This window comes from Chelonoidis abingdonii, chromosome 8 (genome assembly GCF_003597395.2).
Source record: "Chelonoidis abingdonii isolate Lonesome George chromosome 8, CheloAbing_2.0, whole genome shotgun sequence".
Taxonomy (NCBI): domain Eukaryota; kingdom Metazoa; phylum Chordata; order Testudines; family Testudinidae; genus Chelonoidis; species Chelonoidis abingdonii.
This window is the reverse complement of record NC_133776.1, coordinates 86,917,515-87,061,693: the sequence shown is the minus strand read 5'-3', so window position 1 is coordinate 87,061,693 and position 144,179 is coordinate 86,917,515. Positions and strand designations below refer to the sequence as shown.

The 144,179-nt window shown below is 42.5% G+C and overlaps 1 protein-coding gene across 2 annotated transcripts; it reads right to left on the bottom strand.

Moving 5' to 3' along the window:
* Positions 1-25,682: 25,682 nt before the first annotated feature.
* On the bottom strand, positions 25,683-121,251 carry DCX (doublecortin). 2 transcript variants are annotated; one of them, XM_032766978.2, is made up of 7 exons: positions 121,143-121,251; positions 119,203-119,593; positions 104,853-105,193; positions 54,418-54,520; positions 50,621-50,758; positions 31,863-31,957; positions 25,683-26,801 (listed from the first exon to the last, which is right to left on the bottom strand). In XM_032766978.2, exons 2-7 carry the CDS (start codon positions 119,564-119,566, stop codon positions 26,745-26,747), a joined length of 1,098 nt encoding a protein of 365 aa, XP_032622869.1. In that variant the 5' UTR covers positions 119,567-119,593; positions 121,143-121,251; the 3' UTR covers positions 25,683-26,744. The 2 variants fall into 2 exon arrangements, with proteins under 2 accessions (XP_032622869.1, XP_032622871.1); XM_032766980.2 differs by having other exon boundaries at positions 50,636-50,758; positions 121,143-121,249.
* Between the last annotated feature and the right edge of the window lie 22,928 nt (positions 121,252-144,179).

Here is a 144,179-nt window from a genome sequence, read left to right as displayed (position 1 = left end):
CCTCTGGTCCCATTCCTGATTGGTTGACATAAATATCTCATACCACGGACTTCAGCAGAGCTAGTTGGGTGAGTGAGGTGATGAAATTTTTCTCCATCAATTTATTTACCAGGCCCCAACAGCATTCTTGGCACTTTGCAAACAAATGCCTAATGCTGTCAGTTTCTCACTTTCCGCCAACACGCATTCATCAATTATTAACAAATTGCCCCGTGCAAATAAGTTAATAAAACATGAGTTTTTTTCTATCAGGGATTCTCCTAAAGGCTGCATGTTTATTTTAGTTTTTTTCATTTAAGCAGTTTTGTATGGAGAAGGACCCAAGAGGCAGCATTTGGATCCCAGTCAAGATTCACGTAAGGTTTAGCCTTAGATTCACAGTTTGGGTTTGAGACTGAATCAAGATTAGGGCTTGGTCTCAAGGGCACAAGTCTCTTGCATTCTTTCTTGAGAGATTTTGGCCACATCTGACCTGGACCTTAAAAACAGTCCCCTTCCTGCTTTTTATTAGATCCAGAACCCAAGCTGCAGGGTGGGTTTTTCAGGAATGGAAATCTGAACCCTTCTCCACTGAAACCTAGTTTTGACCTCTCTTTAATTTTTTCTGCTCTTTGGGGGTGAAATCACCACATATTGTAGGACTGAATAGGGAGAAGGCAATGCATGCAAAGATTTCAAAATTCAAAGGGTTAAAGTCTACCGGTGGATTCACATATGCAACTCCCAGTGACTTCAGTGGGCGTTGTCTGCAGGGAGGTTTTTGGGTGGTCCCTGGATGAATGTATCTGAGGGCACAATTTATCTTGAAGACGTTATTTAAACACATTCTCTGGAAAGAATTCTAAACACTGTGAAATAGAGGTAAAGGGCCTGGTCAAAGGGATTTAACGGGAGCAGGAGCAGGCCAAAGCAGTACATCCAGTCCCCAAACCCTACAGTGGGCATCAGGAATGGGATCCAGGCAGTGGCTGTGAACAGCCTATTGGAGGACTATATGGCCAAAGAGGAGAGTAGTTGCGGCTGATGAGGTGGGTGAGGATGAGGGTGAGGATTTTTGAGGGGCAGCTGGTCTGATGTGGGAAGGAGGCAGAAGAAAGGGAGAGGAATGAGGCTTCCAAAGCAGCCACAGCTCCAGGGAAAGCACCCACACCTCACTGGACAGGCTGGCAGCTAGAGTAGGGGGCAGCGTTACTTTGCAAAATGACTATAATTTAAATGTTTATCTGGCACCGAGGAGGGATACAATCACCACTGCTGTTTCCTCTACTCCATCCCCTCCCCTCAACAAAATAGCTGCACATTCTCTGCACCAACCTGCTTTTCAGCAATACCAGTCCATGGCCAAACACTGAGGTACAGAAAAACCACTGTAAGTTGCATGCTCACTTTCTCTTACGCCTCACAAGGCTGAAGTCATCACCTCCACTGTATGTGCTGGCACTGCTTGCCCAAGTAATGAGACGCCAGGGGTCCATTCAGAACCCATCTCCCCTGCGGTAGCATGATACTACACAAAACCTGGGACTGGCCATAATTAGCATATCAATTATTGATTGAAAATTAAATGATTGGCCTCAAATCTCAGAGAGGGATAGCAAAGGGAGCTCTCATTCAGCTTTGCACTACCATAGCCTCCTGTTGTCCAGAGGCCTGTCTGGCCTTCTATGTAAATTATAGCAGCCTTGCCAACATTAGAGCATCCCTAAGGCTGCTCTTTTGCTTGGGCTGCCCAGAGTCTCCAGGAGCCAAAGGCAACTGAGAATAGGCAGAGCCCACTGCCTCCCCACACCTCAGGGGGCCTTTCCCTACCCCTAAATGCCCTTTCTACTGGGAGCTGTGAGAGAAGCTCATGTATAGCTGCTCCGCCAGTTCTGTGCTGGCAAGGGAGCCCCTTATGCAACAAAAGGGTCTATCATGCCACCAGAGCTAGTATATTCATGATAAAGATCTCCTGAATTTTACATTTTAAGAAATAAGAACTCTGATTTTTTTGAAAGGCAAAATCCTCCTTTTGGGTCCTCATGGCAGATTTTACCTCACGCCTACAAGGTGAGAGCAGAATACTGAAGCCAAAGGGAATGTAGAGCTTGGCCCACATAATTACGGGTAGAACTGAGACTGTCACCGGCTCACTAGATGGCAGTGTTGTTTAATCTTAGCCTGCTGCTGACCCACCGTCTCAGCCTTCCTCCTGGTTAATCCAGGGCTGTGTAATGCATGGATTTCTCATGCAAGTTAGCCAGGCGCTTCCACTAAATGCTAAACTTTGCAGACTCTGCATCCTCCCATGAATTTCTGGCCCAGTTTGGCAGAGGAAAGGATAACGGAATGGTGCGGTCCACTCATGCTGGTTGGGCTGGCCTTGGCAGCTGCTGTAGTACGGGCTCTGCATGTTGCAACATATTCCTCATTATAATTATTCATATGACTTAGTGCCTAGGCCAGCGTTTCTCAAATGCAGCCACCAGGAGCTTTTCTTGCAGCTACAGCCTCCTGGGATGTGATATGGGGGTGGGGGTGGGGGTGAGGAGGCAAAGTAGACCCCCCTCACCCTCCCTGTTGCTGGTAGATGCACTGCCCTGGTGTTGGTGGCTGGGGCCAGCAGCAGGGCTTGGGCGCTGCCTCCCTCTGGGGTCACCTGGGGCTTAATGCTGTAGGAGCAGGCAACCAGTGAGTTCCCCACCTTCCCAGGGGTGGTGGGGCCCAGACTTTGGGCTTCAGCCTTGGGGTGGGGGAGCAGCAAGCGCTGGCTGTGGGGCTTTGGACTCCAGCCCTGGGTTCTGGCTGCGCAGTGGCAGGCCCCAGGCTCTCGCCACATGGCTTCAGGTTCCGTCCCTGGACCCTGTTCTCTGGCCATGGGGCTTGAGGCTCCAGCCGCAGGGCTTCAGGCTCTAGCTCCCCGCTACCTCCTCCAGCCTCTAACCCCTATCTCCCCTGGCCTACACTATCTCCCCCCGACAGGGCTTAATTTGTCCCCAGGCTTGCCAGGGCTGAGTAAATCTGCCGTGAAAAGTGATACTTGTATATTTGTTAATATCACTTTTCACAACAGACTTACTCGCTAACAATAAATAAATTACAGTGATTTGGACGTGTCTATGTGCATGTGTATTCTATTTTCCTAAAGCTAAGTAAGTATTTTAGGAAAAAGCATGAGAGCGACCACCAGCCAGAAAACCCCCCTGGCCTAGGCACCCTAGTCATGGACCTGAACCCCACTGTGCTACAGTAAAGAATGTGAGGAGCTCAGATATTATGGTAAGTGCCCAAGATAGTGCATACAATGCTGAGGTTAATATTTCTTAAAAGACACATAAGAATAGCAGCAAATGCTATTATTTGCCATATGTCAACCATGCTGAAAAACAGACACATGAAGAAACTCACCCCAGAGGAGCTTAAAGGGGATACTAGGCTTTTTCTCTCTGAATTGCCATTTGTATGCTGAATGTTGTGTAAACATTGACTATTAAAAAAACAAGCCTGAGGCACTTTTGTTTCACAGTGAAACTTAGGTAAAGCAGTTCCTGTCACAGGATCGTGAGAAAGGCTCTCAACTGAAGTGGTTCCTCCTTAGCCTGAGCAACTGGAGGCCACTAAAACTGAGCTGCTTCTAAATGAGTTTAAAATCAAAGCATCGTCTAAATGTCAGGAAAACAGGAGCTGCAAGTGGCATTTCCTCACTTCGGGACATGGGAAGGTATGAAACGTCTTCCATAATGATCCAGCAAAATATCCCACCCTTACACAGTGCAATGCAGAAAGCGAAGACAATCAGAGACATCAGCCTGGCTTAGGCTCATATGCAAGAAGAATAAAAGGACCAGGCATCAAGGCTGACTTTTCATAGTTGTTATGATACTTGCATTGGTGGCAGCAGCAGTTCACATCTGAGTTTGAGGTATTAATGGTTTCACCTTGGATATTTTTGCCATATAAGGGCGTTTGTTAAACAGATGAGCAAATATGTCAGTGAAGCACATATCATCCATTGGCTGGGCTGTCTCCAAGCCATTAAACACATTGGCTCTTTCTTTTGGAAGATCCATGTATGCTGCTGATTATGGAAGATATCTGCTATTTATTAGGCACATTTATACATATGTTGGCCTTCAGTACAGAGCTCTTGGGAACCGTTCATTATTATAGGAAAGCTGCTTACAGTGACACCGAATTTAAAATGGAGCATAACTATAGACTGAAGTAGCCTTACAAGAAGACTCTGAACCTTATCATCTGAAATGGGCCCAGCTCTGTCTTGTCTTTGCAATTTGCTATCCTGCTTTGGCTATTTATTGTCATGGAGGACACTGGAGGTTTAGAAGGTCACGGACTGTTCCTAGTAGCCATTTTTTTTTTAACCTGTAGCAATGCGGGTATCATGGCGTATGCCAATATTTAAATACAATCTTTTAACTAATGCTGTGAGTTCACCAGTACATATGTAGGACAAGATCCTGTCCTGGGGGATGATATGTGAGGCTCAAAAGAAATCCCTGGGAGCAAGTACCGACTAATATGAGCCTGTGGCCACCTCCTCTGCTTGGTAGTACTCACGCTTGACAGAGGAACACGTGCCTTTTGGGAACACCGGTAAAGTGCACCTTCCACTGCATCCCTCTCTGTCCTTCTCTGAATCCTGTGCTGTGAAGACAGCTCTTAGACCCGTACTGCATCCAGGCTCGCCTGAGTCTGGCACTGACTGCATGGTCTTCGGAAGAATGCTTAATTGCTATGTATTTTAGTTTCCCCATCTGTAAAATGGGGTTAGTTCTTTACTCACACAGGTGTTAGGATTTATTAGTTAATGGCTGTACAGTGCTTTGAGAATGTCTAGTGTTATGTTAGGCTCTTAGGTAGTTATATCCCCTGGTACCCTAATACCTGAGTGCCTCACTCTCTTTAATGTATTTATCCTCACAATACCCCTGTGATGCAGGGAAGTCTTATTGCCCCCATTTTACAGATGGGGAACTGAGGCCCAGCTCCTGAAAGGTATTAGGTGCCTAACTCGAATGAGTTTCAAGTGACTTTGGTCACAGAGAAAACCTGTGGTAGAGCAGGGGATTAAACCCAAGTTACGTGAGTCATAAGTTAGCACACTACGTGTTCTCCTTGCTGCTAACCAGTATAATTAGCTGCTATTTTTACAAGTCAGGTATGATCTACTTCTTTGACTCACGATGAGCAGCAACACAGCTTTATTGTGGTATCTAGGGATATTTCTGTTTTTAAATCTATGTCAAGGACACCTAAAGCAGAAAAGGTGGTTTATATTTTGTAACTGAATAAATCAAAATAAATACACACCCACCACGTGGGAGATAGTGTACATTATTTGCTCTCTTTCTAGAGGCATTCCTACTCTACGGTGAAAGCACTTCTTTGCCTGTGCTTAGAGGGTTGTATTTTCTGTTCCATTTTTTGTTACGTTTATGTTGAACTTTGCCATTAGAAAAAGTGCCATGGATGCTGTTGCTGGAATATCTGCAGAAGCTCACCCCACACCTAATTCACCCCTAAGAAGAGTAAGCAGGTCCCCATTGTTAAGCATTAGGAAGACTGAAAAGTTGAACGTTTCCTCTGGTAGCTTTAAGGCTTGGCAGCATTTCCTTGTACTTGAACGTGATTGCACACAAGCTAGTTAGATGACACGATGGTAACCACAATCAGTGTACACGAGGACAAAGTGTGTTCCGCAGCGTGTCAGCTAACTGTGATTAAACCTGCTTGCAACAGGCAGGCCCTTTACCTTCATTAGGTTCTCATCAGGACGGACGCAGAAGCACTATTTCATCAAATTGCCGTGAACATACACCACAAACCTACCCGGGGCTCACTCACTTCCAGGAGCAAGACTTTTCCATTTGGGACCAGTTATCTTCTTGGTTTTCTGAAAAGAGAAGTACAATATAAGCTACCTATCCACAGCACATGGTAAATCCTTAGGAGCCAGGCTCATTCTCAGGACAGGACAGCAGTAGGTGAAGAGAGACACTGTGAATGCTCACATGCTGAGCTGGCACTTGGCACTTACTGTACGTTTCAGTCCAGTTGCTCACAGGGATTAGCAGTGCATAGTCTAGCAAGCTTCAGTCATTGAACTCTTCAATTGCACTGTTCCTTCATGAACAAAACCCCAGCAGAAGCCTCATTATTTGCCATTTATGTTCCCGCCCTCACCCAGTTAACAGCCTATTAAACAGCACAGCTGCTGCGGCTTAGCCTCATACCACTGCAGTCTGTCTTAGCCTGCTGCTACACCTACGTTACAATATACTGTTGTAGGGGCTAATTTGATATTTGATTTCAAAATGAGGGCGTGTCTACACTGGCAAGTTTCTGCGCAGTAAAGCAGCTTTTTGTGCTCAAACTGCAGACGTGTGTACACGCTGCCAAGCCACGATGTGCGCAGAAACTCCTCAGTCACAGCGCTGCAAAAATCCACCTTGACGAGAGTCGTAAGGCTATTTGTACAGAGGCTCCAGCGCTCTATTGCCAGTGTAGACACCTGATTGCTCTCTGCACCATAACTGGCCTCCGGAACTGTCCCATAACACCTCAAGTGACTGTTCTGCTCATTGTTTTAAACTCGGCTGCCCTGGAGACATGCGCCCCTCACCTTTCAAAGCACCATTTCTGACAGCCCTTGCATGCTGTGCTGATCTGCTCCAGGACACAAAGCAAACTATTACTGTGGCATGCTCGTGCTGTTGAACACAGAGACAGGTGTGTGTGTGTGTGTGTGAGAGAGAGAGAGAGAGAGAGAGAGATTGCTGTGCAGAGAGCCCAGGGAGAGAGGCAGGGGCTGATGTTGGGGTTTCCCCCTCCCCGTGCCTCAGGACTGGTTGCTTCCTGCCACCGTCTGAACTTACAAGACAGCATGCTGACACACTCTCTGTCCCCCAAAACACAATGTCTCTCTCTCCATCCATACACACACTCCCTGTCACACACTCTCCCCTCCCCTTCCCACTTCAGTTGAAAAGCAGCTGGCAATGTAGTAGGATGCCCCTGGAACAATGGGATTGGGAAACCTGCCTCATGTGACACTGTGCCTGCCCCATGAGGCATTGCCAACCCTTCCCAAAGCACCCTGCGGCCAGTTGCACAGTGGCATAGCTACCACAATGCACTGCTGTCTTTGCCGTTGCAAGAGCCGCTAAAGTGGATGCGCTCCAGTGTCACAGGAGCATAGTGTGGACACGCAACAGCGGTTTAATTCCAGTGTTTTAATAAAAGTGGTATAACTTGTGATGCAGCAACTTGCCCATGTAGACATACCCTGAATTGCTATGTTTCGCTCAACAGCCATTTTCTAGACATCAGCTTCCTCTGAGTGACTTCTCTGTTAAAATATGAGCAGTTGACAATAGCACAGTGTCTTCTCTTTCATGATTTATTTCACTTGTTCCACAGCAGATAGAGTTTAAATCTAAACTTGTCCATAAGCATTGTTCTCCAAGGATCAGGACCACTAATTCATTCCTTTGCAACTGGACTATCCTTTGAGCAGCACAAAGGAATAAAAACATCCCTGTCTTCTGCAGCTTCCTAACAAATGTTCAGTTCATAAGGTGCTAGAAAATCTCCCCGGTTTGTTTCCAATTTTTTTCCAAGTAGGCTAAAGATAATATTGTTACAATATGAAGCTTCCAGTCAATGGAACAACCATGTGAATAATTTGCAAGCAGATAACAGATTCAGTTGTATATTGTGAGGTATTTGGTAGGAAGTTTTCTGAATGTTAAAATCATAGTACTATACTATACTAACACAAAACGCATAGCTGTAGTAATTCATTTTACCATGAAACTAGCGGTCATGAAAAATTAAGACATTTGGTTGGAAAATGAAGTCCTCTTTTCTTTCCCTACAGTACTGGCATTTAATTGGGGATTATCAAAGCAAATGTCCCTATGCCTAAAGGCAGGGGTGCTGGAACAATTTGTACAGTGGGGGTGCTGAGAACCATTGAACCAAACTGTAACCCTGTATATGATGGAAACCACTTCAGACCAGGGGGTGTGGCAGCACCCCCAGCACTCCTAACTCCACACTTATTCCTATGGGGTGAGAGTATTTCAGTCTCTATGATCATTTACTCAATAGTCTCTCTGCTAAGCCTCTTAGTCACCTAGGGCCAGATTTTGACAAGTATGTAGGTTCCTAAAGATGCAGATAAGCATCTAACTGGATTTTCAAAAGCACCTAAGCAGGTTTGGTGCCTGGATGCAGGCAACTAACCTGCTTAGGTGCTTTTGAAAATCCCACTAGGTGTCTATCTGTATCGTTCAGCACTTAAAAACCTTTGAAAATCTGTTCCCTAGAAACTGGACAAACTCTCCCTGACCTGTTTTATGGAGACCACCAAGCAACTGCTCAACTTTAGTGACGTCTGGTGGAAACTCCTGTTACTTCTTGAGATTTTGTGACACAGAATATACAAGTGCATTTAAAAAGTGATCACTCTGCCTTGAAATGGCAATTGACTACATTGGGCATAAGACTGATATTCTAATGTGGCTAATTAAGATCAACCCCAGTGATCTAGAATCTCATTGTGAACTTCAGTCTCCATGTACCTTTAAAGTGATAAAGCTTCTTGCCCGAACCTAAAGCGCTATATGAATGGCAGCTTCTATTACTAAACTGACATGTTGCAGGGACCTATGAAAATGATATAACTCTCCTGGGCTGTGTTCTGCAAACAGTTTCTAGCCATCACTCTCAGGGTGACTAGATGAATACATGTTTTACCAGCTGAATGGCACTTCCCCACTTCTCCTGCTGATATTAACAGTGCACTCAAAACACTTAAATTAGAAGATGACACACTCAGAAGACAGTTGTTAGAAGAAACGATTTAAATCTGTCCAAAGCAGGTGTTGGGTTCCCAACATTTGCTTGGGTGTAACAACTGTGGGAATATCTCTGCTTAAAATAAACAGGATTCCATAACAAGGATAGTAGTAATTCATTTAGCATCATTTAATATCTATCTCATTTACTGCAACCTCACTTCTTGCAAGTGGCCTAACTGAATGCAACATTCCTGACAATGGTAGATAAATCACCATCAGAAACCGGCTAGAACGTTTGGAGTTGAACGTGATATTTAGTTCTGGCGGGCAGGAAAAAGCATACAGATCGAAATTCTCTTCATGCTGGTCATCTGCTCTGGGCTGACTTTCACTCACAGAGAATGGTGCCTTCCAGAAGGCATTATGCTTCCAAATTGTCCCACTGATTGGGACAGTGAGGCAACTGGATTTGATTATATATGGAATAAACCATAGCTTCTTGATTTATTATTAATGCTTAGTCTGTGCAGAGCTGCAGATCTTTTGGAAAATGCTTAGTACCCTTTGAAATCAATGGGAGGTGAACACATTCAGCACCCTGCCGAGTTGGCCCCTAAAGCAGGAAGCTGTGTTGGACACACTTCTTGCACTACACTATGAACCAAAAGGAAAATGGTGGCAAACGTGTGCGTCCTTTCTATACTTGCCATTTTTTGACAAATAAGGTAGTATTCATGACAGTGTTGGGAAAAGTGCACTTAATGGGAATCTTTACAGTATCGGGGTTTAGATCTTGCCACAGACAGAATAGGAAACACAGATCACTGTAAATGATTCCTATTGTTACAGCGCCATAGGTGTGCATGGTGATTAAAAAACATACTGTGTAAGACATGCATGATACCTGCCCCCAAACAGTTTACATTCTCACTTTGGAGCCTCATCTTGCAATCCTTGCTCATGCAAAGAGTCCTGACTTCAGTTCAGTGGCACCGGACATGTACATATAAGTTTCTCACATGATTACAGTTGTAGGGTAAGGGCATTGATTCTACAACTTTTAAGTGAATGGGAGTTTTGCCATTGACTTCAGTGACTGCAGGATTAGATCCTAAATAGTTTTTGTTGGTTTCAGGATTCTTGCTGTTTTATTTACTTATTTCAGTACAGTGTTTATTTATTGTGACTTTGATTTTATATTATACTATGGGGCTAGATTTTCTAGCGTGCACTTCTACACAGACAGGATTTGCTAATGTGCAACCTTTGGAATTGTGATATGGGGGATGTGCAAGTTGGCTGCACACAAAACTATACCTTTGAAGAGGGCATCTATATATTTACGGAGCTGGCATGGGAGGACATGCAGATGGCTAGTGGTAGAAGGCAAGCAGTGGAAGTGAGATTTTAGAAGGAACTGTAGATGTTGTACAAGTAATTCTAGATTTGCAGACCCTCTCTCTGTTAGAAGTGTCTTATTTAGGGAAAAAGCAAGATAAAGATCACTTTATTACAGAGCAATTCATAGCTTACTTTGCAACTGTCTTTCACATTTCACAGAGCAGCATACGATAAATGTTCTAAAACCCTACATAGCTGTCCGCCACATTTTGGGCTGGGATTCAAAAGCAAGAACCACAGATTCCTGGGATTATTTGCAGCTGACAAGCCTGACAGGAAAAAATATGTTTCATTTGATTAGAACCAGATTTGCACAGCAAGCAAGGGCTGAGCATCAAGTGGAGATTAGGTCAAGAGACCAACCAAGTGCTTTCCAAACAGACCAGACGTTTTGTTTCAGTCCATACAACAGAAACAGAAAATGGACAGTGTACTTGGGTTTAACGCATCCAGAAGTTAATACATGTATTTTCACTGCTATGATGGAAGAGGGAAACTGAAAGTGAATGGTGTCTCTATATTGATCCATGCAGAGTTAGTGGGAATACGGAACTTTGGAGGCAGTGTTCTATGCTCACTTACACTGATCTAAATCCAGAGTAATTTCATTTACGTCAGCAGAGTTTACAGGTATGTGAACAAAATTAGGCCCATTGTTTTCCAGCAATGGTCCTTATTAGCCAAATACCATATTGTCCCAATATCATATCTGCTCTGTGAGCTTGTCTAGACATTACTGTAAGCCGAGGTGTGAATCCGCAGCACACATCCCATGCGGACCCTGCTACAGTACAGTGGAAGTCCTGGTGAGCAGGGTGAGCTATAGGAAGTCAGCCCACTCTCTGAGACTTTCACCCCACCATAGCTGGCTCCTCATGGGATGTAACTGCTCTGAAAGCCAGTGTGTGGCGGATTCACTATGCGGCAACTTGCGGTATACTTTTCACTCTCTAGAGCAGCTGATATAGCCACACATAACATACACGGAGGGGACAGAGCTTTAAACCTTGTTGTTCGTGAAGAAGGCCCTTAGTTTTCACAGAGAGATAAGGTTTCATTGAACCAAACTTCTGCTTTCGAACTTGTCTGTAGCTCGTCTTCAGATCTGGGAAACTAACTCAGTGTGTTGCTGCTAAATACAAGGTGGAATAGACTGTTTAGTATAAGCAGTTTTCAAGGGACTATTCAAGGTGGAGAGGCCCATTAAAACCTCTCCAGCCACAGGGGTGCTGTGTTCGCTTCGGGTTACAATGACGATGAATGCAGAATCATTTCTAAAGAATTTGTTCTACTTTTTTGTTTGTGTCTGCAGTGCCTTCAGTTTACGCATGTTCAAATGCATGCTGCTCTACTGGGGCTTTTCTTCTCCCGGTTTCATTATGAGAATCATAGATTTTTAACTTGGTCTTTCATTGAAAACAATAATGTACTGTATGCTCTGTTTTTAGCTTGTCCAAGCACAGCCTGTTAATGACTAATGGATGCCAATAATCAGCCAAATGATGAAATGTGTGGCTAGCCCCTGCATTGCTTGCTAATGGGACCTGGACAGAGAGGGTTGAGTAAGCTGGCTCTCTCTGGTTGATGGTAAGGCGACTACAGGAAAAAGGACAAAGGCCTCCTTCTGAGTGTATTGAAAAGAATTTGAGCTCTTCATGGAGAAAAATTCAAGTTTCAGCATCCAATGATAAGGGCCAAGCAGAGTCAACATATTCAGCTTTAATTTTGCAGATCTGACCAGAAAATAAACAGGAAAATAGATTTCACTGTATAACGGAATGAAAAGGATTATACCCTATTAACATTTCTAAGGGCTTACAGTTAAGAATGTCATTGACTTTGCTGTGGTCCCACTAATGAAGTTGTGAGACAAGAACTTGGACCTTATTTGCTACGGGTGAAAGTCAACACTGTGCAGAGAGCCACCGCAAACCCTACAAACCACTCACGTCCCACTAAACCCCTCAACACAGGGCTAAAGTGAGACTTAAGTGGTGCACAGGCTTTATGCTGGCCACTGCCCAGGCAAGATTTCAATCCATGGGTCAAGTTTAGCAGAGTTTTGAACCTGGTGCAACCCTTTGACTTCATGGGGGTCATCTGCACGTCATTTTTCCCATCACGTGTATATGGATCTTTTCATGATTTCACTACTGTCAAGATCCCTTCCCCATCTCATTTTCCTTTCGTGCAAATACAAATGGGATTAATTTTGGCAAGACTGGGAACAGCTAAAACTACTCATATCTGTTTTCAACATAGTTATCTAGCCAAATAAAAAAGAAGCAAAAGATTTTATCAGCCTAAATATTGAAACCAAATTTTATTTTTGAAAGTGACATTACACACATCTTGCAAATGTACATTTAGATGAGAAAAGAATGAGTAACAAATATTGAGAGCAAAGCTATAAAGTGGACAGGTTCTCTGCTGCATGGCATTGCATTACAAGTATTATCAGATTTGGGATGATTATTACAAGTAGTAAAAACAGTTCACAACACCTCACAAAAACGGAAATTTGGGCTAGAAGGTTAAGTCTTCTAACAAAAGGAAATACTGCTAAGAGAGAAGAGGCGTGAGGTATAGACACACAGATCTAGGATCGATAGGCTTTGGGGGAGTTGTTCATGTCTGTATCCTTTGTTTCTTACAGACCCCATCTTTGTAAGTGGCCTCATATTTTCCAGACTTTTAATGCTGTATGTCCTCTGTTGCAAGTGGAGGCACAACTACCAAAGAAACCCTGTAAATTGAAATCAGAGTCTGGGAATGTGGAAGAGGAGGAGGTGTTTTCAGAACCGCTAATACAATTTCATCCCCCGACCTTCCACTGAATATTCAGTAAAATCAAAGAGCATATGCAAACTCTGCAATTCCAGACCTATGGGACTATATCCATTAAAAACAGACATGTATGGAGCATAATGATTTGCAAATACATCACATGCCTAATGCTTCTGTTGAAATGGGTAAATAAGATCACATCTTTTCCTAATTATGTGATCTTGTGAATATTTAACTAATTGTACAGTTCAATCAAAGATAATATGTGACTGATCTTTATCTGTTTTACTTTAAAGTTCAGTGTCTACTCAGAGTGCCAAAGGCATTGTTCTTTGATATGTAACACATACTCAGGAGAGCCTGTTGACAACTGCTTTTCAGACTTTCTTGTATATTATTTTACTTATGCCCAAATCTGTAATTTACAACCATGAGAGAGTGGGAGACGGAGAGAAAGATAGAAAGAGAGAGAGAGAGAATCTTTTTTTCAGAGGTAAAGGAAGAATTAATTAAGAAATGAGATGTACAATACCATGCATTTACTCTCAAAAGCTTGTTCACTAGCAACCTAGCATTTCTAATACTACAACCACTAATTTACATCCGTTAGCTAAGTAATCGAGTTCTACTTACAGCTATGGAGCAGAAGGTTTTGTTTTTTTTTTGTTTTTTTACCCTTTAAAACATCAATAAAAATGTTTTCTGTACAAGTTGAATGGCACAAAAGGTGGTAAAAATGCTAAATAACTCACCACAAATGGAGAATGCAGAATTAGTTCAAAACATGCATGTACCGTGTACAGAGAAGCAAGGAATCATTGGCATAAAGCTGCAATATATTACAAGATGACACAAATGAGACATTTTGGCATAGCCTCTTGCTTGTTCATATCCCTCACAGGCAACTTGAAATTAAATTTCATTTTAAAAGGAAATTCAAGATATAGCCCCAAGCAGTAAGTTAACAATGGGTAATGCTATTTGTCCGAAGAAAAGTATCCCTCCTCCCCCACCAAAGAAAGCATAACTAGTCAACTTAATGCTGTGTGCAATACTGGTGCTGGCTTACGAAAAGTTCTTGCCAAAATGAAATGTTATATGGATCTGTTACAGGAAAATCAAAACATCCATTAAATTAACAATGCTTTGTACAACATGTCATTAGTTAAATACATCACTATTTAAACAAAACAAAAAGAAGTTTACCAGTCTAGCAAAATACAACTCAATCCCTACAACTGTCATGTCCTCGAAGATTATGTACAGAGAGTCTAAAGTATGCCAGCTAAACTTTAAACTCAGCCCCTGCCCCCGTCCCCCCACCACTGAATGACAACAGAAAATACATTATGGCCTCTCAGTTATATTATATTGCAGCTTTGTTATTAATGATGAAATGATACAAAATCAATAAATGACATGACAGTAATCAGTGATCAGGTTCCAATTCAGCTGCACACCTCCCTTAGCACAATTTACTTCTCATCAGAATTGCAGCCTACTGAAGCACTGCAAAGTTCAAGGTAAAGAAGGAAGGCAATACGCGTTCTTCAAATAATAGTGGCATGAAGAACGTGGTGACAGTGGCTTCTTGTAGCTTGTGATTAAGAAAATAGGCAAATGCTAGTAACAGCAAAGACATCCAGCTGGTACTCTTTTCCTGTGCTTCTAGGCTATACAGTGTTATAAGATACAGGGCACCAAGAAGTGAAAAGCATGTTTTTGACTTCCAAATTGTACCATCATTTCACAGAATAGAAGGAGATTCAACTAGACAGGTTTCCTCTTTCTAAGAGGCCTCGAGTTGCCTTCTAAACTGACAACCGCACCCCTACTAGCAGTGCCACAGTGAGAAATTTGCTTGGATCACATGCAGCTTAAATGACGAGCGAACTAACAACAATTTATACGTCTGAATCCAGCATGTACTGTAATTACTCATAGGCTGTCTTGTTCTTACATTCAATACTTCTGCTTCATGTTATCTATAGACACCAATTGATTAACAGTGCAATTATTTCCCTAGACATTCTTCTTTTCAAACGGACACATTATTAGACATTACACTAAATCCGAAGGAGTTTCCATAGCAAAGAAAAGAAAAAGAACCTGTTAAAGATGTACTGCTTTGCAAGTAACCCAGAGACATCACTGGGTGCATAACGTGAGGGAGGCTGAAATCCCGCTCTATTTAGACTGCCACCTGCATGTCAAGTGGAATATTGACTCGTCCATGACTGCTGTCCTACAGTTAGTAACAGAGGCAGAAAAGCAACAACGGTGGAATTTTACAGACAAAACATGGCTGTAAATTTGTCAGGGAGAAGCTATACAGGCCTAAAACTCAGCCTAAGACTTGAAATTTTGATCTGAGTCTGGACTTCCTCAGTGTTCAGAGGTACCCGGATGGAAGATTTCAGTTTGGCCCATTACAGAGAGAGGAGTCATCTCTTTAGTTTGGCTCTGGATATGGGCATCCCTGAAATGTAAGCATTTTCAGGACCAGCTTCAGGTCCCTGTCTACCTAATGCTGCCAGCATATCCAGTTACGACTGTATGTGCCAGATTAATCACTCTGCTCTCAACATCATCATCATCATCATGGCAAATCCCAAAGGTACATAGCCTTCTTGCAGACTGACACTACCCAGACTGAGTCCTGCTACGTGGTCAGGGATCCAGCTCTGGGATATGTGAAATGTTTAAACAATGCTTTGAAAGAATACAATATCCTTTTATTGCATAAAACTAAAGGAATTATTGGCTACAACTAGAGATGGACCAACCAGTTTGGATAAAATCAGAACCAGCCAAGAGTTTACCCCACAACTTAAAATTAAACAAATTTGAACTCTCTTTCTTATGTTCAAAAACATCCGGTTAAAAGAAAACACCTTTTCTTTTTTTAAAAAACAAACCAACAAACCCATAAACCTCCATTCTTCTTGGTTGCAGCTAGGACTGGGAATAGAAATAGTGAGAGAGAGGCTATTTCCCATCCTGCAAACTCTTTGGGCCCCGAACTCCTGTCCATGGTGGATCAGGCCTTCAGTAGATTCAGCTTTCCTTAGAACCCAAAAACTCACGAGAGGGCCTGATTTTCTGAGATTCCCAGGCTGACCTTCAGATGGATGCTTAACCGAATGGAATCATTTCAGCTGCCTCATCACTAGACACAATAAAATCGATACATAACCTTTAAGATTCACATATTATAGATGCATGCAGGGAAAGATACTATTGTCTATCTGGAATCTGGAATTTCCAACATGAATTCTGCTACAATAATCCTGGAAATTGACCCCACAATTAAATATTCACAATAGGGATTGTTTACAGCAACCAGTCTTTGAAACATAGGACAAACATCTCTGCTTGCATAAATGGACTCAGCTCCATTTACCTGAATGGAGTTTTTATCCCATTGTGCCAGCAGAGAATCTACTCTGCTGCGTTTCATACAGTCAAGTGTTACATTGTGTCCTTACTGTAGAATCTTGTACACAAAATCCTGTGATCTTTGTTCAAAAAGCCCAGCAACTCTCCCATTGAAATCCAGGGGAGTTTTACCTGAGTAAGTAACTGGACCTGGCTGTGAGGGTTAAATGCTGTAACTCTGTTGAAGTTAAAGGAGTTACACCAGCTGCAGATTTGGTCCTATGTGCATAACCTTCCTTCTAGCCGTGCCTTCTCCTGAATGTATTGGGTGCAATAGTGTTTTGCTACAGCAGTGATGAACGCCAAGGAAGATAGCTATTTCAAAGGGATATCAGTACGCCAGGGAACATCTAGTACACAACACATTTTGAAACTCACTTTTGTTTACGTTCTTCTTTTTTAAGCCAAGAAACTACAATCATGCCTGGCCAGTATGGACCTGTGTGATTGAAAGGCTCTGTCCCTTTCTTCCCAACACAACAAAGAGACAACAGCTTGAAACTCAACAACGAGACAGCAATCCCACCAGAAGCTTCACAAAAGGGAACTCCCACTTTATATGGGCCAGATTCGGATACCTTGGCACCGGTAGACTAGCACCCGCTCCACAAGTGGTGCCATTGAAGCCAATGGAGTAAAGTGCTTCTATGCAAGAGAAAGGGAAAGAGAAATTGGCCGTAAATAATGAAATTGGAACCAATAAAACGAATTGCTCCCACATAACCACCCCCCAAAAATAAATGAAAAATGCAGAAAAATGAACATCAATACTGAAGTTCCTGTGACAGACTGACTGCAGAAAGCCATGGGCAAGATTATACCATCCCAACCTCACTGAGGACTGCCTTGCTCCTCCAGCGGCCCTAATGACATGAGTAAGACTCTTTATGCAGTAAGGCACTGCTCAGTGTGAATAAGCATTGCAGAATCTGACTCTACATGAATTCACATTTCCTGGTGAAAGGGGTCAGTGCAGGTGAGCTGAACTATTTGCATGTGTGGCCAGTGACTCAGTGATTGAGACCAGCAGCAGGTCAAAGACCTCAGCGGTTCTGTTCTGCGCAGCTTTACAAGATAATAAAACTAGATTCTCTTCCCGCAGGAGGATGCAGTGGCTCTTTCCTGACTAGAGTGGCCTGCCCTGCCTAGGTTTTGCCATACTTTGTTGGGTTCCATGGGAAAGGATCTGACATGCCCTCATTACCCTTTTTGCATCTCTTGCAATTTCCCTCTGCAAAGCACCCAGCCTGTCCTTTCGGAAACCAGGCAGTGCTGCATTTCTATTTCTAGTCCAATGCAAAGAGATAAAAATGAAAATAAAACAAAACCACAGACTCAGCTGTCCCTCGACAAAGGGTTGCAGTTTCCCCCCTCTTTCAAGGATGTTGCAGACTTTCATGTGCCAGTGGAACAGAGGGACGGGGGAGGAAAGGAATTTCAAATCAAGTTCTTCTGCTCGCGGCCAAATATGACCTTATTTCTGTGATTGGGAGCGGGACATGAATTGTCACCACAGGCTGCAATCCAGTTTGGGCATCGATGGAGCACTCTAACCACTCACAGCCATGGGCCCCCTGCTGGCTTTCAGCCCAGAGCCAAGCTGTAGATCCTCAGCTACCCAAGGCTTTCCCTTTTGTTTATTATTCTTGGTTTCTCCACCCTCTTTATTTATATTTCTGCATTTGTCAAAGACTGACATTTCCACCACTCTGTCTTATGCATTCTTTTCCATTTGATTTGGTATTATGATGAAGTTCCCACTCATATCCTACCACTCAGTAAACACTTCCTAACAAATACTCCCTGCTAACCCCCTCGGAAATGAGTCTCTTTTCTTTGTTTCCCAGGACATTGACCGTCACTAGTGCTGCCAACTTTCTTTTTCAGTTGTCAGGCTCTAATTGCTGCCAAGTGTTAATTCCCTCTAGGAATCCTCCCGCTGCAACTGTTCCACTGCGAACTATCAAATCTGAGGGACTTTTAAAACTGGCTGCAGAATTTTGAGTTCCTGTTCACTGTGCTAGAGAGTGGGAGCAGGAATAGGTGAGCCCTGCTGCACATGTTAAGAGAAAAGATGAAAGACAATCCTTTCCCAGGAAGAGATTTAGCAATAAACGGCTCCCAAACCAATAACACTTCAACAACCGGCCCACTGTCTGCTTGGCGTAAGGCCCTTGAAATCACCAGAGTTCCAGAGAGGACACTTGCTCCTTGCTTACAAATGCAGGGCCCAAATTTTGGGTAGTAGCACAAATGGGCCCCAAACAGGCAAACATTGGTTAGTGGGCGAATATCTTCTGGGCAGAAGCAGCAGCCAAACACAGCCCAGAAGCAAGAGTTTGGGACCTGGCTGTGGGTCTGAGCCATTGCCCTACGTGTCACCATGCAATGATGTTCTGGGGTTTCTGTTGGATTTACTGGACTCAGCAGTGGCTCTAGGCACCAGTGCTCCAAGCGTGTGCCTGGGGCGGCAAGTTGCGGGGGGCTCCCTGCTGGTCCCTGTGAGGGCAGCAGTCAGGCAGCCATTGGCATCTTGCCTGTGGGAGGGCTGCTGATCCTGCGGATTCGGTGGCAATTCGGCAGTGGGGACGCCAAAGCCGCAGGACCAGGGACCTCCTGCACGCATGCTGCTGAAGGCCGCCTGCCTGCCGTGCTTGGGGCAGCAAAGAAGCTAGAGCCGCCCCTGACTGGACTCTCCAAGAGTTTTGAGAGATCCAGAAGTGATGGGGACAATTTCCACCCCGTGCTCCCTTGCCAGAATTGAGTCCACACCAGTCACCATTTATGAGTGGGAAAGCCCAGTCTAGTGTCATTATTCCTTTATCTGTCTTCATCTGTTATTTAGTCTCCCTTGCTTATGACAATTTCCTGTCTTGAGCTCCTTGCTGTGGTTGAAGACCTGGCACGAGCCATCCTCCTAAACACTGAGATTCCACCTGCACTGACTTCTCTTCAACTACACAGTACTGCATATTCCCAGGATAAGCCTTGTGTGGGCAAATGCTCTCTCCAGAGTTTCCTCACATAGCCCGGTCATGAAAGAAGAATTTTTAATAGAACTCAAGCTGTACATAGACCAGATAAGTCAAAGCTTCCCAGCGACCCAGTCCAAACTGAGCAAGCACAACAAAGGTCCTAGGACTTGGCGATACTTAAGCAGATGGCAGAGACAGGCAGGCTAAGAAAGGGAGCAATTCCTGAACAGCTCCTACAATACTGGCAGTACAAATGAGGCATCAATATAGTGGATGGTCTGCTCTTAAAAGGACAGAGGCTCATCAAACCAGAAGATCAAAGAGAGGAAAGGCTTGGAGAGATCCATTAAGCTCACAGAGAAGTAATAAAGTGCAGGGCAAGAGCACATCAAACAGTCTGGTGTCCAGGACAGTCAAAATGGACTTGGTAAAAAGCTGTGTAATTTGTGCAAAAGAAGCACAGTGTCAATTAGAGCAGAGAGCTGAGAGAAAGACAAAGGCAGCTGATAAACACCGACCAATGTAACTTAAACACCACCACCAGGAGGGTAGCAGTAGCTTCCTATTCACAATATGTGAAAGAGGCTAATCTGCCAGCAAACTCATCCACACACAGGGTTAACAGATTAAAAACAACTTTCAGGTACTAATGAGTTCTTGAAAGTTTTGCCAAGGACAATGGACCGTGGGTTCATTCCAGTGCAGTTTGCGGACTTCATTACATAATAAATAAAAAGAATCCCTAGCTCTTCTACAGCCCTTTCCATCATGCAGGAACTGAAAGGCTCAAGAGGAGAAGTGACTTGCCTAAGGTCACCCAGCGGGCCCATGGAAGAGCTGGGAATAGAAGCCAGGTCTGCTGAATCTCAGTCCAGTGCTCTATCCACTAGGCTAAGAATTGGGCTTGAGGCTCATTTACCCTAAGGTCACCTTACTCACGCTGACCGTGCAAAAGGGCTTTACAATGGGTACAAGTGTAGTTTACTCTCGGTCTAAGAGCAGTGTAAAGTGGTCTTACTTTAAATAAGAACCAGGCCTTGTGACCGTGACCAAACAACTAATGTTCCTCATTTCCTGCCCCAAATGGGGAATCTGAAAGAGCAGTTGTTACAATAAAAACTCTAAGGAAAAATGGCTCAAGAACCACATTAGGGTCTCTTAGCACATAGAGCTACACCATTAGCATGTGGTGTTTTTCCAGCACAACTCCTGACGGATCGGAAGATGAAGATTTCTTTACCAGACCCATCAATCAGATGCTGAATGTCCAGATCTTAAAGTGTTCAGAGAAAAAGGCAGAGTTATAGGAATCCCACACTCAGCTTTACAACTGAAGACGTGTTACAAGATATACCAAAGCTAAAGCCAGGAGAAAAGTGGAAGAGGGAGATGGTGGGGAGCAAGAAGACCCAACAACAGGATCCATGACGGGAGCAGCAAGAACCCTCCAATCCTATCTAATACATGCCCAGCAGGCTGCCTTCAGAGAAACAGGATTCAGCTTCATCTCATTCCTGAGCCACCATTGAGAAGGCTCCTTAGATCCACGGACACGCTGTGAGAGGGCATCAGTGTCACCAGGCAGAATGAATCTGTGATAAACTAGACCATCATTTTCATAGTGTGCTAACCCAGACCCAGCTGAATAAATATGACGCAGAATAATCATCTCAGCAGACTTCAGATTCAGGTAGCGTACCTTGGCTGCCAGTTCACAGTTACACCTTATTGGGCTTTTCAATATTAGCAAGCGTTTCTGAAACACAAAGAGGGGAGATGTGCTGGAGGGCACTTAAGAAGTTAATCAAGTTGGTCTCACTACACACAAACTTAGTGCTAGCTGTATCGTTTCAAGGTTATCACTAATAAAGCATGTGCCCCACTGCAAACATACCTGGCTCTTTGTATTGGCTTAAATCTCAATGTAGACCTAGTGGTGACAAGTTCTGTGTCTCATTTGCAAAAACTGTGAGCCATCTAGCCCCCAAATACAGATGACATCATGGACCCTGAAAAGCAACTTCCCAGCACTTTAATATTGGATCCACAACCAGAAAAATAACTTGAATATTCGTCACTTTCAAAACACATGTAAAATCACCATTAAAAGAAAGAAACTAGTTCGTTCCCTCTTACCTACATTTGATTGTTAATACATGGGGAGATTACACCATGGGCACTTTCAGATGACTCTGTGACTATACTATATTTCCATGTATTTCACTTGCCTGGTTTTTATTTCCTTATTTATTTTCTGTAAGGGTGGATCCTGCTCCTATTGAAGTTAATGGCATCTCTCCCGTTAACTTCAGTGGGTAAAGGACAGATATAAGGATCCTATCATGCTCCCATTGAAGTAAATGTCAAAACTCTTATTGACATTAAGGGAAGAAAGATTTAACTTTAAGGGTTATACTGTACCCTTTAATAGAGAACGTGACTTCCACTGATGCCTGTCAATGGAGTTGCACGTAAGCAAGGATATTGTCTGGCCCAAAAAGAGCATGTCAGGAGCTACCATGTGATGTAGCAGGATGTCATTTCTAAGGTCAAAGACAATAAGGAGCAGCCACCAAAACATCATGTAAGAGGTCCTATATTTTATAACATTAATGGAGAACATACTTTTTACATCATCTTTTCTGTACTGAAAAAAACTTATTTATAACATTGCTTGGTTGTGCATCAAAATATTTTAGTTTCCCTCTCCCTTTTTCCCATTCAAAAATTGTAAGACTGAAACAAGGCTAAACCACAACCAGTGTGTGTTTGTGAGAGACACACAGATCACAGTGAAAGAGTGATGTGGCAGCTGAGCTAAACTAATTTTTATGATTTCACAGAGTGTAACACAGTTAGATTTCCTAGCCCTGGAAAAGGCAACACTCACTGTACAGAGATTAGGAATGTAGACACTTTTAGGACAGAAGGAAGTCTGACATCCCATCACAAAAACTGTGCCAAATTAAAACCAAGTCACTGAAATCTTTAAAGTCTATCTTAGGGGTTTCATGCACGTAAATCGGAGACTAGATTAGCTGCTCTGGTGGTAGAGCTGGTGAAGCTGCACAATTCACACTAGCAGAGTGGCTGGTCCATACACTTTAGGATCAGATATTAACAAAAAGTTTCAGAAGGATCTATAATTTGATGCAGTACCCTGTGGGCCTGATCTTCTACACACAAAACTGCCACTGACATTGCTCACATCCTCCTTAATGTGGATATGCCTTGACATATGCATTCATACTGCTTAATATGTATAGACACTGAAATAGACCAGGCACAGTGTAAATTACAGATAGAGCTATGTAACACACAATGCTTACGATTCCTTCATATATCGTTTTTAAACAATGCAGTCATAGTGACCCTGTCTCTGAAAACACTTAAAACAGCCTCATATGGGAAATCAGACAGCACTTTTATAATAGAATATGGCAAATCCTTATATCCTGAGGAGTTTTGTGTGTTTATAAAAGAAGAAAAAAATTAGAAGTGAATGCTGAAGTTTTTCATGGCATTACTATAGTCTGTTCCAAGTAACTCAATTTGACTGGAATTGCTGCAGTAGTATGCTACAAGTAATTCATAATTCATCACAATTCAGAACAGCACTTAAGCATGTGCTTAAGTCCCACTGAAGTAAATGGAATTTAAGCACATGTTTATAAATAAGCACATGCATACATGCTTTCCTGAATCAGGGCCATCCATATATTGAAATTACTAGTATACTGTCTATAATTCTTTTCTTTTTATATTCCAGGGATCCTGGAAAGAGCCTAGCATCATATGGACGCTATTCCACATGCATTTCTGTACAAGTACTCATGTAATATCAGCATTCATACAGACTATGTGTTACCTCTGAAATGCTCACTGATCTCTACCTATAGTCCAGGTATCTCTACCTGGAGAAATGCATCTTAAACCTGGGAGTGTGACCTCTTACCCTGTGTTACTTGTGGCTTTTGCTCAACTGAATGGCTATTATTTTCCCTCTGAAAAAAATGCTTTCTTCTATTAGGCCTTTGTAAATTCCCTTGCTGAGGCAGTGTGTGCTCAAAAACAATCATCAGGCTTGGTCCCGAAGAACCCTTCCTCATGTGAGTAGTCCTTGAGCATGGAAAACTCCTCCCATGAGTGAGTATTTGCAGGATCAAGTTCTCAGACATGTCACTTTAAGTGCAATTCACAAAGAACGCCCGTAACAGTTCTTTAGAAAGTTCCACTAGCAGGGTTTTTTGATTTTGTTTTTGAATTATCTAAGCACTGTTCATGACAGATGGAAACCTATCTACTTCTGCTTAAGCTACCCATATAGTAGGTTGTCCAAAGTTCCATTCAGTTTTTGGGTTCCTGCTTTGTCTCATGCAAACTGATTTTGACAGATCCTGGAGAAGAGAAACTGAGTTTTCTGACGCATCTCTAAGCACCGTACAGTAGTGCTGTCAGTAATATGACTCATATCTCCTTATGGGTATAAGAAACTTGGATTTCCCAGTGAGCTATTGATAAGTGTTCTGAACTGCTATAAGGAAGTCCCAGATTTACTTTTCAGTGCTAGTCTCTTGCCACCTAAACTGACAGGGATTGGGAGATGAGTGGCAAGACACTCAGACCATGGATGGGGTGGGAACATATTGTGTCACTCAAGTGACCACTCCTCTGCCTCATTAAGAAGCATCATTGTCACTGCAGAACTGCTCAGTCATCTTTAACAGATAGGATGGTGGCTACCATTTAGAGCCTTTAGAAAGGCCCTGGGGGAAAACTGGGGATCTTCAAGATTCCTGCCAGAGAAGATAAGAGGAAGCCAGTTTCCATTGTGCCAAAGGTAAATTTGACTTCTCAGTATAATACAGGCTGTAGTCAGTAGTATTGTTGGCATAAATAATTTGTTCTATGATGCCTTTATACTTAAAGAGCCATATTTTCAAGAATGGTCTCTAATATAGCATCCAATTGATCATACACGCAACCATCAGCCCCTAAAATAACCAGGCTTGTGTCCACAAACAGTAAAACCTTGCAGTTATGTAGCACCTTCCATCAGTGGGCCTGAAAGCACTTCACAAACATTAATGGACATTCGGCCTCACAAGCCCCTGTCAAATAGAGCAGTTGTTATCTTCATTTTACAGATAAATATATTGAGGCACCAAGAAACTAAGAGACCTGCTCCAGTTCATACACCAAATCTGGCAGAGCCAAGAGCTGAACTAAGATCGCCTGACAACACTCCTGTGTTTTGTTCACAAAACTGTCCTTCCCCAACAAGAAGCTTTAACCAAGAAAGAACATGAACCCTCGTGCATCTGAATTGAAGTAAAATATCTTAATACAATAGGTCAAATGGGCACTTAACCCCGAAGTGGTCAGAGGGTTACACATTTAAATTACATTTTTCATGGGAATGAAATGATTTCTCATGCAACATTGTGGGTGCAAATAATTGTGGGCTCAATATTGTAGGTGCAAATTTGGTGCAAAATAACTCAAGCCTCTGGGTAACTCCAACGTTTGTTTTGGATCATCTCACACGCGGCTCTTTTTTCTCCTTCTTTTTTTTAAAAAACACCTTGCATTATACACATCATCAAAAAAGATACAGCCAGTACAGAGTGTTAATGGTAGCAACGGAAAAAACGAAAAACATGGAATGGCACCCTGGCACAAATGAAGAAACAAAATGGTGTCATCCTATTGCCAAGCATTCGAGTAGCATCCAACATCACAACTTCATAGTTCATTCTAATGACTGAGGATTGCAAGGACATAAAAAAAATCTGCATATCTGCTGAAACAAAGTAAAAATAAAAGCAAAACCACAACAACAAAAGGTTTGTTTGCATGTACTGTACCCAGATAAAGTTTTGTAGTAGTCAGGTTCACTGAAAGAACTAACCTGTGCCAGTAAAGCCTAAGCATAGTAAAAACCACCAGCATTTTGTAAATACATGAACTTTGCATCCTGCAGGAGTCATTAGTGATTAGTAAAAGTGAAAGGTTTCTCTAAATTCCATACCAGTTTGTTTTCCCTCCGATATGAGTTTCTTAAAATACGGTCTTTGAATATCACAAAATTCCATTTGTAATATAATTAGAGCATTTGGCCATAGTTAGGGGTATTGAATTGTATAAACCAAAAATGCAAGTTTAAACATTACAAGAAAACTATCAAAACATTCATTATTATTTTGAATTGACTTCTCTTCTGTTTGGCAGTGATGACATGATTCCTAAACACAGTTATTACTGTTTTGCAATTGGCTTTTCTTTTTTTTTTTTTGTAAATTTTTCTGAATGTGTTTTTTAAACAAAAGAAAATCACCAGCTTTTATAAAAAAGGAGCTTGAATACTTACTCCCAAAACACAGATACAAGTTTTTTTGTTCTTTTTTTATAAAAAGTGTATTGGTTTCTTGCTACAAAAAGCGACCTAAAGGTGTCAGACCTGAAAACAAATTCTCACAGTGTTTTCAGTGTTGGCTGTTCACAAGGCATTAATATTATAAGCAGAGATAGAGAGATACCATATGGCAGGTATAATAACTTGATATCAGCCAGCATTATCTTTGGGTTACATGAGAAACCGGGTTCACCACTCAGCTGACATATATATATATCTTTGCTTAGTTATTAGAAAATGACCCAATATGTACATTTATCATGTAATCACTGTGCTATAAAAACTTTACTTAGCATTTTATGCAGCATTTCTGAATCTTGTCTAAACTCCTGTGTTTCACATTCTGCTGGCATCTTAAGCATCTTTTACCAGAGCAATAAGTCATCTCTCTCCCCACCCTTCAGCAACAGAAATTGGTGCTAGACAGCATTCAGGTGCTAAAACCAGGGATGCAAAATTAGAAGCAGATCTGCTTTCAAAGAGCTGCTAGCATTCATCAGCATTTTGCAAAGGTGGAGATTAGTATTTGTTTTCTTTTAGTTTTAGAACTGATCAGCGAAAGATTTATTTATGTAGTTCTAGTGGGACTATCAACTTTTCTGCAGTTAATAGTAAACTCAAGAACTCAGAGCAGAAGAAAAGCACTGAAGTAAAGGGGAAATGCATGAGATAACTGGCGTCAGATTGCTGGCAATGCCCATTTCGCATCTCTATATAATTATTCAGAAGCATGGTATCACTCTATCCCTATTAGTTGACAGGTGTCGATTTGTGGCACGGAGGAAAAATCACAGAAAAAAAATGACATATAACTTTGTGTCCTTTGATTTGAAAGTACCAGTCACCTATCTGCTTCTTTTGGCAGAAGTATTGTACTGTATCTTAAACATAGCTTGTACTACGGACAATTAGCATTGTGTTCCTTTACATGGAATCTCCAAGGGAATCAGAGTCATCCAAGGACAGAGGCAGGTACAAGTCCTGTAAGAGGAAAGAAGAAAGTGTTAACTCCCACAATCAGTTTCCAACTTCATCTTATAGTAAGGAGAAAGCTCTATGATTCAGTTCAGTGGGGTACCACTTCCAAGATTGAAGTCTTCTTCATGGGACTTCAGATGGACAAACCTATTGTCTAAGGAGTTCAGGACTGAAACCATGGCAGATAACACGCATGGTGGAGCAGGAAGATCTCAATAACAAAAGGCAGTGGTAATTTGAGAAGAACCTTTTAGCCACTTTTCACTCAGTGTCAATCTGTGCTAGATTTTGCACAAATCAATAGAATCTTTTGTGATACAGGTCAGCTTCAATCTAGGTCCAGAGTCGTACCTTTATTTATCAGAGGGGTAGCTGTCTTAATCTGGATCTGTAAAAGCAGCAAAGAGTCCTGTGGCACCTTATAGACTAACAGACGTATTGGAGCATGAGCTTTCGTGGGTGAATACCCCATGCATCCGATGAAGTGGGTATTCACCCACGAAAGGTCATGCACCAATACGTCTGTTAGCCTATAAGGTGCCACAGGACTCTTTGCTGCTTTTACCTTTATTTGACAGCTGCCCCATGCAACTTCTTTAGAACAGCTGTCTCTAGAGCAGTGAGAGGGATATTACACGCTCTTTCAGATGTTCTTTATTGCAAGCCCATAATAATTATACATGAACTATTAGATGGCTTTCAAAATTAGTCCAGGCTACCACATTTGGCCCTGGCTCTGGATATAAACTCCAAAGTTCCTATTTTAGGCTTTGATCTGGTCCCACCTCTTAAAAGGTCCCATATGGATCCATGTATTCAAACTATCACTAAAGAAGGCTAAAGCTCTGCTTGTTCCTGACTGAATGCTGTGTGGTGCATACAGAAGGCCTATTATCAAAACACAGCAAAGCACAAAGAATTTTATGGGGTGGGGGGGATCTATACACACCTCAAGCCTCAAAACATTGGTTGGGATGGGGGATTTCTTAAGGGAACAGATAAAAGGGAAAGATAAAGCTCTTTATCAAGCACTAGAATAGCTCCTGGAAATGAAACGATGACACATGAAAGTTCTAAAAGGTTACATTCACGTCTACAGTTAATTCAGTGGAGAAGCCTGTTGTTGATCAGCTCTGCCCTCAGTAATCACAGTCAATTGTAAATTTTCGATGGGAATTCACTAGAATGGTCCAGAGCCAACTAAGCAACAAACATAAATAAAACATTAAACAAGGTGAGTTTATCATTTTAGTTATAAGCCTGTGGGGGGGACCCCAAAGCCTACAATATTAAAAAAGTATTTTCATATCCTTGATTACTGAGGTATAAAAGGGAGCCTTGAAGACCTGAAAAATAAATGAACAACTGCTGTGTACAGGCTGTGGGCCAGGAGCTGCCCCCCATGAGACAAGTGACTGATTGTTATTTAACCCCTGCTACTTTCACCAGCAAGAGGTATTTTCTACAGGGATTGTGTGATTGAGGAAGTATTCATACAGCACTAGTAAAGATCAGGCATTCTATAGGAATTGCTAAGAGCTACTTTTGAAGCCTACGCCTTGCACTTTGCACTCACATCCGACTGTACCAGCAGAAGAGACTGTGCATTTGTTTTGTATGTACTAACACCCATATGTACAGGGAAAGGCCCTTTTGCATGCACTAAATTGACTCACACATACTTTGGCAGCCACAGTAAGCTGCATGTGAAAAAGTGAGAATGCAAATTCAAAGAGCAGACTCAGCCTGGCTAAAAATTTAGTATTAAGGACCTAATCCAAAATCCACTGCCATCAATGGGACCCTTTCATTGACTTCAGTGGGGTTGGGATCAGGCCCTAGAAGTCCATGCTGAACATGCTCATTTCATCATAACAATGTACATTACAATAACATTAAGGATCTGACTGAAATATGCGAAGTGCCAAGATTTTCAGATGCTGGTCTCCAGCTCAGGCTTCCACAGCTTCACTGGATATTATATATGCCTAAGGTGTAGGGATCTCTGAGAAGTCCTGCTCGGGTGGTACAACTCCACTGTCCCAAACCAGAAGCCATGCCTTAAGGTCCTACATGCTATGTAGTTCATCAAAGCAACTGAAGTTAATGGGAGACTTTCCATTGATTTCACTGGGCTTTTATTCAGACTCATAATTACTACAGGCCAGATTCTGATCCCATTACTCATCTTGATCCTCAGTCAACCACCCTAATCCTCAAACAGGGACTACTCAAAAAATAATGCACCACTCAAAGTGAGTAAGGATTGCACAGTCTGGCCCATAATGAGCAATCGGAGTCTTTTCATTGGCTTAGTCAAATTCTGACTAAGCTGATTTTCAGACCTCATTGTCTTCTGATTATTCCAAGGTTTTGTTTTCATTCAGCCCCTCGAACGCAGACTCAAACTGCCAGGGACATTTGTTTATTCAATTACATTCGAGTGCCAAAAGTAGGGTGGTGTCTGTAATTTTAAAAAAAGGACTTTTTTTTCATTTCTTCGCTCCCGGCCTTTAGCAATGGGGCCACACAAACCTGAAAATCCGAACCTGTTGAAGAAACATGCTCCCGAATACATCCACATTTCACCCCAAAGTGCTTTATTGCCACCAGCTTAACCCCTCCAAGCTATCAAAGGTCAATTAAAATGTTATATCTATTACTAGTGACTGCCTCTGCCATGTTGATCTTGTTGCATACTGAAGCTTAAGACTAGCCCTCAGCCATGAGGAAGTAAGGAGGCATGAGGAATGTTGATCATTGTTATTCTCTACTAAGAAACCCACCTGTTTTCAAAAAAAAGAGTTTGTAGGAAAATCCTTACATTCCTCTGATTTCAAAAAATGCACAGCAGCAATTTAACCAAGTAACTGCCTAATTCTTTTGTAGGGCTCTCTCTGAGAGCTGGAGACTATCAGAGAGATAAAGAAAACCACCTGTGACTGGAGAGCAGAAGAGTCAGGTAATGAAGAAGACTGTTTATTTCAAAGGAAGATCTAGGTTGAAATCCTGATCCAATTGAAGTCAATGGCAAAACTTCCATTAACTCCAATGGGTCTAGGATTTCACCTCTGAAATTAACAATTAGCATGTGTTTTATATTGAGTGAGGACACCCTAGAGAAGAGGATACCCAGTCTGTGGGGTAGCATAGCCCAAAAAGAGATCAGAGGAAGCCAGTGGGAAAGACAAACTGGATGCAGTCAAAAGGGTGGCTGAGCAGCAGAACCAGTTACTGTGAGTGCTGAGGGACCCTTTAACAAAAGATCCACCTGTGGTTATAGATGACAGCAGCACAAATTCCCAGATATGTAACAAAACTCCCTTCTGCCCTTCCGATGACATGGTAAATGTGAGGATGTTACCGGGAAAAGCAGTCATTGCACCAGAAAGGAATTATCACAGAATGTAATTACACAGTAATTCGTAGCCTGTAAAATACAGCATGACCTAATGTTATTGTTTTTTAAATTTCCTTATAAGGCAATATTAGGTTCACTACTTAGACATGCACATTTCTTTCATTGTGTAGAGTTGCCAGCACTTTAGGCTTTTCAAGATAGAAAGGGGTTTGCTTGAAGAATATGCACATCACTACACTAGAAACTATTTCAGAGTGATACAGTTTAAAGGCACAATTATCCTCTCTGATCCACACTGGGGATCTATATCCAGGGTCATTCTCTCTGTCTCAGAAATAGAGGGCATGGATCAGTGACCTATAGCCCATCCTACCACTGCATCCCAGAGCCATGGGTTTAAGTCACAGAAAGGTTGGTTCAGCCCCTTCATCTGTCTGGGGGTTATAAACGGAGTTCCATGCAGTTTTGGATGTGATCTTAAAACCAACATCTTATCTCTACTATGGGGACATTAAGGATTTCATGACACTACTTGTAAGAGCAGGAATTTGCCACAAGATCTTTGCCAAAATGTAATTTCCTCTTCTCCCCTCCCACCCAGAGTTATACACCACCCACCTAAAGGTGGATGTATTTCAGCGGTGCTGAAAGTATGACATTTGTAAAGAGATTTGGGACCCTTTCAGAATGAAAGGACTTTACAAACATAAATATTGTTATTAAGTAGCTCACACGGAACTCCTACCTATAGCACTGGTAGTCCGGCAGGACGGTCTAATGCAAACTATGTGATACTGAGAATAAGTTCAAACCAACAGCTGAGATCCAAACAGTCCCCTAACTTTAGGGAACTTCTCATCTGGACTCAGTTCTGAATTTTGCAGTTTGGGTCTAGTTTTAACCTGTATGGCAGATTACAGACCTTCACCGCTGGTTAGAGTTTTGCCCTAAAATTTTACAACTACTAGAAATTTGAATTGACAGGTAAGAAAATGCAGCACTGTGTGAATTTAGTGCTAGTGAAAGGTACTGGGTTAAGTGCTTAGAAAATAAAGGGCTTTGTTCTGTGTTGAATGTACAGAGTGAGAATCTCAGCTGTGGTTCCACAGGAAATTCTGGTGTAACTAAGTAACACCCATCCTGATTCTCCATTAGCTTTTGCAGGAGCAGTGTGCAAGTGTTGATGAGAGTGCCGATGGACAGTGAGAGGAGCCAAAGTTGTGTGCCTTGCATTTCCTTCTATTCATTTAGTCCTTGCAGCAGAGGTTCACAGGGATATACCAATCCTTGATTTGTTGGTCTTGTTCCTGTTGTTCAGGGGAACGTGGAGAGAACCACACATACCAAACTAACTGTATGTGAGAACAGACACAAGCCATTCCTAAGGCCAATGGTAAAAACAGCTGCAGAGGAAACAACCATCTGAAACAGCCCTCACTTCTGTTACATTCAGTAAAAAGCTTCCCAAAGTCAGCGCTACTGACATACTGCCTTATTAGCCAATAAAGTGCATTTACAGGTACTCATGGTGGATTTTTAGTCTTTGAAAACAGAAAGATTCTAGGTAATGGGCCAGATTCTCTGATGGTGTAACCCACGGAGTTATGCCACCCAAGAACGTGGCGTTGTTTTAGCCATTTTGTCTCTATATCTAGGTATATGAAGCTAGGAACAGTTTTAGTAAGGTATAAGAAACGTAATACCTTGTGCTTACGGAGGCTCCCTGGACTGGTAGGTGTGGAGATTGGAGACTGCTTGGATTTGGGTGTAGACAGCTGACTGCTTGATGTTCCATTTGCTGTCATAAAATAAGACAGAAGTCAGCAATGAATTCACAAAGAAAAGCAAGAAGCAGATTATTTCTCTACTTCAGGGAGACGGAAAACATTCATACCAAACATCTAAAGGCTTCCGTTTATTTCATCTATAATTCAGGCAGGGAACAAAAAATCAAAAGAACAAAATAATTATTCAGCAGTTCTAAATACAGGACATTGCAACAGCTGAGAGACAATATTTTACTTCATAAATATTATCCCACTATAAAAATCCACTGTAAGACTTCCAGACTTTCAAGCAGTTTAATGCCATTTAAACGATGCAGTACTTTGAGTTATCAGTGAAAATCAAAGTCTGCAGTGGCCTAGATTGCAAACTTTAAATATTATCCAATGAGTTCATACATTCGCTTAAAATGTATATAAAAACTTAGTCTCATGAGCCCACAAACTGCACTCAGTGCTAAGGACTCTTGAAGTGCCAGCCACGACGTGGGCACAGACATGGCTACACCTATTTGCCCACTGCTCAGGGCTGGGGAGTGGGCAAGTGCATGGAGGAGTGAATACTGTACCCTCCTGAAAGTTGTGTAATGAGAGTACATTTCCTGTAGCTCCCCTGCAAGGTAGCTTCGCTCTGCACCCAGCACTGGCCTATGTGTCGAAGCTACAACCTGGCCTTCTGGGTTTTTGTAACCAATAAACAAAACAAAAATCTTCCCAACTTTTATAAATCATTAAAATAAGTTCATTTAAACCTAACCTCTGAACAAAATGTTGGCGGGTTGGTCTGTGCTGTCTTCATATAGCCTATTAGCAACTGGATTTAATCAAAGTGAAACGGCTGCGGTCCATGCCAGAGACAGCTATTATGGATGTATAGGGTAAATAAATAAATAAAAGTAAACACCAAATTACAGCAAATAACAAACAAAACAAAACACTGTGACCAAAAATGAGAAGAGGGAAAGCAAAAATCTTACTGCCAGCGATGTTCTTTAAAGTAGTGCATAACTTTGAATATTATGAAGCGTCATGGCAAATATTTCATAAGGATATGTTTCCTTCATGTGAATTTGGTAATGTTTTCACTAGATTCTATATGCTGTGCTTCAATTCCGGGAAGACAGACCCTGATCCTGTTCTTGTTCATATGGCTTTTAATGGTGCAACTCCATTGGTTTTGGTGGAAGAGAATTCAGAGTCAAGCTGGCCATGTCTAAGTATATTATTTTTCAGGGTCATTCAATTCTGAGTAAGCCAAGAAATAGTAGGCTGGAGACGTTACTTAAACAAGCATTAAATATACATTTCCCATTCAAGTCTACATAAAATCATACCAAAAAACAATCCATGATGCTTATTCCTTCAGTACAATTCCCAAAACTAAAAAATCAAATGTTTTGATCATTGCTTTCTGAAATGGCATTAAACATTGCTAACGTTCCATATACATACATTAAACAGAATGTTCCTTTGCGAAGAAAACAAACAAACAATTTTTTTTTATTATTAATTTGAAGTTTTACAAAGAAGGAAAGAAAAGTACAAAACTAGGACTGGTCGTCTTCTTATTTGGGTGTGCAAACGTATGTGCCTAATTTGTGCCCACAGTTACTGTGACTGCGGGCTGGTCTACACTGGGCGGGGGGTCGATCTAAGATATGCAACTTCAGCTACGCTATTCGCATAGCTGAAGTCGAAGTATCTTAGTTCGACTTATCTGGCCATCCTCACGGCGGCAAGTCGACCGCCGCGGCTCCCCCGTTGACTCCGCTTACTCCTCCTACCAAGGTGGAGTACAGGCGTCAATTCAGGGATGGATTTATCGCATTAGACAAGACACGATAAATCAATCCCCGATAGATCGATTACTACACACCGATCCGGCGAGTAGTGGAGATGTGGGCTGCGAGTAGACGCATACCAGGATGGCAAAAATTAGGCACTTGGGATTAGTGCATGAAATCATGGCAACTGTGTGTGCAAATGAGGCATGTAATTGAGCATAAATTTGAGTGCCTAAATTGTCTGAAAATCAGGCCTATACAATTTATAAGCATAACATTGTGAACAGTGGCTGGCAGGGTATATGGTGTATCAAATTTTAATGATCAGAAAAAGGAGTGAAAAATAATGTTTAGATAAATAGTATCAAAGTACCTAAAGTGGGAGAAAATGACATTTATACTCAGTTTAAGACTTCTCTATATCTTCAGAGCCATGTGAAGGGGCCTCAGCAGAAATGAGAATTAGGCCCCATATCTGTGTTACTTACATCTATGAAGTCATCTGGAGTTTTGCCTGGGCAGGGACAGATAGCCTGAGTCTCACTTATGCAATACTAACTCTATATAACAGTTCTGGGCCAGCCTAAATAGGATTTGTGACCTAAATCTATAAGTATATACACACAGTGACCTCACAATCATAGAAATGTATGACTGGAAGAGACCTCAGTAGGTCATCTAGTCCAGTCCCCTCCACTGAGGCAGGACTAAGTATTATCTAGATCATCCCTGACAGGGTATTTGTCTAATCTGTTCTCACAGCCTCCCTAGGTAATTTGTTCCAGGGCTTAACTACCCTTACTGTTAGAAAGTTTTTCCTAATGTCCCACCTAAATCTCTCTTGCTGCAATTTGAGCCCTTTACTTCTTGTCCTGTCCTCAGTGATTAAGGAGAACAAAATTTATCACCCTCCTCTTTATAACAGCCTTTTATATACTTGAAGGCTGTTATCATGTCCTCCTCCCATCTTCTCTTCTCCAGACTAAACCACCCCATTTTTTCAATCTTTCCTTGTATGCCATGTTTTCTAGACCTTTTAATAATTTTTATTGCTTTCCTCTGGACTTTCTCCAATTTGTCCACATCTTTCCTGAAGTGTAGTGCAAAGAACTGGACACAGTATTTCAGCTGAGGCTGGATCAGCGCTAAGTAGAATGGAAGAATTACTTCTTGCTTACAACTCTCCTTTGGATACATCCCAAAACAATTGCTTTCTTTTTTGGCAACAACATTACACTGTTGACTCATATTTAGTTTGAGATCCATTGTAAACCAAGCCTCCCTCTCCCCCCTGATCTTTTTCTGAAGTACTCCTTCCGAGGCAGTCATCATTTCATGATGTTTACTCACATAACGTGTCACCCTTATGGTTATTTCTGCTCCTGGACAGAATGCAGAGTTCTGGGATCCGGTTTTTACCACTTTCTAGCCTACTCCTCCTGAGTCTGAAGAAGGACTGACTTAAAACTGAGCAAAGTCTTCAAGATTTGCCCCAGTAGGAATAGACTGCCAGGCCTATATACAGGGCTGATCTCTTTCTGATTAGTACTACTTTGCAGCCTATGGCTCCCATCTAGCAAAACACCGGCGCATATACTTAACTTCAAGCACATAACTTCTGCCGTTGACTTCAGCGGGATTCAGCTCACATATGTAAAGTTAAGTCTCCGCTTGATCCTGCCCTCACTGAAGTCAGTGGCAAAGCTCTGCATTGATTTCAGTGGTGTGGGATAAGGCCCTGTGTGCTTACATGTTTTGCTGGATTAGGGCCAGTGTGCTCAGCACCTTAAAGCATTGAACCAAAGGCACAAGTTTGAGAATCTACTATGCCTCTCTCTGATTGCCAGCCAGAATTTGGCACCTCGTCTTCATATTTCCATAGGAGGAACAATCCCGGTACTGTGTTTCCACCACAACTTTCATTCATTGTTTCAATCCATTAGCATCCTCTGTCAATAGTTTCCCTCCATTCATTTCATATTGTTAGTGTAGTAAGGTGTTTTGTGTAACTGCTGTGCTAAGAATGAATCCCTTTTTACATGGTTTTGTGTTTTGCCATTCAAATATTTGCTGAATGTTTTTTGTTCCCAATTACCATTTTATAATCTTAGTGTTTTAAAAATACAAATAAAATCCTGAGAACCTTTCTGCAACAAGCAGCCTCATAGGGATCTTTACTGCGCTATTTCACCATTGGGGAAGGGATAGATCTGTGGTTTGAGTATTGGCCTGCTAAACCCAGGGTTGTGAGCTCAATCCTTGAGGGGGCCATTTAGGGAACTGAGGTAAAAATCTGTCAGGGGGTTGGACTAGATGACCTTCTGAGGTCCCTTCCAACCCTATGATTCTATGAAAGCTAAAGATTGGAAAAGATCCCTCCCCTATTGACTGAATGGTGGAGCTGATTAAATTAGGCCCCAGTAACAATCCAATATGGAAGAAGCAGTGAAAGGCTTTGACAAACTGCTTTAATGATTGGGGGAGGGCTCCTGTTCCTCCTTTCATACCACTTGTGCACCTAAGCCCATTTTAGCCTAATTCTTTACTTCTGTGGTTCCTAACTTTCTTGACATTCTGCCTTTGAAGTCCCATTGCTGCTGCATTCCTGCAAAGTCACAATGGCTTCCCCACCCCCCACCTCAGTTTTGAGATTTAGAATTGTAAATTCTTTGGAATTTCTGGTCAGATGCTAGAATAATTTATTCTCCAATGAAGCAATCTTATTCTTAGTCTCTGAGACTCTCCTGACCCTCCACTAACTTCTGGGCAGTTGCTTTCATGTCTAAGATGGCCTCAGGTATCTTCTCTATCTACACTTCATCTATGATGCTTTTTAATACCAATTTTAGCAAATATCTTTGGATCAAATTTAGAGATAATGTAAGTTACATGTTACCATGTGGATGTGAGTCCAAGAGTGTCTAAACTGGTGCAACACTCATGCTGTAGGGACCAGAAGAAAGTATGTGTCATATCAGTGTAGATCTATTTGACTCGCTTCTGACTTTGGCCCTTTCTTTTTGTAACATACATTTGTCAATATCATTTCATCTCTGTATTTGATGATACTCTGAGGGGCTGATAGGTAGAGAGGTCCGGTCACCATTAATAGCCTCTCTTTTCATTACAAATTTGTACCATTTGAGAATGAGATTTCTATTAAAATACTGGTGTGCAGAGAGCTGGGGAATGGAGTGACCTTACAATTCACTTCAAACCATTCTACAGTAAAAAAGAACTTTGGTCAACTATATTGGAAAATAGGATAGATTGCCTATTGGCCGTGGTCATTCACTCTACTTCACACTTGAAAGCTGAGCAGATTAGCGTTTAGAGTAGATGCACAAAAGTTTAGATTATTAACTATACAACATAAAATATAAACTGAAGACAATTCAGACAAATAGATTTTAGATCTCCGGCAGGTTTGTTTAGCAGGGGACCTTGGCTTTTCTATTATGTAAGCCAGTGGGTAAAATAGCTCTAACATACTCAGTGTTATCTGGAAATCCAACTCTAACTTTGAAATTGTCTCTTTTTGTACTGTTATCGTTGACCCTGAGACAGAAAGTAAACCCCCCCTTACAGGAAACACACACAAAGAAATAAAATTAGATTTCTTTGCAGTGTCAACATTTTCCCTCTCGCAGAGAGCTGGTAGAATTGCTAATGTTCAGGCATCAATGGACAGCAAAAATATGTAATTGCTGCAAGCGAGGAGAGAAATTCCCTAATACAATAAGACATAAGTGCTAGAGCAATGCTATTAATATCTGATGAGCACTGGTGAAAAAAGGACATTTAGTCAGCAGTCTGGTGAGACTGATGTACAGCAATAGGGATATTCATGCACTGTTGGGAAATAGATCTGATTTTCTCTCTGCTTTGTAGTAAAAATCCCATTCATTATCATACTTTAAAAACTTTTTTCTGAACTCAAATGGGACCATATGGTGAGGTGTTAGAGCCAGATCCTCACTCAGGGGTGGGCAACCTGCAGCCTGCAGGCCGCACGCAGCCCGTCAGGGTAATCCACTGGCGAGCCACAAGACAGTTTGTTTACATTGACCATCCGCAGGCATGGCTGCCTGCAGCTCCCAGTGGCCGCGGTTCGCCGTTCGTGGCCAATGGGAGCTGTGGGAAGTGGCAGCGAGCATGCCTCTGTGGCCTGTACCACTTCGCACAGATCCCATTGGCTGGGAACTGCGAACCGCAGCCACTAGGAGCTGCGGGCAGCTGTGCCTGCAGATGGTCAATGTAAACAAACTGTCTCGTGGCCCACCAGCGGATTATCCTGATGGGCTACATGCAGCCTATGGGCTGCAGCTTGCCCACCACTGTCCTAACTGGGCAAACTGGTATAGCTCTTTATAAGTCAAGACAGCTATGATGATTTATGTTAGCTGGGGATCTGGCCCTGTATAGAGTCATAAGAGTTTAGAGTTTAAGGCCAGATCACCTACTCTTACCTGTCTATCACAGATTACCAGCAGCACCTATTCACATAGCTCCTGGAAAACCAGACTTTATAATCAACTTTCAGAATTAATGAATGGTTGAATACAAATTAAGACTTTATTGTTTATATGTATAAAATATTATATATGCCTGTGCAATCTTAGTTCAGCCCCCTTGCAAGTATTCATTCTGATGCAGCCATTAACTACATGATTACGTATTATTTTTTCATTCAGTGCACAGGATGGACTATGCTCTAGGGATGAATCAGGGTTGTGCAGTAAAAGAGGCTATTATCTGTAAGACACTTGCCTCATTTGTTGCAGAAAATGGAAGGTGGACAGTGAATGAGGCAGGGACTGCAGGGAGAGAAAGGACAGTCTCATGGTTAAGGTAGTTGACTGCTACTCTGCTGAACTGGATTCTATCTCCTCTGCCTCTGTCACAGAGTTCCTGTATGAAGCTGGGGAAATCACTTAAACCAAATTTTCCCTGGCTGGTCACTAATTGTGTGTTCCTCATTTTCTGGATGCCTGACTTGAGGCCTTGGAGTCTGATTTGCAGAAGTGCTGAGTACTTAAGCTGCAAGTGAAGTCAGAGGGAGCTGTGCTTTAAACATAAAGTGCTGTATAATACTAAGTAAATAGTAAATAGCTACTTATCAGTGATCACTGTCAATTTTTCACACTGAAGGAGGCAGGGGTCCTATGGAAAAAATAGTATGATCATGTAATTAAAGACTATCATAATGCATGCACAAAAAGGGGCTGGATTAAGATTGCATAGGCAACCTTAAATCAGAGATTTCCTGACTTTTGAGTGCTTGATTTTAAAATCTAAACATTCTTTTAACGTAGCTTTTAGCATGTAATATCTCTATACGGTATATAGTGTAGCTTGATGGCTAGCTGGAGCATAAGTGGAAGTGGAAATAGATAGCAGGCTGGTTTGAGCAATATTGTGCATAATCCCAAAGACTTCTGCTGCCTTTTTAACACATTAATTTAAAATAACCCTTGGGAGTCAGGTCTGCAGTCAGGCGTGATTGATGTTCTGTATCTGTTCTGCTAATTGTTGCTGCCTTGTGGAAATGCGTTTGTCTCTCTATCCCATTAGAGAAGCAAGACATTAAAGTCCAGAAACAGATCTGCTCATTGGTTCCCTGAACCAAAGTCAATCCTAGGCCACTAGACACTATAGCTAGAAAAGGTCATATTTAAATTTAAACTCAATGTCCTGCTGATCTCCCCTGGGAGTCACTGAAGGCATGCTGATGTTAATCATTTCTTGCTGAAAAAATCATAAGACTCCCCCGTCACAGAACAAATATTTGTACAACTGAACTCTGATCTGACACACAGTCCTGGTCTACACTATGCCTTTAAACCGATTTTAGCAGTGTTAAACCGATTTAACGCTGTACCCATCCACACAACGAGGCCCTTTATATCGATATAAAGGGCTCTTTAAATCGGTTTCTGTACTCCTCCCCAATGAGAGGAGTAGCGCTAAAATCGTATTACCATATCGGATTAGGGGTTTAGTGTCGGCCCGCAAATCGATGGTATGGCCTCCAGGCGTATCCACCAGTGCTCCACTGTGACCGCTCTGGACAGCAATCTGAACTCGGATGCAGTGGCCAGGTAGACAGGAAAGCCCGCGAACTTTTTTAATTTCATTTTCTTGTGTCCAGCGTGGACCTCTGATCAGCACAGGTGGTGATGCAGTCCCAATCCAAAAGAGCTCCAGCATGGCCATACGGAGATACTGGATCTGATCACGTGTATAGGGAGACAAATCTGTTCTATCAGAGCTCCATTACAGAAGACGAAATGACAAAGCATTTGAAAAAAATCTCCCGGCTATGAAACAGAGTCCACAGCACAGCGCTGCGTGACATGTGTAACGGAAAGCCAAAGAATCAAATGGATGCTCATGAAGGGAAGGAGGGGGTACCGAGGATTCCAGCTATCCCACAGCCCTGCAGTCTCTGAAAATCATTTGCATTCTTGGCTGAGCTCCCAATGCCTGTAGGGTCAAACACATTGTCCGGGGTGGTCAGGGTCTATCCATCAATTTACCACCCCTCCCCTCCGTGATAGAAAAGGGGAAAAATCGTTTCTTGACTTTTTATATGTCACCCTATGTATACTGCATCTGCTGGTAGACACGGTGCTGCAGCAGTAAACAGTAGCATTCTCTCTCCTCCCTCCCCCGGTGGCGATGGTACAGTGCGGTAGACTGATAGCCGTCCTGGTCATGAGCCCGTGAGTGCTCCTGGCTGGCCTCAGGTGAGGCGGCCGGGGGCGCCTGGGTAAAAATAGGAATGATTCCCGGTCATCTCCAGTAGATGGTACAGAACGGCTGGTAACCGTCCTCATCATAGCAACTGGGGCTGAGCTCCATCAGCCCCTCCCTTTCATGTGTAAAGAAAGTTCTGTACTGCCTGGATATCATAGCAGTGAGATACTGGCTCCTCTCCCCTACACCACTTAATATCCTGCCTGGACTATCATAGCAGCTGGAGGCTGCCTCCCCCCCTTTTATCTCACTAACAAGTCAGTGTTTCTTTTCTGCATTCTTTATTACTTCATCACACAAATGGGGGGACACTGCCACGGTAGCGCCAGGAAGGTTGGGGGAGGAGGAAGCAACGGTGGGTTGTTGCAGGGACAACCCCGTGAATGGCATGCAGTCATCATTTCTGTGGGATCTGACATGGAGCAGCTGTGCTCTCTGATAACTGGTTCTCTAGTACACTTGCCCCATATTGTAGGCAGGACTGACTCATTTTTTAGATACCATAAAGGAGGGATTGACTCGGAGAGTCATTCCCATTTTTGTCTTTGCGCCCCCAGCCGACCTCAGCAGGGGCACCCATGATAGCAGCAGATGGTACAGAACAACAATAGCCGTCATCTCATTGCCAATTTACAATGGCACAGCAGACAGTACAGAATGACTGATAACATCTCTGCTGTCATGCAAAGGCAAATGAATCTGCTGTGTAGCGCTGCAGTATCGCCCCTGTCAGCGGCATCCAGTCACATACGGTGACAGTAAAAAAAAAGCTGAACGGCTCCATGGTTGCCATGCTATGGCGTCTGCCAGGGCAATCCAGGGGAAAAGGCGCGAATGATTGTCTGCCGTTGCTTCCCAGAGGAAGAATGACTGACGACATTTACCCAGAACCACCTGCGACAATGATTTTTGCCCCATCAGGCATGGGATCTCAACCCAGAATTCTAAGGGGCGGGGAGACTGCGGGAACTATGGATAGCTACAGAATAGCTACCCAACGTGCAACGCTCCAGAAATCGATGCTAGCCTTGACCATGGATGCACACCGCCGAATTAATGTGCTTAGTGTGCCACATGTGCTCGACTTTATACAATCTGTTTTACAAAACCAGTTTATGTAAATCGGAATAAGCCATAGTGTAGAGTACTCATATGATTCTACCAAAGGCAAAAACTCCAGAAAAGTGAAAAGGCACGACAGAATTATTTCTTCAAGCTGAAAATAAAACATTGATTTAACAAATCATAGGACTGGAGGGGACCTTGAGAGGTCATCTAGTCCAGTCTCCTCATTCATGCAGGACTAAGTACTATCTCTAGACATCCCTTCAGGTGTTTGTCTAACCTGCTCTTAAAAATCTCCAGTAATGGAGACTCCACAACCTGCCTAGGCAAGTTATTCCAGTGCTTAACCACCCTGACAGGAAGTTTTTCCTAATGTCCAACCTAAACCTCCCTTGCTGCATTTAAGTCCATTGCTTCTTATCCTATCCTCAGCAGTTAGAAGAACAATTTTCTCCCTCCTTTGTAAACACTTTTATGTACTTGAAAACTGTTTCATATCTCCTCTCAGTCTTCCCTTTTCCAGACTAAACAAACCCAATTTTTCAATCTTCCCTCATAGTCATATTTTCTAGACCTTTAATAATTTTTTTACTCCTGTCTGGACTTTCTCCAATTTTTCCACATCTTTCCTGAAATGTGATGCCCAGGAATACTCCAGTTGAGGCCTAATTAAGTGCAGAGTAGAGTGAGAGAATTACTCTTGTGTCTTACAGCCAACACTCCTGCTAATACATCCAGAATGATGTTCCCTTTTTGGAACAGTGTTACACTGTGGCTCATATTTAGCTTGTGCTCCACTATGACCCCAGATCCCTTTCCGCAATACTCCCTCCTAGGCAGTCATTTCCCATTTTGTATCTGTGCATCTGATTGTTCTTTCCTAATGAAGTACTTTGCATTTGTCCTTATTAAATTTCATCCTATTTACTGCAGTTTGTCCAGATCATTTTGATTATAGTCTTATCCTCCAAAGCACTTGCAAGCTTCCGACTTGGTATCATCTGCAAATTTTATAGAGCTACTCTATGCAGTGGTTCTCAAACTAGGGCCATTGCCTGTACAGGGAAAGCCCCTGGCGGGCCAGGCCAGTATGTTTACCTACACGTCCCAAGGTTCGGTCGATCGCAGCTCCCACTGGCTGCGGTTCGCTGCTCCAGGCCAAGGGGCTGCAGGAAGCGGAGCGGGCTGAGAGGACATACTGGCCGCCTTTCCTGAAGCCCCCATTGGCCTGGAGCAGTGAACCGCAGCCAGCGGGAGCCACAATTGGCCAAACCTGCAGATGCAGCAGGTAAACAAACCAGCCAAGCCTGCCAGGGTCTTTTCCTGAACAAGCGGCAGCCCTAGTGTGAGAACCACTGCTCTATGCCATTATCTAAATCATTGATGAAGACATTGAACAGAACTGGACCCAGAACTGTGGGACCCCACTCATTATGTTCTTCCAGCATGACTGTGAACCACTGATAACTACTCTCTGGGAATGGTTTTCTAACCAGTTTCGCACCCACCTTATAGTAGCTCCATTTAGGTTGCATTTCCCTAGTTTGTTTATGAGAAGGTCATGTGAGACAGTACCAAAAGCTTGACTAAAGTCAAGATATACCACATCTACCTAATCCTTCCATCCACAAGACTTGTTACCCTGTCAGGTTGGTTTGACAGGATTTGTTCTTGACAAATCCATGTTGACTGTTACTTATCACCTTATTATCTTCCAGATGTTTGCAAATTGATTACTTAATTATTTGTTCCATTATGTTTCCAGGTACAGAAGTTAAACTGAGTGGTCTGTAATTCCCTGGGTTGTCCTTATTTCCCGTTTTATAGATTGGCTCTATATTTCCCCAGTCTTTCCAGTCTTTCTGGAATCTCTCCCGTCTTTCATGACTTTTTAAATACAATTGCTAACGGCAGAGATTTCTCCTCAGTCAGCTCCTTGAGTGTTCTGGGATGCATTTAATCAAGTCCTGGTGACTTGAAGACATCTAACTTGTCTAAGTAATTTTTAACTTATCCTAGCTCATTTTCACTGGCATCACTACATTAGACATCCAAACACCACCAACCTACTTGATGAAAACCGAAACAAAGAAGTCATTAAGCATCTCTGTCATTTCCATATTGCCCGTTATTGCTCTCTCCCCTGCCCCTCCCGCCACCCTCATTGAGTAACGAGCCTACCCTGTCCTTGGTCATCCTCTTGCTTTTTGCTTCATACATACTATAGTTCTGATTCGAAAAATATCTTGCTAAATCTGAGTTATCGTATGGGTTTAATGCCGATGGTTTAGGGGAGGAACTTCTGGGAGTTTGGTAAATGTTACTGATAGATTAAATACATTTTTCAAAATAAATAAATACAAATGATAAATGACAAAACAACATTTTCCGCCTGACCTCATTACCTAAGATTTATCTCTGTTTTTGTTGGTTTTTAAATTATTTGAGGTTTTAAAGATCTGCTGTCCCAATTTTGATCTTACTTATGCTGGCTTTACATTGGCTTAAATCATTTGGCCCACACTGCACATTCTCCTTTTCCTGCCACTTCTGTGCCTCCCCAGTCCTGCCATACCCAGGGCCTGCCTGACCACTGGCATAATGTAGAACTACCTGGGGGCTACTCTAAATTGCACCAGCATGTAATAGCCTTTTGAGGGCTGTTATGCCAGAATGTAAGAACTAGAAAACAATAGGGCCATGGCCCCTCTTACCCATCCTTCATCCAACATGCTCCCTGAACCAGGGGACAGGAGCAAGAACAGCATATAGCTACTATGACAGCTGTTTGTCAGCTCTTATTTTGCCAGGGCAGTTTAATCCCCTTTTCTGGACCCTTTAGACTGCTTTGAGACATTTCATAAGGCCCAATGGGATCCACTAGTTTATAGTGAAGTACGTGAGATCACAGTCAGGCCTTGGGTGTTTAGCCACCTGTGATCCCTGCATTTGGAGTTCCAGATCTGTTAATTCCATGTATATCTTACAACCTAGATAGCATAGGGAAAGGAAACAGAAATTCTAAGGAAACTTACCTTTGGGTCAGATTGGGCTGTCCTTATACTGGATAATATCTTACTATGAGAACAGTCCTATTGAAACCAGTGGACCTTCTCTTGGCAGTAAGGCACTGCTCAGCATGAGTGAGATGGATAGAATCGGCCTTTCTGAATTTTTGAATTATGGAGGGCTAGACTGAACCTTTAGGTAAAGGCCTGAGTTATAATTTCTTTCCTGCTCCCCCTTACTCCAGCGGGAAAGTAACCTGCTGCAGACTCTTTTCAGGTGCAATTTACTAGTCCCTGAAACTCTCCCTGCACCAGTTTACTTCTGCTTGTCGGTGCTTTGGGAGCAGAGGTACAGAGACTTGACTCCACCCCAGACCAGGGGTGAAAGTAACTTAAAGGACTTATTGGTACGTCAGAGTCCTGAGCAGGAGGGCAGTGCTCAACTGGAAGGGGCGGGGCCTCAACCAGAAGAGGCAGGTCCTTTAAATCCCTCAGCCTTTTAACTCACCACTGGAGTGGTATGTGCAGCGGTGGCCAGGAACCCCGGGCCTCTTGCAGTGATTTAAAGGACCCAGGGCTCCACTGTGGTAGTGGCGGCCAGAGTCCTGGGCCCTTTAAATCACTGCCAGAGGCCCGCCGCCAGAGCCCTGGGGTAGCAGCAGCGGCCGGGAGCCCGAAGGCTCGGCCAGCAATTGAAAGGACCTGGGGCTCCCAGTTGCTGCCACTACCCCTGGGCTCTGAGAGCAGGGCTCTGGCGGTGATTTAAAGGACCTGGGACTCCGCTGCGGTAGTGGTGGCCAGAACCCTGGGACCTTTAAATCACAACTGGACCCAAAGAGCTCCCGGCCACCACTGCTACCTCAAGGCTCCAACAGCAGGGCTCTGGTGGCGATTTAAAGGGCCCAGGCCACTGCCAGGAGCCCTGAACCCTTTAAATCGTCAGGCTGGGAAAGCTACCCCCTCCTGGTATAGTCGGTGGTGAACCAGCTCTTGCCGGTATGGCCTACTGAATTGTACCAGCTTACGTTCACTTCTGTCCCAGACCTACTTGCTCTTATCAGCTCCATGAATCTTGCTCTCCCTCTTCACCTAGGGACAGCAATCTAGGAGACTTTTGGAAGATTGTGGTGAAAGGTTGGGACGCCATCTGGCTCACGGGAAACAAGGACAAGGAAAAAGTTTCTACAGAAGTCCATTCTGAACTGCTAACAATTTGATACATTCAATGGATTAGCTCACGTTGCCACGATAATATGTGAGAAACCAGCAGCGTCAAAGCAACGAGGAAGTTCAGTCTGAGACTTAGAGGGAAATGACCCATCATATGGCAACAGTCCGCTCAATGCTGGGAACAGCCACTGTATCAAAAGAGAAATGACACAGGCAGAACTCAGAAGCTAAATGTCCACAACTCTGTCAGTGAGAGGGAAGAAGGGACACCCTAGGAGATACAAAGCTTGCTTTCATCGGTAAAATGTGATTATTGGTTCTCAGACACCCCGTGCCCCTGTGACAATCCAATATTTGTCCTCTGGAGGAAAGGAAAAGCTTGGTTCATAAGGAATATGGCTGGTTACTACTGAATATTTTGAGGCAATTCCTTATTGTAATGAATGTTAGTTCTAGTTCCTGGCATCAGTGACTACAGACACACACAAAAGACTGAACATCTCAGAGCTATTGCAAAAGAATGAAAACAGTCTCATTACAATGAATAAGAAGCGGCCTGGAACCAAGACAGCTCAGGTAGCTATTGTTACAGTTAATGGCAAAACAAGATTGAATATGTCTGGTAAATAAAGGGAGAGCAGGAGTGTGCTAAGAAAATAGTTTGGCCTCTTCCTATAGATTGGCAAACTCGTTTTTGGAGGATACGTTGAGGAGGTGGGATTTGGATGCCTCTAGCTAGAGCCCTCATTTTGGAGGGAACTGAGTCTTTCATGGTGCATCCAGGGTGTGTCTAGACTGAAGGAGACAGAGTTTTCTGAAGAGAAACTCCCTCGGGCAGAAGGCAACAACGTGCCAGCAATTCCTATTCTTAGGCTGACCAGATGTCCCGATTTTATAGGGACAGTCCCGATATTTGGGTTTTTTTTTGTTTATATGGGCTCCTATTACCCCCCACCCCCTGTCCTGGTTTTTCACACTTGCTATCTGGTCACCCTAACTGTTCTACTTCTAAGACCAGGTAGCCTGGATCATTGTCGCAGCAAGCAGCCACAATCGGGGTCATGGCCCTTCCATGCACAGGCCTGATGCTTGTTTTTAAAGACAAGTGTTCAACTGAAGGATTTTTTTTATCATTGTTAATTTAGGGGTGGGTGTGGGGCATGAGATCTGATCGTGTACCTAGCTGGGTGAAACTCTGCAAGAGTTGCTATAATAAAAAATTCCCAAAGCAGAGCAGAATAAATCAGTACATTCCAAGTCACAGCAAGCTGACAGTGGCTATAATTAGGTTACTCAGAGACAGCCTTACATACCTGCCTTTTTATATTTTCTTAACTATTAACATGCAGCAATCCACAAGCAGTTCTAACCGTAGCGACTGGAGCTGAGATAGCAAATATGCACCCAGTGTTTGATTGTGCTCCAGGAAGGAATGACATAGGTCCCAATTCACCTGCATAATCTGACAATTTACTGCATAACAATGGATACATGACCGTAGTGAATATGGGACAGACTGCAGGGTTGTCTCAGGTCAATGACAAATAAGGGCTTAACTTCAGCTTTGTTCTCTCTCCTTGAGTTTGGGGGAAGATAATGAGGGAGACCTAGAGACTGCAGGCCAATAAATCAGTTACCCCAGCAGGAAGGCACAAAAATGATGGGCCAGTGGACAGAAGGAGAAGATGCTTTTGGACATGAAGGATGCCATGCACAGTCATTCCAGCGCTGGGACTTTTCTGAGCTTGTGAGACCAGTTTAGTGTTTTTGTCTATACTGCTCTCCGATTATACGGAGACAAAAACCATCTCAAAGCTTTTTCTGTGACGCTTTCTATGAGTTTTTCATCTGTGGATTTCAGAGCACTATGCAAGGATCGTAAGTATCACTACCCTCCAAAGAAGTGGAAAGGTTAAGTGACGTGCCCAAGGTCACAAACTAAGTCACTGGCAAAGACAGGAATAGAACGCAGGTCTCCAGACTCCCATACCTATGAATTATCCAATGTACCACCACTGCTTCATATGTAACAAATGCTTTCAAATCCTTAATGTGGGGAATATTTTATATCTGTCAACACAGACAGCTCAAAAGTGTTTCTAGGAACCTACAGTAGGGCAAGTGGACAACATTTTCAGGCTATCAAAGCTGCATCATCAGGACCATCAGCACAAGAAAGCTCTAGTGAGGCAGTTCTCTCTACCAGTACTGTATAAACATCCTATTCCTTTTGTCCAATATCTGCAAACACCATTCCTTGTTGACAAATAAGCCACAGTACTGGAGGCAGAATTTGCCTTAAGATTTACATTGTCGTATGTCTGAGGGTGCGGGCTCAGGTAAACACTTTTGAATGATGGCCAGAGGCAAATCCACTGCTGTGTACATTCTGATTTTTGTTGACGATGAATAACATGTAATTTTCCCATCTGGTCTTGCAGAGAAATTGCATAATAAAGACGATAAACACAAGGAAATATGTTCTGTTCTATACAGGTTCTTATACCATGCTCATCACCATAATATCAGTGTAATGACTAGGGCTCAGGTGGCTAAGGTCTACATCTATGTCAGAGGGCATCATACTGGTGCTCAGATACAGTGATAATGAGCATGGGTATAAGAACGTATGAATAAAAGAACAGAATCGATTAGACACTGGGAAATTCCAACTTCCAATAAGAGAATAATGAAAAGAATGAGAGAGGAAACAAGTTTTACAAGTAGGGATAGGAGGTCTAATGAACTGTAGAAATATTAACTTACTTGAAGCAAAGATTCATTCTGCATTTTACTCAGATAAAATATGTGAGAACTGCATAAAAATGGGTCAAAATCTTTTATTAAGAAGGACCTTATTCGGCATCATTTTTTGCTTATCTTGCTTGTCTCTTGATCCATCTGAGCCTAGTGATTGTTTATGAAATAAAGTGTTCTCTCTCATGTACCGTGTGTGTAAAGTCTGACTTAGTCAGCACTGTAAAGCCAGAGCCTTTATTACAAACTCAGTGGAACAGGAAGGCAAGATGGTGTTCCTTTTTCTCTGCATCCTGACAAAACAGCAAAGGATCTACTGATTACATTAACAGCATCAAAAAGTTCAACTGATTTTTTTTTCTTATGAAACAGAACGGGCAACCATTTCTTTCCATACTGAGAACACGAAAATGTTAAAGGGTGACTGTCGAGAGGGATTAGAGGGATCTACTTGAAAGTTGTCTTTCATTTTTGGTCTTACCTCCAGACCATTTACTGCCATATCCAGAAACGATAAGCAGTCCTAAATGTCCTACTTACTGATTTATATAATGCAAACAAACGATTGCATGTACCCTGTGTGACCCATCAGCAAAGCCATGATTCACCGCTTTGTTCATACTGAGTTGCTCATCAAGTAGGATATCAGCAATACAGAAGTTGCTGGACTGTTTGTGTATATAGCCTACAGTTCTGGTTCTGGAAGAGATTAATACCTGATCCATTAGAGGAAGGCTTAAGTAATATCCCATAATGCATTCAGGGCCTGATCCAAAGCCCAGTGAAGTCAGAGTTCGTCCTCTGACAATAGGCTTTGGATCATGCCATCCATACACTTAGACAAATATAGTATGTGTTTGGGATTGTAGCAAGGATATGGGCTACACAAAACTCGTTTTAAGACAAGCACATGACGAATCAGGAAGGAAAGGAATATAATCTGGGATCACCTTTTAGAGACAAAACAATTTTCAAACCATACAATTTTGACACTAGTCCACTATTTTAACTTAGTATTCTTCTGTATTTTAAGAGCATCATAATAAAATAGATGAACTGCTTCTTGTGGAAAATATCATTAAAACTGGTTATTAAAAGCTTTATTTCCAAAAAGCCTAAGATATTTCCAATGCAATGCAGTAGTCATTTTTCTTTTGGCCAGTCACACACATTGAATTACAAGGCATAAAGGGGCTGGGAGAAGGAATGATGATTCTGGTCATGTATGCTATGAGGGTAGAAAGATTTCATGCTCCCCTCTGGCATTTTGGGTAACCCTATTTAGATTGGGCAGGCACCTTGGGACCTGCTTCTGAGGGAGGTCTGCCACTTTAATTAGTGGCCATTCCCTGCATCTCCTGGAGGCAGTGTTCTGATGGATAATATTAACACCGTAGGCCCACTGTTCCTATAATTTGATTTCACCAATTATCAGTTATCAGAGATTTAATGTTCAGGCTTGGCTTCAAATTGCACCAGGTACATATATATCCCTATCAAAGGTGTGCTACATGGGCAGTTGCTAGACAACCTGCCAGTTTCTATCTTGGAGGGACAGAGGCATATCCCACACTACTGAAATATGAAAAGCTACTGTAGCAAATGAAGATTTCCATTTTATTTACTTCCAGCTCTGGGCAGGTGGCTCTGTATCGTTTTAAGGAGTCTATGGCCAGCTTCTGCAAAGGCAAGGTTCTTAGTTTTCTTAAATAGGGATTAGACAGGCATATTTCCAGACTATATACTTATTAACACTCACATTGCACAGGAGGTTATTTTAAATTAAAGTACATCTAAGAGAAAAAAACACCTAATCTGACAAAACTGGATCTCGCTATGCCTCAGTTCCCCATCTGTAAAATGGGGATAAATAATATTCCATTTCTCTCACCTTCATTGTCTTGTCTATTCAAGACTGTAAGCTGTTTGGAGCAGGAGCTGTATCTTACTGCATGTTTGTACAGGGGCTACAATAATGGACTCTTAATCTTAATTGGAATCTTTAGACATTATCAAAATGCAAATAAATAAAAATAACAGGAAATGCCTGAGGTCACTGTATCGAAAGACACATGGCATTTGTTTCCTTGTGTGGATGGAGTCAATATTTATCCACCGGAAAACAATCACTCACCATCTTGATGGTTACCTGAATCGGCTGGAGACTTGCTCCGGCGCATGGGGGCTGGACTTTTTGCTGAGCTCTTCTGAGGGGTTGGGGATGACTTGCTGCCTGGAGTGGTCGGAGGATTCCCTTTCATTACACGGCACTCTAATAAAATAAATGACACACATATTTAGTTCTCTTATTGACTTTAATTGCTAGGGGCCCTTTACCCTGTGGAAAGCACCGAGAGTGCAAGGGTGTATTGTAAATCTAATGAAAGAAATACCAGACAGCACAGCACTTCATATTTTCAATTTGCTTTACAAACACTGGGGAAGATTCAACACCTCTGAGCACAGGAGGCAGCTGGCATTCCCACGCAGCTATCAGATTCGCCCTGGGGGAGGGCAGCGTTAAAATCCAGCAGAGCTCACTTGTCAGAGGTGCTGATTCAGTGCCTGCCTAGGTCAGTTTCGTTCCCCTGACAGAGTGGGGTTGCAAGTGGTTTGCACTTCTATGCTCTTACTGCAGGCAAACTTACCACTGGCATGGACCTATAGCCTCCTCTGTGCTGGTTTCCACTGGCTCACCCTAAGTGATGAATCGGGTCCATTAACTAATTAATCTCTGTAGCATATTGACAATGGTCAGAGTGCACCGTGGGAAAGTCAGAAGAAAGAACAATTAATATAAGCAGCAGAGAATCCTGTGGCACCTTATAGACTAACAGACGTTTTGGAGCATGAGCTATTAATTAATTAATATGTCTCCTGGCCAGCTGAGGCCAGGGTAAAAGGTGATAAAATGCAGCCCACACTAACCAGCCCATGTGTAACAGCTATGGACAATGAGTGACATTTAGTCAGGTGCAGAAAACCAGCACAAGCCTCATTGAACCACTTAAGCCTCACTTATGACCCTGCATTAAAGGCTTTAAGTGGTGCACAGACCATCTGCACCAGAGAGAATTTCACCCAGCCTGAACAAACCCTCTTCTGTGACTTCTCCAAGCTGCAGTCTTTTGGGAGCTGCACCATATGCAGATATACAAAAATGAAGTCTCCTGGGCACTCTGCCCACGCTCTGACACTCACAAGTAGATTACAGTCCAACTGTGTTTTCTTAAAAAATAAATCCGCTGGTTCAGAGAAAAATGTAAACAGCATTTACAAAGGCTCCAAAGAGGCATAGAAATGCTACAAACCTTCATGGAAACTAGGATTTCAAGCATTCCAAATCTTGAACTCAGCAGTCACTTGAACTGGGAGGTACCTGGAAAAGTACTTCACTTCTTAAAGTTATTCATTTCATCCAGATAGGGGGAAGATAAGACGAAGAGGATTTCCCCTTTGTTAAATGCTGATTAGTTCAGCCCTGTGTCCTTAGACCTGGATCTTCTACATGGATACCCTTAAAAATGGACATTACGGTGGTTTTCCAGTTTAAATTCCCACATACAGTCCGTGTTTCATGGGGAAAGCTCAGCTCAGCCAGCATTCGTTTGAATTTAAAATCCCCTTGACTGGATTTCCTAATGGAAATGAAATAAGGCAGCACACAGAAGATGAATGATTGGTCAACCGAAAACAAGTTGTCTGACCTAAATGTATGTTATTTATTTATTTCTATATCAGAATATCTATGAAAATGTAATTGCCCTAAATTTTCCCTCTGGCTTGCAATGAGGCAGCCAGCCTCATTTTCTTTCTTCCAGACAGTTTGCTGGAAAGTTTGCTTTTGGGTCATGCAATATGATAACAGAGGAAATTATGCCAGTACTTTGCACTGTGCTCCAGGGATATCACACAAGGCTAATTAGAGTTAGCAATGAACCTGTTCGCTCTGTTCTTTAATGCCATAAGATGCATAACATGCAAAACCTGTAAATTAGGCATAGGAAGGTTTAATGTTTTTAAAAGTATATGATATCTTATAGATGGTATTAAAGAAGCACTGACTGTGGCTCCATAGTTATAGCTGAGTTGATATATACCCCATTTCATATACATAAACAAAGGAAGGGATGGAAGGGGTTGCCATTAAAGGATAACAGTGTTTTCCTATAATTGATAATGGAAATAATGAGGGATCTTATATGCCACTGTGTGATAACCATTGGTAAATATTGACATTTTAAAGGCAACCATTGTGCGTCTATGTATCTAGACAGATACATATATGGAGAGAGGATGAAACCCTGACCCCACTGAAGTCAATGGCAGAACTCCCATTGTCTTCAATAGAGCTAAGATTTCATCCAGAATTTTTAATTAGCTTGCTATAAGACTGGCTCCTGCAGGCTAAGATGCTGCTGCCAAGATCAGTGGGTTCACAAGAGACACGGCAATTCTGGATGACTACAGGGTATCAGCAACAGGAACTCGACGGATGAACTTGTGACTGGCATTTTGGAGGGAAAAGATGACATACACCTTTTTTGTACTACTTCTCATCTTGTCTCTTGATGTCTCATCAGACAGGACCTAATGGCCAGCAATCTGAGTGCCCATCTTCCAGCTGGGGAGGCAGACATTCCCGTGACAAAAGATATTGTAATGAAAGACATTCATTTGCAAGACATCAGGAAACACAATGATACTGGATCCCTGTGTTGTGTGATTTATAACAGAGAGGGATGCTGGTGGAGAATGGGAAGACGGTGAGGGCAAAAGGAACACTGTCTGCTTTTGGAAGTTGCTGAGCACCTGAAAATGTGCCTCTGAAAATCAGACCAGGCTTATTTTTGTTAAAAGACATCCAAACTGGAAAAGTGTTCGGAATCCAGGGGCACAGGACCAAAACGTTCGGCCTTCTTTCAAGCTGTTCTGCTAGGATTTCATCCAAGCTGTTTTACAGTACGGAGCTCCCTCAGAGCTGCGTGAACTCCTGGATTTCAAGAAGAACAGACCTCATTTGACTCATGCTGATATTGAATGCAAAGCACTGTTTGGATGCTAATGCTTTGTTGCATTTGTAGCATATAAAAGTTCATAACTAAGGTTACACAGGATACCTAAATACCTCGGGCGTCTTGGGAAGCATCAAGCTGAAGTCTAGGGACCAAATTTTCTGCCCGTATAAATGGACAAAACTCTGCAGAAGTCGGTGGAGTTGCACTAATTGACAGCAGCAGAGAATTTGGCCCTACAGATGTGCAATCTCTGGATAACTGCAAGCATCTGAGACCGCTAGGGTAAATCCTACAAGTAAGATGTGTATGTTCCTTGATATCATAGATTTCATATCTTCATTGATACCTACAGCACTATAAATGTGGCGCTGCAGTTAGACTGGAGACAACTCGTGATGATAGATCACCCCCAAAAAGGATAGCATGCTCTAAAATGTTCACCCCTTTTCAACTCTTACTCCTCTTTACAACCAACCACTGTAGACAGTGGGGGAACCTTAGCTCATAACTGCCTTAGCTCCCATTTCATACACACACATATACGTCTTTCAAACACAAGAGTGGAGATCATTTTGTGAGTCTGTTTTTATTACTTGGGGATGGAGTAACTGGTACTACAATCAACCATATGCATATAACTAGGACGACATTTGCTAACAGATTATGTTGCTTTCCAATGAGTATAAAATATTAGTGGCTTTAATGAGTCCACCTATTCTGCCTTGTGGCAAATCAGTCAATGTCCATCAGATTACAATAGTCACTGAATGTCCATTAAGCCAAAAGGATGTTAATTACTTGTGCTAAAAAAAAAAAAGCAACAAAATACAAGCAACCTCAATCAAACAGGGGTGGGGTGGAGGAAAAAAAAAGCCCAAGTAGACAGAGTAGAGATCAGTGAGTGAGATATTACCATTTTCATCCAGAGAAAAGTCATCCTGTGCATAGCGGAATTTTTCCGGACCACAGGCAATAAATACATCATCATCCCCAAAGAAATCGTGGAGACAGGTCACCTACAGAGAGAACAAAGTCATTCATGTTATTTTTAACTGTTAATTCCAATGTGACTCAGTTTTAATTGACACATGAGGGTACTGCCTGCCTCTCCTCTCTATTTTTTTCCCCCAGCACTAATTTCGAAAGCCTGCTGCACAACACACTGTGTACTCCAGGCAAATCAAGCATAAAACTATAATTAAAAAAAAAAGAAAAAAACCCCAATCACTTTGCAAAATGCAATGACGTGTGACCTTTCCAATCTATGTAGAAGTGAACAAGCTACATTACTCATCATAATGATACAAATGTTCTTGGGCTACCTTCATATAAGAAGCAGGTGTGGTCCTTACAGGTTATTGATCCCTTTACTCGTGTTGATTAGAACCATACTTCTCAGGCAGAGCCCACAGAATCAAAGGGACCACCTTGCAGAGCACGGATCTCAAAATGGGACCCTGTGAGAATGAAATCGGGACTATGAGGTTTGAAAATGGGTGCAAATACTGATGGCTTAACTGTGCCATTGAGGTCTGGCCATAACAAGGGGCAAGATGGAGGAGTGCCATCTCAGAGGCACCATTAGGAAGCATCCACCCAAGTGCCCCCACAGGTCCCAGGCACACAGAGACAGTGTCTTCCCTACTACACTACTTTGTGAGGTGCAGCTTTTCCCACCCCCTTCCCTCCCGCGTGCAGCATGTACGTATGAGAGGAGAGCAGAGCAATGGCTCCGCCCCAAAGCATAGAGGCTGGAATTCTCCCTGGCCGTTTTGTAGGCCAGACAAGTTTGGGGAAAGTTCCTATCCTGCTCTGTGATAAGAGCTCAGCATAATCTGGCCTAGAGTTGGGAATTTGCCCCAGGACAGGTTTTGCCTCTGGGAGACATTGTGCCTCCTTGTGCTCCCTGCTGCTTGACTGCCCCGAATGTGGTGCACTAAGACAATATCACATCATGATCGCATCTTCTCCCATAGAACCCCAGCCAACTAGGGTGACTAGAGGTCCTGATTTTATAGGGACAGTCCCAATTTTTGGGTCTTTTTCTTATATAGGCTCCTATTACCTCCCACCCCATCCCGATTTTTCATGCTTGCTGTCTGGTCACTCTACAGCCAACAAGGAGAGGGATAGCAAAGGGACAGGATGGGAAGAGTCAGCATGTAGTTACCATGTGATGGGCAGTGAATTAAAGATCATAAAAGGGAATTTCAAATGAGGGTGACCATTCTGCACTGCCCTCTCCCCACAGTTCAGTGATAAAGGGTCCATTCAACAGCAGAAGGTAATCACTTCCTCCCGACCTAAGGCAAATTGTGTTCCCTTGCTATAGATAACAAGGATGCTGGGATACAGAGAGGAAAGCCTAAAATGGACAGCAGAAACAGTCATGTTTATAAGAGCCTGAATATCTCACCTCTCTATTTTGCCATCGTAAATGGGTTGATAGAAACATCTGGCAACAGATTATGCTCCAGACTCCCATCTCGCTTTTGTGGCCCTACAGAGCCAGGGAGGAATGGAAGCAATGCATCACCTTTGGGGGCTGCAGACCACAAATACAATCAGGGAAACGGACATCCGGGAGTTAGGAAATAAAACAACCCAGGGCAAGCAACACACTGGCTGTTGCCGGGAGAGCATCCTGTGAGGAATGAAGTGTGAAGAACTGTCACAGTGGAAGATGGTCTTTAATTAAAGTGTTTTTGATAGGCAGGTAACTGTGATTCCCACTACTGTTCCACCGATGACTGAGGTGGTATTAACAATCTGTACACTGAATCAAGGTACTTTGCTGGCTGGCCCCAAAATTAAAACACTTGCTGGAGGCAATGGAGAAAAATGCAGGGTGCAGCCTTTGGGGGAGTTCCAGACAAGATGTCACAGACCCCACTATTTGGGTCTGGGAAGTATGTCATAGTGGCTTCTCTGGTTCCAGAATGGGTTGTGCTCTCTAGGGACATAAAGGTGAATCAGGTTGTTTTCCCAGTTTTTTGCTTCCTTGCCTGGCTAGGATTGGCCTGGCCATGGGAAAATAAAATATGAAGGGATGAAACTACTGTCTATTGTTTTCTTCCTTGCTGTCTGTAAGATCACCTCCATTTCTGGTGTGCACATCAAGTGTAACTCAGAGCAACGGCTACCTACAACCAGATTATGCCTTTTAGACAGAGCCCTCAATAGTGAGAAAGTGAAGCCATGATGGGAGCAAGGGAGACATTTTGTCTACTAAGACATGACGATGCCTGGAACTCTTCCATGGGAGGCGAATGCCCACGGTGCCTCCTTTTAAGGGATGCCGCATGTGCTCTCCTCCATGGCTGGCCAGCTCTGTGAGCATGGCTCTGATTTCACAAGCCTTTGAGTGGCTTGTGCCCTGGAGACACTATGAGAAAGAGCAGTACCTATACGTAGCAGAACAGAGGAAATGCACCTGGGGCTGGCCCCTGCACTGGAGATGGGGGCATTACACCCTGCTCCTCACTCGATGGGCACCGATACATGGGCCAGCCACAATCTGCCTTTTAATACAACATTGGCACACAAAGCTATCTGCAGTTTCCATCTTGAGTGAAAAAAGTCAGCAGGTGCCATTTTGTTAAACCGAGTGCCCTTCTCCCAACCCACCCGTGACTTCGCGATGCGCAGTCCAGTGTCTGGAACCTAGTCCAGCAATCTCCATAAAGCTCCCATAGACACTGATGACCCTGTTCATTTCAACTGGGCTATGAAAAATCTTTCTGAGTTACAAAGTTCATCATATCTCCCCATGAGGTGAACAGCTAGATGTCCTTGTTACTTTGCAGGCTGGTAACTTTATACCCTTTCTACAGAACAATCATGTTGCACACAGAGCTAGCCTGTAACCAGGTGCTCTTAGCACCATCTGCCTCATCTTCCCTCACCCACTCCCCTTCTAGTGTTGGTTACACATAGGAATTGTGTCTTGTTCCATATTAGATTGCAACATCCTCCACACAGGGATATTAGCTTCCTGTGTGTCATCCGGCACCTAACACAGTGGAGCCTCAACAGGATTGAGGCCCATAGGTGCTGCTGCAATATGAACCACAAGCAATAGTGCTCTTTTAAAAGATGGATGCTCTCTTTTGCTCCTGCGTCTGCAGCTAGAGTTGTGACAGCTTAATTGCACAGTTACAGTGAAATACAGGATGTGATTACACAGTAACACCGAAATCACTATGTTCATGGAGACTCCCCTGGAATCAGGGGTAATTACACAGTAATGTGTGCTAATACTGTTGTGTTATCTCTAAGTGCAGTTAATTGGAGTCGTCATTGTGCAACCACTAGTGGAAAATGTGTACGTGAGGTCACTTGGGAGAGAATCTTATAGACTCAGACTGGTCATCAACACCCTGCCATTCTTTTCACCTGGCCTTGTGGCATATTGGCAGGTGTTCTTCTGAGGCAAAACTGGATGCTGATACTCTTCCACCATTGCAAGATGCCTTGAGAACTTGGATGAAGGGCAAAGTAATACTATTATTGTTATAAAGGGAGAAACGTTAACAGGGAGACTTGGGGAGACCGTAGCACACCAAAAATACAGAGAAATAAAGTGGTGAGGATTCCAGGATGAACCTGTTTATAAAGGGATTAGGGCCCCTCTGAGAATCATGAAGGCAGCTCTAGCTCCTTTTCTCTCTCACTCTCTGCCTTTTCCTCACATTGGAACTTTGTTGGCCAGATGTTCCCAAAGTCATCTAAACTAGCCACCTTTGGGTAAGGAGTTTGCAGGCAAGGAGAGAACTAAATTAGAACATCCCTCAAAATTGTCGGACTGGGGTAGCCATCAGCAGCCGCTCGGAGTGAGGGTGAGCTCGGCAGCATGACAATACATCTGCTAGAAATGGGAAAACATTTCAAACATTTTCAAAAAATTCAATTTCCATTTGTCATCAGAATTTTCCAGCCAGCTCTAACGTCTGCTGTGGTTTTTATACAGAATGCTGCAGATTGGCAGCTGATGGCTCCTGTTTTGGCACGTCTGTGTCATTCATGATGCAGTCTTTATAGTTTGCATGTACATTTGAAGGGTCCACAAAATGCACTGGATAGACTGAAGTTCAACTTCCTGGAATAGTTCATCCCTATTTATGCCCACTGATCTATTTGAACTAGACTGAAAAAGTTAATTTCAAGCTCTAAAAAATCAAAGGTAAAAAGGGCTTTCAGCTATTCTGATAAGATTCAGCATTGCACACTGGTTATTACATCTAATTACAGCAGGAGACTGCTGTAGTTAGAGTTGCAAAGCAGTTGCTAGTACAAGCTTCTATTTTCACACACACACGGCTTCCAAACACTAACCTTTAGGGCAAATATCTTCTGTCGTGGGTTTTGATCTGAAGTAGAATTTGCTTGGCAAATTCTCAGCAATCACTTTCTCCCATGTTTGATTAAAGCCAGGTTGAAAATGGTAACTGTATTCTTTTTAGACCAGTTTTCAGCAAAAAAGGATGGTGTTTGAAACTTGAGACTTGGTACAATATAGCCCTCATTAAGGCCTAGAGTCTTTGCTTGGCTGGAAAATAATTGGGTTTGATTTAATGCAGATATCATCGTCCAAATACTTAGTATTGAGTATGTGCAATAGAAAATGTACTTAGGTCTGAGGGGCACACTTAAAAATAGATGCACTGTGCAGCTAGATGAGAGTGTACTGGTTCATTCAAACCATTTATAAGCATTGTTGCCAAAGCCTTCCAGATGAGATTAGGGAAAGTTCAAGCTTGCTTTTACTCTCTTCATGTCATCCTGCAAGCCAAACACTTTTGCTATAGCATTCCTCACAAAAAGAAAAAAAACCCACTCGGAAGTAATAGACTGATATTCAACCTGAAGCACGATTGAATATTCACACCATGCACAAAATCAGAGGCCTTGGTCATGCTCAGAGCAGGATGGAGAGCTGATTTCCCCGTGCAACTCATTACCCAGAGTCAGCTTGCAGTGCATTTTAATTCCTGTACTAGCAATTAGGTAGAGAGGGAGGCGAGAGAAAGATGAGGCAGTACAGCACAAAGAATTTAGCTGATCCACTGGTTGAGCTTCTAAATTGCATAAGCCATTTACCTCTACATTTGCTTTTACTCCCTTTTCCCCTATTTTAATTTTTTCCTTAAAAACTCAAAGGAAATTAACTGTAAAAAAATCTATCTTAATGCCATGTTAAGGTTGCAAGATCCAGGTCTCATAAGGTTAGGAGATTCCAAAAGTTAACTCCTATGCAATGCCAATGCAGCCAAGTTTCACCTATTCCCTTATAATATGTAGTACAGGGATCGGCAAACTTTGGCCCACGGCCTGCCAGGGAAATCCACTGGCGGGCCAGGACGGTTGTTTACCTGCAGCATCCGCAGGTTCAGCCGATAGCCGCTCCCACTGGCCGTGGTTCACCATTCCAGGCCAATGGGGGCTGCAGGAAGCGGCGTGGGCTGAGGAATGTGCTGGCCGCTGCTTCCCACAGCCCCCTTTGGCCTGGACCGGTGAGTGGCAGCTGTGATCGGCCGAACCTGCGGATGCTGCAGGTAAACAAACCATCCCTGCTCGTCAGCGGCTTTCCCTTACGGGCCATGTGCCAAAGGTTGCCATTTCCTGATGTAGTATTTCCTATTTCTCTATCACTTATTAAATATAACTCTCAACCTAGTAACTTTGTTATAAATGTATGCCCTAAAATATAGCAGATGTGCAATGTGGCCACGTTGAAATTGTTTTCGGTAACCTTAACTTTTGAAATTTGCTGACTTTTGAGTGCTTGATCTTACAACCTCACGCAGGTACAAAAGACATCCCTAGGGACATGAGACCAGAATACCTGGCCAGGCAAACAATAGTGTATGTTGCACTCCTGGCAATTCCAGGATGAATTCTGCTTTTCTGAATTGCACCTAAAGCTCGTGATGGGTAATGTAGATCTACCCCACCCTCAAGGCAGGGTTGTTCCTGACTCACACGAGAGACCCTTTAAATTGCATTAATGCTATTTTTATTTTTTGCATTTAATGATAAAGTCACATTATGGATCTTATTGTCTCCTTTTTTACAATGTCCTGTTTATCTCAGTTTCTTGGTGAAACTAATAAATATTTCAGGTCCCTAGTATGCCAAGCAGCGTGAATCATTTATAAAGTTTGCTTTCCACTTAGGTTTACTTTAATCAGTTGTTCTGATTATATTTGATAATTAGTCGAGAACACCATGGAAATCCCAGGAGAAAGTAAATGCCAACAAAAATTTATCCCAACAGATATCTTGAAAATCATTAATTGTTCTAAATGCTGCCTTATGCTGCTAGCTATGAATTTATTAAGGCACGATGCAGAAAACTGTTAACAGCTTGCTAGTTTAAGGACCAAGCTGCTAGCTGAAAAACGTTGATATTGATAACTCCATTATAATGAAATAGTGACAATGCTATCAAAAGCCATGAGGCCAGTAAGATTTTATTGTTAACATTAAATTTCAATGGTTTTCTGTGCTGTAGGTAAAAATGAATTCTGCAACAAATAGAAAAATAACTTGCTTTCGTGTGTGTGTTTTTAAAGGAAAGCAATACATATAATGCTTCCATCAAAATTTAGATTAAAAGGACACAGCTGACTTTAAAAAAGATCATACTGCAAAGAAACATTTACTCTTTGTGTTTCTCCCAGTTTAGATAATAAAAGCGAATGAGATCAATCTTACCAGTTTTGTTTATAATCAGTTTCACTCTCCAGGTCTTAGTACTGTAGTGTTTGGGTTGCAAATCCTGTGTACAAATGTTTATTCATTACAAAGTAATTGTTTCTGTTGGATTTCATAGAAACATTTTATTGGTCCAGATTCTGTGAGAGCTTTTTAAAAAAAACTTGATTTTACATAATCTAAAATTTGGAACAAATTGTTGTTGGAGGCATGTCCCTTTAAAGAGTCAATAATAATATATTCATTTTTTCCCCCAACAGAGTTGCATTTAGAAAAAATTGTGCTGGCTGGGTCTCTGTATCAAATACATCTCCCTAGCTCTTTACTGATAGGCAGTGGTGCAAGTAGAATTCATTTCTTATTGGTACTCATGGGAGGGACACAAAGGAGGGGGGCACATGATTTCTCCATATGACACGTCCAGGTGACTCCTCCCCACCCTGCCCCCAGTGCTCTCCCGGTCCCTTCCCCATGATCCACATCCATCTCACGTTACCGTGACTTCTGAACTGCAGGGCTCTCTGGAACTGCAGCAGCAAAAGGAGCAGAATGTGGGGCCACTGGGATCTGGTACAGCAGCCAGTCCCACCGGAGGACAGGGCTGGGGGTGATGGGGTTGGGAGCCGTACAATCGTGCTGGAGGAGCTGCCCGCTGGCCCCATGTTCTGTTCCTCCTGCGTCTTTCCAGTATGAAGCACCGGTTATAAAGATCTTACTGGCACGGCGTACCGAACCAAACCAAACTGCCGTACTTGCACCACTGCTGATAGGCATCCTTGCATGACAATGTTCTTTGCTTATAAGATTCATATTTTATTGAGACTCAGTCCTGCTCTCCTTCCTCAGAGAAAATGCTCAGCAACAGTTATTGGATTAAATCAGGGCCCAGATCACTCCCCTTAGTTCTGTGCACTGAGGGAGTGAGAGATACTGCAATCTCACGCAATATCTTTGGGGACTATATTGTACTCAGTTTATGTATCATGGTGGGTCAGCGATTGTATGCAACTCCAGGAAAGAGGGTTACCACAGCTCCTCCAGGAACCAGAAAGAATGGGGAGTGATTAAGGTGAATCACTTAGGTTGTAAACACTTCCATAGAGAGTTCCATCCTGTAGGAAACCTGCATATACTGGTTCAAAGTGGGTTTTCCAGAGACCAACACACAAAGAAAGGCTTTTGGCATAAAAAGTCTATATCTAAACCAGAGATCCCCAAACTGTGGGGCATACCCCAGTGGGGGGTGTACGATGGGAAGGAAGCATCACCAGCCCCGTTCCACCCCCAGCCCAGCTCCAGCCCCAGCCCCTCTCTGCCCCCTGTTCAACTATCAGCCGAGTTCTGCCCTCATTCCCTCTCTGCCCTCAGCCCAGCTCCATCTCTAGCCCCAGCTCCTCCCTCATTCCCAGTTCTACTCCCCTGGATCCTTGTAAGTTCCCTGGAAAAGAGACTACAGCCTGGGACTTTCAGAGGCAACTATGGCCAGGGGAATCCCTGGTAGTTCAGCTCCAATAGAGAGCTGTCAGGGAGCCAAGGGAAGGGTCAGTCTTTGGAACACTTGGCGAGATCTGCAAGGAGATCTGTCAGATTTGGGGGGAGCCCAAGACCCTGTTCTGAAGGGAGGCAAGGCAACCCCTCTCCCTGCTGTGATGATGTGAGTAGGATGTCTGTGAGGTGACTATTGAAGAGAGATCCTCAACTAAAGTCTACTCCAGCAAGTTTTATTGTGGAAGGGGATGATCTGACCCCTAAACAGAGGCTGAGTGTCTTCGGTTCATATTGATTTCAGTACAGGAGTTGCAGGTGATCAGCACCTGTCAAGATGTGTACCAGTGGCAGGTTGTCCTAAAATACTGTTGAATGATAAGGATGGCAGGTGTTTATTCTGCAGTTGGTTTCATAACCTCACACTTTGCTGCTGTGGAATTGCTGGTGATGTCATAAACAGAGTTTTGTGAATTCACTTGGGGAAGGAACAGTAAACATCTGAATTACATGCAAATGTCTCTAATGACAACATCAAAGGGAGGTAAACCAGGAGAGAATACAGGCTATACCTGTATAAGGGGTATGTTTTATTGTCTTCCAGGAGATGGCAGTTTGTATTTTAAAACTATAATTCAATACCAATTGAAAAAAATAAGAGAAACATTAAACATTACATTACTTTATATCCTCCCTGGCTTTAACAATGTGGTTTCATCTAAAAGTCTGAGTCATTTACCAGTGCAATGCCCTGCTGTGCTTTAAAATGGGCTTCTGATTAACCAGCACCTCCTGTTTCCTTTAGCACTCTGCAGAGGTATACAGATTATCTGCATGACTAATTGGGTGACCTCACTGTCATTCTGAACCTATTACAAACATCAGCAGCAATGGCAATTTCTCTCTCTTAAATCCACTTTTTACAATTTGCTGTGTAGCAGGTGATAAATCTCTAGTGATGTCATGGCTGGCACTTTAGTTAGAGATCTCCAGTATTGAATTGCCCCATACTGTCTTACATGAATGTGGCTAGATGTAACACCTCTTTGAAAAGGAATATATAACAGGGGAGGATTAACTGAACTCTTATCTTCTTCTCATTCTGGAGATATTATTTTGTCAGAGGTTCTTATACTTCACCAGTGGAGCCAAAAATGTTCTTGACATACTATGAATGGTCAGTTCTTGTAACACGCAATTATTTATAACACCACCTTTAAGTCTAGGATTTCTGCGTAGCAGCCTCCAAGCTTCAATCTCTTCCTGATTTGAGATAATGAACATAGGAGAATATGAGCCATATAAAGTCTTCAGCGTGCTCCAAGTACGGATGCAAAGAAACTTTAGAATAGCACAGAACTATCATTTTGGGAACCTTGTTATCATAAGAGGTATTAGGCAGAATCTCTTAACTAACTTGTTGAGTCTGCACACATCTAAGTATAAGACCTTGTAATGGGTTTCTTCTTCCTTTTCAAATTTTATTCGGGATGGTCCTCAATTATAGGGTCTCACCCACATTCAGATCTTTCCTGTTGAATTCTTTAAAAGGAAGAAAGGAAGGAGATCTTGGCATTCAGGGAGATTCAGCAATCCCCATGTCTCTAGAGTTGTGAGGGTTCTGAGAAACTGGACTTCAAAAGAGATGTTATTCTGAGCTATCCATCTACTTTCCTCTGACTGTCACCAGTCTTCCATTTGGAAAACATCTTTAATCATTTGAGGTCCTTTATGGCCAGAAGAGGAGGAGAATTTCCCCTTTTGTCTTTCAAGGGAACCTCTTTTAACGCAATAGAGAATTATAGATGAATGCACGCAAGTGAAATTGTATTACTGAGAGCAGAACTAGGGTCTCTAGCTGCTTTAATTAGTGTTAAGAAATTCAACATCTCAAAATTGTTAGCTTAGCTGAAGAGTAATGGCTTATTTCAGAGGACTGCAAACTTAGCTCTTCTCTCACCACTTGGTCAGTTAGGTATTAGGGGATGAAGATAAAGAGAATGGACTGGTGCCTGTGTGAGGCTCAATGTAACTAAGCTTGAGTAAAGTATAACAAGGACTTAAGGGCCTTGTTTGTGAAATAGCATCTTTTATGTTTGATAGGAGTGTGTTTATTTCAGAAGTGGGAAACCGAAGTTCTAATTACAAAGGGAGCTTCTCTCTACAATTAAATCAACTGTGTGTGCGTGCAATCAATAAAGCCAGGCGCATGGGACAGAAACAATAAACGCAAAGACTTGCTCTTTCGTTATGCCAGACCCACAGTGAGACCTAGCAAGGTCAGATGTCAGAGTGAATATCAGAGAATACCGTAAGTACCTAACTGAGTTTAAATGTGTCACTTCCTCTTTTCCTCAAACTCACTGAGTGCCTGTTCAGAAACAGAGAGCTTTTAGAAGATTTAAGGGGTTATTATGATGTAATGGAAAATGAAGAAGTTGACAGTGGAATGTGCAAGCACTTAATATAATTTTTGAAACAGTCCACAGATATAATACAAACCCAAAATAGACATTACAAAGTGATTTACATTTTATTAGATTTTTATTTCCTACACTTAAGTAGCAGAGATGTTTAGGTTTAATCATTTTAAATTTAAATATACACACACACACAGAGTAAATTCCACATGTACATTTACAAAAGCAGATTAACTCATCTGCCATTAGGCAAAACACTGTGCACAAAGTTTAGGCAATGGAAAAATGGAATAATCTTTTTTTCATATGGAAAATTCTAAATGAAAATACAAATACCTTTTTAGGAAATAGGTGAAATTAAATCTTTGGGCCAGATCCTGCTTGCACTGAAGTCAACGAGAGCAGGCTAGGACCATTTGAGAGATCTCCTGCCTCTACAGAAGTCAATTGCAAAACTCGCACTGACTTTAATGGAACCAGAATTCATACTTTATCTTTAAAGTTAGAAATAAATAATACTTGAAATTTATAACAGCATCTTTAAACACCTGTTACAAATGTAGGAATTGAGTGGTTATAAGGAAGTGAAATCAGTTCAGAGATGTTACATTTAACTGTGACCTTAAAACTAGAGGTGTGCCTGTAAATTATAAACTATGTCAGTGCAGAGGCTGATGCATACCTGTTATCAGCTATTCATGTTCGTAAGGGCTCATGTCTGTTACCTGTGCATACCCAATGCTAAAGGGCTATGTGCAGTTCCCCTATCTCTGGGGATGTCTTCCCCAAAGTGCCCATCACACAGGAGGAACATCCGTGCCGCTACACCGTGGCCTCTTTTCTGTGCCAGGCTTGCCTGGAATACCCATATGACAGGATCGTGGTCCTGCCTTCTCCCTATCCCCTTTGGGGCAGTGTGTGCACTAGGGGAAATAGGGAGGAAGTAGTCCCTGCATTCTGATTTCAGAGACTGTAATCTTTTCCCCCTAAAACAGCCTGAAGTGGGAGTTTTGGGGTATTTTTACATTAGGCAGTAAAAATCTCAGCCTCTCACATTTACAGGGTGCGAATTTTCATTTATGCCTGGATTTTGGTGTAACAAAAATAGTCTTCTTTTGGGGCACATCATTTAGTCTTTAAGTTCTTTCTTTACCTCTTGGCTGGTTCATTTTAACTGGAAAGTATCTGGCAGTTCTAGCAATTTATATTATGATTCCCACTTTCATTCAGCGTGGTTTAAGTGTTTTCTTTGATATGTTATGGGAGTCTATTAACCAATGGAATGTTTAGATTATATCTGCATATTTCTAAAACAATCATATATCTTTGTGGGGGGGTTTTAATCAGTGATAAAAACACATATTGGAAATGAAATAAAAGAATATTCTATGGATTTTAAAGGACCATATTCTGACACCCTTGCTCATGCTGAACTGTAGTGTATTTCATGAGTAAAATCATAGAATCATAGATTATTAGAGTTGGAAGGGACCTCAGATCATCTAGTCCAACCCCCTGCTCAAAGCAGAACCAGTCCCAAATGGCCCCCTCAGGGATTGAACTCACTATTTGTGGACTAAACAGTGACTCAGTTGGAGTAAGAACAACAAAATCGGGCCACAAGTTATTACTCGGGACCAACTCTGCAACATTTACTTGCACTCAATAGGTAGTACTCATACAGGTACGCTTGCTGAAGTCACTGAGACTATTTGCATGAACAAGTGTTACTCTGCGAAAGGGCCTTTAGTATTTAAGTCCTGGCACTGGATCAATTTTAAATAAAATAGATTGAAACCTGGCCATTAGCCAAGCTGCTCAATATCTACATGAAATTGAATTCAATGTGTCTGGTGAACTTTTGGTGCCTCCAAAACAAGAGAAATCCAATTATCCACTGTCAGAATGGTTAGTTTGCTCTCTCAATACCATACACATGTGGCCTATGGGTAAGACAGTTTGGAATGCTAGAGGAGTTTAGGACATATAGAAGAAGCTTGTTTTCATGTTTAAAAGAATATATGATTCAGAAAAGATATGCAAGTCTATATTCATCATCTATCATTCAAGAGTCATCCCAAGCATATAAATAGAGCCCTGCACAGATACAAATTTTTTTATCGCATCTGATCCACAATCTTCCAGCATAGTCCGTGGCTACAAAGTGGACATCCACAGATCCGCGGGGCTTTAACTATAAAGAAACCTCTGGTCCAGTGACAGAGCCCATGAAAACAGAAATCTGAGGTGGGCAGGAGACATGCTGTAGCAGCGAGAAAGAGGAGTTTCCAGCACAAATTGGCACACTAAGTGAATCCTGGCACCTTTTCAAGTGTTCTTCCTGGTTGTCTCCCCTCCCCACACTTGTAAGGGAACAAGTTGTTTTGAAATATAAAAGAACAACATCAGAGGCTTCTGACATAAGTATGTGGCCGAAAGCAAGTGACACAGCTTGAAGTGATGGCAATGAAAACAAGGATACAATGAATCTCCTCTCTGCCCAAGCTGGGGATGAAAACATTGTGGGGCTGATATTTCCATTTAATGTGATTTCCAGCAAAGAGTCCATAAAATCCATTGCTGTAGCTGATCTCATTGTGCAAGCTTCAGAAAAAGCAAAAAAAAAAGGCTTTTGTACAGCTGTGGGTTTGTTTCTCTTTCATGCTAGGGCAAAGGTGCTGACTGATGATGGACAATTCGGGTAAACAGTTAATCTTCTTGTTAAAAGAAGAACATAGGTAGTATTACATAGCACTCCAGATCCTCCATGTGCTGAATGAACACCAGCCAACAAATCCCGAACACACTCGGTAAGATATGGTAGGGGAACATTATCCCTGTTCTACTGATGAGGAAATTGAGGCACAGAGAGGTTAAGGGCTAGATTGTGGGTTTATCACTAGCACAGTGTAAGAGGCAGCACATAGTTTCATTTGCCCAAGACCAGACCATGGACCAAGTTATAACTGAGACTCACCCTTTGATCCCTGTTTGCCACTTGCTGCAGGGGAGAAGCAAACTGGGCCAGCCCTCTACCTGGTCCATATTATTCCCCCTTCCATGCTGCACCACTGAGACTGGCAGGGCCAAGGTTCTGCACATTTCCTGCCAGCCAGTCAACCTTCCTCTGGAAGCTGCTCCTCCCCTCTACGTGTGGACAGAACTGGGTGAATAGTCTTCCTCTAAATTACTCCAGGTAATTATATCACAGTTCTCCAGGTACTGAACACCCCACCTGAATGTTTATGGGTACAAATGGGTTAATCCACTACCTAGGAGCATTTCAGTTGTACTTTCACCTAACCGTGTAGGTTGGGTATTTTAGTCTGGGCATATTCTACATAACCCCCCATCAGTGACTGTTGCCATTAAGCTGCTTTTGCAATGAGACACGTTTGATAAAAGACAGTGATTTTTGTCAGTGAGTTCAGTGGATCTATTCCTGTTCAAACAAGCCCATTCTTCTCAGCAGCTCTGTAGTGTGTAACCATGGAAACACCACCACATTGCCCATTACAGGCCAAATGCTGCCTTCAAGCACACCCATGCAACCGCCTCAAAATGAAGAGGGGTCCACACAGGTGTAAACGGGAGCAGGATCTGGCCCTACAACTTCTCTGCAAGGTGGGTTAAGAAGAGAAGAAGGGAGGGTGTGAGGAGCAGCTAGCCCTGCAGCAATTTTTACATCTTGGATAATCACGCAAAGTGCTAAGGGCAACTGTTTAATGTGAATAGATGTTGGTTTCTGTAGGATATATGGAAATGTTTTGCTCAGTGTGACAGTCTCTCTTTAAATACCACACTGTGGTGAGTCCTGCTGACATCAGTAACTTTCTTCCAGAATACGTGCTGGGGAAAAACCAATGTCAGACGTGGCACTGTGATTATTATTATTGTCTTTGTTGCATCAGGAGCATGTTTCACATCGAGAGCCCGATCCTGCTTCTGTTGAAAACAATGAGAGTTTTGCAACTGACTTCAAAGGCAGCAGGATTAGACCCGATTGCATCTTCACTGAGAAAATGACCAACTGCCTGTGTTAGTTACCATGTTAGCTAACACATAGTAAGAACACATCCCTATTTTCCTTAGTGAAGATGCACGCTATAGCCTGATTGAAAGAAGCACCTTTTTCTCCCTAGCCTAGACAAGTCTATCGACTTCATTTGGACTTATGCATGTACTTGGGTGATGTCCTGAACAGGGATGTTTGCAGCTTTCCTGAATTGGGGATCTAACTCTCTAACTACCTAGGAATTTCTAATGTAGTGTCTGCTATAGGCACCATGTACAAGAATCAATTAATAGAAGCATCCATGTTGTCTGCCCTTCCCTGTTCATTCTGTTCAACACTTAGAAAATCTAAAATGCCTTCTTACCAAAGGGGAACTTGAGAAACTGATAATATTTTAGCTTCAATAGACATTAGGAGGAAAGGACACAATCCTAAATCAAACCTGCTTTAAAAAAATAATCTTCAATTCACCTCAAACACCCTGGTGTTTCCCAGACCCAGTCTAAATTCACTCGCAGCCTATGGTCTGATGTCAGCCTAATCCTTAAAGAGTATAAAAATAGGCAGCCTGTTCAGTAGCTAATGGACTTTTTAAGCAGAATTGCTCTTATTCTCTTGCTAAAATATGCTGAAAGGGTTCGGACAGATATTTTAACTAGTTAAATTTCAGTTTTCACACCAATCTGCATGACACTGTTAATTTGGGAGATCAGCCAAAACAGACTCTTTTAAAAATCAAATTGTACCAGAGACTTCATTAAATGTAGGAGAGAACAACAATTGCCATCTAGCCATTCTTCAAGTGAATTTAAATTTCTTCCTTAAATACAGTTCTGAGCCTAGTTTTTGTGTTTGGCAAGCTTGCCTCAATTTATAGCAAATTCATTAGCGTGACCAACGTTTCAAAAGGCAAAAGCAGGACACATGCAGGAGCACAGCCCCCTCTGTGGCCCCACCTCTGTGCCTCTTCTTCCCCAAGCTCCCACCCCCAGTTTCTCTTCTTCTCCTTGAGGCCTCGCCCCCTGGCCAGGCCAGAAGCCAGAGCTGGGCCATGGTATGAGCTGCCCAGGGAGAGCAACCCCCAGCTGTGTCTCCACCCCCCAAGGGTGTGCCACCCAGGCCAGGTGGAGGGAGGATCCAAAGCTCCCCACAGAGGCCCGGGCTCCCTGGACAGCTCCTTACCATGCTGACTCTGGCTTTCAGGGGGCGGGAGCTTGGGGGGGGAAGAGGAGGAGTAGGGGCAGTGCCTTGTGGCAAGTAGGGGCTATGGCCCACTTCAGCCCCCCACTCCCACTGGGACGAGGCTGGTGCTGCCCCTGAGCCTCAGGCAGGTGTGAAGTGGTGCTGCAAGGAATCCGGGACAAATGGTATCCTAGAGTCATTCAGCCTGGGACTGGTACTTCAACTCTGGCTTTCGGGACCGTCCAGCCCAATTTGGGATGGGTGGGCACCCTAAAATTCATATATCCTTAGTACTGAAAGACTTTTTTTCCACCTAATTTCTGTTAATCTTCACATAAAGCTGTTAAAATACTTCTAATTAAACTGGATCTTTTAAATTCAGCTAACTGCCAACAGAGTAAGGGAGAATTCATTATTGTGTCATGTGCAAAAACCACACTGGATAGAAATTAACAACGCTAATCAGGCTAGGAGATAGAAATACTTTGCACAGACATGCTGCCAGGCCATGGATAAAAGTGTCCTGAAGTTTCTCAAATGCAAATGTCTTTTTTTATTCTGAAATATGTCCCATCCCCTCTGTGTCTACAGGACCAGTGATACGTTGTAGCTTAGTATGCAGTAATGTTAATGGAATAATTGGTGCAGTACGACTGAAACAGACGATGTGTAAAATGGCAGGCTGCATAATTGTCTGGAGTGAGTTCAAGCATTTCTACAGTGAAAAATAGCCTTGTTTTATAATCCTATCACGTTCACTTGCTGCCGTGTAACAGAGAAATTTCATTTGGAGATGATCCCAACATTCAGTCAAATTACTCAGGGGATTCCTGAAGGCAAAAGGTTGTTGTTGCATTGTTTCCTTTACCCCAAGTAACAAGAGAAAAGGGAATCAGATATAGTATTAAAAAGACAGTACACTATGAACTGCATCATTGTATTCAAAAACAAAAAAGACACACTCTGCTGGCTGCAGTTCCAGCACAAGACAATGGCATAAAAGTGTCTGCAAAATATGCTCCTCTTTATTATTCCATCTTTCCTCGCGTCTCTCTTCAAGTCACAAAATATTACATGATGGACTGGGGAAGAGGGAGTGGGAGAATTTCCAAAATTATGCATTAAAAATAGGAGATATGTTTCATTTCTTTTTCTTGTTGAAACATGAAGGAATTATTACCTCTTATCACTATTCCTAGCTATGTTTTTTATACTGTTCAGACAATTGGAAGGTCTCTCAAAATTCTGCCCACATGCTATTCAGTCAAAATAATCATAATAAGTCACTGTGATCAATGGGAATTTTACTGATTTTCTTTACAATCTCCGACTTTCATAGCACCTGTACTCGTTAGACAGGTGTAGAGGTTATTACATGAGCTCATATTGTCTGCCAGCTTTGGATGGCTACAATTAACATTTCCCTTTGTGTGCCATTTCTGAGCTAGTCGCTTATCTCCTTCCAGAATTGTTATTATTATTGTTGTTTTAAAAAAGCATCTGAATATTTTTCTTCCCCTTGTTTACAGCATGAATTCATTAGCTTACTCTGCACATCATTCACTCAGTCTCTCTCCCATCCCCCCCAACCTCTAGATTGAATGTGTCATTTTCATGATAAACGTACCCTCTTTGCTGGTGTGAAGAACACAAGTCTAGCATCTGCCCACACAGGACTTCACTCTCATTGCTGGTAGCACTGGGCTGCTTATTCTGAACAGCAAGTTAGTGCGAGACATTAATGAGCCCAGTATTGCACCTTGTTGCTGTTCTTCCAGGGACATATATAGACTTTTTGTAGCTCTTTCTTGCATTGACAGAAAGTGCTTTTTGTTTCTTATGGATTGGGAGCCAGATTCTCATCACAGTTACTCCGGTAAAAATCCAGGGTACAGTCACTGACTTCAGTGGAGTTACTCTGAATTGATATCAGAGTAGCTGAGATCAGAATCTAGTCCTACAACTATATTCAGAAAATCACATTATTTCCCACACCTTAGCTCTCTAATATCTGGGGACCAACATGGCTATGACAACACTGCATTACACAAACCCCTCCATTTAAGCATCTGACTCATTTAATACCAGTTAAAGACATTGATCCATTTTGTGGTTTTCTTGTATTACAGAAGCCAGGAAGAAAGCTAGACTTTCTGCCTGTTTATTATAGACACAGGGCTCACACATAAGCACATACACAAAAAACAGCAAGAAGCTTCTGAAGAATGATGAAAACAAATGAAACAAAGGGCCAGGTTCTCATCGAGTGTAAAAGCACCTTTGGTACAACTCCACTTAAATTTATCCCCGATCTCATTCCTTTGACTTGACTTTACATCCCAATTAAATATACCAACAGCATTTTTGCATCATTTAAATTTTTGGGGGGTCAAATGCCTCATAGTTTCCACTTGCTTCTTCCCCCTTTCAACTCTGATCATTTTTGACAGGTCGTCCAGCAATATCAGCCTGTCCTCTGGAAAACTTTTTTTTACCATTACAGAAAAGCAGCACACTTCAACTTTGCTCCTGCATACTAATGAACACCCAGAGTAGACCCTATGGGCCTGCTTTTTCAGAGGTGCAGAGTGTCCACTGCTCCCATTGACTTCCACAGGACCTACAGAGCCACCTCTGAAAATCAGGTGTGTTAGGAATAAGCAGGCTATTGGAACACAGACATTTCATTGAACTCACTGACACATCACAGACACAGCTTGTAAGATACATTTCTATTGCCTTCTGTGTCATCCTGTAAAAATATTTTTGAACTAGAAATACCCATTTCCATAGGGAATGCAATGGTATTTCACTTCAGTTTCTCTGTACTAAGCTGTCTGCCTTTTTATTTTCTTCCCTTTTTCCTTCACACCATGAGGCTGTAACCATCTGTAACTAGAGAAAAGAAACAAACCACCATCCATAAAACACCAAGTCCCGACAATTAACGTGCTGGTGTAGTCAGTACTTGGAACATCAAATCCACTACGATATTAGCACACTAGAATGATTTAACAAGCATTTTGCTTTTGCTGTATTGCTCTGGGCTCAAACATGCAGCAGTAATATTTAAAAAAAATGCACCAGTGATTTCCCTTTGAAGTCTAGCTAAATATGTTGCCACTGTCCGCCACAGAATATCCATTCCATTCTGTTTTATTTGTGTTTGGTCCAAGGAAACTTTCTTGGATAAAGAGAAAAATAAGCACTGGCAGGTTTGAAGAAGCAAATTAACTTCAGCTAATCAGCGGTAGTTTTCTCTGTAACATTTTAGTCATACTTTAATACCTAGAGCACTATTAAATTTTTATTCAAACTCCTAACTTCTTATTTGAAAATATTTTTGCAGAGAAGCTTGAAAAAAATACTCATAGCAGCATTTTTCTTTAGGTTTCTCTCTTGAAAGAGCTTTAGTGTGATTAGATCTGATTTTGTAGATACACCATTGTCACCTGTTGTGTTACATTATTATGCACATGGCACATACAGAAGCTGTGGAAGCACTCACACAGTGATCATTATACCAGCTTACAGTTTAAACGGACAGCAGCATTAGTAAGCAGAGTCAAATTTGCAATTGTAATCATTCCTAAGCCTTTAAGGTACAAGTCTACACGGCAATAAAAGACCCACAGTGTGGTCATAGCTGGCTCAAGTCCGCTGACTTGGGACTGCAAAGCTATAAAATTGACATTTGGGCATGGTAGGATGATCAGACAGCAAGTGTGAAAAGTCGGGACAGCGAGTGGGGGGTAATAGGAGCCTATATAAGAAAAAGATCCAAAAATCAGGACTGTCTTTATAAAATAGAGACATCTGGTCACCCTAGGGCATGGACTGGACCCCAGGCTCTGAGACCCTCTCCCCTCATGGGCTCCAGCCCAAGCCGAAACAGCTATACTGCTATTTTTTTTTTTTTAACTCCGCAGCCTAAGCCCCACAAGCACGAGTCAATTGACTCAGGTGCCGAATCTCAGTGTCACAGGTTTCATATTGCAGTGTAGACATACTAAGGGCAAGTCTTCACTACCCACCAGATCGGCGGGTACTGATCGATCTATCAGGGATCGATTTATCGCGTCTAGTGTAGACGTGATAAAATCCATCCCCGATCACTCTGCCCTCAACTCCAGAACTCCACCACTGACAAGAGGTGGAAGCGGAGTAGACAGGGAAGCAGCGGCAGTCGACCTCGCACCATGAGGATGCGAGGCAAGTCAATCTTAGGCATGGTCTACACTGTAGTAGGGGGAGGTCGATGTACGATACGCAACTTCATCTATGGGAATACCATAGCTGAAGTCGACGTATCTTATTTTGACTTACCTCCCGTCCTCACAGCATGGGATAGACGGCCGCAGCTCCCCCGTTGACTCCGCTACCACTGCTCACTCTGGTGGAGTTCTAGAGTTGACAGGAGCATGTTCGGGGATCGATATATTGCGTCTAGACGAGACGCGATATATAGATCCCCGATAAATCGATCACTACCCACCGTTGAGGCGGGTAGTCTGGACGTACCCTAAGATACGTAGACTTCAGCTACGCTATTCTGGTGGCTGAAGTTGTGTATCTTAGATCGATCTCCACCCCCACCCCCAGTGTAGACCAGGGCTAAGACTTAACTCAAATAAGTTACCAGGAGTTCACCAAGCACAAGAAAAAAGAAAAGGATACTGCCAATGTTGGTAAAACCAAACTTTGATCTACCTTTTCCCTTAGCTGTGTTTGCAAGGTTTACTTAATTCTTCATAATAGCAGGAGTGAAAAAATCTCCCATATGCATTAAGGCTGGGTGAGCTTTTCCATTCTAATCCCCTGTTTTCAGTTGCTCATCACTTTCTCCCAAAGTCACCCCCCTCCTGATATTTTCCAGGTTTGGTCTCTGTTTAAAGATTATTTGTTTTTCAAACTCTGAGCAACAACTAGCAAGCCATTTTATACTATGAGGAGAATGATGAAATACAGAGTCAAATCCTCTGTTGCACCAGTTTACACCAGCAGAGATTTGGCCCATATGCTTTTCCCACGGAAGAAAAATTCTTGCAACTTCTATTTCTGAACAGCTCACCTGACTCACAAAACAGGCAGGGAAACAGTCCTCTTGCAGGAAAAGTGCCTTGAAGAATTCCAGTCAATTTTGGTCTTGATTTAACTAAGTTCTGCACATTGAATATCACAGTGTATGCATGTGCAGGATATTTTGCATAGGACTTTTGCTGAGGGCTGGACTGTGCCTGTCAGGAGCCACAGCATGCCAAAGAGAGCTTTGAAAGCATTTTCCCTCTCAACTGCTTCATGTGTGGAGGAAATACAACTGCTCCTTTATGAGGGGCAGAATTCTCCCAATGCATACAGGTTCAAATCCACAGGCTGATGGAGTACCTTACCTCCTCTCACTGCCCCTTTTGGAGGCAGTTCCTGAGAGGTATGCTATTGCATTATTTAAGGAATGCTATGTGATGATGTCATTAAATGCTATTTCAGAAGGGGGCAGAAGGTTCAAAATGACACTGATGTTTTTCATCTTGGCTAGTAGAATTAGACCATAGGTTAGCGAATATCAAGTACATTTTTCAAGCCCTTCCCAGAACAGATATTCTATTCTATTCTAGATATAAGTATGGGGATCTGGAAAGTACGCTCTTTGGGGCAGGACCTTTGTCTTCATAGTTGTCTTTAACATGCCCAACCACACCTCTAGTCCGATAAACTTGAAGCAATGGTATCGCAAGCCTTTCCACACTGCCCCACGAATGCGCCCCATCATTCTGACTTGGAGGAAGCACTCTGGGAGAAGGGCTAGTACATGCTTACTCAATCGTTAGCTTCTCCAACACATTTGCCATAGTCCACACTAATGTCCAAATTTAGTTCTTGCTGAATTCAGTAATAGTAGCATTACAACCAAGGGACACATTTTTGCAGGACTGGGCCTAAATTTTATGCTATCCATCTTGGGTCGCTGATATAATTGTATGCAAAACAATGGTTAGATACCATGACACTAAATACTTTAAAATTAATAAATAAAATAAATAGATATGTGCAAGTAAGGAAGAGGACTAATGCAAAATACTGTGGTGGCTGATGCTTTAAAAGTCTGCATAACAAACAAATAATCCAAATAGTTTAATAAAATATATTATTAATATATTATGCGTTTATATTGCGGTAGCATTTAAAATCTCTCTCTTTTGCTTTAGGCACTGAACAAACAAGAAGTATGCAATCCAAATACAATGTATATCTTCTTACAGTTGCAATGTAGTATTATTCTTCCATTGTTTATGCGAGGCAGACCACCCTGATATTTTAAGGTTAATGAATGGTAGCAAAGAGGAGCATGAAAATAAAATTAGCAATGCCCAGAGCAACCCACTTTATCAGACTCAACAGTTTATAGGATTAGCAATGGATTCAGTGAAAATCTCAGCTGCAGCTATTATGAATAAGATTTATGCCTATTAGCAGTAACAGTGCAGATTATTCGGGAAAAACGTTCACAATGGTTTAGAACATCTATTTTTCAGCCCTGGTGCTAGGACAGACATTTAAAGCACATATGTCCATTTCTAAGCCTAATTTTTACCCATTCCTGGAAGGATGTCTAATTTCTTGCAAGCATTCAGGGCTTTATTTTCTGATGGCAATAAAGAAAACTAAAAGATTCCTTCCAATAGACATGGGGCTCTCAAATTGGGGGTCAGGACCCCTTCAGGGGATCGCAAGGTTATTACATGGGGGGTTGTGAGCTGTCAGTCTCCATGCCAAACACCACTTTGCCTCCAGCATTAATAATGGTGTTAAATACATAAAGAAGTGTTCTTAATTTATAAGGGGGTCGCACTCAGAGGCTTGCTATGTGAAAGGGGTCACCAGTACAAAAGTTTGAGAGCCACTGACACAGACATCTTCCAATAGCTACTCACAATCACTTTAAATTCTGGTCAATGTTGCCCTCATCAGCTTCCTGTGTGTTACATTCCTGATTTCCTTAAGGGCATGAGCCAAAGCCCACTGAAGTCAACAGAAAGACTGTCCATAAATTTCAACGTGCTTTGGATGAGGCCCTAAAACCCCTTCAGAGATGGAGCTATCTGAAAGAAAGAAGATTATAGTGATTTATTGGCAGATGTCATTGGAACAGTGGGAAATGTTGGCATGCCTCCACCAAAGGAATGTCATCACTAGCTCATAGCTCCAAGCTCCTGCAAAGCTTCGGTTCCCCAACGGTGCAGGGAAGTCATTATGGACGTTTGTTGGGATCCAGATTAGAAATTACAAATGGATCCTTTTCCCAGATGCTCTCATGTTACTAAACAGTGACAAGGATCAAGCCAGCAGGCCACCCCAGTGTAAGACACCTCCCCTGCATAGCTGAAATTATATCTGACCTGTTTTGTTGATAGCACCTTTCGTTACAGTTCTACATGCCCATGTCCTCATAAAACACTAGTTCAGAGGCTTAGAACCCTGCCACCTCTGAACAAGAGCTTATCTGGCATCACAGGGGCTGGAGTGCCATTCTGCAGCAGTCTCAGAGGAAAGGGTGTTTAGTCCAACCTAATTCCCTATATACACATCTACACACATGGACAGTCTTCCTTTGCCATGACTAATGTAACTGATAATCTCTTCAGTCAGTTTATCCCCAAAGAACGGGTGGTTAATAGAAGTAGTTATTTACAACTGTGACAATCACATTGAAGAAATTTGAGGGCCGGGGGGAGGGTAAAGAGGAGGCAAAAATTATATTCTTAATTTAGATTAACTGAAATTAAGTGCTTTTAATTACAATGTATCCAGCCCTTGGCTACTGTACAGATAGTGTTCTGACATTTACACATCATCACAAATCAGATTTGTACTTTGCTGTGGCAAATCTGACTGTAATTATTGGCTGGCTATTCAGTATCAGAGGATGCTGACACTGCAAAAGGTTTCCAGTGCAGCAAGCCATAGTGCTGAAGAATTAGAGATTTAAGTGATTCTAGAAGAAAGGTTCAAAGAGCCATTTGCTCGGACTGTTCTCAGAAAAGCCTCCTTTGCCTTCACAAATGCAAATATCCTGCTCCTGCTCCTGCCAAAAGCAATGAGAATTTTGCCATTGATTTCAACAGAAGCACAAAAGGGACTCTCCATCTTTCTACTAAATTTGCCAATGTCCTTCCTCATTCCTCACTTAAGTTATACATGGGAGTGCACTGCATATTTTAAAGCCAAATTTACAGATTAATTTCAGAAGTTTCCTTTGATAGACCGCTCTGTTATCATTCAGAGGATCTTGACATGCAAATTCTACCTGTTAGCAATCAAAAAGAATGAGTGACCAAAGCCAGATAGCAGATTTATTAGTGATTTTTTTCTGACTGAAGAACTTTCCCTACTAGTTAGCAGAAATGGGATTTAATACTAATAGCTATGACAGTTTTATGGCTAGACCCCTAAAAGCCCATTGAGAAACATGGCTGTATAATCATACAAGGTTTCACTCCCAGTTAGGACTTGTTTAGCTCTGCTGTCTGCATTACATTCCCATATACGGGCTCAGAACTGCAAGGTGCTGAGTAATCACCTAACTCTGATTGAAGTACTATGGCTCACTGCCCTTGAAACCTCTGCAGTGTCAGCATCCTGTGACACAGCACATCCAGCCAGTAGTGAGGATTGCGGGTGCTTGGCATGATCCAGTATTGCTCAGCACCCTCCAAGATTAAGCCCTATATTGCCTTGATTCATCCCTATGCAAGTCCAGTGGGACTGGATGGGTGCAAATCAGGTCAGAATTTGGGCCAGTCTCTCTAAAACCAGGGCTTCTCAAATCCAAGGGATGACTGGTTGTTTCTAGAAGGGACATTGTTATTTTTTTTTATATTGGTAGGGACTATGGAGACATAAAAAGCGTTCCCCTGCCAATGTCCCCTGCTCTAAAAGGCTATCGTATAAAATGTTTCTAATTTCTTAGTACCAGGATATGTGTGCTCACAACACCTTGTCCTTGTCTGCCCACCCTCACCCCACTGAACACCTTTGTGGCTCCAAGGCTGGTTCAGCAGTTCGTCCGTTCCGCTGAGGTGGCATCAGTTCCTGGTCTGCTCATCTGTCATTCTTCTGACACGAAATTCACTGAGAATGAGAGAGCTGCTGAGTTAAGCAGAATGCACCCAAGAGAGACCTGCAGTGGCTGCTGAATCTGCAGAGGGAATAAAAAAGCCCTCCTCTTCACAGTGGGAGAAGCATCAGAGGGCCCTACATACTCCTCATAAGCATAGCCTGAAACATCCAGTAAGAGTGTTCAGTGCTATGCAATGAAGTCTTTTATCCCAAGGCACGTTAGATGACAGCAAGAGTCTCTCGCTCCTTTAAACCAGGAGAATGAAGTTGTAGTCTGCCAGATTTGTTTCTGTGGAGGGTCACACTTACAGTGGTAGCATTCATTGTAATACATATTTCATTATACAAATACATATTTTATTATGCTTTTTGTACTGATCCCAGCTGTGTTTCACGTTTGCAATGATGCGTGTTAAGTGACAATTTTTTAAAAAGTATTATCTGGAATTGTGAAATCCAGCCTAGTATACTAGGCAGGAGGCACTCCTCCCAGAGACCTACTGTCGTTCTGTACTGCCTCTGGATTTGATCTCTTATTTTGGGGCTCACAGCCCATGTGTTCTTAATCGCAGCCACACTGATTCCAGACCCCCTGTCTTCCTAATTTCCACTCCAAACATTTCAAACTCCTTATACCATTCAGGTTTAATACAGAGAACAGCCAGAGCCAAACCTTATGCACTTCACTTAGAATAGACCTGATCCTGCAACCCTTACTTACATGAGTCGCCACACTGACTACAACAGATTTATTCACTCATTTAAGGAAGGCTTTGCTGTATTGTGCCTACAGTTGGGCAAATAATAGAAAACTCACCCTCCTGCTGAAGACTAGCACAAGTTCCACATAAGACTTATTTTGAGCTCCTAAATCAAACTTAAGTGGAGTCTAATCCTTGTGTGTGCTGCTGCATAGAGGTGAATTGCACACTTTGTGAGTAATTATTTAATGAAAAACGCAACAACCTTTGCAATTAGTTTTATTCCCAATCATCATCTAACCAGATCTAGGGGACTTGGCCCCGAAACTCTGATAGTTCAGCAAGAAAAATATAAAGCCACAGAATAATAACTGGGTTGCAACCTTTGCACATAATCCAGATTAATAAACTTTTAAAAAATACATATACACCCACATTCTTTGAGACCATTTCACATTCTGGAAGAAAGTATGATACAAAGATTAAAAGCATAAGGGATGAATCTGACCACAGGATGGTTCTACCATGAAATCTTCAGAGACCAGAGTTTAAAGCAGCTATTTAAGCTACTATGATATCAAATTAACTCAGATCAGGGGGTATGCTTGGCTGTCTAGAGAAGTCACTGGTGGTTTTAATGACTCGTTATGATTTAAAGAGCTGGAAAAGCTCTGGGAAAGTGCCAAAACCATTTTAAAAATTATACTTTACTTATGCAGCTGCAGTTATTTATCAAATGAAACATTTCTTTTTCTGCTAAATGTAATATACGAGTTTGTAGCCTCTTTTCCTGGCAAGAGAAATATAAGTACATAGCTGTCATGTTATTTATTTATTTATTTATTGCTTTACAAAAGGCACCCTTAGGCACAACCTAATTAAAAAGGCATCCACATTTGCTGCTTCTGAGGGGCAAAACTTACCTTTCCTCACCCAACCCTCTCCAGGCAAACACAGAAGAAAAGAGATGCTTTGCACAATGCCCAAAAGGTCGACAGATTCAGTCATTGTCGGACCAGTGGGGGAGTCAGGTTCCAGATTCAAGGGTCATCCATGTAGAATGCCAAATTATGAGATATTGAGACCATTAGTTCAAGAACCCTGGCTGACTTCAGCTGCTACAGTAGCACATGGGGTAAAGAAGGACTTTTAGAAAGCCAGAACCCAAATCATATGGAGATTTGCAGAGCAAAGTCAACATCTTGAATCGCCACCCAGAAGCAAAAATGAAGTCAAATAACTGATACAGTATGTTCCCTTCAGCCCACAATACCCGACAGGCAGTATCCACACGGTATTTATTTAAAAATGATTCCCAAGAAGAATGCATGACCATAATGATTCAATTCAGAGCTTACAAAGGGACAGATAAGTGTAGTGAGGTCCAGCTCCAACAGAAGCCGGCAGCCATACAAGCCACCTGGGATTCCAAATCACATACTGTAACCTCTTGAGAAAAGGTTGGCATAAAATACTTCAGCACTTAGGTCAGCAACCAACCACCATCATCTGAATATTTTTCCACCATCTTACTCAGCACTGCTGTCTTGTCTGAGTGGGCTTTATAGTCAGATCCCTCTATCCAAGTCTCATTCTTAGCTAGGTGATGGGAAAGCAAATATAGTCATAAGAACATACAAATGGCCAAACTGGGTCAGACCAAAGGTCCATCTAGACCAGTATCCTGTCTTCCGATAATGGTCAATGCCAGGTGCCCCAGAGGGAATGAACAGAATAGGTAACCATCAAGTGATCCCTCCCCTGTAGCCCATTCCCAGCTTTTGGCAAACAAAGGCTAGGGACACCATCCCTGTCTATCCTAGCTAATAGCCATTGATGGACCTATCCTCCATGAACTTATCTAGTTCTTTTTTGAACCCTGTTATAGTCTTGGCCTTCACAACATCCTCTGGAACAGAGTTCCACTGGTTGACTGTGTGTGGTGTGGAAAAAAATGCTTTCTTTTGTTTGTTTTAAACCTGCTGCCTCTGAATTTCATTTGGTGGCCCCTAGTTCTTGTATTACAAGAAGGAGTAAATAATACTTCCTTATTTACTTTCTCCGCATCAGTCATGATTTTATAGACCTCTATCATATGCCCCCTTAGTCGTCTCTTTTCCAAGCTGAAAAGTCCCAGTCTTATTAATCTTTCCTCATATGAAAGCTATTCCATACTCCTAGTCATTTTTGTTGCCCTTTTCTGAACCAATATATCTTTTTTGAGATGGGGCAACCACATTTGCATGCAGTATTCAAGATGTGGGCACACCATGGATTTATATAGAGGCAACATGATATTTTCTGTCTTATTATCTATCCCTTTCTTAATGATTCCCAACATTCTGTTTGCTTTTTTGACTACTGCTGCACATTGAATGGATGTTTTCAGAGAACTATCCACAATGACTCCAAGATCTCTTTCTTGAGTGGTAACAGCTAATTTAGACCCCATCATTTTATTTAGTCCACCAACTAAGTGGACTAAATCCCAATCCCTTTTTCCAATCCCAATATATCTTTTTTGAGATGAGGCAACCACATTTGCATGCAGTATTCAAGATGTGGGCACACCATGGATTTATATAGAGGCAACATGATATTTTCTGTCTTATTATCTATCCCTTTCTTAATGATTCCCAACATTCTGTTTGCTTTTTTGACTGCTGCTGCACATTGAATGGATGTTTTCAGAGAACTATCCACAATGACTCCAAGATCTCTTTCTTGAGTGGTAACAGCTAATTTAGACCCCATCATTTTATTTAGTCCACCAACTAAGTTTAATTAAATTGAGGCAGAGAGCTGCATGTCACCACCTTAATGATGCTAGTGCAGCACAAATCACCTCCCTACCTCGTCACCACAGGCTTATGTATCCACTGAAAAGGAGGACTGACAAAAGTAATCCTTGAGAAGGGCCCATGGGACAAATCCACCAGGAAAGAATGAGAAAGGTAGCCCCAAACCACCCTTTGAATGGATGGAACTACTCAAAAGTGATACCATCCATCCAAGTCGTTACAGGTGAATTAACACAACCTCATGCGTCTGGTGCCACAGGACTCATTGTTGCTTTTTACAGATCCAGATTAACACAGCTCCCCCTCTGATACTTGACAACCTCATCGTTAGTCAAGAGTATCAAAGGCTGATGGCAAAGCTAAAAGATTCAGCATGTACCTCTGGCTATTGTCCATTGCTAGGAGGATATCATCACATAGCAAGACCAGGGTATTCATCAAGCCAGATCCAGGCTGTAAAGGACTGAGTAAGTATGTGGATTCCCAGTGACACCAGAACAGTCTTACTAAACAAGCAAAACTGTCAGCCTCGAAAGGTGGCTCCTGAAAAAGGGCTTGTACAATAATAACTTCACTGTGCAAAAAACCAGAAAGACGACTATGATGTTTGCTAGGTATAGAGAAGAGTGCCATGTGCAATACTGGCTCCAATTTAGGTAGTTTTCTTCCATTTTCTATGAAAACAGGATTTTATTCATCCCATTCCCTACAGTTTCACATCTGTAATTGTCAGTGGCAGACAAAATGCAAAAGATGTAGGGAACAGGACCTTCCCCACACATCATGCTGTGATACCACTGTATTGTTCCGTATCATTTTTCTCTATCTATTTTCATCCTTACTTCTCTCCAGTGATGAATTCTCCTGTATGCCTGGTGGTGAGACAAACAGCTATTTCAGTTGTTCACACCTTCTGACTGGTTTTCTGAGAGTGAGTCTCTGGGGATAACATAAGATTAATTTATCATCCCCTTCCCCAAAGCTGGACTTGGCATATGAAGTTAGAATTAGGGCTGTCGAATGATTTTAAAAAATAATCGCAATTAATTGCAGTTTTAATCGCACAGTTAAACAATCATAGAATACCAATTTAAATTCAGCATGGAAGCATGTCCTCTGAATGGTGGTCAAAACATGAAGGGGCATATAAATGTTTAGCATATCTGGCATGTAACTACCTTGCAAAGCCGGCTATAATAGTACCATGCAAATGCCTGTTCTCACTTTCAGGTGACGTAAATATGAAGCAAGCAACATTATCTCCTGTAAATGTAAACAAATTTGTTTGTCTTAGCAATTGGCTGAACAAGAAGTAGGACTGAGTTGGCTTGTAGGCTCTACAAATTATGTGAGAAAATTTTACATTTGTAAGTTGTACTTTAATGATAAAGAGATTGCACTACAGTATTTGTATGAGGTGAATTGAAAAAATACCATTTCTTCTGTTTATCTTTTTTACAGTGAAAATATTTGTAACAAAAATAATATAAAGTGAGCACTGTACACTTTGTATTCTGTGTTGTAATTGAAATCAATATATTTGAAAATGAGAAAAACATCCACAATATTTATAATAAATTTAAATTGGTATTCTATTATTGTTTAACAGTGCAATTAAAATTTCAATTATTTGAGCCTAATTTTTAAAATTTTGTTCATTTGTTTTGCGTCAGTTGCTTGAGTTAAGTGTGATTAAGTGACAGCCCTAGTTAGAATACATGCTTTGCCTATGAAGTTTCTTTTGAATGGAAGTTAAGCGCACACACCACAGCAGTGAAGCACATTTCAGCACTACTGTTATGAATTTCATTTAATAGATAACGAAGAATATGTTCTCATTTAGGGAAAGATCTGACAAATTACTTGAAAACTACTTATATGACTTAGCAAAATCTTCTTGCAAATGGACCCATTTTCCAGCTTGCAATGAAATTTGGATTCTGAGAACTTTTCTGTTTTACCAAGATTTCATTTACCTCCCACAAATTCCACAGGCACAGGCTCTGCTCTCCTCCGCCAGCAAAGCTTCACTAGGCTGCTCGTTAATTGCTTCTGTACCTTGTCTGGACAGTGATGGGAAGGACTCCAGACTGAGCAAAACAGTCCCTAATTTTGAGTTTAAATCCATCAGCTTCGCACCTGTGACTATTGCACTGGAGCCCAATTTGACACAAGTTTTGATACAAGTTTGCCATGTGCCAGTTTAATTATAAAGATTTTTCTCTCTGTACGGCTGCCTTCCAGATGCACTAAAAATCCCTCCTGCAGTCCTCAAGAAAATGGCATGGTCCCTTTTCCACTGCTTTCCTTTTATTCTGTTACTACAGGCAAATGCACTCACTTGGTAAAAATCAGGCTTATTTGCAGCTTACAAAAATCCATAACTTCTCTGCTTACAAGTGAAAACAAATCAATGAAAAAGCATAAATTATCCCAGGCCCGTGGCAATGGTAACCTGAATACTTAAATGTCTGTCTTCTTTGTTATTCCAAGGGAAAAGAGAGCAGAGGAGTCAATATACTAGCTACCCCATGGATCAAACTTTTATCGACTTACACATTTGAACAGTGCTGCTGAGATCAATGGGCCAAATTCCACTCTTAGTTCCTCCAGTGTATTATAGTCAATGGAGATATTTTGTATAAAAACTAGTGTAAGAAAGAACAGAATCTGGATCACTGCTATTATTTGGGTAAGTCAGGCAAACACTGTTTAGCCTCCTGGGGTGTTTTTATGAACCACTAAGGTGCAAAACATATTTTTACTATTATTTATACTGTGATAGCACCTATTGCCCTATCCCCATTATCGTAGGCACTGCACCTACACATTAAAAGACAGTCCCCTGCCCCAAAGAGCTTTCTTTCTATATTCAGTGAATAAACACTCTCTGGCGTGGCTACGTGGTATAGTGGATTAAGTGCTCTGGTTTTATTCAAGCAAGTTGGTGCATACTATATCACAAAACCATCATGTCAGATACACTACAGACAGCCCTCCTGCAGTAGAAATGAGCAAGCCAATTGGAGCAACATGAAAACCTCCCCAAACCTCAAATCAAACCTCAATGGATCCTTTTAAAAAGGATCCAGTGGGTTCAGATACATTTATTTCTCTGTTGCTTTTGCACACTTTGTGCACTATGTGGTTCCCTCCAGAAGGGGGAGGGCTGAAAAATGATGGTCAGGACACTGTTGCCCTTATCAGAAGCAAGTCGCATACAGCGATAGCAAGTACAGAGCTACTCTGGTAAGAGTTGCAGCCCAACTCTACAGATGCAAGAGGTTCCAATGAGTTGGTTAGATTTGGGTGTTTATCTGAAACAAGCAGCTGAACCTTTTGAGATTTACCTGGTTGACCCTCCCACCTTGCAGGGGTCTCAGAGCCGAGGCTCCAGCCTGACCCCGAATGTCTACACTGCAGTTAAACAGCCCTTGGCCTGAGCCCAAGTCAGATGGTATGGGCCAGCTGCAGGTGTCTAACTGCAGTGTAGACACACCCATAGAGACAATGTAAGATCTTTTAAGCCACTCCCCCTCCTTCTTGCTGATATAGCAGGGTGAAGGAGGAGTGACTGGGAAGTATCTGTGCCACAATATACCTTGGCTTTGGTTTCACTCACTTGAGGTCATTTGCAGCTAGGGTGAGCTAGCACAGCCCCTGCATTGCTCTAACTCAGTACAAGACGATTGGCCCTGCAGAGAGGCTGTGCAAGGATCAGGATAGCACAAAGGCAAATATTAAGCCACTATTGCGTCCCCTCCACCTACCTGCTCTCTGTGCACATCTGAATCTGTCCCGTTTCCCCCGCCCCCACCAAGATATGCAGCAATTTGAACAGATAACAACAGTCCATCTCAGATACATGTGAAAGGCGCAAACACAGAATGGAAACAAGATAACTAGGAACACAGGTTCCTTGTAAAGCAAACACAGGGAGAAGCTATTTGCAGGAGCGCCTCTCCTTTCTGTTAACAAATTCAATTCATTTGCCCCCAGCCTGAGCAGCTCTACTTTTCCACTGTGCTGAAGCGAGTGCCTAAACAAAGGATTTGCTGGTAGCTTGGTTACATCATCAATGCTCTGGCAGGCTTTTGAAGGCAACGTGTGATTAACATATCAACAGAGGTGATGAATGGTTCGCACCCTCAGCTTGTCTAGAACTAAGCTACCGTTCTGTTAAGGAAAGTGCTATACAAGGATACAGTTACTTCGACATCATTCTGCACAGACGTTTGGGTCCATCAGGCTAGATTTATGTCCACTTCCATATTTCTTTTCCTTTGCAGCTTTGACATGGACAAACACATGAAGGCCTCTTACTCTGAGCCCCCTCAAATGCTAGGTTGTGGTAGTTGGCAGTAAAAGAACAGCAGCACTGTTCTACAAGGCAGTAATCAGGTGCCTAAGTGGACAAAATACCAGATTTATCCTAACAAGGAGAATGGATAATTGTTGAGACAAACAGAATAATGCTGCTATCAGTATCATGCTAAAAGCCCTCAAAACAATGTTTCTAAATATATTTTTAACAGTAAGTACTTGGGCTGTGTAGACAAGTAGCAGAGCAGGGGCGGGGGAGATGGGTCTGAAGGGGGGAGGATAAGAACAGTGCTATGGCAGTGAAAAGAACATGTTTAGGGCAAGATCATTTGGTATAAATCAGGGAAACTGCACTGGCTTCTGTGTGGCACTACTCAGACTTATACAAGTTGAGGGTCTGGCCCTTAGGCTGAAAATTGCCTCTGCAAAAATGACATTATGGACTTTCTTGCTCATTGTGTCTCAACATGCTCCACTAACAAAAAGATGTTCTTTTTCTAAATGGCAGTCCTGGAAACTTAGCCTGGGATCTGAGGGTCAAGCTGGGTTCTTTTTTGCTTCCATACCAGCACCACTAATAAAGTTTCTGCAACTTAAGTTACACCTGTGGAATTTATTTTCTTCTAATCCTGCCCTCCGTATCACTTCAGCAACCCCATTGGCTTCAAAGGAATGGTACAGGTATAACTGACTGGCCCTGTAAAACTTAGGGCAGGTCTACACTACAGCCAGGACTGATGCTCTGAGATCGATCCATCGCTGGTCGATTTAGAGGATCTAGTAAAGACCTGCCAAATCGGCTGCAGATCGCTCCAGTCAACCCCTGTACTCTAGCCCCAATGACAAGGGTAAGGTAAGTTGACCAGAGACTTTCTCTCATTGACCTACAATGGTGTAGACCCCGCGGTAACTGGACCTCAGGTACGTCGACTCCAGGTACGTTATTCACATAGCTGGAGTTGCTTAGCTTAGTTCAATTTACTGCGGTAGTGTAGACATAGCCTCAGTAAGCAATTCTCTTGCTGATGCACAAGAAGCTTCTTCTCCTAACTACAGGGCTAACAGGAGCAAAACAGAATTACAATTTAGCGCTTGATCCCCAGCTGATGTAAATCCAATGTATGGTAATTTTACACTAGCTAAGGATGTAGCTTAACACGAGGTGGACTCAGACTAGCCCTTCAGGTGGCACAAAAGAAATTCTCTCATTATTTTCCCTTGAGAGAGAAAAAGGGAGAAGCACAGAACTACACCTGACAGATGCTTGTCATGCCACTTAAAGCACTTCTTGAAGTTGCTCATAGGCTATTGTGATAGGTATATTATAAGAACCAAAACAGGGTCCAATCAGGGCTGTGCACAATCCCAGTCACAGCATTCCTGGTGTGTGAAGACCAAAGGAATCTAGCCGAGCTGTGGGGGCTGCTGACAGCATTGGTAAAGGAGGCAAGGTGGCATGAGGACAAGGCCAGGACCTCCCATGCCCCTCCACACTAGCTGACTCAATATATGCTGCCCCAGTGATTCTGGAGGCACTGCCTTCTGGAGACACAATGCCTCTGGGAGCTGCTGACAGTTATACACAATCCCTCACCCCCAACACCAACAAGGACTGTGGCTGAACGTTGACTTCAGAGGAGTTAGCCCACGTTTCCCTCACAGTTCCTCCCTTCTGTTACAGATAACCCCTTGGACTATTCCCAGGGAAAGAATTTAAAACTACATTCTTTTAACTGTTCATGCTGCTTGTTTGTCTTCTGCATTTCTTTCAGAGTGAACAGTGAGACTAGACGAGCCAACAGTCATGGGAAGATGCTGCAAGCATCTCTGACATTCACACACACAGCACTGACGAATCCAGTGAGACAGTATCTGCAACTTGCCCTTATGTTTACCTTTCACAGACATTTGGGGCAGGTGTAAACTGCTCCATTGGATCTGAGTCCTTGGATGGGCAAGGGGCCTATATGTGTTATTCATTCCTCTCTGCTGCAAGCTTTCCCAGAGTGGCCCAAATCTTTGTAACCTCCAGCCTAGATTATTGCAATGCACTCTACACAGAAGCTTCTGCTATCACGCAATGAGGAAACTGGCCTCTTGAACAGAGCAGCCACTCTGACTATGGAGGTGGAAATGTTCCATGTATAGGTCCCAGACCTCTGGTGGCTTGTCAGGGCTTCAGTTTGGAGAGATTCAGAAAGCAATACAAGACTGTTCTGTCTGGCCAGGCCTCTACTAAGCCATGGGCCTCCGCACGGCAGCCATGTACATGAATATTTTAATTGTCTTTTTAATGCTGGCATGACACCCTGGAGCTGAGGCAATAGGCCTCACTTATAAATCATTAAATATATCAGCAAATACTGGTTTAACATGAGGGCATGTAAAGACAGACAGTGCACAATAAACCAGAAGAGCATGAAGAAGTGAGGGATGGGGTTAGATGAGTATTGCTCCTCATTTCCCCTAGTGACAGGGTGCTGGGCCAGGAGTGTTTAATCAGCCCCCTGCCATGCTAGCCCCAATTAAGGGGAATGGATTGGGGCTGGCTGAATAACCTGTACCTGCCTGACAACTAGAAACAACTGCCAGCCTAATTAGCCAGGGGCTAAAAATGCTGGGAGGAAGGAAGCGGGGGTGGGGGATGAGAAAGGCCAGAGGCTGCCAGGACTTACAGGCTTGAGGCCCTGGGAAGAAGGCAAAGGAGATGGAGCCAGAGGCAGCAGCAGAAGGAACTGAGGCTGCGGAGAAGTGGCCCAGGGAACAGAGACAGTGAGCTGGAAGGAAGAGGCAGCAGGAAGCTGCTGTTTGCAGGGTCCCTGGGATGTGGACCAGAGCAGTGGGCAGGCCTTGGCCCTTCCCCCCTCACTAGCCGCTGAAGGAGTGGCCCGGCTGTGGACTGCCAAGCTGCTGCAAGGAGTGGCTGGTGGACTCTTGTTGGAGGAGTCCCCTGGAAGCTGGGGGGGAACTGGATGGTGACACAGACGTAGTGCTGTGCCATGAAGCAGATGCTGGGAGAAAGGAGCCATAACAGGTCTGCAGGAGGAGGCGAGGATGAGAGAGCCACCACCACCCAAGGACAACAAGGAGTCCGGTGGCACCTTAAAAACTAACAGATTTATTTGGGCATAAGCTTTCATGGGTAAAAAACCTCACTTCTTCAAGGGCGCACCTGCTGGGACTGAGCTAATTCCTGAAACGCCCAGCAAGAGGTGCCAGTGTGGTGAGTGACCCCGTGACCCACCCCACACACACACACACAGCCCTAACCCTAGAACTCTGGTCTGCAAAGCAGCCTTGAAGCGAGCTGTTGAAGCTCCTGGTTGCTCAGTATTCCTGACACATTCCACTGAAAGTGTTGTGTGAAGCAGGTGCTGGGGATCGGGAGCTTTCAGTTTGAGATTTCATGTGATTTTTTTACTCATCATTTTTAGAACTGAACATTTTCCTTTTTAAAGTGAGTAGCCAATAATTAGAAAAAGTAAATGTCAGAATGGGCAAAAAATGTTTTTCTTATTCACCATGAGCACTTCTACTGCCTTTCCCATGAGTGCTGCTGCAGTGCACTGGCACATAAAATTATAATTTTATTAGTCTCAATAAGTGACAGGATACAATTATCAAAATCATTAGACTAACCATCCAAGGGAATGCATAAATAAGGCATCGGATAATCAAGCTGGTCATTTTTTGTTTGTTTTCCTCTGCAAACTTCTCAGAGATTCCTTGATGTAATAAATTAACCACATTCAGGACCATGAACAGCTCTTCTGGGACAGAACCATTTTCTGATTGGCTGGACACAAGGAACTTGTCTCTTTCCCCACAGCGTGAGATTAATAAAACTAAAAGCAGCTCACGGGGACAATGTGCATTTTCACAACCAAGCAATAATCCTCTGCAAAACTCCATTTCTCACTAAATCAGTCACCACTGATTCTTAAATTACAGTTTGCCAAAAGGGAGCTTTTCCAGTCCTCACTCTGCCGGCCACAGCAGGATGCTGGGATTATTCCGAATGAAAAGCCACAAATGTTTAACCAGTCAAGGTCTATGATCAAATCTGGTTTTAAAACAGCACAAGTTTAATGCTTTGAGAGTCTAAATAGTTCCCACACCAAGCTGGCTTGGAGTGGGATTGAAATCAAGGCTCTGTTTATGCAAACTCTTTTATATACTAGGAGGATTTGACTCAATGCACTAGGATTTTGGATCCAAATATTCAAAGGATGGCACATGTAGAATGAACTCTGGAGAAAAAAAATAGAAGTCTAACTTTGATAAAGAGCCTTGTTCGTATGCTTCTGAGAAGTAACACCAAGCTAAAGTGTCTAGTAGTGACAGGGCGAGCAAAGAGCATCCAAGAAGGCTTGGAACTACAACAAGAAATGGGGGTATGGAATAAAGAGTTTCTGTGGTGAGAAATAAACTGAAACAAAAGGCTCTGGCAACGGAAATAGTGAGGCGCATGCATTTAACATTCCTTCCAAATAGCCAGCTAACCACAGTTGCTAGTAAAGCAGTGCACACACTGCGTTCAGATTTAGGGGTAAGTCTGCAGCCAAGCTAAGGGCCAACATCCTTGTTTGTGGGCACAGTTTCCTAGTGCAAGAGAAAAAGACATCTGCAAATCAATTGTGCGTGCAAATCTTAGTAATTATATGTCAAATTACTTGTCCCCACAAGTAGGGGCCTGGGCTGTGAAAATATGGCCCTTAAAGTTTGAAGAGCACACACTATACATGATGGCAAAGCACCTTTCAACAATGCAAAGCCCTGCCACAATCCTACTGCATGCGCTTATTCACAGGGGTTTATAACTCATCATCATTAATGATTCAGATCTTAACTAGTTATAACCATTTATTATGGTCTTGGGCTCTTTTCTTGGGCACAGCCTTCTGCCCTTATCCCACTGGAAAAAAATGGGACATCAGAGTAAGATGCTATGTACACTTTTCAAACAGCAAAAGTCCAATTTTGTGCAATCAGAGTGTAATGGTCACCCTACATGGGCCTGATCCAAAACCCACTGAAGTCAATACACGTCTTTCTGTTGGCTTCAGAAGGCTTTGGATGATGCCCTGAAGATTCTACATTTAAATACCACCCAGAGTTGGGATATTAAAGAATAATTGAGTGGAAGATGATGAGTTCAAGGGGCTAACTAACTCCATTATGTGTAACATTTCAAGAAAGAGGATTGCTATCTTCTTCTGAGTTAACAGAATAATGTAAAGTTCCCGTTCTTATTTAGAATGAGACTGCAGCACCGTTTGATTGACTTTTTTGCATATATAAAAGCTGTACTTGCCTAGCTAACAATAGGAGTTAGCAAATTTCAAGTTTCAGGGCATAATGTAGGTTGCTACAGGGGTCAAGAGAGTCTTCTCTCTTTTGTATATAGCATTGCATAATTCAATTGCATTATTGAAGAGGTGTCTACCACTGAAGTAACAGGGAATGGCCAGTGCCAGAGGCAAAAAGAGGGGCTTGATGAACTAATGGTCTCATCTGTTTTGGCAGATCCATTGACACTGTGGTGTGTAATCGCCTCACCCTAATAAAAGTGACATCTTTCAATCCTCCATACAACCAGGAGGCTACAGCTACAGAATCACTGAGAGTTTATACACAGGGATTTTTCTCAATATGGGATACACTTGTCAAACTGTCTAAAATTGTTTATTAGGAGTTCCTTCTCCCTCTTTCCCCCTGGTTGTGCAAAGAAGTTAAGCGTAAAATTCCAATTAGGGCAAGGAGATTAGGCTGTTATACTTACATAGGATTTGCCACAGAGGATCAGTCATTGGTCCATCCAGGTCAATACCCTGTCTCAGTAAGTAACTAAAATCTGTTGTTTCAGAAGCAGAAAGTCCTTCTCTCACAAATAACTCACATAGGTCTCTGTGCAATGCTGCTCAGAGCGGTAAATTCCTTCCAGATCCCATCGGTAATCAGTATATGTCCTGAATCATAAACTATAGGATTATTCTTATCATTAGTTTCTCTGCATGATGATGTAGTTACTGAAAGAAAGAAGTTAACATTAGATTTGGGAGTAACATAAGAAATTTGTGTATGTACTGAGAACAGAAAATAGTCTAGAAAAAGCAGCCCAGAGACAATGGTGACTAGGGGCGTTTGGCTGGGGCCAGGCCGGAGGGACCAGGGCCGGAGGGAGCTGCTCAGCCGAGGCTGGACTGGGCCACGCTGTGCCTCTCTGGAGTCCTCCTCGCTCCCCTCCCCCCGCCCCCCCACCCCAGCTTACCTGCCCCTGCTTGTTTCCAGGCTTCCCGTGAACATCTGATTCGTGGGAAGCAGGGGAGGGGGAGGAGAAGGGAGCAGAGCATTCAGGGGAGGAGAGGGAAGTGAGCTGGGGCCAGGGGCGGGGTGGACAGCTGCAGGGCCCTCTTAGGTGTGGGGGCTGATTCAGAGGAATCGGTTGAACCAGCCTAAAGCCAGCCCTGATGGTGAGGAATGTGGGATAAGTGCCTAGATAGCTTAGAAAGAAATGATCTGCCAATCAGAAAGGAGAATCTAGCTCCAATACATGTCCTGGAAATAAAGCCCTGGAGTTTTGCTAACTTAAAATCATAAAGGTTTTCTTGTAGGAAGAAAAAAAAGTCCATTCTTTATGAATTTTCATTAATGTTTTGGATAACGGAGTGGAGAGGATGCTGATAAAATTTGCTGAAGACACCAAGCTGGGGGAGCACTTTTGGAGGACAGGATTAGAATTCAAAATGATCTTGCTAAAATAGAGAATTGGTCTGAAACCAACAAGGTGAAATTCAATAAAGACAAATGCAAAGTTCTACACTTGGGAAGGAAAAACATCAAATGCACAAACACAAAATGGGGAATAACTGGCTGGGCAGTAGTACTGCAGATGCAGTTGTTAAAAAAGCTAATATTCTGGGGTGTATGAACAGGAGTGTCATATGTGAGAAATGGACGGTAATTGTTCCACTCTACTTTGCCCTGGTGAGGCCTCAGCTGGAGTACTCTGTCCACTTTTGGGTGCCACACTTTGAGAGAGATGTGGACAAATTGGAAAGAATCCTTAGGAGAGCAACAAAAATGATGGAATGTTTAGAAAACCTGACCAGAGAACAGATAAGACACAAAAATAGGAATCAGCCCTTTTCATTTTATCCCTGCAGCTCTCTACCTAGCCAAACATGCCACGGCTGCCCCACACAATCATTTCCAAGGCTCAGGAAGAGAGAGGTGTTGTTTAAGAAGCCAGAAATAGTATCCGCTGGCGTTCTCATTTCTATTAAAAGTTGACTTTGATTTGGCTCCCTGTGATTAGCAGAAACAAGAGAAAGACAAATAATAATTCTGCACAGCTGTTTGGAACTGACAGACCTGACCTCCCCAGCTGAGAGCTCTTTGTGCTGTGGAGGCTGTCACCTAGCAACCAGCCTTTGCAGCTGCCAGGCTACAAAAAAAGTGAAAGCATGACTTATGGAAAGGAAGCACATGTGAAGAGGATAAGGTGGGAACTGAATCAATCTCAGCTTTGTCTTGTGGCCTAAATACCGTACAGGATACAAGAAGAGTTTACCATCAGTGGATCCCACTGAGGGCCACTCTCAAAAACACTCGTGGTTATTCAAATCAGCTATTCCATAGGTGACTTTTGGAGGGGAAGATAGAAAGGTAAATAGATGATGTTATGAAGCTTTCCTAGACCTAATACTCTGCTTTAAAATCCATTGAGGAATGGTGCAAACAAACATAAATACTGAAGTCACACAGTCTCACATTCCAGTACTATACATACAGATTATATCCACATTACCAGTGGGTGAATTGAGCCAATGAGAAGCTAAAAACCAAATTTTCCAATGTAGGTGCATAAAATTAGACACACAAATAAGCAGGCTGATTTCAGCTTATGTAGGTGCTTAGAAATAGAATTAAGTGCCTAACATTAGGCACCTAAGTTTGAAATTTTTTATTTAATTGCCTTACTCAAGGTCACACATTGAGTCATAGGCTGACTCTGGAGTTGATCCCAGGAGTCTTAAGTCCTTGTCTGCTGCTTTGATCTCTGGAATAAACCACCTCCCTTATATCAAATATAAAACCTTTGCTATAGCAACTTTTCCTCTTTTCAGGTTTTTGAAAAATCAAGAACATTCTGGGGTCAGATGTCTATTATTGCTTAGTCCAGATAAAAGATTCTGTATATCTCCAGTATTAATATTAGCAGATCCTTAGTATAATTTCACTTTGTTCTACTGCAACTCAGTTTTCATTGCTTCTTTTGAGTCGGATTAAACACTTGACACTGGCAACTGGAAGGAGCCCAGATCTTTAACAGCAGAAACTGCTGAGATTTTTCTTAGCATCTGCTTTCCAGAAAGAAAAGAATTCTGGAGAAGAAGTCCCATGTGTAGGTGGTTATATATGATTAGTTACCAAGTCATATCCAATGTGACGCGTATAAGTAACACCAGGTGGATAAAAATTCAAGAAAAGGAGAAAACGGCTTTTAAAAAACTGGTTTTCCATTTTAAATAGCAAAATGTGCCAAACTTTAGAAGATTTCAATCACTTCTGAGTTAAAAACAACATTTTCCTAAATCTTACACAAATTCAGGCATAATCAGTCATCCCTATGGTTTCCATGTTGATCCTGAAATATACATGTCAATTGTAAACCCCAATCACTGCAGTTGTCAAAAAAGTAGAAAATCCACAGTGCTACTCATTCGGAAAGTAATACATAGTATTAAAATTCAGTAGCAGCAGAAGAGATGTCTCCACTTTCAGCCAGTATTAAAAGATGTAGGCTCTTGTTTCTAATCCACTATGAAGGGCTTTCAAGTATGCAAGAATAATATTCTTGGTTCCTAATTTTGGCTATCAAATTCAAGTCTTTGATACGCTTAATTTACATGTAATCCTGCAGTCTGCCAGCAGTTGATAAGGTTCCTGATATGTGTAAATTCAGTGGAGAGAAGTTTAGTTATTTCAGACCTCTTACTGCCTTTCGAGAGCTCAACTATATGACAGCAGGCTGCTCAGGCTGAAGATTTCAAGAAAGCCTTCAGACTTCCTAGTTTGGAATATATATTTGTCCCTGCACTATTTCATCTCCTACATTTAAGATTCCTGAAGAGTTGAAAAACCACACCCCAGATTAGCTGCCATCTCAGTTGTTAATGTGGCCTGGTCTACACTACGCGTTTAAATCGATTTAAAGAGCGTTAACTCGATTTAACGCTGTACCCGTCCACACTACAATGCCCTTTATAGCGATATAAAGGGCTCTTTAAATCGATTTCTGTACTCCACCCTGACGAGAGGAGTAGCGCTAAATTCAATATTAACATATCGGATTACAGTTAGTGTGGACGGAAATCGACGTTATTGGCCTCCGGCGCGGTTCCCACAGTGCACCACTGACCGCCTCTGGACAGCAATCTGAACTCGGATGCAGCGGGCAGGTAAAGGAAAAGCCCCGCGACACTTTGAAATTACACTTCCTGTTTGCCCTGGCGGAGCTCTGATCGCACGGGTGGCGATGCAAGTCTCAAATCCAAAAAGAGCTCACAGCACGACCGTACAGGAGAATATAGATCTGATCGCGTATGGGGAGACAAATCTGTTGTATCAAGAGCTTCCGTTACAGAACACGAAATGCCCATAAGCTGAAAAAAATCTCCAGGAATACCAGCGCTACGTGACAGCGTAACGGGAAACCAGAGACTCAAATGGACACTCATGGATGGAGGGGGTACTGAGGACTTCCAGCTACCCACGTCCACAGCAGTCTTTGAAAAGTAATTTGCATTCTTGGGGCTGAAGCTCCCAAGTATCTGTAGGTTCACACAGTGTCTGGCGGGTTCAGGGATATCTCCTCAGTTTCCCCACCCACCCCAGTAAAGAAAGGCGAAAGAATCCTTCTTGACTTCTTTCAATTGTCAACCCTATGTGTACTGAATGGGCTGCTGGTAGAGAGCGCGATGCTGCAGAGTGAAGAGGCAGTATCCGCTCTCCTCCCCTCCCCGGTGTAAACGGTGCAATTATGACTGATATCTGGTCGTCGCCATCAGCCCGTGAGTGCTCCGGCTGGCCTCAGGTGAGGCTGGCCGAGGGCGCTGGGTAAAAATGGAATGACTCCCAGTTACTCCAGTAGATGGTACAAGAACGGCTGGGTAACCGTCTTCAATCATAGCAACTGGGGCTGAGCTCATCAGCCCCCCTTTCCTGTGCAAAGAAAAGTGCACCGTGGACTGTCCATAGCCCGGGAAGGCTGCCTCCCTCATTTTATCTCACTACAAGTCTTGTTTTCTTATTCCTGCATTCTTTATAACTTCATGACACAAATGGGGGGGGGAAACCTGCCAGGTAGCCCAGGAAGGTTTGGGGAGGAGGGAACAACGGGTGGGGTTGTTGCAGGGGGACCCCCTTTGAATACTGAAAACGCGTAGCAGCTGTGCTCTGATACCTGGTATCTCATACACTTGCCCCTTATCTAGGCAGGACTGACTCTATTTTTTATGAAACCATAAGGGAGGGATTGACTCCGTCCACAAGGAGTCATCCCAATTTGGCTTTTGCGGTTGCGCCCCACGCGCCGATTTCAGCTCAGGGCACTCATGATAGCGGCGGCACAGTACGACGCGGGAAGGATAACCGTCATCTCACTGCCAGTTTTCTCCAGCAGTAGACGGTACAGAACGACCGGTACCATCTTGCTATCATGCAAAAGCAAGTGAATGCTGCTGTGTAGCACTGGAGTATCGCCTCCTGTCCGTGGCATCCAGTACACATACGGTGCCGGAAAAAAAAAAAGCTAACAAGGCCCAAATGGTTCCGTGCTAATGGCAGTGCCAGGGCAATCCAGGAAAAATGGCGCGAAGGATTGTCAGCTGATTGTTTTCCCGGAGGAAGGAATGATGACACATTTACCCAGACTACCCGCGACAATAAGTTCAATAACCAGAATTGCCAAGGGGCGGGGGAGAACTGCAGGAACTATGGGATAGCTAGGAGAAGCACGCCACAATGCAAACGCTTCAGAAAATCGACGTTAGCCTCGACCAATGGAAGCACAACGCCGAATTACTGTGCCTAGTGTGGCCGCATGAAATCGAATTTATAATATCAGTTTTATAAAACCGATTTTAGCTAATTCGATATTATCCCGTAGTGTAGACGTGGCCTGTGCCTCATGGTCTCCTAGAAATACTGGATGTTGTGGAAGAATGAAAAGGATGTAATTTTATCTCCAGGCTTCATGTATGTGATGTTGTAGCTGTCAAAAATGAATAAAACTCAGATAATGCAAAGAGGTAGCTGAGACTCACACCCTTGTTAAGAGAAGACACACATTAACAGTGGTGATGTATGTTCCTTTCAAGAAGAATGGGTAGGTAAAATTAAGGGTAGGATTTTCCAAAACATTAGTTTTGCAGCATTAGTTTAGCAGCCCTCTCTCTACCAAAGCCAGTGGTAAATCTCCCTTAAAAGAAATGGGGAGCACAGTTAGGCCAATATTGATCATTTACTCTCATTCACCAAAAAAAAAGAAAAGAAAAGAAAAAGATCATAATATCTTCCTAACCAGTTGCTCCTTCGTACACACCCAGTCCTAATAAGGAGAACATCCCTTGCCACCATCAACTCTCCCACCAGAAATGGTCAGCCAGGCTAGGCAACTCATATGAAACCCTGGACTTTAAAGCTAATCAAGTCTGCAGACAGGCAAAAGTGGAAGCTGAGCTGCAGTCCCCAGCCTACAGATTGAATGCCATATAAACAGCAGATGGTGAGGGCAGGGGAGAGCAATGAAGGATACTCAAATCCTGCTCTCCCCTGGTGCCCTGCAGGCAGACTGGCTGCATAATTATTTCTGTGGACCTAGTACAGTTTATTGTATTCATTGTCCTTCAGACAATGCATCAAAGACCTGGAGGTTTGGAAAGGCTCTGACCTCTTATGCCAATCCAGCTGCTGCAAACAAGCACTCAGTCACACTGCTAAAATTATGCTTCGGAAGGTTTTGATAACCATGTGTGCACATTCACCTGTTTTTCAAAATCCAATTTGCATTCACTTTAAATTAATTTCCCCTTTCAAATAAACCGATAGCAACAAGGTCACACTTTAGACCAACTGCTTCCAAAATGTCCATAAATAGAAGTATTTTCTAAGTTAGAAAAATGGATGTATATTTCAAGGTGGCTTTTTTGCAATTTTATATTTTTTAAAAAATGACTAAGATAGTTACAATTCAGTGGCAATAAGATTTGCATCTATCTCAGTAAGGAACAAATATGTTTCCAGAACGAACAGAGAAGGACATTAGTATCACCCTCTCTGTTTTAGAGGGTTTTAAATAGGAAAACTGACATGATCTTAGGACCCTTAGCATCAAGCATGATGTTACATAAGGTCCATATGCCCAGCAGTTCAAGATAGATTTGGTTGCAGGCTCATGGAGGATAGGGTGTATCTCTTTTCCTTGAGTAATTCACGCTCTAGTCGTTATCCCTACTTCAGTTTGTGTTTGTACAGTGCCTAGCACAACTGGATCCCCATCTTGACTGGGATCTCAACACCACCAAGTTCTCAAAAGAGATCATTTAGTTAACCATCAGCGGAAGTCTTTGCTGTTCTGTTAATAGATAGTAAACAGTTAATAGTGATAGACAATTAGGCCCAGATCCACAAAGGTACTTAGGCACTGAAACCTTGTCACTCGGCTACCACCTGACGCTGTAGGTACCTAAACTCACTCAGAGCCTAAGTGTTCAGGGTAAACGTTCCCTAGGAGTCTATGTTTCTGCCTCAGGACATGCACACAAAGAGTCTGGACACCTATCTTCACCTAAAACCCAGAGCAATCCACAGACTGGGGGAAGAGAGGCACTCCTCCACCTACCTCATTCTCGGGCCCCGATCCAGTAGGCATGGCCAGAGGCCACCTACTAATCAGGTCTCATTCAAAATCTCAGGGCAGTGCCCCCATTATAAGTTTTAGACCAATGGTTAGAGCACTCACCTGGGATGTAGAAGACCCAGGTTCAATTCCCCCCTCTACCTGAAAGGGAGAAAGGCTTTGACGAGTAGTCTCCCACCTCTCAAGAGAAGGTTCTTAACCACTGAAATGTGAGATATTCTGCAATGGGACTCCCTCGGTATCTCCTGTTGAGCTTAACTCTGGCTTTGTGGATTGCATTGTAGGGCCAATGATTTTCTAGGCACCTAAAAGTTAGGCATTGCAACACCTCATTCCCTTTGTGAATCTGGATCTTCTAGAGCATAGCTACAGAAGACTGGACTAGAATACAGAAGTGAACATGCCACGGAGAGGCTTAGCGTGTACAGAAGGTATTCATTTTTATGTATGAAGAGAATACAGGATTCAGAAAATATATGTTGGTTTACACATATAATCTGCATCCCATGTCTAGTCTAGTGGGAAGTAGAGGGTGGAGGCCATGGACTATCATTGTTAGACCAACAACTGGAGAAGAGAATAACCTCTGCTCCAGCAATAGCAAAAATTTTAGGTATGTAAGACAGAGAAAAGGTATGGCAGTCAGAGAAAAAAGGTTTAGTTACCAATGGGACAATCAGTGTGGGTGAGAGTTGCAAAATCTGGTTCATGTTGTACTGCATTCAAATATTCTGATCATCAGGATGTTTAAAATTACAACCCCACTACAGTTCCTATTTTGTTTTCTTCTAAATTAGATTATGAACTACTCATGGCAGGAATTGTCTCTTCCAGTGTATTCAAATAGTGCCTGGCCCCTACTGGGACCCAGTCCTGATTAGGGCCCTGTGGATGCTACTGTAATAAAAATAATACGAATAATAATTTGCCAGGGCAACCAATTTGCAATATACTCTTTGGATTAGACCAAGTTCCACTCTCAGTTACAGAGGCAGTAGGAGTTGCTGCACTCAAGTAACAGAGCTGAGTTCGCCCCATTATCTTTAAGAGGGGTCTAACACACTATCATTTATTACATGGCTGTGAGAGTGTAGAAGGTAAACGCCTATTGCTTTGATTCTCACTGTGTTGGCTCATGTACAGTAAGTTCTTTGAAGTTCCTTTCTTTTCGAGTTATGGGGTTTCTGTCAAGAGGTGAAAATGTGCTCCTAGCAGAGACACTGCATGAATACAGTTAAATGGAGCATTAGAAATACATGCAAGACTGAGTTAAAAATAAATAAGCTTCTTAACAAACACAAGGTGTTTATTTAAGTTTCAAGAAAAACTGAAATATTCCTTCATAGAAAATGCAAGATACGCAGAGCAACAACACAACTCTATTCTATTTTTTTAACAAAAGAAAAAAAATTAGTTCCATTGATATTCTTGAGCACTGGTGCTCCTCCTCCCCTCCTACTCTGCCTATGTTACATAGTAGTCTAGTCTCCTGAAGGTCTCATTTCCCTTGTTGGATTTAGTGTGCAGATGCTGGCTGGTGACCTGTGATACCCAGGAGGTCAGACTAGATTACCTAGTGGTCCATTCTGGGTTTAAACTCTATGCATATTATGTTTATTCATATACACAGCATCCTGCTCCAAATTTACAGTTTATCATCTCATCTGTAGTAGCTTTGCGGTGTGTAGAAATGGAATTATTTGTATGTCACTCCCTTCACCACTAATGCCTACATTTCTAAAGCACTCTGATGACTGCTGATGAGTGTCATAGAAATGCCTATACACAAAATAAACAATTATTTCACCTCATTAACTGAAGCATATGGACTCAATAAAGATGATTTCCCTTTGTACTTTGCCTTTGTAAATTATATTATTTCGCGACAGTGGAAGTAATACTGCTGTGATGGCACTTAAATAGTGAGACTGTCAAGAATCTTGTCAACATTTCAGCTTTGAGCAGCTTGGGTTTTTGCATGAATCTCTTTTTTCAGAAAATAAACCACAGTTTGTCAGAATTATGCCTTCAAAGACTTCTTTCTGATAGCTTGTGGGAAGGTCAGAATTGATGGTGGACTATGAGAGAGTGGTTCATACCAGCAACAACTGCATCCACAGCAGAAAATTTTGGTTCTTTTTAGCAACATGGGGAACAAATTTAGCTGGGAAAACTTCAAATACAGTTTAACACTGTTTAAAACACAAACACTGAAGAAATCTTTAAATGAAACCAAAACATACTGGGCCACATTTGTCCCTGGTGTAGAGCTCTGTTGATAAATAATGTAACAACCAACTATTAGATATTACATTATCATTGTCAGATTGCAAATGATCTCATTTTTCTGTTTATTTCTTCAAAAATACTTCACCACATGTCCCTTCATATACAATGGAACTGGTATGTGAGAGAGAGAGTCATCTTTTCTCAGGCAGCTAGTAAAATATGTGTTCCGGGGGAATGGTGGAGAGTACATATAGAGAAATCCTTAAGTCAGTCAGTCAAACTCTCACTGAAGTCATTGAGAGCTTTCCAGGGCAACGACTGAGTAAATTTTCAGGGCCAGATTGTGATACTTTTAGTCACATTGAGAAGAACTTTACTCCACCAGTAGTCCAGTTGAAGTCAATGGTGGATAAGGGTACCATTCACTGTGAGAAAAGTTATCATATTCTGACACTAAGAATTTAAGGCCACTTTTTACTGAATTCAAGAGCATGTGTATATTTTGACAGTCAAGGACATTGCCATGTGCTAGGGAAAGATAAATGACATCAGGCCTAATCCTACAAACCCTTACTCACATCAATAGTTCAATGTACAGCAGGGGCTTCAGCGCTGCAGATTATACAGCATAAATTCCTGTAGAGGGCCCCAATGAGCAGCAGGACTTGGCTAACACAACAGCCAGAAGCACTTTCAAAGATTCTGGTGGGAGTGAGCACATTACTTAGGACAACTGAGGCAAGTGACAGTGTCCAACCTAAAACTCTGACCCAGAGGCCTGGTTGTATTGAACTCAATGGCTCTACTCGTGTGAGTAAGGAATACTCCATGAATAAGAGTTTGCAGGTCCCATAGATTTCAAACCCCTTCATTTATCATGTGACTATGAAGAAAAGATGCACAATATTGATGTGTTTTACATACCAAAAAAAAAAAAAAAAGGTACCGCTCTGGCTTGTGGTTAATGGGTCAGATGGCACTCCTCCTCCTTCCTCCATTCCTCCCATCTCTCCCCTTCCCTCACTTCTACGCATTCATCTAGATCACTAGCTATCCCAGTTTATTTGACAATACACTGTTGGGTCTATGGGCATGGTGATTGGAGGGCACATTACCAAAGTATACACCGTCATGTCTCATGAGTGGCAAATGCTTGGCTGACCCAAATCTAAAGAAAAGTTTTGACTGACCAACGAAAAGTTTTCATTTTGAAGCAATAATAAATAATGAATTACACACCGAAATTGAGACAAAGCAGTTAATCTGGACTGATATTCAGTATGATACTCTACATTCTAAACCCAAGGAACAGATATGGGCTAACATACATTACTGACAAACATAACATTCTTTGCCTGAAAAGCTGACCTTTCTGTTCATTAAAATGTATGCATTGCTCACGTAGATTATCTACCTTCTTGCTTTTGTTTCAAGAACCAATATGTAAACCAACACCTTCTGCAGAAGATGGGTAATGGACTTAGTCATTTTAAATCTCCAATATCAATCCCCACAATAAAAAGTGTCCAATACAGTATCAGTGGAGGCTGTACTTCCCCCTCAGAAAAGTGAGAAAATAGAGACAGAGGCAAAAATAAACAGGTTACCCCAATTCCAAGAGCCACTGGCATCTGTGACTTTAACCAAAGAGCTTTCCTAGATGAAGTATCTATCTGTCCCAGCACCCCAAGCTCTATAGCACACATTCCTTTAGGGGATTCCATAGCAGCAGCAGCAGCAGCAGCAGAAATACCTTATTCAACGGTCTGTTAGCCACAACACAGCAAATGAAGGGTACTTTAAAAATGTACTTGTGTAATAAGAACATGTAGAGCTAAGTCAAAATGTTCTGCTTACAATGACCCACAAAATTCTGACCCAGAGCCCCTACTGTATATTAACTATTTATACTTTTACCCATGAAGGTATCACATGTCCCATACATTTTCCTACTAGTACAGAGTTGGCCAGATGAGTGTGTGCTCACCAATTAATTAACGCTGACTAGTGCTCATCTGAGAACAAAATAGGAAAACACCACATTTGTTCTAATACTTGTAGGGAGTCCTTGAGAGCTGCTGCTATGGTTACCTAACAAATAAACAAACCTACAGTACAAATTGCTCACATTATTTATATATTTTGGAAAACTTTTGGAGAATATACGCAGCTCTCTGGTGCTCAGACAGTGGGGTAGTACATCTGTTTCATTCAGACTGTTGGCTGCATTCTTTGCCTGATATTAATACCAGTGACAATTTAGGAACATAACCACTGGCATGAGAAGTCTGATTTCCAGAAGAACAGATGGTGATGACTGTCTCAGGTTAATTTTAGGCTTCAGTAATTGTTCACTTATTCAGCATTGCTATAATATATGAGCGAAATAGAGGAGAAGGGAGGGAAAAGAAAAAGAAATGTGCAAATCCCTTACCTGTTTCCCATCCAGGGTATACAACTTTTTGACCACACCCGTCTCCAGTTTTATAGCTTCAGTGATATCAGTGAGAACTTGCTCAAATGAATGTGCAGTCTTCTTGTTCAGGAGCACGCGAACAGCCTTTCGGGGCTTCACCCCACTGCGGATGATGGTCACCAGCTTGGGACGCACAAAATCCTTGTTCTCCCTTGCCTGGGCACTGTTGCTGCTGGCCAGAGACTGAGGTGCTTTCAGGTTGGCCGAAGTCTTCACATTGACGGACCAGTTGGGATTGACATTCTTGGTATACTCCACCTTCTTGAAAAAGTTGTCAGATGAACAGACATAGCTTTCCCCTTTTGAAAATAATAAATACAGAGGCAATTATTTAGGGAACCAACACGTTGTTATTAACACTGGTTGGAAAATGGGGAGAACATTGCACAATTCAAGTTTATGAAAGTTTATGAAGTTTATGTCATTTTCATAAAAATTGTTCAACCAGTTTTGATTATTACCTACATTTCTTAGGTGCTTGTTACTATAGTATCAAGGAAAAAGCAAGTAGTATTTCCCCAAAACACATACATTGGTCAATAAACCACCCCTTAAAATAAACAGAAACTAATGGATTACAACCCAGTGACCAAGGGCCAAATTCACAAAGGTATTTAGGTACTAAAAGATGCTTATAGACACTTTTATGAATCCCCCTAGGTGCCCAAGGGATTCGGGCACCTGTCTGCCATTGAAAACCTCGAGAAGTCACTTCTATGAATCCCATTAGGTATCTATCTGCACCTGTAGGCACTTAAATACCGATGTGAATCTGGGCCCGATTGCCAAGAGATACCAACATTGATCAAAAAGGTGCGTGTTGCATCATGTCTGAAAAATGGTGACAATCTGGTTCTGAAGAATCTCTAGTTCAAGCAAATTCGAGGAACATTATGCTGATGAAACTAGCAAGCGTTGCACATGGGCTTTATTGTACTTCATTGATTCAACAGAAGAAATAAGACCTGGACATAATTGTTTTTAAATGCTACACCTAATGCTATAGCTCACTTAAATATTGCACATTTTCTGTACAACACAAATCCAAGAGCACGCTTAGCAGCCATAGATGAAATGTTAGAAGGTTACATTTGAGTTTAATCCACATAATGTTGAACAAAAAAAATAAGCATTTCAAAAATTTGGTTCAAACTTTTCATTTGCAATCAAATATATGGAATCCTACCTATCCAGAGTTTTACATCATGCTCATCTCCAAGCTATCTGAGCACTGGGGGATTTGTAACATTTTATTTTGGTGGAAATCTGCAGGATTCTAGGGATTTGTGGAATTTATTACTGGGGCACAGACTGTAAAACAGTCCCCCGTGGGAGTGGCAGAAGCTCAGTTGCCTGAGTCATATCAGATGAGGCTGTAGAAAGCACTTGAGAACCCATTGCAGGAAACAATTCTGCGGTGGATAAAGTAAAAGATAAGATAATGTAACAAGTCTTTCTCTGTTTAATATGAATTTCATAGAAATTCAGTGAACTATCCACAAGTCCAGAGGAACTTCTAGATCTGTGGGGTTTTGTTAAGATAATCTTGCAGAATTTGGGTGAAATTTTGCTATGTTTCTATTTCAAACCTATCAGAACATTTTGACTTTAATTTAGTTTGGACTGGGTAGACTATCCTTTAAGGAACCATTCTCCCTGTCAGTGGACTGGTTGGGTTTTCTTGCATAGCATCTATGAAGAGCTACAGAGACAGGATGTACACAAATATTCATCGTGATACCTTTCCTTTCTGAAAAGACACTGGGCCTGATTCTCCATTGCTTGAAACTTTGTGTCAACATTTACACCTGTGCAAAGTGGTACCAAATCAAAATTCTCCATTCACTTTCACCAGGGGTAGCGTTTTACACCTCACCTCTGCAAACTGAATGCAGCAGCCACAATTACACAAGGTGGAAGACAGCAAAGAATCAGGCCCATAGTGTCCTTACATTTGTCCTTCTCTACCTACATTACATTCCTGACACAGGTACAGAGAAGCTTCCTTCATATAACATATGGCAAGAACACTAATAGCTTTATAATACATGGAAGCCTCTAATAGGCTTAGAACAAATGTGTGTTTAGTGTTTACGTTCTTATCACTGCTCAGTGTGTGATGGCACGATAAGAAAGTGATAGAAAAGCTACATAATATAAATCTTACTCTGTTCCTTTTCGATGTAAAGGTCTTAAAATTCTTTTAGATACTTAGCTCCATGGGAGCAGGGACCTTGTACTCAAATTGCCTGCAAAGCACGGTGCACATTCATAATGCAGTATTTAACACACAATAACAATAATGTTATGCAAAGGGTCAAGCTGGGAGGAAGGAGAAGACCAGAATCATATGTGAACAAGAGATGGGAAGTAATGACAAAACACCCCAGCATAGAGTGAGACACAGGGAAAGAAAGACACAAGATTTAGGATGATTATTTGATTTTTTTAAACTATGCGTTTGATCAAGCATTGTACTCCAGGGATTTACATTATGGCTGCAGTTCCATTATGGTGTTCTGAAGGCATACACAAGCCACATGGACCTGTGTGCAATGCATTTATGCTGTCACCAGGATCCCTCAATCACAGACATTTTCTTTATAGTTGAGGCTTCATAATACCTTATATTTCTTCCATTAGACCTAGCAGAAGTATAAAGACATTACAAAATGCTTTGCTATTATGAAGAATTCCCACTGGAGATATTGATCATTTTTCACCAGCACCTAATCCTAGGTTTTTCTGATTAATAAACGATAAGCTGCAGTTTATCTATCTGTTTCAGCTCAGGAGCAGCTGGTGTTCAGGGGGTCCTGCCTTTATCTAGCTACATGGCTGGTTCTGTAGCTGAAGCACTACAAGTGCCATCTGACTTACACGGTGAGAGACAACCCCCGTTAGAACCCTGAGCCTTCCACTAGTCAAACAACAGACATATAACAGGGATGGGAACAGGCAGCTCAGAGGCTGCATCTAGACTGCTAAATCCTTGTATCTGGCCTGCCATAACCCGGCTCAGGGCAGGCAATACAGCAGCACCGCAGCCAGGAATGCGGCAAGGCATCATCAGCCTGAACATGGGCACCACGAGATACTGGGATAAGAGCCAGTGGGCTACAGCAGGGAGCTGGACCCAGCCCCATACGTGAGTCACCACTACAGGGTAAGTGGGGGACAGGCTCTCCAACCCCCTCCCCCATGTGTGAGTTACATCATCCTACAGACCTGACTCCCTCCATGCAATCCCCCTTTGCATCACCCCATCCCAGGTACAGTACCTGATTCTCCCCCTGCATCATCTTCCCAGGGCCAGGACCCAACTCCTTCCACTTCCAGTCACACCCCCTGGGAACAGGACTTGACCCCTCCCACTCCCCACATGCATCACACTCCCTGGCCTGCCAAAGAGTTTAGTGGTTTTGTGGTTCCTCTACTATCTTAACATTGCCCATCCCTGAAATATAATATTTACATTCTAGACCGAGGAAGGATGATCTTGTATTTAATCACAGGCCTGAAAAATCAGAAGATCTGGGTTCTATTCCTATTTTTGCCACAGGGCTCCTGTGTGACCTTCAGCAAGTCACTTAATTGATCTTTTGCCTCAGTTTCCATATCTGTGAAACAGGGATAGTAATATCTACCATGCTAGGCTTAAATCATTAATGTTTACATAATGCTATTGGGGTGCTTGAATAAAAGAGGATACAGAAAAGCAAAATCTATGCTTGCACTGTGTCCTATAAATACACAAGCCTTTAAAGAGAACATGTTTTCATGAGTAAGTTCCATATTTAAAAAATAAATAAATCAGTGCTTACTGTTCTGTTTGCTGGAATGTAACTGTTACATTTGCTCCAGGAGAAATATTTGAAATGTCTCACTATGCTATGTAGTTGTCTAGTATATTTATAACACTCTGGAGGAGTGAAGGTAATATTCCGTTACTAGACTTTAATGCGGGGATGTTGTGGGGCTAGATAGTCTAGTAGTTTCAGACACTGGCCTTTCAAATTATGCTGATGGTCACATGTGGAAAACACAGTAAGTTTTGTATTTTCAACCTAGCCCCTAGTGAATATTTTTGTTCACATCACAAAGCCAGCCAGCAATTTTCTTTGATTGGCAGCTTGCTCTCAGGACAAACCACTATTCAGAATAGAAGCAGAAGTGTTGCAGAGAATGACTGAGGTGCAGGAGTAGGTCTATTTTTAAAAATCATCCCCTCTCTTTCTGGAGCCACAAATTTAACTGCAATGTGGAAGGGGGTCTCTTTGTTCGTTATATTAAATCTTGAATTCATTTTATGTATGTCCCAATCTCTCACATTTTATGGCCTCCGAGTTGCCAATTATTATTATTAAGTTCCTCACAGGGGAATTCCTTTTTAAACTCTTCTTTCTCTTTTGTCATGTTCCATGTGGAGGCATTTTTGCAGCAATCTATCAAATCTGCTAAAATAGAGTTCTATTACTGTGGATTCATTATTTGGTACAGAACAACAAAAAAGCAACAACAAATGACTTGTGTGACAGGACAGTAGAAGGAATGGGCAGGCATCTCAGGGAACCTAAGAACACACCAAGCATGAAGAGGTAATACCTTGAGAATCAAAGGGTTGTCCAGGAGAGACCAAATGAGGTCTTCTTTCATGGGCAATGGATATTTCTCCATCCACACATTTATTAAGTAGCTAATGAGAAGTCAAGGTATAGGACACCAGTTCTCAAACTGTGGGTCAGGACCCCAAAGTGGGTCACAACTCCATTTTAATGGGGTTCCCAGGGCAGCCTCAGACTTACTGCGATCCGGGGCCAAAGCTGAAGCCTGAGCCCCACTACCCAGGGCCGAAGCCTGAGGGTTTCAGCCCTAAGTGGTGGGGCTCTGGTTACAGGCACTCTGCCTGCGGCTGAAACTCTTGGGATTCAGTTTTGCCCCCCACCACCCCCACCCCCCGCGTACAGGGCAGTGGGGCTTTGCCCCCCCCACACACACACACAGGGCCACGGAGCTCAAGTGGGCTCAGGCTGCACGATCCCTCCAGGGATCATGCAGTAATTTTTGTTGTCAGAAGGGAGTCGCGATGCAATGAAGTTTGAGAATCCTTGGTATAGGACTTCCCTAGACACAAAGAAATATAACTGCAATAACCACTTTGTGGTTTGGTGGAGGGAACTCACAGTTTATCAAATGGTATAAGGGAGAGGAGCACAGAACAGTACTGAGAGTCAAACACAAAAAGCAGAGCACTTCCTCCCGCCCCCTGGCCTCACTCCTGCCAAGGCTCATACACGTGTTAAAGTTTAAGTCATATTGAATTCATTATGAATACTTATGTGCCTATGTCTTTGCAGGATGGGGTCTGTTATCATTCAGGAACTGAACGCATGTTCAGTAATGCAGCTGGAGCTCACATCCATTAAGATACAATGAGCAGCCATTTTGTTGTATTCACACACTGAATTCCAAATGGCAGCCCCACAGCCCCAAACACAATTGTCACATTGACCTCTGCAACCTCCTCGTCTCAAAGAAAAATCTCATTTGCGCATTTTTACTTGTTTTTCTTTTTAAAGAAAAATGTGCTATTAAATAAGGCTTTTGCTTTCAAGGCACCAGATCACTGCAGAATGTATGTTCAATCCATAGCGCCAAAATGACACAGGATTGCCTTCTCTCTATCATGGCACCAGGCTAGTGCCAGCATGGGCTACCTGGGTCATGATGCCAAGGTGCTGCAGGAGTGGACACGCTCAACGTGATGCCAAATAGCTACAGTGTTGCATTACATCTATCATGGCACACAGCTGGTCCAAGGATATACGCCTTTTGTCATGGCAGAGACAATGATTTGGTTTAAAGTTTCAAAGTCAACCCTAAGTCATAATTACTGTATTTTCATTAGAAACTCTGCCGTCTATCGAATTTAATTAGTCCACTATGGCTTTAAATTAAGCACAGCTTCCATTGTAGCTAAACGTTTTTTTTTAAGGGAACACTAGGCTTGAGGGGTGAGCTTTAAACTGTAGAGGCTATCAGTTAAGCCTTAACATAGCTTGGCAATCTCCCTTTGACAACAGCTAATGATGACGGAAGGTCACCTTTTCAAAAAATAGCTTCTCAATTTGCACCAGCTAGTTTTGTGAGTCCAATACATTCTGCTGTACAATTTTCATGCATAAGTGAAGAAGCTGGATTGAGGCCATTTTGAAAATTTAGCTGCCAAGGATTATTCCAATAAATAGTCTCTCGTGGGCTGAGGCCAGCTCTTCTGGTTGTAGATTTGGCTCCCACGGGTCATCCATTTTATAATGCATTTGACTTTCACATTTCTTGGGGATTTATGACTTCAATGGGAATTGGACTCAGCCCCTTGCTGGAGTGCCTCTGTATTATGCTGGATTGGCCATTCAGATTCTACCACCTGGGTTTCGTGCCATCTGAGGAACAAGGTGGGGTTTTCTGTTGTCCTGAAGATTTCTCCAGTTCCTTAGAATTTACTTGCAAAAGGCACCATTTTAAAAATGGAATTTCAGGGTGAATTTTTTTTCTAGATTCTCCCACAAGAGTCTTTTAGTTTAGGAGTAAGAGGTGCTTATTGATCTTGCTTGTAAAATAAGGCAATTATATAAAAGATAAATAGTATGTTCCCATACTGCCTTTCATACCACAAGACCCCAAGGTGCTTTATATCCAGAGGGCACTCACCATGTCAACTTTGGGATAGGACTCTGTTGTCATTTTGCATCAGCAACAGTGAAAAACAATTCAGTTGAAATGCAGCAGTAATTTTAGTTATTAGGATGTAAGTACCCATGCTAGGGTAATTTTTTTCCAGGGCACCAGCCATGTACACTAGTTCGAAAGGTTCCAGAACCTCCTTCAGTTAGTTTAATACTGAAGTTTACTGCACTAAGTAAATTGCACACACACCACACGGGCATTTCAACGCACCTACTAACGCACCCTCTGTTCTAGTATGCGCTAGGCTCTTTGTAAAACATAGCACAGATTCTCTGGAAGGGAGTCTCTCCTCTGATCACTTCAAAGTCCTGGTCAGGCATTAGTAAGGAATCTTCCCAGGACATTATGGACTGAAATGGTTTGGATATATTTCCTAAAATCAGCTATATACCCCAAGAATGTCAATGTATTGAAACCAGATCAGACCAGCAGAAATCCTATTCAGCCTCTTAAAATGTTTATGCTGGTGCATGCCTGGTTTCGAATTGTTGTTCTGTGATATGGACCACTAACATTAACTCTTTGGATGTTAGGCGTTACGTACTAGTGCATTTGACTAGAACATAGGCATTCAAAGATTATATACCTAACACCGGGCAGCACTGAAAGTGTGCTAAGCCCAAAAGAGAAGGAAAGTTTTGCAGCAGGAACATACTTAATATCTCTTAAAAGTTGTTCTCCTTAAATCCTAGCCAACCTACAATCTGCATTTACCATCTCCCCAGTTCTCATCATGTTTAACTTGTGCTAAGTTTTCAGCTGGTGCACATATTCAACTTCATCTCAAACCCGAGCCAAAGTCACCCAGGGATGTTTTATACCAATGAAACCAGCTTCTGACCAGTAGCGCCATGAAGCCTAGGTCTACCTACTAGGGTAGGTGAACTATCTACCATCAAACAATGCAGCCTAACCCAAACCATGAACCAGACGAGGACAGACCACTTTCCAAGGGAAGGAAGGCTCAGCAAAAAATGAAGGCACTGGATAGGAATTCAGGAGATTTGGATTCAGTCCCCAGCTCTGCCACAGACTTCCTGGGTAACCCCAGGCATGTCTCTGAATCTCTCTGCACCTCAGTTCCCCACCTGTATAATAAGGGATCAGAATATTCCCTTTTTCCCCACCCACTGTCTATCTAGAGTGTAAACTCTTTGGGAGGGAACTGTGTCTTCCCATGTATTTGTACAGTGCCAAGCACAGTGGAATGTCCAATGTGGTTGGTGCCTCAAGGCACTGCTTTAATATACAGCATCAGCACAAAGGGGATTAGACCATCTCGGGAGAAGCGGCAGTATGATAAAAGGCACAAAGCTAAAAGTGGGAAAGGAGACAGAAGGAGGTTTAGGGGCAAGGAAGAACATGGGGAGAGGTAGAAAATGAGCCCATATTGGAGAAAGATTATGGCAGACATTCCAGGTGAAGCTGAAGAGCTTGGGTTTGGTATGGTAAGAAATCTGGAGGCAAACGAAGCTCTATAAATGCATTAGGAGCAAGAGAAAGTGTCAGTCCTCTATTTCTTGGGGAAGGAGAGCTAATAACTAGGGCCCTACCAAATTCACAGTCCATTTTGGTCAATTTCACGGTCACCGGATTTAAAAAATAATAAATGTAATGATTTCAGCTATTTAAATCTGAAATGTTCTGGTGGTGTAATTGTAGGGGGCCTAACCCAAAAGGGAGTTGGTTATTGTAGTGGGGGGTTGTAGTACTGCTATCTTACTTCTGCACTTCTTCTGGCGGTGGTGCTGTCTTCAGAGCTGGGCAGCTGCAGATCAGCGGCTGTTGGCTGAAAGCCCAGCTCTGAAGGCAGAGCCGCTGTCAGCAGCAGTAAAGAAGTGAGGATGGCATGGTATGGTATTGCAACCCTTACTTCTGTGCTGCTGCCTGCAGAGCTGGGCCATCAGTCAGCAGCTGCCACTCTCCAGCTGCCCAGCTCTGAAGGCAATGCAGAAGTAAGAGCGGCAATACTGCGATCCCTTAAAATAACCTTGCAACCCCCCTGCAACTCTCTTTTGGATCAGGATTCCCAACTGGAGAAACCCTCATTGCTCCCTTGAAATCTGTATAGGGTAAAAGCATACAAGACCAGATTTGGGGGGGGAGACCAGATTTTACAGTCCAAGATGCATTTTTCATGGCCGTGAATGTGGTAGGGCCCTATTAATAACTGATTATATCAAGAAGGTTGACATGTCTAATGCCTATTTTGCTTGTCTTCACTAAAAAGGTTAATTATGACAGATGCTTAACGCAATTAATATTAACAACAAGGGGGAAGAAAAACAAGCCATAATAGAGAAAGAATTGGTGAAAGAATATTTAGAAAACTTAGATGTATTAAAGTTGGCAGGACTGACTAAATTCACCCTTATGGTACCTAAGGAACTAACTGAAGCAATTTTGGAACTGTTAGTGATTATCTTCAAGAACTCAGGGAGGACAGGTGAGGTCCCAGTTTACTGGAGAAGGGCAAACACAGCACCTATCTGTAAAAAGGGGACTCAGGAAATTATTAACAAATCAGCCTAACTTCAACATCTGGAACAAATTATTAAGCGATCAATATGTAAGCACCTAAGGGATAATAGGTAAGTAATAGCCAGCACAGATTTGTCAAAAACAAATCATGTCAGACCAATTTAATTTCCTTCTTTGACAGAGTTACTGGACTAGTGGATAGAGGAGGAAGTAATAGATGTGATATATCTTTATTTTAGTAAGGTTTTTGACAGAGTCCTACATTAAATTCTCATAAGCAAATTAAGGAAATGTGGTTAGGGCAGTGACTCTCAACCTTTCTGGACTACTGCATCCCTTTCAGGAGTCTGATTTGTTCTGTGTACCCCCAAGTTTCACCTCACTTAAAAACTACTTGCTTACAAAATCAGACATAAAAATACAAATGTGTCACAGAACACTATTACTGAACACTTGCTTTCTCATCCCTATCATATAATTATAAAACAAATCAATTGGAATATAAATATTGTACTTACATTTCAGTGTCGAGTATATAAAGCACTATAAACAAGTCATTGTATGAGATTTTAGTTTGTACTGACTTCACTAGTGCTTTTTTCTGTAGCCTGCTGTAAAACTAGGCAAATATCTAAATGAGTTGGTGTGCCCCCGGGAAGAACTCTGAGTACCATCCAGGGATATGCATACCCCCAGTGGATAACCGCTGATTTAGAGGATACTACTCTAAGGTGGGTGCATAATTCGTTGCAAGACCTCACTCAAAGAATAGTTATCAATGGTTTGCTTTCAGACTTGGAGGATGTATCTAGGGGAGTCCTCAGGGGTCTGTCTGGGTCCAGTACTGTTCAACATTTTCATTAATGACTTGGAATGGAGAGTAAGCTTGTTAAAATTTGTAGATGACACCCAAGCTGGAAAACGTTGTAAGCACTATGGAGGACAGGATTCGAATTCAAAATGACCCTAACAAATTGGAGAAATGGTCTGAAATCTACATGGTGAAATTCAAGAAAGACAAGTGAAGTACCACACTTAGGAAAGAAAAATCAAATGCACAAATAGAAAATGGAGAATAAATAGGTAGGCAATAGTACTGCAGAAATGGATCTGGGGGTTATAGTGAATCACAAACTGAACATGAGCCAATAATTTGATGCAGTTGCTAATATCATTGAGGGGGTATTTTAACAGGAGTATCATAACTTGCCTACTCTACTTGGAAGAAACATTTAGTGGGACTCAACACTACAACTGCTTCCAAGTTCCACTTGAGGCTAATATGTCCAACCTTCTTTCTGTTCATCAGATGACATAAGACTAGGATTCCTGCCAGACTTTGGTTAGTTCAGCATTGCTTAATGTGACCCTGCATCTAGAAAGAACGTATTTACAGTACCCCGATACCCCCTGTATACAGAACAGCCTTCCATGATATAGATGTTATAATAAAAAGTGCAGATTGTAACACTTAATACTAATTTCAGTTATTCAGTGTTTATGACAAAAGCAAAGTCTGTGAAGATCAATCTCTCTTTGATAACTCCCTTTTTCAGGTTCTAGTTGCTGTATTGAAGGTTATGCTTTATAAAACAATGACTGTAATTATGCTTTCATTACACTCTATTATTCTTTTTGATACATGTAGTTACCATTAGTATAAAAGGTTAATTATATGATTGAAATAATTTTTATCCCTTTACTGACATTTTGGGTTTTTTTCCTGCACGTGCTAGCATACAATCTTATAAGCAAGAAGTTAACTGCAATGAAAAATTATAGTCCAGTTGCCGTGCAACTACAGCTGCTGTAATATAAATTATAACCCATTCATGTCTCTTTCTCTTTCGTTTGGTGTTCTGCAAGCAGGCTCGCCATAGTGCTATGGGAACGTTGTTATCATGGAGTAGTTGGTAATTAGGCTATTAACTTTACATTTTTATTCATTGGAATGGGGATTTCTTTGTTTTCATTCCATTCAGACACATGTGTACATTGGCTGAGGTTTCGTAGTGCGACTCTGCCAACCACATTTTAAATAAGTACTTGTTTTTCAAATTCACATCAGCGGCTAAATCTTTTTTATTGCCATTTTGGTGTGACACACCAAAGGCAAAGTGTCAGCACCCCCTGCTGTAACCTAATCAGTTAAACAAACACTTTTCCAGGAGCTGGGTAACATTCCTGCTTGCAGCACAGTGAAGCCGGTGCAAAATGATTTAAAAAAATAAAAAGGCAGGGCTATTTGCTTCTACTCCACTGCAAAAACAGGACACGTAAGAGATAAACCAATGGAACAGGAAATATGATGTTTCCTTTTTCCGAAGCTATTACTGAAAATGGAAGAGTTACATTAAACAGTGAAATCTAGAAAAATGTGGCTGGCAAATCCCTCTGGAGACTATTTTGGAGATATTTAAAGACTGACACTAAATATATGACATAATCATTAGTTTAAACAAATCCTTACACTTCCATGTTTGAAATCTGTTCTTAATCTAATTGTAGTAGTAAAGTTGTAGTATTCTATCATCTCTGTATCTTTGCTAGTGAAGCTCCCAAAGCAATACTACTTAGAATATTACTTATTCTAACATGTTTTCATCCATAGAACACAAAGTGCATTACAAAGGCAAACAAGCTATCCATATCGCCATTCTACAGGTGAGAAAATTCAGGTGCAGGGGGAGCGGGGGGATAGATCCTTCCTCAAGGCAAAGCTCAGCACAGAACCAACCTCCCCCTAATGTGCAGGCCAGTGTCTTATTCATTCAAACCTGCTGTTTCCTAATAAAAGGAAGGGGCCTCATGACTTTCCTATAGTCTCATCAAATGAGCCAGAAGGTCTGTTTGAATGAAAATGCCACCAACATGCTTCTTAACAATATCAAAATATCTGAATTCACCGAATTGAAGCTAAGAAAAAAACAAGTGTCTAAATTTCTAATTGAGAAGAGAGCACAAGAATTACTGTGGGCGTCCTCTTCATTCATTATACACAACTATGCCAACTGCAGACACCCCGTCTTCCCCACCATGGCATTGCTCCTGGGAATGAAATGAAGCTCTGACCATGTAATGATATTATTTCCTGTCTTGACTTCAGGCGGCTTTGTCTCCAGAGTGTGACATCATTAAAGATGGCAGCCCATTGGGTCAGAGGTAACTCAGGGGGCCAAAATAACTCTGGTTTACTGAGAGCAAACTGAACAACCTGCCCAAGTTCTGAGCTGACCAGATTTCACGCTGAATCTCAGTTATAGAAACAGTTTGGAATAGTCTGCAATTCAACAATTCCTTAGATAACCTACACACAAACAGACACCAATGCCTACCAAAAAACCCCTAAAATAGCTGTTAGTGTAAATGCACACATTCTTGCACAGATACAAATACTACACAAATGCTGTCCACACACACGCCAACCCACAGACACTGCACACATCCCTCCCACTGCACAGACACGCCCCTACAGACACAGCACACATCCCCGCAATGCGCAGACACAACCCTACAGACACGGTGCACATTCCCCCACTGCACAAACATGCCCCTACAGACACGGCGCACATCCCTGCAATGCACAGACACACCCCAACAGCCACTGTGCACATCCCCCCAACACGCAGACAGGACCCTACAGAGACTGTGCACATCCCCCCAACACACCGACACGCCCCCACAGACACTGCGCACATCCCCACCAACGCGCACACACCCACCCAATGCACAGCCACGCCCCCACGGACACTGCACACATCCCCCCCACCACACAGACACCCCTACAGACACTGCGCACATCCCCCCAACACACAGACACGCCACTACAGACACTGTGCACACCCCCACCAACGCGCGCACACCCACACAATGCACAGCCACGCCCCCACAGACACTGCACACATCCCCCACACTGCACAGACAGGCCCCTACAGACACTGCACACATCCCCCCAACATGCAGATAGGCCCCTACTGACACTGCGCACATCCCTCAACATGCAGATAGGCCCCTATTGACACTGCGCATATCCCCCCCACCGCACAGACAGGCCCCTACAGACACTGCACACATCTATGCCAACACGCAGTCACGCCCCTACAGATATTGGGCACATCCCCCCCAACACGCAGACAGGCTCCTACAGACACTACGCACACCCTCGCCAATGCGCGCACACCCACTCAATGCACAGCCACATCCCTACAGACACTGCTCACATCCCCCCAATGCGCAGCCACGCCCCTACACACACTGCGCATATCCCCCCCAACACACAGACACGCCCCTACAGACACTGCGCACATCCCCCCCAACGCAAAGACAGGCCCTCACAGACACTATACATGTCCCCCCGACAGACAGACACACCCCTACAGACACATTGCTCACATGTCGTCACTGCACAGACACACTCCACATCTCCCTCCAATGTACAGACGCACCCCTCTGGACAGTGCACACACTGCCCTAGTGCACAGACACACTGTGCACATCCCCCCACTGCACCCACAAGCCCCTACAGACACTTCGCAGACATGCCTCCACAACACATAGACACACAGCTCACATATTGCCACTGCACAGACACACTGCACACATCCTCCTCAGTGCAGAGACACGCCCCTAGAGACACACAGCGCACATTTCCCCACTGCACACATGGCGCACGTCCCCCCGATGCACAGATATGCCCCTACAGACACAGCTCCTCTATGCAGACACACCCCTACAGACATGCTATCCCTTCACACATATTTACCGAACCATCCCTCCACAGACTCCCCCCTGTCCTCCACACCTCTCAAGCAGACAGGCAGGTACACCCCCTTCAGACAGACACACACGTTTCAAATCCAATTGCCTCATCTTTGTATTTGTAAAACTCCCTACAGTCACCTCCCCAAAGCTCTGGGTAGGCATTCAATAGATACACAATACAGCTGACATTACAGTATCATCTACTGAACGCTAAAGAAATGTGAGCTTAAGAGTCACAGCTGAATGGTGCAGATTAATTTCTCCTCCCATAGCCCCTCCTCATTGCACCATAAAGCGATCAGCATATCATGCTAATTACCTTCTTCCAGTTCATCCATGCTCCCAATCTTTCTGGTCCCATCAATGGTGTAGATGTAGCGAACTCCCTGAGGCAGGTTAATGTTATCAGACAGAGAACGGGTCAGGTCAGCCAGCAAAGCATCAAAGCTTCGGAAGCGGTCGGAGGACACGGCATACACAATCCCCTTGAAGTAGCGGTCCCCATTGCGATAGAAACGCACCTTCTTTGCTTTCTTCTCATTACTCAGTGCCTGTAAGGTCCTGGTTCGGTAGAAGCTACAGTGAGCACTGTGAGTGGGGCTGGGCAATCCATTCATACGTGAGCCTCGCATGTTTCTGGACGTCTTATCTCTTTCGTCAAAGTGTCCAAAATCAAGTTCCATAGTTTGGTGAACCCTAAAGATCTGAAGCTGAGTGGAGGAGAATGGGGAGGAAGGAATGCATGAGAGATATTAGACTGATTAGGCCCCAAATCCAGACAGAAATTACATACCCACAAGACCTTGGCTTTTCTTTGAATGAACAGAAGCAGTTTATTTTCAAAGTGACCCATGTCCTGCCCTGATCTAACTTCATATCAATTCTGGGGCTGGAGGAGGTAGGGGCATTTTTGGAAATGACCCACTCATTGCGGGGAGGGAAATGTATTTTTAAATAGCAGCCTGGTTTTAGCACATTTAAGTTCTGTGCAGTTTTGAAGTGTAGTAAATTGAGACCTTGGGCTGAAGAGATACGTGAAAATGACTAACAAAAACCAAAAATCCCACCCAAACAACAAAGGTTAGCAATTAATTAAACCGCTTGAGCCTTGGGAGACTTTCCCTGGAAGAAGAGAACAAGCAGATCCCAAGGAGTTAGGTTTCAATCTGTAGATTTGCAGAAGGAACAAAAGTATCTGAATGTTTGAAATGGGAATAAACTGGTATTTACGAAAGAACAGTCACAGGGGAATAGCCAGTTTCTTTGTGACAGTCTGTTCAATAAAGACTAGCAACCAGATACTAAACTCCCCCCACCCAGCAGCCCCCTCCCAGTCCATCAATCAATTTCTGACACCATCCTACATTTCCAAGAAGAAATGACTGAAAATTTTTAAATTGAAAGGAGGGTTCAATAAACAATTGTCAATTCACCAGTCCTTCCTGGGTTTGTTTCTGGTAATAGGAAGAAAAAAAATTGGGTTTTTTTGTTTGTTGTTTTATTCCCTCTACCCTTAAGGAAATGATTTAATTGTGGAAATTGTCCCTGTCAAAGTATCCACATCACTCCACTGCAAGTATACCTTTCATTGTTCTGATCTGTACTGTATTACAGAGGGAAAGAGAGCAAAATACAGAGATTGCACTGAGTTGGAGATCAAACCCAATGATCAGTGATTTTTGTGTTCTCTTTAAACTGAATTTAGTACCAAAAGAACCCCCAACCCACCCAACCCTATAAAATGAGAAACCTTGCAAAGCTGTCACTCTGGGCAAAACTATTAATATGCAACTCACATATGGTAGCAGTGTGTTCATACAAAACAGAATTGGGATTAAAATCCGATGGCTCAGCAATCAGGTACAAACCCCAGGAAAAGCTGTTGCTATCATTTCCCCACCCATCAGATTTTCCGGAGCCAGTCTCTTTTTAAGTATTTTACAATGTCACCGTGACCTGTGTAAGATCTCATTATTGTCTCTGACATATAGCAAAGCAGCAGTGGGTTATGCAGGCAGTTTTTACATAAACAGCGAGTTGCACATATTTTTTCAGCAGTGCAAATTGTGAGATATGTATTTTAATGTCATGCATAAAACAATGAAATATGCAAGCAACTTTAAATATGCATCAAAGGTTTTAAGGTTTTTTTGGAAACTGCAGATGCTGTAATTTACAAAAAGAAAGAGGTTTCTCTTTTCCCTTTGTATGTGACATCTGTTACTTTCTGCATGGAAATCACTCTAAAGCGCTACTCACCGGTTTTCAGCTCGTAGGGTGGAGATGCTGAGAGAAAGAAAACCAGTCTCACTCTGCCTTTGTTGTCTGAGCTCCAAGCAAGAAATTCCTGCCAGGGTGGATGAGACTTCTCCTAGGTCCTAGTGCCTTGTTCACCCCTTTAATGGTAACTTTGCCTCAGTGTTTTTCACCCTGATGATCAATTATTAGTTTAAAGGTTTAATCTGTATTTTAAACAAAAAGAATAGATTCATTTCAGTTCTGGTTACATTAATGGTGGAGGAGGGTGGAACTAATGGGACAAATGTTGAAGTCATTCCCCTCTGCTTTTTTAGGCAAAGCTCCCATTGACTTCATATGATCTAATCATCTGGAAAGCACTAATCATCTAACCCCAATTTGGAAAAAAAAAATGCAGTTAGGCTTATGCAGCAGCCTTATGGGGTTTCAGTTGCAGTGGGGTAATGGCTGCAATCCTATAATGTGCAACCAATTTTAACTTTTGTGTCAAAAAAGTGAGGAAAAGAAAGCCAGAGTTGACAATAGGCACAGGAGCCTGATTCTTCTCTGATGTTTTTACACTAGCTCATCCTGATTTACACCAGTGTAAGTGAAAAGAGAATTGTGCTCAATGGATCTTCATCTTTTTTTGCCCCATATAATTTTTCTGTGTTACAGAACATCCATGACCAAGCTATTTTTTATGTGTATACAGGATATAAACCTTCAAGCTCAGTACCCAGCATAAGCTGACCGCTAACTAAAAGGAGTAAGCAGGGAACGTCTCTGTAAGTAAACTTTTCCATAACTCTTCACTGTGGGGTTTCTTACACCTTTTGCTAAACCATGTCATCTGGTACTGGCCACTCTGAGAGATGGGATACTGGACTACATGAACCACTGGTCTGAGCCATGTGGCAGCTCTCATGGATAATCTAAGTGAATAGTTAAAAATTGGGTAGCTATGCATAAAATTCTAATTTGTATTTCCAGAACAATTTTTAGAAATCTCACCCTAGTGTTTCTGTTTCATTGAATCATATGTCCAAGTGGGATCTGAGGCTTTGCTGATAGTTGATCTGATTAATCTTAAACTAAATAAAAGTTACCTAGCAAGCATTTTGAATGGTGAGCTGTATTTCCTGAATCCTAACCAACATCATTGGCTTGTTAATATCTGGGCCAAATCCAGAATTATGAGTCCAAATTCCCTTAAATTATAGAAGGTTACAGAGTCGAGTCATTTGATCCAAATCAGCCCAACAGATGTGGTTCTGGGTAAATCCAAAACATTTTTTTATTCCAATGCATCAGAAACTTCACAACAGCCAAACACTTTAGATTTCTGTCATTTGAGGCCAAAATAACTAAGAGCCATTACAATCCACTGGCTGCTCTGAGTAAAGACTTGGTGATCTCTGTCAGGTGTCTACACCACAAAACCAACATGATCGTTCACACCCTCACTGGTGGCAGTCTCAGCATGTCCTAGACCCTGGAAATAAAATAATCTTCTCACCCCCGGAAGAGGTCTCTCCAAATAAAGGTAGAGCTACCTGCAGGGTGCTGTTCTGGAGATAAATCCTGGCTTCTGTCTCCAGTCACACATCCCACTGGTATCACAGTCACATTAAAACTAATTTTATAGACAAAACAAACTGGACACAGATAAAGTCTCTTTGGTCAATATTTTTTTTCCAGTTGCATCTGCCCAGAGGCAGGCAGCGCTAAGAAAAATGGCCTAAAAGATTTGCTTGTTTGTTTTTCTATAACTTCTGTAAACTACATTACTGTACCCAATGACAACAGGTTATTCCCTAATATGAATGTGGCTGTCATTTGTCATTCTCTATGCCTCTTACAACTATAGCACACTGCAGGGACCAGTTTTAAATCCCCCCCGGAAATGGAAACAAACCAATCATATGAAGGCATCGCAGAATCTGGTTCCTGGCCCTTTTCTACATGGAGGCACCAGGACTCTGGATTAAGCCTTGGTGTGGACACCAGCCATTCCTGTGTTCTAATCCTGACTCTGCCACTGGCTTGGTGTGTGGATTTAAGCAATTTTGCCATGTGCTGATTTGTGCCCTGGAAGGGGTGTTGAGCTACATTGCAGTCAGACTGTTCGATTCAGCCAAACCCTTGGCAAGGTTGCAGAAAGCCTCCTCCATTATATGCTTAGCTAGACCACTGGTGCGGAGTGGTGGAGATGAGGGCACAGCTTCTTTCTCACACTGTCTCCTTTCAGGAAACTGGTGCACATGGAGACAGTTGGAAAGAGCAGGACCTGTGATCTGCAGCCGGGGTTTGGTTGGCTCATGCACAGGATGCAAGAGGAGGGTGAGACTTCTTGAGCCTTTTCCTTCTCTGCTTCTTCCACAGCCTGATTCATCCCTTAATGTCTCTATGCCCCAGTTTACCCATCTATAAAATGGGGCTAATAAATGTCTCACCTACATCACATGGCTGTTGTGAGGATAAATTAATTAATGTTTGTAAGAGTGCTCTGAAGGTAGGAATCATTATATAAGTGTTAAATATTTTCATTTAAAACATGAGGTATAGGATGAGAGAAATAAAGGCTAGAAGAACAGAATGAAGTATGCTGTGATGCTTGAGTGCCTTGACAGATAATAAGTCAATAATTCCAAATAGTCCATTTCCTGTAAGGCACTGAGGTATGATGGTCATGGAGCAATACAAAGCCCAAAGACAGAGAGATATAACCCAACCAGCCAATTGACTCATAATGCCTCTCTCATTGTACTGATCTTGATTTAGATGGGGCTACAGGTGGACAATTATGAGGGAAGGGACAGGGTCTAGAGTAGCTTCATTGGATCATAGCTTTCTGCACATATGAAATCACTAGGGCTGTCAATTAATCACAGTTAACTCACATGATTAACTCAGAAAAATTAATCATGATTAATCACACTGTTAAACAATAGAATACCAATTGAAATCTATTAAATATTTTTGGATGTTTTCTACATTTTCCAGGGGCGGCTCTAGGCACCAGCTAAACAAGCAGGTGCCTAGGGCGGCAAAATATATGGGGCGGCATAATACTGGGGCCCCTGCTCATACCTGAAGCGGAGTCCTGAGCTGGATCCTGACCACCCTGGGGGGCGGTAACCAGCCTGTTGTTCTGCTGCCAAGTGCAGCAGGGCAGGGAGCCGGCTAAGTGGGGAGCATGTCTCTGCCACTCTCTCGCAGGCAGCGGCCACCCTCGAACCCTCAGGCAGGAACTGGTAGCGCGGCCCTGCCCGGCTGCAGAGGACAGGCCACTCCTCCTCGGCTTGTCTCTGCCACTGCAAGCCGAGGAGCAGCCCATCCTCTGCAGCTGGGACAGGGCTGTGCTACCAGCTCCCACCTGGGAGGGTGGGGGGGTGGCCGCTGACCGAGGGAAAGCGGCGCAAACAAGCTGAGGAGCAGCCTGTCCTCTGCAGCCGGGGCAGGGCCACGCTACTGGCTCCGCCCGGGGAGTGGGGGGGTTGGCTGTTGACCGCAGAAGAGGGGCGGGAGCTGGTAGCGCGACCCTTCCCCGGCTGCAGAGGACGGGCCGCTCCTCCTCGGCTTGTCCCTGCAGCTCTCCCATGGTCAGTGGCCACCCCACAGCCCCCACGTGGGAGCTGGTAGCATGGCCCTGCTCTGGCTGCAGAGGAAGGAAGGGACCTGGCGCCTGGGCGACCTGCTCCTACTCAGCTTGTCCCTGCCTCTGACTCCTCCTCCTCCTCCTCCCCTCTGTGCCACCTCCTGCCAAGGGAGGGGAGAGGGGAGCAGAGTGGTAGCCTGGGCTGAGCCCAGCTCATACCAGGGCCAAGGCGAAGACCAAGGATGAGCGGGGCTGGGATCCAGCAGCAGCCCCAACCCCTGGCCCTAGGAGCGGTGGTGTTGGGAGATGACTTCACCTTGGGCCAGATCCGCAGCAAGATAAGAGTTGGGCCAGGCGGGAGGGTTTTTTTAAAATTAAATGTTAAAATTACACTAGTAGGAAAGGTTCAGCTACAGCCGTTTATCTGTCTCCGCACAAAGAAGAGACTTGTGCAACTTAGAGCAACACATATATTCACCAAGCTCTGTTGCTACCGCTCATCCGAGAGTGAGATGTGCACCGAGCAAGCTTATGCTGAATAAAACAGGTTAGCTCAAAGTCCACAAGTACCCTGTTCCTTCACTGTAGGAAATTGTTTTTCTTACACAATTCTTTTTCATTTTAAAAATTTAAATAGTAAAACAACCATGCAAAGTGAACATGTGAAATCCACAAAAACTGGGGGGTGGGGCCGAGGGGGCAGCCAAAAATTTTGCTTAGGCACAAAAGAGCTAGCGCCCCGCATTTTCACAATAAGGATTTAAATTCAACACAGAAGACAAGTTACCAGTGCTCTTAACATTATTTTATTACAAAGATTTGCACGTAAACACAAAGAAATAGTTTTCCATTCACTAATACAAAGTGTTAGCTGATCTCTTTATCATACAATGAACTGTATAAATGTAGAATTATGTCAAAATAATGCCATAAAAAATGAAAAACAGGAACCTTTAGAGCTAAAGCCACTCAACCCTTCAGCCATCTACACACAACAATGTTTGGTTCAATTTGAGGAAAACTGCGTCCTACTTTGTTTACATGTACTGAAAGAGAAACAGCGTGTTCGCATGGCACTTTGTAGCTGGCGGTCTTGCACGTATTCATGTCAGATTGTAACAAATCATATGCCCCTTCATCTCGGCCACATTCGAGAATGCTCCACGTGATGTGCTCGTTCAAAAAAAATAATGCGTATATAATTGTGACTGAACTCCTTTCGGGAGACTGTAGTCTCCTTCTGTTTACCTCATTCCCTTGATGTTTCATGTTATAGCCAAGTCTCGTGATGACGCCAGCAATTGTGATTTAAGAACAATTTCATGACATTGACAAAAGCAATAAGTACCATGTAGATTCTAAAAAATCTTACAGACTTGACCCAAGTTTAAGAATCTGATGCATCCAAAATCTGAGAGTGGACGATGTGTGGAGCATGCTTTCAGAGTCTAAAAGGAACATCAACACAAGCTACAGAACACAAACCACCAAAAGGAAAATCAACCTTCTGCTGGGCATTGTCAGAGAAGAAAATGAGAACTAGACGTCGGTCCGTCTGCTGCGTTGGATCGATTATCGAGCGACACCATAATCCCAGCGGAAGCTGTAGTCCCTGATTGGTGTTGAACATGAAGGACATTATCGATCTTAGTGCACTCGCGAAATAATAACTTCTGCGCGGCAAACAGTGCCATAGCAGCCTGCTCCCTTTCTGGTGACAATGTAACCAAGACCTGGGCAGCCTTATCTCCTGCAAATTGTAACCAAACCTGTTTGTTTGAGCAATTGGCTGAAGTGGGACTGAGTGGACTTGCAAGTGCTAAAATTTTACATTGTTTTATTTTTGAATGCAGTTATTTTTGTACATAATTCTACATTTGTAATTTTAACTTTCATGATAAAGAGATAGTACTTGTATTAGGTGAATTGAAAAATACTGTTTCTTTTAATCATAAATACAAAGTGAGCACTGTACACTTTGTATTCTATGTTGTAATTAAAATCAATATATTTGAAAATGTAGAAGACATCCACAAATATTTAAATAAATGGTATTCTATTATTGTTTAACAGTGCGATCAATCATAATTAATTATTTTAATTGCATAATTAATTGTGATTTTTTTAATTGCTTGACAGCCCTAGAAACCACACACACTGCACAGAAAAGATAAAGTACAATAAAATGCACACACCTGCTTGGGACTCCATTACAAGCTTTATATGCAATATACATTTCTTTTTAAAAATGGTAAAAAATTAAGCAGACCCAGTATTCACTCCAGCCTGATACCAGGCACTTGCCACTGACCGAGACACACAATTTCTCTTGCTGATGATAGCAACACTCATCCCACATGGTACCTCAAATGATTCCATGGATACCTAAGGCATTTTCTGTCTATTTGTTCTTCTTTCATCCAACCACTACTGGAGAAACAAAACATCTTCGTAGCCACAGTGTCAGTGATGATGAAAGAATCCTTGGGCAAAGTTCTTTTGTCAGTTAACGTTGACATCAAGAGTAAACTCACTGATCTCAATGGAATGATACTGGATTTACTCCAGTGCAATTGAGATCAGGATCTGGCCCCAGAGACATCACTGAGTAACCAAATGATGGCATGAACGACAGCCATTTCTAGGAATACCTTGATGTGTCTGCGGATCTGATTTGGATTTTGCTTATAGTGGTTGCACACTGGTACAATTCCATTGGCCTTGATGGCATTACTACTGATTAATACCAGCTTATGTTAGAAGAGAATCAAGCCCTGTGGCTCCATCAGCTAAATCACTTTAGACAGAGTAAGTGATTGAGAAACTGGGAATACATCTGCTTTCTTCCTATCGATAAATTCAGTTAGATAAAAAGGAAGGGTAAATTTAGCTCCCCAGATTAAATTTCCTATTCTAAATTAGATGAATTATCTTTACCCAAAGCAGCAAACATTGGATCTTTCTGCTGTGTAATTAAATCTGGGTAAAGATGTTACTTTTGTCTCTAGTGAAGTTCTTTATTGCATGTTGGGGTGATTGTGATGCTTTTGAAAGTGAAGGAAAGATCAGCAGGTGGGAAGCATATTGTGATTTGCTGCTGTTCAAGCTTCCCCCATAGGCACATAACCCAATACATCAATACAATGCATCTGAACTCCCTCATTTACAACAACCTTATCAGCTATTCCAATCCAAAGTCCCCACTCAGCTCTGTCAGTGCACCTCAACCCTCACATCCTTGCTATTCCTAAGAACTTCCGCCAAGCATGATGCATTTTACAATTAGCATCAGATTTAAACTGACAATTATCTGAGGTCTGTCTGCTCTGGATGAGGATTCTAGACAAACTTTTGATAGTGCAATTAACACTTTCACTGCTAATTTGCTTTAGGAGGAAAACTTAGGTTGATATTTTCAAAGCAATCCACGGTGCTTTGATACATCTTCCATCAAATTTATTTTTAAATCCCTGTTCCGTCTTTGAAAATTTCATCCTTAAGCTCTTCTTTCAAAGCCTTCAAACACCTAGGCCAAGTCTTTCAAAAGTAACTAGTGATTTTGGTTGCCTCTTTTGTTTTGGAGTCCTGTGGTTTTCCAAGAGTGGGGATTAAGCTGTTTATGACAATAAAGGCTCTAATGTGTCTCTAGTTGGGCACTAGTAATTTTTTAAAGTCTTGGTCCTATAGCAAGAACCATTAACATGGTTCTTCAAAGGAATAGCTTGCACCTGAAGGAACTATTCTGATGAGAGCTACAGAGTTGAGCTGTTCTGCACCCAACCCACTGAGCTAATAACTGATTTGGAATTGGCAGTCTTTCACAACAGAGCATTTTAGGTTTATTTTTATAGGGACTGTACCATCCTTAATGTATTTTAAACATCGGTGTTATAGAGACAAGGCTTCCTACCTGCCTGGGAGGGAAGAGTGGAGGGATGCCTCCACAGCATTGCTTCACCCCTCCTCCAACCGCAGCAAAGTCTCCTCTCTGGAGACTGTTCAAGCCTTGAGATCAGTGGGTTAGGACAAACAGAGGGTAGGAATACTCTTTGGCGTGTGGGTCACATTAACATAGGGTACCTCCTCTTGCATATTCCTATGGGGCAGCATCAAGTAGGAGAAGCCACGACAGCTCAGCTCAACTGGAATCATTATACCATGGAGGCTGGGGAGGGCCAGGTATGACTTGGAGGAAATTCAGAGACATAAAGTTTCTGTACGGATGGTCTTGACCTTTGGCAACTCCCCAGAGATCTAGTTGTATCTTGAGGGATGATCATGGTATCTATGTGCTAAATTCCTACAGAGGCTGGGGGAAAGGAGATAAAACCTCACTGTTCTGTGATAAAATAATTTTATGAGCACAATAATTTTGTGAGCACAAATTCATTTTGTTTCCAGTCACCTTCACCTTCAGTTGGTATTGGTCCTGCTTTGAGGACTAGATGGACTAGATGACCTGAGATCTCTTCCAACCCTAATATTCTATGATTCGATGATTCACAGGATTAACCCACACAGGAGACAATATAGCCCATAGTGATTGGTTAAAGGCAGGACCATCACCCCCATCATAGCCAGTTGTGAGTGAAGCATTAAAATAAACGTCAACCAACAAGAAGAATGCCTCTCATGCTAGACTGTGCACTGGTCCTTGACACAAATCCCCCACAACTAACAAATCCTTCTGCGCCCTCTCAGCTGAAAACAAGTTCCCTGCAGGGTGAAAAAAAACACATTGAATGGATAGATCTTGCACCAGGTCCTGAATGTTGCCACCCTCAGCAGCTGGGTTACACAAGCAAAGTTCCATGGCAATTTAGTGGTAGCTAATAACATGGCATTTCACTTCAAAATCCTGAAAGGTGGATTTGCAAAGCTTGCCAAATCCTATGGAAATCACTGCAGACATCACTCTGCAGAAATTTTCAGTATGGTTTTAGCTGACTCACCTGCATGTGATCACTCCAGGTCATACTGGATGGATTTCCAGAACATCCACTTTCCAGGATATCAAGGTGTTCCTCCGATGACATTGTCTATTGACTGTATTATGCAGTGTCTAGAAAGCTCTTTGAGTTCCATGAATAGAAAAGCCTCTCCTAAAGTACAGCATCATTTGAAATTACCAACTGATTACATGATTCCCAGATGCTCACAAAACTCCTGCAGAAAGTAAGACGGATTAAAGGATTCTTTCCTGAAGAAATATTAAATATAGGAAAGGAAAATCCCATCAAAGCCATCAGAAAGGATCATGTCACATTCAGGTTGGAAATGCAAGATGCTTCCCCAGCTAAGTAACATCAGTCACCATTTTGTAACACTGGTAATGCATTCTGTATGAAGAGGCCTGAACAATCTTTCTTATAGCTAAGAGATCATGACAATAGGCTATTACAGAAATGCATTTATTGTTACAAGAGATATGTTTCCAGTAAATATACATCCTTATATCCATGTAATCACAAAAATAGTCCAACGAAGGTTGCTGTATCAGTCACATTAAATATTCCAGGAAAATATCTTCTGCAGGACAGAAATCAAGAGCTTTCAAATGAAAATGACATAATGGCGTGTCCTTCAGTTTATCCAGCTCATTGCTAAAACTGCAACCAAATCAAAAGGCCCCTTTTGCTACTCCAGACAAATAATGGTATGTTACAGCATGCCAGCATATAGTCTAGGACTTTAACCATTGCTGCATGGTGCGCTTCTATCACAGTTTCTATATGTCAGCAGTAGAAATGGGCTTGAACCAAAACTTTCAATTTAAGCCCTCCTGTACTTTGAGGGTCTACAGTGGCTGATCCACAACTGCTATTAGCAAATATCTCCAACGGCTAGAGATCACATATTGGAGGGGGAGGGCTCTGAGTTAATACAGAGAATTTTTTCACAAGTGTCTGGCGGGTGGGTCTTGCTTACATGCTCAGGGTCCAACTGATCACCATAGTTGGGGTCAGGGAGGAATTTTCCCTAGGTCAGAATGAAAGAGATCTCGGGGGGAGGGAGGGTTGACTCTCCCTGCAGCGTGGGGCAGAGGTCACTTGCTGATTTGAACTAGAGTAAATGGTGAATTCTCTGTAACTTGAAGTCTTTAAATCATGATTTGAGGACTTCAGTAACTTAGCCAACAGTTAGAGGCCTAATACAGGATGGGTGAGGTTCTGTGGTCTGCAATGTGCAAGAGGTCAGACTAGATCAGTGGTTCTCAAACTTTTGTACTGGTGACCCCTTTCACATAGCAAGCCTCTGAGTGCAACCCCCCTCCCCATAAATTAAAAACACTTTTTAATATATTTAACACCATTATAAATGCTGGAGGCAAAGCAGGGTTTGGGTTGGAAGCTGACCGCTCGCACCCCCCCCGTGTAATAACTCGTGACCTCCTGACGGGTCCTGACCCCCCGTTTGAGAACCCCTGGACTAGATGATCACACTGGTCCCTTCTGGCCTTCAAGTCAATGAATCTATGAGACACTCACTTACTGATGTGTAAATGAGTGGTGTAATTTACATGTCAAAGAGTCAGAGTTTAAGGGCAGAAGGGACTGCCAGATCATCTAGTCTGAGTTCCTGTATGTCACAGACCACCACCATCACCTGCACACTACATTCAACAACGAAAATTAGACGAAAGTATTACAGCCCACAGGAGACTCGATCGGAACCACAGGAAGAGAACAGGAGGGACCAAGGTGCACCAGTACTTGAGGCCCCCATGGCACCAGGGAAATAATTAAATGAGATATCAGATAATCCAGGCAAGTGACCCACACTCACGAGCTGCAGAGGAAGGTGAGAAAATCCCAAGGTCACTGCCAATCTGACCTGAGGAAAATCCCTTCCCAACCTCACAAATGGCGATCAGTTGGACCCTGAGTACATGAGCAAGAACTGTCCAGCCAAGCACCTGAGAGAGGGAATGCTCGGTGTCACATCAGAGCCCGGGCCTTCTCCATCCACAGTCACATGTCCAGCCACAGCCATTCCTGATGCGTTAGAGGGAGGAGATTTAAAAACGAAAAAGAAGGAAAAAACAACCACCAGAATACTTTAGGGCAAAAGAATCCCTTCCTGACCCCTGCTGGTGGCCATCTGAAATCCCAAAGCCTGAGTTTTTAAGAACATGAGACACAAACTGGGGGTGAGCTCCCAGGCTACTGAGCCATGCCCCCTACCATCACAAACAACCCCATCATACAATTCCACTCATAAGTTTGGCCAGCTGGGAGAAGCTGTAACTTACAGTGAGATATTTAACTTAAATATTCTTTCCCTGTTCTCATGTTAGTTGTTTCCTTGCTACACTCTACTCTGCTGGCCCCTTGGTCTGGGAGTTACACCAGCTTAGACTCAGCATGACAAATTCAGAAGTGAGGTGTAAGGGGCCTTATAGATTACGTGTTAGTAAATTGGTGTGAGCAAATCTATACTGTAACTCTAAGGGCATGTAAGTAGGTGTAATATCCACATTGCGGGCAGGAAGAAGGGGTCACTTACACTGTCTTAGACTCCCCGTAGCCTAACTCAGATTTATCTTTGAATATGGCCCATTAATAAGGCCCTACTTAACTTGCGATATTGCAGAAATTGTGGATTCCACAATATTAGGCTTCTCTGCAGTTTTGACAGTGGGAGCCCCATAGTGTACGGAGCTCAGAGTGGGAGCACCAGCCACCGTGGGGCTAAGAGCAGGAGCCCACACTGTCGCCTCAGGGCAGCTGCTGTCAGCCTTGATCCCCTGCTGTCAGCCCCAGGTGGCCCCTGCTCTCAGCCCCGGGCCACATCCCACTGTCAGCCCTGTGTTCCTGCTCTCAGCAGTGTTCCTGCTCTCAGCCCTGTGTTCCTGCTCTCAGACCAGAAATAACGGAAGAGTAATAATGGACTTTAGTGCCACAAATAACAAGATCCATTACTACTTTTCTGCAATTTGCCATGGCTTCTCCGCAGCTCAGCCGCAACTTTTTGACAATCATCCCACATTTCAAGTAGGGCCTTACTCATTAATTATTTAAGCCTTACAGCATCCTTGTGAGGCAGGCGAATATTATCATCAGTCTATTTTACAGATGGGGAAACTAAGACCTAGGGAGATTTAAACACTTCTTTAAGGCTACACTGAAAGTCAGTAGCAGGGCAGGGATCAGAACTTGGGCACTATTGGTTTCAGTGCTCATTCCAATACATCACATAGCCTCTGTAGTCTAGTCTACTAAATATACTCTCTAGATACATACTATAGATGTGTCTGTTAATTTCTGTCTCTCTCTCACACACACTGCTATGTATGATGTTTAATCTCAGGCTCATGTCTTTTATTAGTAATAATATCGGCTAATCGTATATATGATCGAATGCACACTCTTTATTAAGAACACCACTTGCAATGAAGTCTGACCACCCATGACCTGTGATTCTCAGCCAACACATATCCTCTGGCCTCTAGACTCAGAATATGGGTGCCAGAAACTCCCAGGACAGCAGTAAGGCCCTGAGGAATCCTGTCTGTTGGCAGGAGATGAGTAATCAGTAGCTGAAGTGCAGACTCTGGCTAAGCTCAGCTGTTGTGCAGAGGCACTGGGCTGTCAGCTACATAGTAAGAATAATTGTAATTCAGCTTGGTCACCTCCTTTTACCAGCAGTAACAGCTGAGAAATCAAGGCTGATCGAAAAGGCTTTTGCATTCTGTAAGCAAGCAAAGAGTGGATTTGGGGAGCTGGAAATAGAGCTTTTGTCTGCACATTTTACCATATGGAAGAGACTTTATTTTATTCTTTATTTGCCCTTGAACTTTACAATGAATTGTGCTAGTGCCTGGATTTCTGTATCAGGACTGTAGAAAACCAGCGATTCTGCATCCCATTGTTCTATTATCTCCTCACACATCATTTATCTGTAAATAAGAGGGAGGTGGTAAGTATCACTCAGTCTCAGCATTAAAATTCAAAGGTAGATAAATATAGTATATAAAAATACTGTTTAGTCATTCAATTTAAAAGGAAAAAAATCTCTCTCCTTTTCGTGAATTTCATCCCTTAGCTGCTTAAAATCTCTCATGCAAATTAAAACACACATGCACATTTACAGCCGGGGATGTTTAACGATGAATTGGCATTCGCAGTTTGCCCATCTGCAATCTCTCCATCTAGAAAAATAAAGTCTTCTAAGTAAAATTGCAGAAAGAATAAATGCTAAACAATACCAGAACCACAAAACCAGAGAGACATCTTTGCTCAGCCATTCACTGGTATAAACAATAAGCAGAGTTGCCTTTGTGCAGAAACCAGACTAGTTCTGCAACAGTCAAACCTTGCATTAAACTGGCCCCAAAGGCATCTGGTTTCCATGCTGCAAAAACTTTGCTGAACCAACAAAATGCTGGAAATAGATGTGTTTGTTTATTGCTTCCAAATAAATATCGTGAACTAACGTATCAGGAATAAACTAACAGGAGCATGGTTGGGACTTGAGATTTGCATGCAGAAAGGGGATTGTCTGCATCCTTAGTAGCCATCCCCTCCCTAGTGTCCAAACCAGATTCATACGGGAGGAGGCTGAGGACAAGGACACCTCTTCTCATTCCTCTTCGTGGAGGAGGAAAGCACCTTTTTAAAAGATTTCTTTTAGGCTTTCTCCTCTTTTTCTTAGGGGAAGGTCTGAAGATGTCAGAGAGGATTAATAGGCATCGATTATGGCCAAGGACAGGCTTCTTTACTTACAAAATTGTCAAGTTTGAAGAAGAGGAGAAACTGGTGCCTGTGGCTCTTTCCACATGGAATCTCCATGATCTGAACACAGGGAAGCCCTGGAGGGAACTATTATTGTGTGAGCAGTGGATCACACAAGCACACGAGGGTCTCATACGAACCAGCACTCTTGGAGAGATTTCCACGGCATTAGGTGTTACTGGGGTAAGAACAGTGTTTATGGAGTCCATGTGCAGCAATTTATTGGCCCAGTGGACTTGCAGAAGCTAAAGGATTCTGCTTCAGCCATACCCCTACCTTTATACATGGCTTCAGTGACCAGTGACCCTCACTCTCTCGTAGAATAACCCCATGTCTTTGGAAGCCCGGGTCCCTTGTCAGCATGGTCACCTCCTGAAAGGAGCCAGCAAAAGCCCAGCTTCTCACAGTGTGAGGAGACCTCCATGGTTGTTGCTGACAGGTTACTTGTGGGGCTCTTGTAACTGTCACAGCTGGAATGTGGACAGTCTGATCTTGTGGTCAGAGCAGGAGTCAAGCCAGGTCTGGATACCAGAATCTGAGACAGGCCAGAGGGTACTCTGGGAATCAGGGTCAAGAGGCAAGCCAGGACAGAACACTAGGAGGTCAGTGTCAGGCAGCGGGATCAGGTAGTACAGGAAAGGCAGTCCTATGCAGGGACAAATCCAGTTGCACAAACAACTTTTGGTGCCTCTGCTTGGTTTAAATAGAAACAGGAAACCAATCAGGTCCCTCCAAGTTTCTCAGTCAGGTCCCAGGGATGGAGTCCTCTGCCATTGTTGAGCTTTGAGTTCCAGCAAATGTTCACAAGTCACTGAGTGGCTGGTCAGAACATGCAGCTGCCTAAGTGCCCTGTAGACCAGCATTTAAGACGTGGCCTGTGACAGTAACCCAGTCAGAGCATATGGTGACTGGCTTGCCCAGTGCTGAAGCATTGATTGCTGAGATCCACGTGCCCATCCTCCTACAGGAGTGGAGAGGAGAAGGGAAGGGCTGGTGAAGGTCTTCAGCCTTCCCTAGGATTCCTGAGCAGAACTGCACAAGGAGCTGTTGCTGAAGACACAGAAGCAGCAGATTGGGACTGTAATGTTGTTACCAGACATATGTGGGGGCATCTCAAACCATGATCTATGGACCAAGTGTAGCCTGCAAATCCCTTCCTGGTCATTCACAGCATCAAACACTTGAGAAGCAAGGAGATTAGGAAGATCCCTCTCGTATAAAGTGCCCTACAGAATGAAAAGACTGTAGAATAATTGGACTAAATTGTTTTTCTATTACATGCACAACAGTGGATTTAAACCTCTGATAAGCTGTCATCTGCTTTTCTTAGAACTCATCTTTTTCCCTCTATTTTTTTAATATATGTGATGTGTTCAAGAGATGAGAGATGGCTTGAGGCAGAAGCTCCTCTCCTAGTCTGCAGAGTGAAATCAACAGTGAATCATAGGGCAGGGGGTCCTCTTGCTTCATTAAAAACACCTACCTTTGACTCGAAGGAGGGAGACATCTTCTCAGGCAGGGAGAGAATGAGTTCTTCATGGGAGCTTATTTGTTAACCTTTTTGGCAAAAATGACATCCCTTTTTAGAACATCTGCAGTCAACTGGAAACCTGGCTTATCATCAAACTTCTGAGAGGGGAGAAGAGCTTGACAGATGGCCTGGATTTTTCCTGAGCTAAAAGATCTGTGGGTGATGCAGTAAGCTCCAGGGTGATTACCTCAATACTATAACTCTTCTCATTTAGAATATCTGGATTACATTTGTGAAGTTCTCCATGTGCAAAAATTCATAATTCTGTTGCCTGCTCATTTCTTCTTCTTCCTCACAAAATAAACCCAAACGGAAAAATTTGCGAACCAAAAATGTAATTACACAGGATAGTAAGGATGTGCACATGCCAAAATAGCCAACAATTTTGAGATGTTTTGGATCAGGAAGTGGATCAGAACTTCACTGCTGTCCCCTGTCTCTCTAGTAGGCCTAAAACCAGAATACAAATACCCCCATATCCTGAATCCTCAAATCTGAATCCAGGCTTTGTGCCTCAAAAACATCTCTACAGAAAATCAATATGGGGTAGATTGGTTATTAGGGTTAAGCATGTGCATATATCCCATCCAATCAATGAGTCTGTTTCTCCATTCATGCCAAAGCAAGGGGAAAGCTAGCTGCCTAACTGATATTCAGGGCCAGTTCTAGACTCCAATTATTGGGGAGGGGTGGGGAGGGAAGGAGATGAATGAGGGCTGCGGGAAGTGGCACAGGCCGAGGAATGTGCTGGCTACCCTTCCTGTAACCCTCATTGGCCACAGTGAACCGTGGCCAGTAGGAGCTGTGATCAGCCGAACCTGCAGATGCTGCAGGTAAACAAACTAGCCCGACTCGCCAGGGGCTTTCCCTGGAGGGCCACATGCCAAAGGTTGCCAATCCCTGAGATAGACTGAGGTAGGGTAATGATGAACTGCTCCACTGAATTATTATTTCATTCTGTTTTCAACTAGAAAACCAATTAGTTGGTTTAGATTACTCTTCCACTTATTAAGTGAAAACACATCCTCTCAGTTTTTCAGTGTATTTCGTATAATTATTAATCAAAAAAAGAAATATATGTATAGCATTCATTCCAAATATTTTCTCTCTGATGTGAATTTAAAGCCCATACCACATTGTAAGTGGCATCGCTTTTTCTTGTATGTCACCAAAGCATATTCCTTGCTGTAAACAGTTACTTCATTGTGGTCAGCCTTTGATGTCTGGTGATGTTATAAAACAAAATGAGACCATAGCTCACAGTTAGAGGTTGCCAAACCCTCTTGTTCTTTGGGTGGAATTTGGGGATCTTTGAATATGGAACACATCTTCAACCAATTGTTATGAAGGGCAGCCCTCATTTGAGAACCAGATTTACCTACAACCCACACAGAGCTGCTGTTATCTCTCCATACAAAAATATTACCCTAAAGGCATCATCATTTTAAATCACTTATTTTTATGGTGTCTCAATTTGGGAATCCATGTGTCCTCTCTCCTTTCCTATGTCATTCCCCACATCTGAGTCATGGCAGGAGAAGAAGTACAGGGAGGTGGGGAGGGTGTACTGTGTTGGTGGTGGTGTGTTTCATAATCATGGAACGATAGTTGCATAGATTAGTATCAGGTATCTCAATGACTCCTGCATGATGTCGTATAACAATAAGAAAGGCTCTTCTGACCCTCTTTAGAGGATGCCTACCTCTTTGGCTTTCAGGAAATGTCCCAGGGAAGCATGTGGGCCAGGGACTGCAGGAAATTGGCTTCATGGAACAAACGAAGCACACAAGTACCATGACTCCGTTGAATTGCAAATGGATGGAAAAATGTGCAGAATGCACAAGTGATGGCTGATGGTGAGGCTGTAGTAAATACTTTTCTTTTACAACTCTCTTTAATGCCATGTCTATATGCTTTTCCTTTCTGTGCTGGGCACCTCTAAGAAGGCAATGGTGCCATCCTGTGGTGAAGCTGAGAATCAATGACTAGTATAATAAAATTTTACTTTTAAAGCTTAACAGATTGTGCTTGGGCCTTGCATGGAGCTGCAAATGGTGGAAGAGCACAAGGAATCTTCTCCCCATTTGTATCCCCTGACACAACTGGGGTCACAGTGCTGCTCCCTCCTACTACGTCAGAGTGGGTCAGGAAGAGGCAGGGCCTGGTCCTGTTGTCCAGTTCCCACCAACTCCACTGCACGGGCACTAGAGCAGATCTTTTCAAGAGATGATGCACACCAGAGAGCTCCTTCACAGATGGCTTTGTACCATTCTAAGGCAAAATGTCATTCAAAGGTCCCCCTGGGGCAAAGTGGGCCCCTCTGCTTTAATCTGAAAGTACAGCTACAGTACTGACCAGCATACAGAGGTTACTGCACTGCATCACAACACTACTGAAGAAGTGTCTGTATTGTATTGTGCTACTTAAAGCAATGAAGTTCATATCAAAAGTGATAATTTACTAAAATGAAACCAAACAATTCCATTGTTTATAAAATGCTGATAACCAGGCCAACATGGGATAGGTGCATATTATACATAAACAAAACACACTTATGAGGAGTCTGACAGATCTTATTCCCATACATTTCACAGAATAAATGCACACGGGTATAATAAACAAGAATTTTAAAAGGATATGAACTCCCATGCCTCAAGGCACAGGGCAACTCGGATTGTTGGGGATTAGGAAGAAATTTCCCCGGGTGGCATAACTGCTTACTGCAGGGTTTTCGATACTTTCCTAAGAATCAGTAGGCCTGGTCAGAGACAGGATACTCAACTAGGTGGCCAACTGGTCTCATCCAGTAGAGCAATTCCTATGTCCGTATATTCCTGGCTACTTGTGCTTGGATATATCTTAAACAAGCAATTTCTGATCACTTGCTAAATTTGTCCTTACCAGCAGTTTACCATTCAGTGCGTGTGGTGGGAGATGAAAGAGACATATTTGATGACTCCATAGGTGGCATTTGCTCCTTCAAACTTCATTCTGGGCTCACCCAACCTTTTTGCCATTTTCACAGTATCTTTTAATGTCCCCTTACTCCCAGAGTCAATCAATGTCCTCATTTATAATATACTGTTTCAAACACCTTTCTCCTAACAATTGCCTTGTCCTATGTATCTTTTCTAGTATTCTCCTTCACCTAAAACTGGGATTTATAAAACAGAAAATGGAGTCACTCAGTACAATACTATAATCCACAATGCAGGCCATACCCATGCATTTTATTTATTGCAAAGATCAGTTTCCCCATCACGTCCAATCTGCTGTCACTCTTATGATGCAGCCAGAAAACTACTGGTTGTCCAAAATTGCACTACAGCCATGCAAATTTCCTGACATGGTCATGAACTTAAAACAAGGAGATCCTTTTGAAACTGGATCTGCAATTATACACTGTCCTAGCTGAGCAGGCTAATGAGAAACAAACACCTGTGGACACATTTCACAAATGTGCCTTCAAGGGGCATCCAGAATGAATTCCATTAAAAACTGCAATCAAAGAGGAATATTTATACAGGGCTTGATTCTCCTCTCATGCTGGTGTAAAACCGGGCTATCTCCATTTACTTCAGTGGCATTATTCCTGATTTGCACCATTATAAGTGAGAGGGAAATCAAAGTCAATGTATTTACTTACTTATTTATGCTATATGAAAGGCCAGTACAACTGATGCTACCTGGAAACAAAACTGGATTTTTATTCAAGAAACAATACATTACTAAATGTTTTGTTAATATACAGAAAATTTGGTCACAAGCGGTACAGATGTTTACCAACACTTATGGTTGTTGATGCACTCGTTGAGATCTCATATAGAACTCTGTGTGATTAAGAGTCAGGACAGAAAAACGTTGAGAGGTAGAGACACCAAGTACTCAGCAAGCGCATCGTTTTCTTTTTCAACCTTTCAGACCTCCTAACTCACCCTGTTGTTCTGGAAACCTCTGACCAAGTGAGATTACATGAGTCAGACTTCTTCTACTGGTTTCAATTAAATATACCTCACTGTGGAATCCAGCTCTTTTGGTACTGGGAGCATTTTATTTAGATTCATAAAGTTTCTCTATCCCTTGCTGCTGGAAGTAAAACAACTCCCTTGGAGAACGTGACGTCAATGTCACTGTTCATGATTCCTTTGTTCTCCCCAGCTTATAATGAATTGGGATGCAGTTTGTTGAGCCATTTTTCTTGGACACAAAAAGGGGAGCCAAAAATTTCAAATGTGGGTGCTTAAATTAGGGACCTAACACCCTATTTATCACTGAAATAAGTGGCTTGAATTTCAGAACTGCTAAGCAGCCTGATCTCCAATTTGGCCTAAGCATTTCTCTCCCTATTTCATGTGCAGACTTTCAAATGGACAAGGAATTAGAGCAAGAATTAAGAATAAAGAAAACAAACATACAACAGAAATCTCATACTCTGTCCCAGGTAATACATCAACATCAGGCTAAAGTCTGAGAACACTTACAGTGGTGTAAGTATTCCATTGAAGTCTTTCCATCTCTCTGACTCTCCCTTCTTCTGTTTCTTGTTTTTTCCCCCAAGGATTGTGCTAGATTTCTATAGCTGTAAAGAGCCTTTGCTGGGCATTGGTATGGAAAGGCTGGAGGGCTATGGACAAAGCAGGCAATATACCATACTGGTTGACAGCTTTAAAAAACACTGGCTGCCAGTGATATTAGTCTATGACTACAGAGAGAAGTGTATAAGTGGAATTCTCACACACTCCAACCTTTTCTGCAGCCCAAATGCAATAAACGCTTGCTATCTCTCTTATGGAGCAAGGTAATAATTCCATCTGCATGACCCTTTCCTGTGATCAGAAGAAAATTATAGAGTAGGTTTTTAGTATCTATCACCTGCCACTTATCTGGCAAGGAAAAAAGGCTACAAATACTACAAGCTGACAAACTGAGGGAGCCTTGATTACCAAATGCATTACGTATGTTCATAAAAGTCCTTAAGACATCTGGCTAGTAGAGTGTCTGTTGCACATTCTTAAGATGAAAAACTGAGTGGAAGGACTCCTACATGCAGCCCTAAATATTCCAACACCTCTTTTTCCGCTTTGTTTTCTTTGGTTGAATTGTGAATTTAGAGTTTATATACTAACGTATGCAACTGGGAGGACCTCTGCAAATTAGGATATTGCAAATTAAAAGTCCAAGCTGGAAAGCTCTCTTGTATTTAGGAGACTAACCTCTGATTTACTCTTCATGCAGAAAATATTTTGAACATATTAATATATACACCTGCTTACATTTTAAGGGGTCACGCTGTTTACCTACCTGTTATAGCTCTGCACCACTGCACAGAAACCCCTGGGTTTTCTGCTCCCTTAATAGCTCTGCAGTAACCTGCCAAGCTAATTCAGAGCCCTTTTCCTGTTCAGACTATTGTAGGAACAAGGGGAGTTAAAGTGAGTACAACAGAAAGGCTTGGCCTCTGGAACATCCAGCTGAGGTTTACAGTTATTTCTTTGGCAAAGTCCATTGACCAGATGGCCAAAAAGCTACAGCAATGGAAAACACCCATTACCATTTATGGCTAGGCAGACGACTGAGCCCCATGCTATCGGATACATATCTCACCACAGTGATCCATGCTTTCATGACCTCCAGACTCGATGATTGAAACATATTATATCTGGGAATGAAGCCAAGCAGGCTGAGGAATCTTCCTCTAGGACAAAATGCTGCAGCCTGCTTGCTGAACAACACAGGATGCTGTGAATACATCAAGCTGGTGCTCTGTTGTCTGCACTGCTGCCCCTCTTAATACAGAATCCAGTGTCACTGTCTGGATATTCAAAAATCCCAGTAGGACTGGCACTAGCTACCTGAGAGGTCACCCCTAGACTATGACTTCCACTGGGTAGTTATGTTCCATGGAACCACGACATCATCAACCAGCAGTTGGAACTTGTGAATAGGGGAGACAGAGCTTTCCTGGGAAAGCTATTTCCTTCTGGCCCATGTGTTGGATAATTGTATGTTTAGAATCTTCTCATCATGAAGAGCCAATCAGATTGTGAGCTCTTGAACACAGATGAGTCATCCAGTCTGAGTCTGCCTTCCTATAATATAGAACTCACCCCTGCAGGCGATAAGAGGCCATGGACCTCTACAGATGGTCAAACAGTTCAGATTTCAAAGTTTTTTACTCTGCAAAAAGATATGCATTTCTCCCCAAATGACCCCATTTTGATCCACTCTATCATCCTCAGTGCATTCTGAATTTATTTCTCTGAATGTTTTCCCATAATAGATTTTTCATGGCTTCTGCAAATACAGAGAGGGCTGAGGGCAAAAGAAAGAGGGAAAAGTCTGTTGCCTTCCTAACTACTTCTGCACATGGGGGAAGGTGAGTTCTGTTTACTGTTGTCGCTTTATGCCCTTGGGCAGGCCTCAGATCCTATGGTGATGAGGGCCACAGAAGTCGGGTTGGTTGAACATTTTTCATTGGAATGATGTTCCAGTGAAAAATGCCCTCTCCGCAAAAGTGAAATTTTCCATGAGAATCTCATGGCAGGCTCTTGTTACTCTGCTTTCCTGCCTCCCCTTCCCAGCTCTGTGGGACACAGAGGAAGTGAGCCTGGGCTGGAAGGGAAGCAGAGCATCCCGGCTCTCTGCCATTCAACCACAACTGCCATGAGAGATTGGGTGGCCAGGCACTCTGCCTGTCCCACAACCAGACTAGAAGGCATTTGCAAATTTCAAATACAATTGACAAGAGCCTTCCAGGTGGGCAGCCAGGAAGACAAAAAATTCCATTTAGGTTCTTCAGAAATGGAATTTTTTGTAAAACCCTTTTTCGGAGATAAAAAAAAAAGAAAAAGTAACCTTTTTGAAGTCTTGTCCCTAGTGAACATGATTTTTTTTCCCCAAAAAGACACTAAATGCTTCAAGGAATATTAATTTTCTGACCAGTTCTACATATAAGTACCTAGAAAAACAGAGCTGACAGTCCTTTAGAACAAATGAAATAAAGAGATTTTATTCCACTGCATTAATTTTGTGGTCAGATACAAAACCTGTTTTCATCCTTGGTGGACAGAGAGTAACAAACTCTCAGGAGTTTATCTTGAGTCTCATATTATTTTATGTTTTCTTAAAAGTCCCAGATCCAGGAGTCTTGTGATTACTTGAGACTCAGCTTTCATTTTAAAAAAAACTGTATTTCTAAATGCACATGAAAAAAAGTTTCAGAAAATGAATCTCAAAGGCTTAAGAACGAAACACAAGTTAAAAGAACCCCACATTAATTATTTTAAAGTCTTGTTATTTTTAAGTCGATCTCATGATTTTTTGGAGGGCTGACATGATTTTTGAATGCTTGGAGTTGGCAATACAGTACTAAACTTTGCATTTATCCTTATTACTTAGCACTTCTTGAGACAAAGAATAGGCAGTTCCCGAGTGAGAAAGGTTCAAGTGTAAAGCAAAGACAATCAGATAGGTGGTAGAGAATGAGTCATTTCCAGACAGATTTCCTGGGGGGGAAGGGTGGGGTTCCTTGAAGGTCTATTAAAAGGAGCATAGATGACAGTCACAGTCTGAGGTTGTGGTGACTTCTGTTTGGAGTGCTTCTGAGGAAAAACATTCAGACCACAGTAAGGACGGGAGAAAATTTAATTTAGTCATTGCAGCTTCTAAGCATTATCCATAAAGTGGCTAATTTTATTAATGTCAGACTAAATGAGACTTCACTGTATCTAATATTTGTTTTGGTTTCATGTTGGGTGGCCTGGAGAGTGCTAGTGAAATATTATTTCAAATTAAAATAGACAGAGAGAGCAAGCTCCTAGATTTTACAGTGTGCAGGACAATGCGTAATATCAGCCTTCTTTGCTGTAGTGCACACATCACATTTCTCAGTTTAACAGCAGTTTTCTAATCAGTTAAAGAGCTTTGAAAGGACATTTATTAAAAAAATCATCTTTCGGGTACCTAAATTACTTCCGGATACATTAAACATTTCATAGCCGTGTTGCTCTCATTGCTACCTTAGCAAACCTGCAGTTAAGTGCAGGGAATGCAGATTTAAATCAAACCAGCAGATGGCAAGGTAACAGAGTAGATGTCTGTTCTTGCAATTGCTGCTCCTGAGGAATGGGTGTCATGAGGAAAACAGACTCTGTGGTGTTTATTTTTAAATGCTGAACTTCCTTGTACTGGCA

What these genes read in the sequence shown, in the direction of transcription:
- DCX (XM_032766978.2), bottom strand. Translation starts at nt 119,566, where the DNA reads ATGGAACTTGATTTTGGACACTTTGACGAAAGAGATAAGACGTCCAGA. An exon ending in CATGGATGAACTGGAAGAAG is followed by an intron (nt 105,194 to 119,202) that starts GTAATTAGCATG and finishes TATTTTCAAAAG; the next exon opens with GGGAAAGCTATGTCTGTTCA. An exon ending in ATACCCTGGATGGGAAACAG is followed by an intron (nt 54,521 to 104,852) that starts GTAAGGGATTTG and finishes TTCTCTCTGTAG; the next exon opens with GTGACCTGTCTCCACGATTT.